General features: G+C 43.1%; 2 protein-coding genes and 1 long non-coding RNA gene across 7 annotated transcripts in view; 2 read left to right on the top strand and 1 right to left on the bottom strand.

The window, feature by feature from the left end:
* Positions 1-9,437: 9,437 nt before the first annotated feature.
* Positions 9,438-88,499, bottom strand: PARP6 (poly(ADP-ribose) polymerase family member 6). 4 transcript variants are annotated; one of them, XM_082257073.1, is made up of 23 exons: positions 88,380-88,499; positions 85,713-85,845; positions 65,576-65,653; positions 56,719-56,813; positions 55,627-55,687; positions 52,805-52,895; positions 52,345-52,411; positions 51,691-51,840; positions 48,463-48,640; positions 44,567-44,620; positions 44,274-44,369; positions 44,059-44,151; positions 43,839-43,964; positions 42,236-42,301; positions 41,831-41,898; positions 40,596-40,644; positions 38,338-38,447; positions 34,631-34,703; positions 31,741-31,810; positions 30,624-30,703; positions 26,215-26,278; positions 20,266-20,350; positions 9,438-9,917 (listed from the first exon to the last, which is right to left on the bottom strand). In XM_082257073.1, the coding sequence occupies exons 2-23, from the start codon at positions 85,713-85,715 to the stop codon at positions 9,815-9,817; spliced, it is 1,860 nt and encodes a 619-aa protein (XP_082113199.1). In that variant the 5' UTR covers positions 85,716-85,845; positions 88,380-88,499; the 3' UTR covers positions 9,438-9,814. The 4 variants fall into 4 exon arrangements, with proteins under 4 accessions (XP_082113199.1, XP_082113198.1, XP_082113197.1 ...); XM_082257072.1 differs by having other exon boundaries at positions 38,338-38,450; XM_082257071.1 differs by having other exon boundaries at positions 42,221-42,301.
* On the top strand, positions 84,414-84,897 carry LOC309553221. Its single transcript, XR_014225149.1, has 2 exons — positions 84,414-84,481; positions 84,666-84,897. It is a non-coding gene; the product is annotated as an uncharacterized lncRNA (long non-coding RNA).
* A 53,373-nt stretch (positions 88,500-141,872) lies between the features above and the next one.
* The window catches only part of PKM (pyruvate kinase M1/2), a 46,511-nt gene continuing 44,204 nt past the window's right edge, over positions 141,873-144,179 (top strand). For both annotated transcript variants that reach the window (XM_082253076.1, XM_082253078.1), the window contains exon 1: positions 141,873-142,025. The gene's annotated coding sequence lies outside the window, so the exon portion shown is untranslated. The remainder of the gene's footprint in view (positions 142,026-144,179) is intronic.

The raw sequence follows: 144,179 nt of genomic DNA on the forward strand, positions 1-144,179 counted from the left end.
GCCTCCGTTTTTGCACGGTCGCGTTCTTCTGCATATTTTGCAGACACAGTCTTCTCCTCACCAAGCATCTGATCAAACTTCTTTTTCACATCTTCAACACACTCTAATGAACCAACGCTTTCTTCCATGCATTTTTTCATATCCGCTATCTGAGCTTGCAATGTTGGGACTTGCTCTGATAGGTTTTTCTTTGCTTCCTCCTCCTCTTTTAATTGTTCCAGGAAGCCATTTTTCTCATCTTCCATTTGTTTGAGCTTTGTGCTAAAACTCAGCCTTTGACACCTCTCTTCCTGTAAGAGTTCCTGCGTGTCTTGCAGCTGCGATTCCAAGATAGAAAAATCTTCCGCAATTTCTCTAGATTTGCTGTCTGCTTGAGAAAGCTGATTTGTGACACTGTCCAACTCAACCTGCAATCGGTTTGCCTTCTCTGACAGCTTAGCACAAACTTGGTCACCTTCTGACACTTTGACTTGCGATTCCTGCAGCTGTGCCTCTACTTTTTTTCTCTTGTGTTCAGAATCTCCTTTTCCCTGCAGAAGAGCCTTCACCTCATTGGCTAGTTTCTGGGAATGAGACTGTAATTCTGCCACACAGGCTTCTTTCTCCTTTAACTGCTGCTGGAAACGTTGGGCTTCACCTTTCCAACTTTCACAGTCAGTACATAATTCATCTGCCACATTGCTCAAAGTGGTGAGCTCATACACAGTACTCAGTAATTTAGCCTCTCTTTCACTTTTCTCGTTGTCACTGAGAGACAATGTAGTTTTCAGAGCAACATTCTGTTCCTGCGCCCCCTGCAGGTCTATTTTTGTAGCTTCCAAACACTGAAGACTTTTTTCCAGCTGATTATGCAACTCCAACATTTCACACATACTTTGCTTCTGCAAAGTCTGAATTTCAATTTCCTTTTCCATGAGGATGGCATCTTTCTCCTTTATAGTGTCTTGACGTTTTTGCAACTCGACCAAAAAAAGAGCAGTGGTTTCTTCCCACTGTGACACATGAGACTTGAGTAGTTCATTCGTTTCCTGCAAGTTTCTATGCTCCATCTTAAGCAATTCCAAGGCTTGTTCCATTTCTTCCATTTTCTGTTGCAAGGCATCCAACTCAGCCCTGCACACATACTCGGTTTCCTCCAAACCGATGGCCTCCATTTGCTAATGGCGTCTCTGTTTCCAGCCTGTCATGCTCTCTGGGTGAGCCTGTTGTTGAGCTGCAAAGCTCCGCTGTTTCAGCATCTCCCCCATTTTGAGTTTACTTTTCATCTGAGCACACTGCGTCTCCATAGCAGTTTCATCAGTGTTGCTAGGGACAACAACCTTCCTCTTTAGTAGACTCTCTTTAGACATGGATGGGGCTCGTTCAGACAGTAACATCCCCTCCATCCATAGAATCCGGTCTCTCATTTCATCTATCTTTGCATTTTTCAGGCGTTTTGATCGCCCCAACTTCAATAACTCCACAAACAAATTTTTCACAGTCCAGCAAAAAAATTTTCAGACCACTGTCTCTTTAACACATGTAGTTTTTCTCTCGGTTGCAAGATCTCTTTTCCTGCGGACACAGTTTGTGCAGTCCCTTGCACCAGACACAGTTCATCAAATATTTTGAGACCGCTGTCTCTTTAAAACACGTTTTTTTCTCTTTCAGGATCTTCTCTCCTTCACACATAGATTGTGCAATCTCATGCACCAGACAAAGTTCATCAAACATATGCACTTCTGGTTAGTGTAGGACCCACTGACAATGGGGTACTTTGACGCAGTGGTGGGCTTGAGCACTATATGGCCATATGGTGGGACCAAATCCCCATTTTTATTGATGGATTGTCTTCAAATTTGGTAGTTTCTTTTGCATGTGTGCGCTATTCTTTTTTAATATACATGTCTCTTGGTTCATAGCTGCACCAGCTTTAGAAATACATGGGTATGCTCCCCCAAAAAAATTTTTTTGCTTGTTTATTATGTATTCAGTCTGACCAGACTACCGAGGTTGAGCAACCCCACCCCACCCCCCACACACACCTGTACTCTATCAGTGTCCACTATCAAGTAGATATAGGAGGAGTCCCCTGCAGTGCATTTGCACATCTTTCCCAGCAAGGAATATTATCTCCAAGGGTTAGAAAGGCTGGATTCATCTCTTTCTCATGGTTAGTGTAGGACCCACTGACAATGGGGTACTTTGACGCAGTGGTGGGCTTGAGCACTATATGGCCATATGGTGGGACCAAATCCCCATTTTTATTGATGGATTGTCTTCAAATTTGGTAGTTTCTTTTGCATGTGTGCGCTATTCTTTTTTAATATACATGTCTCTTGGTTCATAGCTGCACCAGCTTTAGAAATACATGGGTATGCTCCCCCAAATTTTTTGCTTGTTTAATATGCACTTCTTTGCAGGGATCTCTGCTTCTGCCCAATGCATACCTCCACCATATGTGAGGGATTAGCTCGGTGGCGGGCGTGGATGACCCCTTGGGGGGGGTTCGGTACACAGGGAGACAGCCGAGAAGTGGTTGCAAACAACACTTTGATTTATTCATGCAATTTACTTCACACAATTGCAAGCCTCAAAACAGCCAAAATAAAATAAAACAAAATAAATCCTTGCCACTGTGGGCGGCTACCTTCTCACACACTGGAACCTATCTAATGAAGTCTGTCCCCAACCTACTGTTGGGCAGACTTTGCTGGTCATACAGCAGACTCTCAATAGTCCATGTTTTATCTCTTCACACGGCACATGTTCATTTAAGCTGTCCCTTTGTTTTTCTCTTCACACTCTTCACATTGAACACAGTTCATTTGCTTGTCTCTCCACATAGCAAACAGTGCATTTATTTCTTTCCACATAGAAATAGTTTCTGTTCTCACCTTGAGAATTCTTCACTCCTAACAAAAAACATTTTTTATCACTCTTATTGCTATCACAAGAAATGTAAATTTCCCTTGAGATACCAATACAGCATGACAGGTCCTCTTCTCTCCTCTACCTTTAAAAGCAAAAGATCAAAAAAAAAAAAGTAAACTTTTGCCTTTAAAAAAATGGCATTGTTTACATGTGGTCGGACCCGGAACTGACTTCATGATGTTGCTTCTTTCCTCCTAGGGCAGTGATGGCGAACCTATGTGTTTTGGATCTATATTTCCCATGATGCTCAACTACACTGCAGAGTGCATGAGCATCATGGGAAACGAAGTTCCAAAACATCTGGGGTGTCAAGGTTCGTCATCAATGTCCTAGGCCATAGAGATGAGCGGAGGCCTCTTTCTTTCGCTCATCTCTGTACCCAGTCGCTGCCAGCACCGGATTGGTTCCCAGAGCTACTGATCGCCCAGGTTAGCCCAGGAACCACCGGAAGGGGGCAGAAGAGACCCTTCCTGCTGCTTCTAAAAGTGATCCAGCGGCAAATTCGCAGAAAGACTGGCGCTTGAGGGGAAAATAATACCGGGGTTATGATATCTAGCTGCAGCCATAATTCCGGTATTAAATGCCAAAGTAATTATGTATTTTCCCAGTTAGGCTGTCAGCAAAAAAGCTTTTCTCAATTTCTTCAAGCCAAGCATAAATGTGAATATTCCAGTAAGAATTGAGCGAAAAACATAAAAGTAAGATAAACACAGGGGATAACATTGTTGACCACATTCTGATCATGCTAGCTGCCTGGCTATTGTGCTGAAAGCTAAACTCAATCTTTCATGGCAATCAACCAATGGGAACCGGTCGGATGAACTTGTTTCACTGCAAAGTTGCTTTTAACCACTTAAGCCCCGGAAGATTTGGCTGCTCAAAGACCAGGCCCTATTTTGCGATTCCGCACTGCGTGAGTTTAACGGACAATTGCGCGGTCGTGCGACGCTGTACCCAAACAAATTTGATGTCCTTTTTTTTCCCCACAAACAGAGCTTTCTTTTGGTGGTATTTGATCATCTGTGCGATTTTTATTTTTTGCACTATAAACAAAAAAAGCGACAATTTTGAAAAAATAACAATATTTTTCAAATTTTTTTATATGAAATTCTCAAAAAAAAATGTAAAAATCTAATTTTTTTAACATTTTAGGCCAATTTGTTTTCTGCTACATATGTTTGGTAAAAAAAATTGCAATAAGCGTATTTTGATTGGTTTGCGCAAAAGTTATTGCGTTTACTAACTACGGGAAAGATGTATGTCATTTTTATTGTTTTTTTTTTTTTAGTAGTAATGGCGGCGATCTGCGATTTTTTTTTTTTTTTGTGACATTGCGGCGGACAAATCGGACCCCTGACTTACATTTTTGACACTTTTAGGCGTACAGGGACATTACTACAGTAATCAGTGCTATAAATATGCACTGTTACTGTCAAAATGACACTGGCAGGGAAGGGGTTAACTTTATTGGTGATCAAGGGGTTAAGTGTGTCCCTAGGAGCGTGATAATTGGGGGGGCGTAGCTTGTGATGTAATCACAGAGACATACGATCCTACATAGCAGGATCGTATAGTCTCTGCACTTACATCAGGGAGAATGACAGACGGCTGTGTTTACATCAGCTGTCTGCCTTTCTCCCTCTCCTACGGGAGATCGCGAGTGACCAGCGGACATCGGAGCCACTGGTCACTCGCGCGGGGATCTCGGTGAACGAGCGGGGGCGGGAGCGCTCCTCCAAGGGTGCACGCTCGCCCCCTACAGGCGGCTGAGCGAGCGACGTACCCCTACGTCACTTTGCCCAGCAGCGGCTGCCTGCCGCAGTATATCTGTGGTGGGCGGTCGTTATGTGGTTAAAGGTGTAAGCTCTAGGTTTGTCATTCACATCATTGATTCATACATAGGAGTGCAGGAGTTCTGATTTCACTGGGTGCTTGCCTGTTACATGGCAGGGACTCACTAAGTAGTAAAGCAAGGATAATAGTGACACTGCCAGAGAGAGTGCATACATACCTCCCAAGTTTATGAACTGGATCAATAGATGTGGGTTCAGGCCGAGCTGTCCAGAAAGATTCTAAGCATCACCTCAGAGCAGGAACCCCAGGGCACTCCGGGTCCCCCTGGATGGGCTCCAACTGCGCCTCTGAGTCGGGTCTGGCCAGCCGGGGAGCGCGCTACCCCCTGGACAGCCCAGAGCCAGTGCAAAGGGTTCAGGTGGTGAAGGATTCAAACAGGTTGGGGATCAGTCAAAGGGACGGTCAGGAGAACAGGATGTTAGTCCCCATCTCCAAGATCTTCCCGGGACTGGCCACCGAATACAGCTTGGCTCTTCGAGTGGGAGACGCCATCCTGTTCATCAATGGGACCGGCCTGCGGAACGCCACCCATGACCGGGCAGTGCAGGGTCTGAAGAAGGCGGGGAAGGAGGTGACCTTGAAAGGTGAGGACCCTAGGCACAGACCTTTCCTTCCAATACCTACCTACCTCCTTCACGCCCACACACACCCATCTACCTCCCTCTATCCCTCCAACCTACCTACCTACCTTACCTACTTATACCACCTACCTCCTTGTACCTCTCAACCTACCTATTTACCTCTACTCCCACCCCACCCCTCTCCCCCACCCACCTCTGTACCTCTACCAACCCTCCCCCACCACCTACCTACCTATTTCCCTCTACCACCTTCCTCCCCCCTCCTGACAGCCTCCCATTACCAGGTGGTGCAGATGCTGAAGGAGGTGACCCCTCCCTCAAACCATGACCCTACTGGAAGGGTTTCAGGGAGTGCTAAAAGTCCACGGGCAATTATTTGCCTTATCGCAGGCGCTGACAACCCACATTTTGCCACTGGTCTGCTCATTCACTGTTGGCACCAGCAATTCCTATTGCCCAATGCCCCAGACATGCAGTTCCGGGCGCGGGCAGCTGATTTAGTTTTATCATTAAAAAAAAAAACACTTTAGCCCTACTGTTTACCCACATACCAGCACCTCTGTGTATTCCCTGCCCTTTCCCCAGTAGATCTTATGCAGCTGTGCGGAAACGTTCTCCCACTCTCCCCTTTTCTTCGGCATTAGCCAATCCATGTGCATTGTGGTTTACCTCTCCTCCTGCTAGTCCCCACGCGCGGTCCTAGAAACAAGCAGGGAGTTGAGCAGCTCATACAGAAAACAAAGATTTGTTACCTAAAGAACTGGCTCCTAACTTGTTTAGCTGGCTCCTTAAATTCAAAGCAAATTGGTCAGGCCCTACTGTAAATGATGCAGACTATCACTGGCATTAGCAAAGTATTAGTCTCAATTTGTCACCCCTGTAACATAGTTTTAATACCACAGGTTACTTGTGACCATACCGCCACTTGTCTGGAAAGGGTTAAGTCTCCTTGCTCTCTCCAGCAACAGACTCGATGAACTACATTATCTTCAGGATACTCTCTAGCATCCCCTTTACTGACACCCGTCCACTGACTCTTCTAGCTGCAGGGATGGCCCCCCTCAGGATAGGCCCCTTGACACAGATCTGTACTCCAGTCAGCTCTACAGGACCTCCTGGTTCAGTTCCTCTCTAACTCTAAGGCCCTCAGGTCGACCACCTGAGGCCGCATGGCAACTTCTACAGAGGAGAAGGCAGCCGCCCCCTCCCTCTGGGACCCTGCTCTCCAGCTGAAAGACTCCGAGCACATGTGCCCTTGGCATTTATACAATATCCCAACATGCACCAAGGCACTTTCCTCTGCCAATCACCAGGGCTGTACTAAATGCCTGTGCACTCATTTGTCAGGTTGGACCAGTGTGAAACACTTCAGACAACCTGAGCTGCACCTGAGCACCATGAGCAGACCTCTCTAGCAGATCCTGCTCTCTGGTAGGCAGAGAACAATATAGATTTACCTGGCAATATTTCTGGTAAGCAGAAAAGATCCAAAAATATACTCTCTCTATAGCACCTACCAAGGAGGGTGCTACGTCCACAACCCCCCCCCCCCCCCTGCCAAACTAAGCCATGTCTTCACTGGCTCTGGGCATCTACCTAGGAGGGTGCTACACTAATATATTTCTAAAGCTTTTTCAGAGGTGGACGTCTGCCCAAATAATGGAGGACAACTTCAATATCTTATGTACATCTCTGGACCCTACCTCAAGCTTTTATATCATTTTTGTAAATGGACTGCTTATACTGCCATTACAAGAGACTTTCAGCAACTGACTGTAAAAAAGCAGACCTTCCCTCGTCCCCATTTTGTTTATTTTTTTTTTTTGTCCCTGCTTACTGGGTGGTGTCTGCACAGTTCAAATATTGACCCACCCAGCAGATCCAGAGTTATCCCACTGAGATCCTTCTGTCATCAGACATCGCTCGGTACCACGCATCCATGATGCTTGTGAAGTTATCGAAATGCCCACCTGCTTTTCCAGGTTCAGCCAGCAGGCCTTAAGATGATGGGCCACTAAGCCCACCCCCCTCCTCCTTTCTGAATAAAAGACTCGGATATGGGATGTGCATATCCCAGGAGGCACATCATTCGCCTAGCATGCAGGTAGGTTTATTTTATTGCAGAAGAGACATTGCAAGTCTCTTCAGCAATAAAGAAACTGACTGCTAACAGTTTTTCAATTTAAGATTTTAGTTCAGCTTTAACTGAACAATCTAAAGGTAGAAGCTGATTGGTTTCCATTCACAACTGCTCCAGTTTTGATACATTCCCAGGAATATCTAGCTTGCCTTATTAACAGATGAACAATAGTACTCAGAGCAGGAATTACACTTTCCTGCTCTTTTGGTCAACTACCCCCTCCTACTGCATACTACCATCCATGGCTCTGTGCATAGAATAACTGCTGGATGTGAGTGAATAGGGATCAGCACTGGTATTGGCACCCAGCAGCCTATATCAACTGGAGCACTCCAGAAAGCAGTTATTGAGTGTCCTTCAGCTTGTTTCTGATTACCTTTGACCTGACCTGATGATTTTGCCATTCTGTGTATGACCTGACTTGCCTCCCAACCTGCCTCTGGTCTTTTGCCTCCTCAACGTGACCTCAGACTGCATTCCTGACTCCGCTTACTGCCTTGCCCTTGTTTGCCTGGCTGCTGCTGACTTTGGCTTTTTTCCTTCACCTTGCTTTCTCTTCCTTATCTGATTCTGAGTCCATGTTGCTTGGCTGTTTCTGACCCCGGTTTATGGCCCTACTGGCTTCCTGTCCTGCCTCTGGACTTTTGCCTCTGCATCGTGACCTTGTGACTCTGCTTATTGCCTTCCCCTTGAACTAGCTTTCTGGCTCTTACTGACTTTGGCTTGTTTCATGGACTCTCTTTACTTCCTGATCTGGTACTGCGCTGCTTGGCTATTCTTGACCTCAGTTTGTGCTCCAACTCTGCCTCTGTCTACTGATCTGCTGACGGTCTAATCTAATTTCTGTAACCTGCTCTGGTACTTCAGTGTTCCTGTGATTGATTCTTTCCTTAGTGGTCCTCAGTCCTTTGCTCCACGCATCCCCCCCCTCCCCGGTTTCAAAAACGGGTGCACCTTCAAAAGAGGGCGTTGAAGTTAATACCAGTTTGAATCTAGACTCATGTAACATTTTTACATTTTCAAGATTTTATGTATTTGATAAGTGTTTCATGAATTATTATCTTATTGAGCAACAATAATACAGTATGTTATTTTAAGAATATACAGTACACATGGTGTTTTAACCTTGGATCACTGTTATATTAGGAATATACATGTGATATTGTAATCTTGGTTCTCTCTCCTCCTCTTGGGTACATTTAAAGTCCAGTTATATCTGACGGGTATTTTTATCATACTATTTACCAAAATAATGTGTATAATACCATCTGATGCTCTTTTTGGGCACAGCAGGGGGTCCGTGTGCCCGTTCACAGTTTCAGATACGAATCAGGTCCGAATTTTTCAGGCACCTGAAACAGAGCCAAAGACACACAGGACCCTTTTCTAATGCGGATGCGGCCACCCCGGAGCTGTGTGAACCGGCTCCATTTAGAGTGTGTCACACTTTCCTGTAATGCAAATTGGATGCGGTGAAACCCCATCCAATTTACATGTGTGAACCCAGCCAAAAGGTTTCTTTCTTAAATGCTAGTTTAAACTGTGGAAGGGTATAGCAAGCCCTATAATTATGTTTTGAAAGGTAGTGCCATTTCTGCCTTTGGGGCACAATAACTATTATGAGACCCAGAACGGCTTGATGAAAACAGATACATTGTTGAATTGCATAGGATAGCTGAACATCATAGTTGATCCTATACATCCCATTATGATCATCACATATCCATTACTGAAGTATTTAACCTGAAAGTGAAGCATGAGGGCATGTACCATGTAGCCAAAATTATCCGTATTCCACAAACACTGAAAGAAATACTAAAAAATTATGTTCTGTTCAACCAATAATGTGTGGCATGAAATTTCATTTATTTTGCCTGTATGATCCAGATGAAAAGTTTTCCTTCTCCATTTAACTGTCATAGGTCAAATAATAGAATCAACTCCAAGTAAAATTTTCATGTCTTTTTTTTTATTATTTTTTAACCTTTTTGATTTTCTTTTTGTTAAACAAAGAATTGTAAATGAGAAATGTTCAGAGTAGGGATAAAGCGAGGGAAGGGGATAGCACTGTCACAGGGCAGAGTCTGTATATTTCAGGTAATTGTTCCAGTTCATTGACATCTCCACAAAGAACAATATCTTACTGTATCCTGGAGAGCTTGATCAGTGCAAGACCCTTATCTCCACAACAAAGAGGGTCACAGAGGATGCCCAATCTCCTTCATGTGAAGCAAGAAAGAGACCAACATTTTGCCCCATGATCTTGGTCCAAGAGAGGACAGACTGTTCCCCTCTGTAGCAGCTATAATCCTGAGGTTAATATCCCTCATCCGCTGTACACCTGGGTTCCAATCACTCTCATGATCTCCTTTTGGATCTTGGGGTCCTGAGTGTTAATGTTGGCATCCCCCACCTGGCCATCTTCATACCTTTAATGAGAAAGACATTTTTTAGAACTGGAACAGTAACTTGAGTACAGCACAAATTGTAATCATATATTATACAGGACAGTTTGCACATTCAGGCAGACAGTGCAAGGGGCAATGGTAATATATAAATAAAACAAACCTGTAACAGCCAATCAGAATTCATCTTTTAAGCCATCTGACAACAGTAATCTGATAGCTGCCTGCTTGCTGTGGGATACGAATTTTGGAATTTCTAATGAGAAAAATTCTTAGATCAGAATATTAACTGCTAAACGCAAATGATGAGCAGTTAAACCCCCTGTTCCTATACCCATATTGACATCACATTTTTTAATTTAAAGGGAGAGTTCAAGAGTTGTACAATTGTGAGTCTTAGAAAACAGTTGTACATAGACTTTTAAAAGTCATAGCAGGCAGGTCTTTTCAAGAATCTTTATCTCAGCTGACAAAATGATTACTTTTAAAATCAAGAGCATGGTCAAATCCTTTCAGGTATTCTGTAAACAAAAATGCACATTTATGCATAATATACTATAGGACTAGTATTCCACAGCTTAATAACTGAACCTTATTTAGGCAGGCCACAGATGATACAATTCTCTTTCCTGCAACCATGGGTTAAATGTTACTTCTCAATGGAAACCTGATCCTAGGACAATGCACATTATTGCCTTGATAAAATTAACATCAGAAGTCCCATCACATTAGAGTCCCCCCCATCGCATCAGAGACCTTCCTATACATAAGCGTTCCCCTATGACAAAATTCTCCCATAAGAGAAAGAACCATAGGAAAGAGAATAGCATCACTCCGCCAGTTTATTAAAACCCATTAAAAACATAAACATATTGCACTCACAAAGTAATGTGCTTGTCTCACAACTCACATGAGTGTCACACGCGATGTCATGCCAGAAGTCTCCACCACTATGCTTTTCATTATCAGTCATGCATCTCCTGAGGATGTCTGTTTATGACAAAATGCGTAGATGTAGAGTCTTCCAGCACAACGTCACTTCCGTGATTTGGAGCGCACGCTGGCTCCAGATTGTGCCTGAGTAGCGGCGCTGCTTTACGAGCATTGCCACATTATCCTTCATGCTGGGCAAGCACATTCGTTTGTGAGTGCAATATTTTTTTATGTTTTTTAATGGGTTTTATTAAACTGGTTATGCTAAGATCTTTCCTATGATTCTTTCTCAATTATATGGGCCAGTGGACTGAGGATATCTGAACAAAGGTATAGTAGTTGGGAGATACCCTCTAATAAAGCTTATGCGACCCACCTCAGCATAAGCTTGGGGCATCAACATATGCAGATGAGTGCATACCCTGGTGGGGGAACAGAAGGTGGAGTGTGGTGGTGATTTATGGAACACGCAAGGCAATTTATTTGGAAAACCTAATTATAGGGACAGTCACTAGTTTATATTTATGTACAGAAGCACTTTGAAGATCTGGATGGACTTTTGTATATGCTTTTTTTTGTTTTATTTGCATCTTTTATGATGCACTTTATGATAGCACATGTATGTGATTGTGTGGTTTATGACTAGCTACTTTAATAATTTATGATTTACACTTGTTACAGTATTTGATAGTTATAGGATTAAGTGCAGCCTTTTTTTTTACTGATTTACTGTATGGTGTATACATACAGCTGCAAGAAAAAGTATGGGAACCCTTTGATATGATATGGATTTCTGCACAAATTGGTCATAAAATGTGATCTGATCATCATCCAAGTCACAACAATAGACAATCACAGTCTGCTTAAAATAATAACACACAAAGAATGAAATGTTGCCATGTTTTTATTGAACACACCATGTAAACATTCACAGTGCAGGTGGAAAAAGTAAGTGAACCCCTAGACTAATGACATCTCCAAGAGCTAATTGGAGTGAGATGTCAGCCAACTGGAGTCCAATCAATGAGATGAGATTGGAGGTGTTGCCCTGCCCTATAAAAAACACACACCAGTTCTGGGTTTGCTTTTCACAAGAAGCATTGCCTGATGTGAATGATGCCTCACACAAAAGAGCTCTCAGAAGACCTACGATTAAGAATTGTTGACTTGCATAAAGCTGGAAAGGGTTATAAAAGTATCTCCAAAAGCCTTGCTGTTCATCAGTCCACAGTAAGACAAATTGTCTATTAATGGAGAAAGTTCAGCACTGCTGCTACTCTCCCTAGGAGTGGCCGTCCTGTAAAGACTGCAAGAGCACAGCGCAGACTGCTCAATGAGGTGAAGAAGAATCCTAGAGTGTCAGCTAAAGACTCACAAAAGTCACTGGCAAATACTAACATCACTGTTAGTGAATCTACAATACGTAAAACACTAAACAAGAATGGATTTCATGGGAGGATACCACAGAGGAAGCCACTGCTGTCCAAACAAAACATTGCTGCACGTTTACAGTTTGCACAAGAGCATCTGTATGTTCCACAGCAGTACTGGCAAAATATTCTGTGGACAAATTAAAGCAAAGTTGAGTTGTTTGGAAGAAACACACAACACTATGTGTGGCGAAAAAGAGGCACAGCACACCAACATCAAAACCTCATCCCAACTGGGAAGTATGGTGGTGGGGGCATCATGGTTTGGGGCTGCTTTGCTGCATCAGGGCCTGGACGGATTGCTATCATCGAAGGAAAAATGAATTCCCAAGTTTATCAAGACATTTTGCAGGAGAACTTAAGGCCATCTGTCTACCAGCTGGAGCTCAACAGAAGATGGGTGTTGCAACAGGACAATGACCCAAAGCATAGAAGTAAATCAACAACAGAATGGCTTAAACAGAAGTATATACGCCTTCTGAAATGGCCCAGTCAGAGCCCTGACCTCAACCCGATTGAGATGCTGTGGCATGACCTCAAGAAAGCGATTCACACCAGACATCCCAAGAATATTGGTGAACTGAAACAGTTCTGTAAAGAGGAATGGTCAAGAATTACTCCTGACCGTTGTGCATGTCTGATCTTCAACTACAGGAAACATTTGGTTGAAATTATTGCTGCCAAAGGAGGTTCAACCAGTTAATAAACCCAAGGGTTCACATACCTTTTCCACCTGCACTGTGAATGTTTACATGGTGTGTTCAATAAAAACATGGCAACATTTCATTCTTTGTGTGTTCATTAGTTTAAGCAGACTGTGATTGTCTATTGTTGTGACTTAGATGATGATCAGATCACATTTTATGACCAATTTGTGCAGAAATCCATATCATTCCAAAGGGTTCACATACTTTTTCTTGCAGCTGTATATCTGTACTCTATTTAAGGGCAGCGGTGACCCACATAGCACATAATATACACTGTTTAAAAAAATTAAAGGAACACTTTTTAATCCGAGTATAGCTTTAAGTCAAGTAAGCTCCTGGGATATTGATCTGGTCAGTAAAGTAACAGATGGGGATTGTTAATCAGTTTCAGCAGCTTTGGTGTTAATGAAATTGACAACAGGTGCACTAGATGGGCAACAATGATACGACCTCTAAAACAGGAATGGTTTTACAGGTGGAGGTCACTGACATTTTTTTTTCACTACTAATCATTTCTGACTGATTTTCATTAGTTTTACATTTGGCTAGGGTCAGTGTCACTACTGATAGCATGAGGCAATACCTGGACCCTATGAAGGTTGCACAGGCAGTCTAACTCCTCCAGGATGGCACATCAATACATGCCATTGCCAGAAGGTTTGCTGTGTCTCCCAGCATAGTCTCAAGAGCATGGGGAAGATTCCAGGAGACAGGAAGTTATTCTAGGAGAGGTGGACAGGGCCATAGAAGGTCCCTTACCCATCAACAGGACCAATATCTGCTCCTTTGTACAAGGAGGAACAGGATGAGCACTGCCAGAGCCCTCCAAAATGACCTTCAGCAGACCACTAGTGTGAATGTCTCTGACCAATAATAAACAGACTTCATGAGGGTGGCTTGAGGGCCGATGTCCTCCAGTGGGACCTATGCTCACTGCCCGGCACTGTGGAGCTCGATTGGCATTTGCCATTGAACACCAGAATTGGCAGGTCTGCCACTGGCATCCTTTGATTTCCACAGATGAGAGCAGGTTCACCCTGAGCACATGTGACAGACGTGAAAGGGTCTGCTGCCTGTAACATCGTTTAGCATGACTGGTTTGTTGGTGGGTCAGTGATGGTCTGGGGAGGCAAATCCATGAAGGGACACCGAGACCTCTACAGGCTAGACAATGGCACATTGACAGCTATTAAGTATTGAGATTAAATCCTTGGACCCATTGTCAGACCCTACGCTGGTGCAATGGGTCCTGGGTTCCTCCTGGTGCACGGCAATGCCCAGCTTAATGTGGCTAGAGTATGCAGCCAATTCCTGGAGGATGAAGGAATTGATTCCACTGAATAGCCCGCACGCTCGCCTGACCTAAATCCAAAAGAACACCTCTGGGACATTCTGTTTCGGTCCATCAGACGCCGCTAGGTCGCACTTCAGTCTGTTCAGGAATTCAGTGATGCCCTGGTCCAGATCTGGGAGGAAATACCCCAGGACACCATCTGTAGTCCCATTAGGAGCATGCCCCAATGTTGTCAGGCATGCTTACAAGCACGTGGGGGCCATACAAATCATTGAGTACCATTTTGAGTTGATGCAATGAAATTTCAGCAAAATGGACTAGCCTTCTGCATCATTTTTTCACTTTGATTTTAGGGGTGTCTTTGAATTCAGCCCTTTTCTAGGTTGATAATTTTCATTTCCATCAAACAACGTGGCATCCTTTCATTTCTAACACATTTTTCAGTCCATATTAGTATAGATATCCAGCGTGATTTTTTTCCCCATTGAGATCTGATGTTTTCAAAGTGTTCCTTTAATTTTTTCGAGCAATGTATATACATATATATAATTTTTAAGCGTGAGTGTTTCCACGTACCTTTTCCACATCTTTTCATGTGCCACATACTCCACTTTCCGAAACCCCTAACAAGAGGAATCTCATAGAATCTCATCTCGTGATAGCGATTGACAAATAAATTGTATGCTATAGTTTCTGTTGTAAAGTGTTCTTCTCTGGCTCTCACCCTCAGGACCTATGTGGCTGTCAGAGCCCTTTCCACCACTCATCCTGTGGCCATTACCACCTGGGGTGTTCCAGCCGCTGTCTCTTTTACATACCATACAAAGCTGCTTCACAGCAATTTGCTGGTCTGTTTCAATGGGAAGCGTAACCTTGTCTTCTTCATTACATGCATGAGAGTTCCTCGCACACAAAAGTTAGTATAATATTTGTATACAGCTGCGGTTGCCTTGATGTTGAATCCTTAAATCTTACACATAACATGTTTTAGCCTAGATGACATGAGGAATGCCAACTTGCTTGAAAATCTGCTCACACGCACAGTGGCACTTTAGCTTCAAACAGTGGAGGGCAGGGGGAGAGGCAAGATTGGGTACACCCTGGACTGAAGTATTCTCATGGCTTTCTCACTCCAACTGATAGCATCTGCAGCCCTGTTGTATAAAATCGGGCAAAGAAGCCAAGCTTGATTGCTCATTATCCCAATGCCCTTGGAGGGGAGCAAAGAAATAATAATAGCATATTGCAGATGTTATTGTAGACATACTGCAGATGTTCGGTCCCCGCAGGTGTATTTGGTCCCCCCCATTCATGTGCCATTGCAAATAATAGAATAAATTACCTTGTTTTGCTTGTTTTATGAATGTTTGACATGTTTTATGTTTCATGAATACACAGAGTGCAGTATCTCCTGCTTCACCAGAAAAATATGTGACCTCTGGAAGGTTGTTAGCTTCCTTATACCGGTACACTGGTGTGGGATTGTTGACCTGGCCATGCTCTTCTCTAAGATGTCTCCTAAAACACAGTAATAAAACTACTCTCTCTTATCACAAAAAGACTCAATACTCAGGGGAAAAAGTCCCAAACTCTACATGAACTTCACAAAGAGAAAGCACAAAATGTTTTTTTTCTGCAGGAAAAAGTAACTAAATTCCTAGATTATCAAACTACAGATTCCTCACGTTGTCCACACCACCAACACAATATACAAAACTAAAGGGGTCACAGGACTTTATTCCAGCCCCCCTTCACTCAAACTGAACAACTGTAGACAGAGAAGGTTTTCATTTGTTTTTTAAAGGTACCAGAGGAGTAATTAATAAACTTCCCTAACTACAAATAGGTACCCTACCTTTTCCGAAAAACTGCATCAGTGTAAAACTGGGATGCTAATAGTAGGAGACCACTTCAACCCCCTCAACCCCTTACTGGACACCTCCACAGGGGCTTCCTCTATCCTCTACAGAGCGCTGTGTTAAATCAAGAAACAAATCTCTACACTTATGTTCCATGACACTTTCCCATGACACAGAAGCAAATGAAACCCAGTAAAAGCTTAAATCCTGATGAATTTCCTGTATGTTATTACAAAAGTCTAGAAATAACAATGAATCTCCATTTTGTTACAGACTGCAAGTCTCTCCCTGATCAACCCACCTCTCCCTGCCTACTAGAAGCAAACATTCCAAAGAAGTCCAAAGAAGAGAAGGACCCTACTCAAGTACCCAATTACAGGACCGTCTCACTTCTCAATGTAGATATATGTCAAGATTTTTAGTGATTTTATCGCTATATTCAATCCTTGGAGCAAGAGTGATATTGAAAAGTCACTGTCAGGACCCCGACTTTAACCGGGGACCTCCACTGTGGCTGGCAATGACTCTACTTACTGAGCCACCTGGAATACTGAACAGCTCCCTGAACAAATCCTTGAATGATCCTGCCATGAATCTTAATTGCCTTGAACCCTTTGCTCCTCCCATGAACTTTCTGATTTAAGCCATGTCTCTGCACTTCCTGGTTTCCAGAATATTGTGCCTTCACCAGCCAATATCTCGCTTGTCTCTCCTGCTACCGTCCGTATCTCCGCTACCATTTGTTATCGACATATAGCTTGTTCCTCGACTATGCTTCTGCTTAATCCCAACCTGCAACTGCTCGTTACCGACCTTTGGCCACTCCTAGACTATGCTTCTGCTTAATCCCAACCTGCAACTGCTCATTACCAACCTTTGGCTACACCTAGACTACGCTTCTGCTTGATCCCAAACTGCAAAATCTGCTACTGGACCCTGGCTTGCTCACATCCTGGTGGGGCGATCCTGAGGGCCGCAACCTGGTACTAACACGCAGCAAAATCCATCTCCACCATCAGGAGCACTGGTGAACACCGGTTAGTACTTAGATTCTGCACCTCAGGTGAGCCTGTGTCATCTGCCAGAGTGACCTGCCTGTGTTCCTATCCTGCTGGTTCCTGCGTAAGCTGCTATTGCTACTGGTCTTCGATCCTGACTCCAGACCGTGACAGTCACCTTTCTCAAACCTGTATGATCCAAAACGGGACTTGTCTGTGGTCCCCTCTATTTCCCTAAATATATATAATCACTTTGGAGTCATTCCTTAGGCATCTAAATACCAACCCCAACATTGAAAGACTTTACCATAGTCCAGGCAGAATATAATGTAAACTTGATGTTTTTATATTTTTTATGAATTCCCACATCACACAATCCAATCTAATTTTAGGTATTATTGGAAGAGCGCCACATTTTATTTAATTAAACACTTGACCTCTGGAAAATTTACACCCTTCATGACTAGGTAATTTTTTAATTTTGGCACTGCATTACTTTAACTGACAATTGCGCCGTCATGCAACCCTGTACGCAAATAAAATTGTCAATTTTTTCCTCAGAAACAGAGCTTTCTTTTGGTGGTATCTGATCACCACTGGGTTTTTTTTTTTTTTAAAAAGACAGAAAATGTTAAAACAATATATAAATTTTACTTTCTGCTATAAAATATATCCAATAAAAAAATGTAAAAAATAACATTTCTTCATAAATTTAGGCCAATATATATTCTGCTACATATTTTTGGTTAAAAAAATCCCAAAGGGCTTATATTGATTGGTTTACGCAAACTGTCAGGTGCTTTTACTAAGGGCTGTGCCGGTTTCTATTCCCTGCTTTGCATGGAAAGAAAACTGACACATACCCGCTCTGTATTGTTTACATTGACAGAGCTCTGTCCTGTCTTCCTCCTCGCCAATCAGTGAGTGCCAGCGTTTAATCATTGGCCAGCACCCGCTGATTGGCTTGTGCTGTGACTAATCACAGCACAGCCGTTGCGCACGCCCCCTATCCGTAAGTGATAGGTGATCTAGCCCAGGAGAGAGGCTCTGCTGTCGTACTCATACATGAGGTGGTCAGCAAGCGGTTAAAAAACAACTATACTAAATCTTTTGCACTTAACATAACCCTACCCCAAGATGTTGTGGCATTATGGCAACAAAATTTCCTGTTTGTGTGGTAATCTGGTGTGATTACCTACCTAGGTATGCAGCTCCCATATAATTTAATGTAATTACATCTTATTCCTTCAAGACATACATGTTCAAAAGACATGAGACAAAATATACTCCTTTTGGTTTGGAGGATCAACCATCCTAAAGATGAACCTTAGTAACCTTCATACTCTACATCTTTCAGATCATTCCGATACACCTTCCCAAAGTCTTTATCTGTTCGCTGCAAAGAATGTTCTATACATTCATCTGGAAGCATTCTACCGCTAGAGTAAACCTTGCCCACCTGACATTACCAAAACATGGAATTGGTCTTCTAGAGCCTCATGCAATTATTATTGGGAAAGTCAACTAGAGCATTCATTCTGCATTAAGAGTGGGTAGATCTGGAACAAACCAATATGAGTCGACACTTCCAATCCATGTTGTGGGTTCACCCCAAACAATCCCACTGGTCAACGCAAGACCACCTCATAGATTCTACTTTAAAATGCTTATTTGGCATCCTTAAGTCCCTTACTTTCTACAGGCCCTCTCACACCTATGTGCATGATCCCAGATTTTGAACTGGGCACATCTCCAAACTTCCTAAAGGCCTACTAGCCACACACACATTCTAGCATACCAATTCCTAAAGAATTCAATCTTCCATGACAGAGCTATCTTGATTGACGAAACACTTGCAGGCCAATTGGTCCAACTTTCAAATATGACATTTTCTTCACTGCCCCAAAGCTTGCCATGTGTTTGCAGGACCACTAATTCCTCTGGAATTTCAGATGACCCCCCAAAAAATACTTAGGCTTCATGCCCACTGCAGAGCTCCCTTAGCAGAAAACATGCTCATATAGAGCGTTTTGTACACATGTTTAAGTGCGTTTAGGAGTGTTTAGCATTTTTTCTGCCAGAAAGCTCCAATCAAGAATGCAAACCAGAAGGTTGTTTTTTTTCCTGCCTCTAAACGCTGAGCTAATGTGCATGGGCACATGGGATAATATTGAACTGCTTCTACAGGCAAGACACAAACCTCTTGTAGCAGCAGAGTTTTTTAAGCCAGTGTGCATGGACCCTTAATCTCCACCCTGTATTCTAACCTGTTTGCTGCACATAACCCCTTTCCCAAAACTGGACCAACCTATAGAGCAGTGATGGCCAACCTTGGCACCCCAGATGTTTTGGAACTACATTTCCCATGATTCTTAACTGCTCTGCAGAGTGCATGAGCATCATGGGAAATGTAGTTCTAAAACATCTGGGGTGCCAAGGTTCACCATCACTGCTATAGAGCATAGGAAAAAGGCCAGCTCCCATGCTGACAGAAGTGAATAAGGGTAACAACCTCACTATCCACAAAAAACTCTAAATGCCACCCAGGCTAATGGCTACAAGTTATGCTCTTGATGGTACAGAACCCATCCCTCTTTTTTTCACAGAATCCATCTGTTTTCTACCTTCACTTTCTGACTGAGGCTAGTGCTCTACCAAAGTAGAAGGCAGTTTGTTGCTGATATAGTGGTACTGCCCAAATCTCTTCCCCCAATGGAAGACTGTCCAAAGCATTATTTCAACAACCATAACCAGCAACAACCCAGACTTCCCAGCAGCACAATACTTTCTCAACTTGCTCCACCACGCCACTGCTCCGAAATCTCTGACCCTGCCTATGAATAATGTTGATAATTTGTATACTCTTGAGATGCCCCCTCTCTAATTATCCTGTTTACTGTTATCACTGAGAGTAAAAAATTTCACTTGTGATATGGCTAAAAAATGCAGGAAAGGCAACGTTGGAATCTGATTTAATAAAAAGTCTGTATAATTTCGTATGTAAGTTTCTAAAGGGGTGACACGTTGCAAAGAGATCTTTGTATTCTACCACATATACCATAGTCATCTAAAATACCAAAGTTCTAGCAAAGAACATGCATCACAAACATTAATATTTAGTATTGTACATGGCATAGATTTAGTTACTTACACAAAGAAAAAACGTGTGCAGACATGGTCAGACACAGGGCACACCCAAATATTCCCATGCTTCTGCAGATCCTTTGATGTTATTACTATGAAGAAGCATAATGATGTTATGATCAGGATAAATCAAGAAACTTTCAGTAACATCTGAAAGAATGTTTAACAAGACAGGCTGTAGTGAACATCAGAAAGGTAATTTAGACATGCGACATAGAGGCTTACATACAGACAATGAGAATACAAAGATGCAAGCCTTGCCAGAATCCCTTTAATAAAGAGGAAACAGACTTAAAATAGAGCGTATACAGGGATACCCCGCTTTAAGTACACTCACTTTAAGTACACTCGCGAGTAAGGACACAGCTTGTTCAGCTTGGCATGACACTACTCCCGGTTTTTAACATTGGCGTCTATAGGAAATCTTGGTCAGCTTGACATGGCACTGCTCCCAAACCATAAGTGACAGGGATACCAAACTTAGGGAGCACCGAGAGGGGACCCAGGACTACAACATATCATGTTTGTGGCTGGCCAGCTTGCCTAGGTAATCTACTATGTCATAGTCCTGGATCCCCTTAACATGCTCCCCAAGCTTGGTGTCCTTGTCAACATGGTTTGGGAGCAGTGCCATGTCAAGCTGACCAAGATTTCCTATGGAGCTAGTGTATTTACATGCATTGAGAAATGAAAAAAAGTATTGCTTCACTTTAAGTACATTTTCGTTTTACATACATGCTCTGGTCCCATTGTGTACTTAAAAGTGGGGTATGCCTGTATAGAATGTTCAATTACTGCACACTTTTATCATTGTATCACATCAAGTGTATCTATTTCAACATATAAAATCATATATACATTTCCATATTGTATTTCTGTTATTTGTAGCCTACGCCTATTATTCTGAATAATCTTAAAGTTTGAAAACGCATTTTTGGAACATCCCCACAAGTCAGTGACATATAGGGGTTTATTTACCAAAACTGGAGAGTGCAAAATCAGGCTCACTTCTGCTTAGAAACCAATCAGCTTCTAACCCCAGCTTGTTCAATTAAAGGGGGAACTCCACTTTTGTGGGGGGAAAAAATAGCAAATTAAGGAAAAACAATATAGCGTATACAATATCGACACAAATCATATTGCATTTAAATGTTATTAAAAATCACCTTTCCTTTTCAATTTGCAGCCACTGTAATTTCCTGAAAATGCAATGCAATATGGCTACCTGGAGCTGTTCTGTACACAAAATGTGTACTGACCACCCCCAGAAACATAATTTCCTGCTTGTGTGATTGGCTCACTGATTTTCTCAGAAGTCTACACTAAGATACAAATCAGATTTCATGCATCCCCTGCAACAAAAATGTCATTTTTGGTGACATACCCCCACTAGGAACACATCTAAAGGGATGCAGGCCCAGGAGATTTCCTCATTAGTGTCTTGTAGCTGCCACAGCTGATAGATAATTATACCACTCCCATTAGACCCACTCAGCACAGAGGCACAGAAGAGCACACAGGGATTTCTTCAGAATAACAAAAGGAAGGAATCTGCAACAAAGTTTGTTATAAACCTTGCAATGTACATACCCGTGTTTCCCCGAAAATAAGACCGGGTCTTATCTTAAGTTTGGCTACAGAAAACACACTAGGGCTTATTTTCAGGGGATGTCTTACTTTTTTTACGGTATGTAAAATGACGATCTTAAATTGATTGCAACCCTAAAATAAATAAATAAATATCCTGATCCCTTAAAGCATGATAGGCAGCACAGTGCTTGTGCTGTGTCATTTAGCCCTCCCTATGTTCTAAAAAAACTTGAATAAAACAATAAAATGTTCTCATCCCATGTCAGTTCAGGAGTCAGCATTATGACATTCTGTAATTCCAAAAATAAACCTTGAATAAAGTCATTGTAAAATTCATTGTAAAATTATGTGATCGAATATGTAAAAAGATTATGTAATGTGCAGTGTGTCTCCTTTTGTAACTTTATTGTGAAAAATACCTTATTTACAGCGCCGCTGGGCACTTATGTGACCCCCTGGCGCACTACTTTCCCTCTCCGAATACTGCAGAGGGAAGGGCTGAGATCCCCACTGATGTCAACCCTGCTCCAAGCACTGCAGAGGGAGGGACCACTGACAAAAGCCGGGGGGAGAGGAGAAGAACAAAAGGAGACACGCTGCTCATTTATATAATCTTTTTACAAAATTAATTATGTGTTTTTACAAGGATTTACTAGGGCTTATTTTCAGGGTAGGGCTTATATTGCAGCCATCCCTGAAAATCCCTCTAAGTCTTATATTTGGGATAGGGCTTATTTTCAGGGAAACAGGGTAGATCACCCAGAGGGGAATTTTTTTTCTCAACAAAAGTGGAGTTCTTTTTTAAGCTTTGGCAATAAAACCTGGAAACTGTTTGGTTTCTATGCAGAAATTAGCCTGATTTTGCACTCTCCAGCTTTAGTAAATAAACCTCATAGTCACTAAAGCCTCTGAATAGGCACTGTTGTGTCACACATTTCACAGAGCCTGCCTTATAAAATACAGAGGCAGAGGTGCCGAGAGAAGGAGGCGGAGTCAATACAGGAAGCAGGCAGCAAGGTACCATGGGAAGTAAGGTAAATGACAGATCGCCAAAGGCCCCATCATTCTAATAATATAGTCAAAATGTAAAAAATAAAAAAGATGGACTTTTGAGGAAACAACACAACAATATACATTTTATTGTTACAAAGACCATAAAATTACACTCTTAAAAACATGTTAATAGGTTGTGCATAACAAACCTCCCTTAACCTCCCTGGCGGTATGATTATGTCAGGAATTACATACCAAAAGCGGTACAATTGTTTTCATGGAAATTTGGCGTTATGTATTATAGGCCTACAATACTTAGTAATTACTGACTTAAACCTGACCAAAACAAGAGTCTAGTAGACATCCCAGATGTGATAAATTTGAAACACAAACGCGTGAATTATAATCGAATCAATAATATTATTTTATTATTTAATATATAATATATATAATAAAATTATATTATTGATTAGATTATAATTCATGCATTATATATTATATATAGATATATGTGTGTGTGTATATATATATATATATATATATACACACATATATACACATATATATATATATATATATACCGGTATATATATATATATACCGGTGTATATATATATATATATATATATGCATATATATATATAATATAAAATGTGTTTTGTGCAACGTTTTTTTTTTTTTTTTTAATTTCCCTCCCTAGTTCCGCTCCCATGCAGCATTGCTGTTGCAGGGAACGGAACTAGGAAGTGATCACACTGACGGAGGACGGAGGAGCGGCGGGACTCTCGGCTGGCAATCTCAGCAATGAGAGATCATCGCTGGATCGCCAGGACAAGGTAAGAGAACACCGCTGCGCTCTCTGCACATCCACCCCGAGCGTGACTCGGGGTTACTGATCCTGCAATGAAAAATCCACCCCGAGTCACGCTTGGGATTACCGCCTAGGTGGTTAAAGAGTCTCCCATAGAGTAAATGACACCAACCCATAATGACACATATGTATACAATTCCTAATTCAGAGTGATAGGTAGGTGTCCCCTGTGGGTAGGCCGTTGCTCAATTCCTCAACATGTTTCGCGGAATTAACCCACTTCTTCAGGAGGTGAGGGGGGGGGGGGGCAAGTAAAATAAATTATAGCACCAAACAAGAGAGGGCACAAAAGTTTGGTCAAAAGCCCCCTGGGGGCAGGTGTGGGCATAAACCAAGGCGGCAATAAACTACACTCATATACTGAATGGGCTCACAACAATAATGTTCCACATGTAAATAGAAAAAGGGAACCATATTATGTAAATATCACTAAGGATACCACAGCAAAAGGCTAGATATCAACATCACACTCCAGTCCGCCAAGAGCTAAAACGCGGCTGGTAGAGGCCAATACAATCATAAATCTTAACCAGCAACCAGTGCAGGGATACCAAAAGCCTCCCAACACCTGCATTTTCACAGGGCAAACTGCTATGCAAACTTTTTATAAATTCACATCCTACTGTGCCCTTTATTGGATTTTGAGTAAAACACTTTGATTGGTCTAGATCAGAGGTCTCCAAACCTTTTAGAATGAGGGCCATCATATATTATTTTACAGATATGCCAAAGCAAGTCACTTTTTCAGATAATCTATTCAAATGTAAATAAATTAATGAGTTTTACTTGGAATTTTTTTTTTACTCAGAATTTTATTATTTAGAAAAACTGAGAAATAATCTTCAGTCGCAACCAAAGCCCCTTACATCAGAGTCTTCATCAAAGTCCCCCTTACATCAGAGTTTCCTTTACATGACAGCCCGCATCGAGTCCTATTTTACATCAGAGGGCAGGTTAAAATCTTGCAGCGGGCCAAATTTGGCCCCAGTTTGGAGACCCCTAATCTAGATGGAAAATCCAATCATACAGTAGATAAGTAGGATAATAAGGTATATGGAACACAATGAATTAATTGACAATGCTGCAATTGAATATAAAATCGTTCCATGTATGGCCACTATTAGCAAGACCACCTGACTTTCTTTCCTGCTCACAACAGTCAGCAGGCAGGAACTGAGGCAAAGTCTGCAAATGGCTCAAAAAACAGAAAAAAAGATCTGACAGGTCTTCTAGTCTCCCCCTATTCAAAGTGTAAAGTAAGGGAAGGTTCTGTGTCCCAAAGGGGAGATTTTCCTTCACGTCCTGTCACATAGGCAAACAGGAAGTGAGAGGAAATCTTTCCATACTGGTGAAATCCTGGAATGTCACCAGAACTAGTGTCCCCATTGGAAGCGTTCCCCTCCATTACTATTCTGGTGTCATCCCAAAATTGTGATGTAACAGTAAACAGGATAAATAGAGAGGGCACAGACAGTTATAAAGACAGACAGGTGTTCTAATCCCTCTCTACTCTATCCAAAATTAGAAAAAAAAAGTTGTGTTTTTAATTACATCTTTTTTTTACAAATTATCTTTTGAAAAGGTGGTATCCAATACTTCCTTTAGATACATTGTAATAAAAAACATTTTATTTCTGTCTATGTTGTTGTTGGAGAGTTCCCCTGATTAAATGTCTGGTAAAACATCATCATTAGAGGAAGTGAGGAAAAGTCTCTATGATGGTGCTGTGGAAAGCAGTAAAAACCTGACAGAGGTTCTCTTCCCTACTCTATCCAAAACTAAGATGCAAAAGTTTTAGCTAGACATAATTTATGGTATGGAAAATCTTAAAGAGGTTGTAAACTTGTTTAAAATTTATTTTTTTTTTTTTTTTTAAAACCTGCAAGAGAAAGACATAATGAGCTAGTATGCATCGCATACTAGCTCATTATGAAATACTTACCTTAGAACGAGCCCCCGCCGTGCCGCTCTCTTACCTGTATGACGGGCGACATGACATGTCGCTCGTGTTCAGGGATCGCGGCATCCGGTCATCTGATTGGCCGGAGCCGCGGTGACGTCACTCCCGCGCACGCGCGCGGGAGCCGACGGTCACGGCACGGGGCTCTGAAGGAACGGCACGATCAGCCGTTCCTTTAGAGCGCATGCGCCAGTGACGTCACTGGCTGCATTAAAGGTAAATATCTCCTAAACGGTACATGTTTAGGAGATATTTACAGTACCTTTAGGTAAGCCTTATCATAGGCTTACCTATAGGTACAACTTCCTGAGGAGGGTTTACTTCCTCTTTAAGAAGAGTTGACTAGCTGCCCACGAGATACCTTGTGTCTTTTGAAGAATGGAGCCTGTTGGTGGCTTTAGGCAACTGCCACACCTTTCTCCAGACCTTTGCTTGCTTTCTATGCATCAACCACTATAGTAACACCGCTTTCAAACATTTTTCTTATTTCACTTATACACCTAATTTGAACCATAGGAAATCAATTAAATAGAGTCAGTTACCTTCACACAGTGCAATACAATTGAGATTCCGACTCTGCAAAAAACGGGACTGGAGACATCGAGTCTAATAGAGAGAGAAAGGTAGAATAACAAATGTCAGAAATGGCAAACATCATGGTAGGGGACTGCGAGAGTGCTATGGGCATACCAGCTTGCATGCCTGCTGTGCCAGGCTGACAACATAGGGGGTGATGTTTTTTTTTGTTTTTTTTACATCTATTGTTAAAAAGAGTTAAAAAAGAAACAAAAATTAAAGCAGAGCTCCACCCAAAAGGCGAAGTTCTGCTTTAAGCACTCCTCCCCCCCCCCCCCTATGCCACATTTGGCATGTCATTTTTTTTTTTTTTGTGGTCAGTGCCGCGCGGGTACCTAGTTTTCGCTCCCACTTCCATTTGGACCCCCTAGGCTAGGGGTATTAAATTAAAATTCATGGAGGTCCGACCAGTAAAATTTTCTACCACTAGAGGTCCAAACCAAATTTTTTTCAGCCCTCTCATCCTATAGGATAGGACAATCCTTTTATTCAGTGTCCTCAGTTCCCCCCACACATCAGAGTACCCCACTTCACAGTGTTCTTAGGCCTTGTACTCAACCCCCTCACATCACACACCCTCTTTATTCACACCAGTCCCCAACCCCCCTTTAAACCATCACTCCTGCCACACAGTATTGTCCTCTGCCCCTTCACATCTCTCCCACACATTACTGTGGGGTGGGCAATTTCACATATACCCTCCCCCCCACAGTCTGTGCCCCCTTCATACCACCCCCAACTCACCCCACCCCACAGTACCATCCTTTTCCCCTTCACATCACTTCCCCTTCACATCACCCCCCAGCAGAACTGTGCCCCCTTCACATCCCTCAACAACACTGCCCCTCTTTATATCCCCCCCCAGAGCACTGCCCCCCTCACATCATCACAACCCTCACCCCACACACACACAATATTATGCTCTGCCCTCCTCCACCTCAGCATTGTTCTCCTTTATATCACCCCCCCCCCACAGCACTGCTCCCTCCCTTTACATCACACTTCCCCCTCACAGCACTGCCCCTCTTCATGTTTTACTTTCCTCCCCCAGCACTGCCCTCCCTTTGCATCACCCCCCCCGGCACACTGCCCCTCTGCATCTCCCCCCCCCCCCAGTACTATCCCTTTTTACATCCCCCCCAGCACTGCCCCTCTTCACAATTTACCCCCTCCCACAGCACTGCCCCTTCACATCATTCCCCCCACACATAGCCAGAGTAGTGTTCTCTGCCCCCCCCCCTCTCCTATTTTAAAGCGAAGATTTCTGGACCAAGTGTGGGAGGCTTAGTACAGCACTGAATCGAGTGTGGGAGGAGGGGGAGGCAGAGCATTTATGGACTGAGTGTGGGAGCTGGAGCTGCCGGGGTTAACTTTTCGAGTTAACCAGCAGGTGATGGGCTGCAGAGCGGTCTTAGCTGCCAATCACCTGCCGATAAATATAAAAAGTTGACCCCGGCAGCTCCCGCTTCTGCACTCCGTTCAATGCTGTGTGTCCCACACTCGGTCCAGAAATGCTCTGCCTCCTGCTGTCCACTCTGTCTAAGATAGGAGAGTGAAGGGGGGGGGGGGCAGAGGATACTACTCTGGCTGTGTGTATAGGGGAAAGATGTGAGGTGGGGGTGGTGACGGAGACTGGCGGCTTCTAAGTGGCATGGTCCCGGGTCCACATGGATCAGCTGCTCGGTCTGCATCCGGACCGCGGTGGGATGTGTAGTTCTGCAACAGCTGCAGGGCCGTAGTTTGGGAATCCCTGACATAGACAATTAGGGCCCGTTCACACTGGGATCACACAGGAACACATACCGCATTGCTGTGTGATTCCGGCTTGTTCCTGTGCAGTGAGGTTTTGCAGCCCATTCATGGGAATGGGCTGTAAGTTACACCAGAATGTGGAAAAAGTAGTGCATACACTACTTTTAAAAACATGCTGCACCAAATTGCATGGTATTGTGGTACCATGCAGTGAGCTGCCGGCAAACGCACTGCATTTACGATCTGCATTTGTGGGGCTGTTAACATTATACTGTCATCTGCATGAACATTGCAAGGGAGGTGCATTCAAAGCATCTTTCCCACACTGTGTTCTGGTGTGAACCGGTGTGATACCATTTTTATTACAACTTACTTTATTTACTTTCATTACTAATACAAAATGCAGTTCTTCACCATTTTATCCTGACAAATATGAATATATAAATGTGCAAAAATGTAACACTTATCTTATTTTAAGCAGGACTAATGGTACAGTACGTAAAGGAGCAGATGGTAATAAATGTCTCTTGATGTACAGTGAATGGCTTTAGAAACATACCTGTAGTATTCTCACCCATGTATACCAAAACGAAGAAATAATCTACTTCCATACATACTACTATTATCTACCAATCAAATCATTTTATAAATATAAATTTACAGTTTTACACACATACTTATACAGCCATCCAGTCACTCGCTTTATTTACATTATCTACATTAATCTTCTAGATTGTAAGCTCTAAAGAGCAGGGCCCTCTGATTCCTCCTGTATTGAATTGTACTGTAACTGTATTGTCTTTCCCCACACTGTAAAGCGCTGCGCAAACTGTTGGCGCTATATAAATCCTGTATTATAATAATAATAATAATATAATAATAATTATAGCAATACAACTAAAAGCCACATTAACATCACGTTTAACGCATTTCTGAACTCGGATTTTCTTATGTTATATGCTGTGGCTGGGACACTGAGCATTATTTAAAAAGATTTTGTTATACTGATGACAAGAGTTTCTTGTGTTGTTTCGAACTGCCCATGATGACAAAGTCTGTCATTTTTGTGTTGCTTTTGCTGAATTAAGCCTTTTAAGTTAACTGAACTACCTCACAGCTGCCTGTTAACCCCTTGGATCCTGACAATTGGTGGAGAATGCAGACAGTTTGAGGGGCGCAGGCCAATCCTGTGTCCTGGGTTAAAGCTGCACCGGCTCTGAAGACTTTAGCTAAAGCAATAAAGGACCTGATTAAGCAAATAATATTGATTAATTTATTTGGCAATGTTTCAGAGGATTGCAACAAGGGAAGGTCTGTCTGTGAAAGACTGGATGGATGTGCTGGCTCCTTACCTGACTGCAGATCCCCAATAGGCATACTGTGATTTGGCCCCAGAGTCAGCATGTGACTATAAAACTCTGTGCAGACCAGTCAAGTTCCTCCACCCCAAACTTGCTCATCCATGTCTTTATGGATCTTGCTTTGTGCACTGGTTCAAATCATTTAGTGGAAGGGGGGTTATGGTATGGGGTTGTTTTTCAGGGGTTAGTACCAGTGAAGGGAACCTTTAAGGCATCAGCATACCAAGACATTTTGGACAATTTCATGCTCTCAAATTTGTGGGAACAGTTTGGGGATGGCCCCTTCCTGTTCAAGCATGAATGGTGCACAAAGCAAGGTCCAAAAAGACATGGATGGGTGAGTTTGGGGTGAAGGAACTTAACTGGCCTGCACAGAGTCTTGACCTCAACCCGATAGAACAACTTAAATGAATGGGATGAATTGGAGCAGAGACTGCAAGCCAGGCTTTCTCGCCCAACATCAGTGCCTGACCTCACAAAGGCGCTTCTGGAAGAATAGTCAAACATTCTCATAGACACACTCCTAAATCTTTTGGACAGCCTTCCCAGAAGAGTTGAAGCTGTTAAAGCTGCCAAATCAGTATTAAACCATACAGACTAAGAATGGTATGCCATTAACGATCATATGCGTGTAAAGGCAGGCATCCCAACACTTTTGGTAAAATCTTGGGTGGGAACACGTATAAGGACTGGTAAGCTACATAGTAAGTCAAGTTGAAAAAAGGGACAAAAAGTCCTCTAGTTCAACCAACCAATAAAAAAATAAACCAAACAAATAGAAATAAACCTCCATATACAGAATCCTATACTCACAGCTACAATACAATACATTTTTGTTCAAGAGTTTTGATAGATCTTTTTTTAACAAATATTTTATTTCAACATTTTTGTTCATTTCTTTTAAGGAATTAACAAACTTGGTTAACTAAACATTTATGTGAAAAAAACTGTAAATGTGGAATTATTGCGTTTCAAAGACAAAGCATTTTCTCACATGAAGTATCATATGTTATAACACTCTTGTTTCTAAGTGTACTGCATATGATACTCTTGAAAAGCACACAAAGTGGGTCACAGTCACAACAAAGAAAGAAACAAATAATAAAGTAATAATGTTTCAAAAACATTTTAAAAAAATGAGAACTTACAGTATTGCATGCGCTATTGTAAGTATACTAAAAAAAAAAAAAAAAGATGCAGAATAACTCTTATGATCTTAGTATTAAAATACACTACAAACATAGCTTCAGTTAAAATAATACCTGAGGAATGGTGTTCATCCTATTGTATCTCTGCACCAGCTCATCCTTGGATGGCATCCGATGTTGCCCCTTCCCCATACCTATTGGAATAAATAGGTAAAAAATACAAGGATAAATATTTGTATGGTCTGACATAGTAACAATTTCACAGAGTTTACATAGCTGATTTTATTAATAGTAAACCACATAAAAATGTACTTTGGGTATTTAGTAATTTAGTTATTGACTGTATTCAGTGGAGAAGCAGTCTAGTTTTTAGGTCTGCTCAGGTTTCCCTAAGCTTGGGGGCTGATTGCTCTTTTCTGCCTCTGGAAGAAGCTTCCATAGAGAGAGAAGAAGGGTCAGCCACTGAAGTTATGAATATTTATATGACCTCAACTAATCCCTGGGAGGAGAGTGGGTGCCCAGATGGTGGCTGAGGAGAAAATAAATGTTTGTCAGGCTTGTTTAGAAGTGTTCTTCTCTTGGGGCTGCTGCCTCTGGGAGGCAAGAAATATGTACTACTGAAAAAGTTGCTGTTGGGCCCCAGTATGTGCTTGGCTGGGAGCCCGAAAGAATTTACTAAATGATTTTTGCTAGAGGGTATTACCTGTGGAGACTGGTCTGGAAAAGGATCCTTTTCTCCCTCACAGCCTCCATGAGAGAGTGTCTCATGGGGGCTGTATGTCAGACAGCTGACATTGGACATTGTGAGTAGGACCTTGATCTAGAACTCCAGGTGTGCTTGGGCTTTGGGGAGTGAATGCTACATGGACTGGGACTTCTCTTACAGAGTCTCAGATCAGCTGGCTATTCCCCTCTGCCTCCAGCAAATGCTGCTGCTAAAGGATTTGTGCTTGAGAACCTGTCCTCCTGTACCTGTTCTGTATTTTGGAGAATCCAGTAGCCTCACCCTTCTCTCCTGTTTAAATCTGCAATAAAGCTACAAAAAGACATTCATAGACTGAGCCTGTGTTTGTCGGTGTTCTAAGAGCTGGTTATTGGGCCTGGCAGCCTCTGAACAGGTAAGGGAGACTTGGGTTATTTCCTGTGGCCCCTCTAGGGGGAGCACTACATACTCATTAGGTCAGGGAAAACCATATATTTTATATGGCTTGTTGGTACATCAAATACTTACCTGAGTATCCAAAAGAAATACTGGAGATGGGACTAAGGTAGATTCCTTTCCCATATGCGGCTCCATGCAACTATAGAGACAAATGATAACATAGTCAGAGGCTACAAAATAACATGCATGGTAGCACATTTACTTATTAATTGTGTTTAACCCCTTCCCACCTACATAACACAAATATGAGACTTCATGGAAGTGGGCTTTTTTCTGTGGGGCCGCATATTTGCATATCTTACATTGTGCACAGCGCACTCCCAGCACAGAGACGGGAGCCTCACTAAGAGCCCCGGGCCCCGTACTAACGATTGGGACCTGGATCTCCCGATTCCAGGTCACCTGATCGCTGTGGTACATTCTGATTTGCTACCACAGTGATCAGTCACTGTGAAGCCTGACCCTGTGTTTTTCTCTTTTTGTGAATGGAGAGGAAAGATACAATTATCTTTCATTTTCCTTGCCGAGAGAAAAAGAAGTGTTTGTAAAAAAAATAAATAATATTAAAAAGAAAGAAAAAATACCTAGATGAAGGTTTAAAATAGATCAGTGCAGGGTTAGTGTTTAGGTCAGGGTCAGGGTCAGGGTCAGTATATTTTGAGTAGGATTTTTTTTTAAATTAGCATCAGTGTCAGTTAATGTCAGAGTGTTTTAGATAGTAGAAAAGAAAATACAAAATTTGCACTATTGTTTCTGGGCTGTATTACGGGTATAAACAACAACGAACATACAGTGGGGATCTAAAGTTTGGGCACCCCAGGTAAAAATTTGTATTAATGTGCATAAAGAAGCCAAGGAAAGATGGAAAAATCTCCAAAAGGCATCAAATTACAGATTAGACATCCTTATAATATGTCAACAAAAGTTGACCTAGAAGATTCACCTTCCCGCATACCACTCGAGCGCAGGAGAGATATTGTTGAATTTATAGCATGCACTGCCATCTTTGCAAGGCTGAGACCTGCCAGTGTCATGGATTGTTCTCAATCATCGTCTGGGAAGACCAGGTGATGTCAATCTCAAAGGTTTTAAATGCCCAGACTCATCTGACCTTGCCCCAACAATCAGCACCATGGGATCTTCTAAGCAGTTGTCTAGAAAACTGAAACTGAAAATAGTTGACGCTCACAAAGCTGGAGAAGGCTATAAGAAGATAGCAAAGTGTTTTCAGATGTCAATATCCTCTGTTCAGAATGTAATTAAGAAATGGCAGTCATCAGGAACAGTGGAAGTTAAAGCAAGATCTGAAAGACCAAGAAAAATATCAGACAGAACAGCTCGCAGGATTGTGAGAAAAACAATTCAAAACCCACGTTTGACTGCACGATCCCTCCAGAAAGATCTGGCAGACACTGGAGTTGTGGTACACCATTCCACTATAAAGAGATACTTGTACAAATATGGTCTTCATGGAAGAGTCATCAGAAGAAAACCTCTTCTACGTCCTCACCATAGAAATCAGCGTTTGAACTTTGCAAATGAACATATAGACAAGCCTGATGCATTTTGGAAACAAGTTCTGTGGACCGATGAGGTTAAAACTTTTTGGCCGGAATGAGCAAAGATACGTTTGGAGAAGAAGGGGCATAGAATTTGATGAAAAGAACCTCTGTCCAACTGTTAAGCATGGGGGTGGATCAATCATGCTTTGGGGTTGTATTGCAGCCAGTGGCACAGGGAACATCTCATGAGTAGAAGGAAAAATGGATTCAATAAAATTTCAGCAAATTTTGGATGGTAACTTGATGCCATCTGTGAAAAAGCTGAAGTTAAAGAGAGGATGGCTTCTACAAATGGATAATGATCCTAAACACACCTCGAATCCACGGGGGATTACATCAAGAGATTACATCAAGAGGCGTAAACTGAAGGTTTTGCCATGGCCTTCACAATCTCCTGACCTCAACATAATTGAAAATCTATGGATAGACCTTAAAAGAGCAGTGCGTGACAGACAGCCCAGAAATCTCAAAGAACTGGAAGACTTTTGTAAGGAAGAATGGGCAAAGATACCTCAAACAAGTATTGAAAGACTCTTGGCTGGCTACAAAGAGCGTTTACAAGCTGTGATACTTGCCAAAGGGGGCAGTACAAGATATTTACTCTGCAGGGTGCCCAAACTTTTGCAGACACCATCTTTTTGTTTTCTGTTATTTTTCAAAGTTTAAATGATGGAAATAAAATCTAACTTTTGTTGACATATTATAAAAATGTCTAATATGTAATTTGATGCCTTTTGGAGATTTTTCCATCTTTCCTTGTGCTTCTTTATGCACATTAATACAAATTTTTACCTGGGGTGCCCAAACGTTTAATCCCCACTGTACACATATGTGGTATAGTTGCGATCGTCAGGAGCAGGAGAATATTTTTTGGGTTGATTTTTGGTGGAAGGCTATGAAAGTAACAGGAAATATACAGCAACATTTAAAAAAAAAATGTTTTTTTACTATTTTGAGCCAGCTCTCCTTTGATAATAATAGAAAAAATGGAGCTATCCATAACCATTAACTACCAATTTTTCCTGGAAAAGAAACAAGGTATATTCAACCTGGATGCACAAAGTAGTTGTGATTATATATAAGGTTATACTAACACATGTCAAATTTACAAAATTTTGCTTAGGCATTTAGATTTGTTTTAGCCTTAGGCGTGAAACGGTTTAATATAGTCTCCTTGTATAAACAGAAAAATACACCATTTGTTTTTAATCACTGGGATTAAAGAAAATCTCCGGACCCCATTCAGTATGTGATTTACAGTAAGTGATTTTAAAAAAGCTTAACTCATAGTTTCTGTGAGGCCTCCTGTCAACCCCAAAAAATTGAACCCTATTACGATTCCAGTGTGTTTATGCAGTAATGGCTCACATGAGAAATCCTACTTTAGGGAAACTTACCTGCAGTTTAGTGTAGGATGCATTTACTAGCCCATTCCTCAGAATAGAGTGCCAGTTCTCAATATGAGAGCCGCTGGTGGAAAAGATAGAGTTTCAGTTACCTTTTCAACACAATTAGTAACTTTAACTTAACATTTTCCATCTTTTTATGTTAGTTGCTGCCCCTTCCCCAATACACACACATACACACAGTACTGCATCAATATTGCTGTTCATTTTAGGGGGATACTAAAGAAAACCACTATACCATTAAAAATAAGAATGGAGAGTAAGTACATATTACCGTTTCTCCACAAATGTTCTCACATCCTGCATTAGGATCATTCCCATACTGCTCATCTGGAGTTAGATGACCATACATAATTGCTTTATCTTTTTAACATTTTAAGTGGGAAGTAGGGAAAGCAGTGTCTTTAAATTACATTCAAAAGTTGACAGAAAGTCATGTGTGTAAGAAAATATCCAATCCAATTTATTTGCAAACATGTTAATTGCACCTTGGGACCTTGCCTACACATCTGTGAAGTACAGCTTAAAGCGGAGTTCTGCGGAGTTCCACCCCCCCCCCCCCCTCCAAAAATTAAAAGTCAGCAGCTACGCATACTGTAGCTGCTGACTTTTAATATTAGGACACTTACCTGTCCTGGAGTCCAGCGATGTCGGCACCTCAGCTGATGTTTCGGCTTCACGGTCGGGTCCCTACTGCGCATGCGCAAAGCTCGCTGCACATTCCTATTGGCTCAGCGGTGGATAATGGAGGAGGGGGCCAAACATCTGAGGGACAGCGCCGTATCCCGGAAGTGGGGAAGGGTACCTGTCAAAAACAGTTACCCGTTCCCCCCTCCCCCCTGAAAGGTCCCAAATGTGGCAGGGGGGGAGGAAACAAATGAGTGGAAGTTCCCACACGTCCGGTGCAAATTTCCTCTCTGTTTTCACTGCGAATTTCCAAAGCAGCTGTTCAGCTGTGATTTAGATGCAGTTCAGATGAAAATTTTTTGGAGCCGGTGGCAACCGGCATTTTTAACTTAAGCTGGTTGTTAAGGAGCAGGCCGGCCGCTGCGTCCTTAACAGATGACTCATCAGCTGTCAACAGGGTTCCCCACTGATAGCTAAATGTTAAACAAACTATTGCCGGCAAAAAAAATTGTGAAAAAAAAACATCCTTTGGGATCTGGTATGAATTTCTAAGGGGAACCCTGGAAGGGAACGCCAGGAAAGGGGGGGGGGACAAGCGGGCACCACCCCAAAGCACCTTGTACTCATGGGAGAGAAGGGCCTCACCCCCACATCCTTGGCCGGTGGTTGTGGGGGTCTGTGGGTGGAGGCCTCCAGATCCAAGTCCCCCCATGTGAATGAGTATGGGGTACATTGTACCCCTACTCATTTACCAAAAAAGTGTAAAAAAGAAATAAGAACACAGAGACAGTTTTTCACAATTCCTTTATTAAAAAAAACAAAACAATGTCTCCCGGTGTTGATTTATCATCAATGACGATGCCCGCGGACCTAAGAAAAAAAAAGCTCTGCTCGTGCCGAAGGCTCCCGCCGTCTGCTTGCTCCGCCATCTGACAGTTCTTAAATAGCTAAGGGGTGGGGACCCGGCAACGTCACCTGGTGGCACTGCCCCCTTGTGAAGTCGCCGACCCACATGCCCCAGTCGATGATGTCACAAGAGGGCGGTGCCACCAAGTGACATCGCCGGGTGGCCCGCCCCTTAGCTATATAAAGTGGTTATAAAGGCACAAGGTTTTTTTACCTTCATGCATTCCATGCATGAAGGTGAAAAAAACTTCTGTGTGCAGCAGCCCCCCCATTACTTGCCTGAGCCCCCTCTCGATCCAGTGATGTCCATGAGAAACAAGCAAAAAATTTGGGGGAGCATACCCATGTATTCCTAAAGCTGGTGCAGCTATGAACCAAAAGACATGTATATTAAAAAAGAATAGCGCACATATGCAAAAGAAATTACCAAATTTGAAGACAATCCATAAATAAAAATGGGGATTTGGTCCCACCATATGGCCATATAGTGCTCAAGCCCACCACTACGTCAAAGTACCCCACTGATAATGGTGTACTTTGACGTAGTGGTGGGCTTGAGCACTATATGACCATATGGTGGGACCAAATCCCCATTTTTATTTATGGATTGTCTTCAAATTTGGTGATGTCCATGAGAGCCTTGCCTCTCCAGGGACTAGCACTCTTGATTGGCTTTTGGCAGCAGCGGGAGCCAGTGACCAGGGGACGGAGGGGTGGGGCCGAGCCGCGGCTCCCTGTGTCAATGGACAGTGGGGTCACCCAGTAGGAGGTAGGAGCCAGGAGCACCGGGTAGGGACCCGAGAAGAGGAGGACCTGGGCTGCTCTGTGCAAAACCACTGCACAGAGCAGGTAAGTATAACATGTTTGTCATTTTAAAAAAAACAAGGCTTTAATATCACTGTCACATTAGGCGGGAGTCTTCGGCGTGAGCCTTTTTTTCTTTTTTCAGGTTGGCGGTTTCAGGTTGGCGGTGGTGGCGGGTGTTGTGATTGATGATGGATCTACATCAGGGGACATTGTTTTGGTTTTTTTAAATAAAGGAGTTGTCAATAACTGTCTGTATTTCTATTTCTTTTTTACGCTTTTTTGGGGAATGAGTAGGGGTACAATGTACCCCTACTCATTCACATGGGGGGTGGGGATCTGGGGGCCCTCTATTTAAAGGGGGCTTCCAGATTCCAATAAGTCCCCTTTCTGAAGACCCCCCACAATCCCTGTCCAGGGTTGTGGGGAAGAAGCCTTTGTCCCCACCAACATGGGGACAAGGTGTTTTAGGGTAGGGGGGCAGCCCCCCGCCCCAAAACACCCTCCCATGTTCAGGGCATGTGCCCTGGCATGGTTCAGGAGGGGGAGGAGCTCGCTCACCCCCCCCTCTTTCCTGGCCTGCCAGGCTGCATGCTCGGATAAGGGTCTGGTATGTATGGATTTAGGGGGGGCACTGATTTTTTTTTTTTTTTGGGGATTGGGAGGGCCTAGGCTGGATTTTTTCAGATCAAATTTGTTTTCAAAACCGGTGACATGTGCGATTCAGATGCATTCACATAGAAGGTACTAGATGGAAATTTGCATCTGAACCGCACCGCACATGACCCTTTTTCAATTTGCAGCGAATTCGCGTTGCCACTGCACCGCATATATCTGAACCGGCTCCATAGAGAAGGCTGCCAGTTCACATGTCATGCCAATCGAATGTGGTTCAAAACACATCCAATTTTCATATATGTAAATGGAGCTTTAATGACAGCGGGCAGACCAATGCAAATAATGACATTGGCTCCCAGGCTAGTAAAGTACCCCTACGTCACCTTGCCTGGGAGGGGCTGACCGCTGCCGTATATAGTCGGGCGGCGGTCGGCAAGTGGTTAAAGCAACTTATGTTTAAGACTCATTGGAGTTCTTTTCCATAGTCATAAGCTGTTCTGTCACTCACTTTTTCTTTGCTAGCAACCTTTCTTTGTAATAATACAATTCATTGCACCCACTCTACTTTTCATACTTCAGTGGAGCTGTCATGTCTGGTATACACCAAATTTACTTGTGTTCTTCCTTCTCATCTCAGTTTGCTACACACACTCATAATCTCTTTGTGTGACATTAACCATTTCAGCCCCCATCCCCTTCCAACCCATTCATTCTTGCCCACCACATGCCCCAATTTCTCTCACTGAAAGGCGAATGTGCTTCCGTAGAGTTTCTTGGCAGTTCGGAATCGGGCCTCCTTGGCTGGGGGGCTACTGAGCAGCAAAAACTGATGAGAGGTGTGCATGAACTTCAGCTGCTATCACAGGATTAGGGCAGAGAGAATGGACATGAGGGAAAGAAGAGAAAATATACAGAGGTTAAAAGAGGGTGTTTGTAATAAATGTGAGTAAAGAAATAAGCAGAAAAAGAGCAACAAAAGCAAGAAAGAAAATCAAGATCATCCAATTACAAAACAAATGAAGAAAAAGATAAAAAGGTATGGTAGATACACGTGGGATAGGAAAACAAAGATAAAAACACATTGTAATTTTGCACATGGGAATGGTTTAAAGAAATCAAAAAAGAAGTGTAATAATTGATGAAAAATAAAACAAAATAGAGAAGGTAAAAAAAAGGAGAGCGAAAAGGAAGAGAGGAAAATCTATGCAGCATATTATGTAAAACACACTGCAAAATTTCATAAATAATGAGATGCTTTTATCATTTTCTTGCCTTAGTAGGAATTTTCGTTAAAAAAAAGGAGAAAGAGCAGCGCCTTCTGCATGTGGCAACTTGCAAGATAAAGAGGTTGAAAGCAGCGCCCTATGAGTGTAGCATGTAGGTATTTATTCCAAGAAACAGCAATTTGGAACCTTACAGGATAAAGGGGGTAAAAGCACTCATCATAAGTAGGCAATAGCCGCTGCAGCTGGCTGGTCTGATCGTGCTGGTATCCCACACTGGTGTGGAGCCTTCTGCGATGCTAGTGGCTTCCAGCACTTCCTGGATGATCCAAGAACCCAGGGGGAACGGAGATGGTGTTGGCAGAGGAAGCTGAGGCTGGTAGGCGTAGCTTGAGTTCAAGACATGGGTGCTCCTTCATCAATCTAAGGATTCCAGCCAGGAAGTGCTGGAAGCCACCAGCACCATCGAAGACTCCATACCAGTGCAGGATACCAGTGTGATCAGACCAGCCAGCGCAGCAGCGATCGCCTACTTATGATGAGCGCTTTTAACCTCTTTATCTTGTAAGGTTTCAATGTGTCGTTTCTTTGAATAAATACCTAAATGCTACACTCATAGGGCGCTGCTCTTTCTCCTTTGCTTTTGCCTACAGAGTATCTTCTAGCTCTCTAGAGCAAGCGGCCACTGATCCAAGCATTTTGTCACATTGGACTTATAAACTCTATCTGTTACTCCAGTAACATTGTGGACTATTTTACTCTCTATACTGCGCCAGATTACCTTTTTTCTTTTTCACAATTTTCGTTAAACATTTTACTGTAGACTTCACTTTATATACAGTATGCATATGTATAGTTTGGATGCCACAGTGCCTTGGCACTTACAATGCGAGGGTACTTTTTGGCAAGGAAACTATTTGTGTTGAGTTTTTATGTTCTCGTTCACATGGGTTTTCTCCTATGCTCCAAAGACAAGCTGATTAGACAAACTGGTTAATTGGCTCCTGTCTAAATTGGTTTTTGCATGTGTGTACAATACAGATATGTATTAAATTCTGCATGCCAGTCCCAAGCTGAGCAATTGGGGAGTGTTAAAGGAAGATTTGGCAACCTACCACCTAAGAAGAAAATCTATGGAAAAGGCCTTTGAAGTGTATCGGACATGGTGGCTAGGGCGCTGGCCCACAGAGTAGCCAAGAGTCAGATATGACTGAACAGACATATACACACATATAGTTCACTATAAAAAACATATATATATTAATATCTTCTTTCCAAATTTCATTTGTTGCTCTCCATAACTACACTCTTTTCCATTACCCAATATTGCAGCTTACAACTATGGCCTTTCATGTGTCCTCATTTTTCACATAAACCGTAGTGATCTTCTTTAAGCTCTGGAGACCTGGATTCTGATATATCTCAAGAAAATCAATAGAAGGACTAAGGTCTAAGCTGACTTAATCTTCTAAGCATCATCACGCATATTTAATTAAGCCAAATCTTTCGCCTTATTTTCTCTTAGATCTCTATTATATGGGAAGGATTGAAAATTTGCTCACTCTATGAATGCATCTACCTGTGTATATAGTTACCTTTTTACAGCTCCTATTGCCATTCTACCCTCTTGGCACAAAATGGAAGTTTAACTTTAAGAAGCTTGAGTTTAGAATGTACATACAACTTAATACCTACGTTATCTACTTTATATTTGAAATTTACTTGCAACATCTTGTATACTTTTTTGTTAAGCACAATTAATATGATGAAACACTCACCCTGCTTAGGGGCAACTTTACAATATGGGATCTGTTACTGGAAATGATCCTGCAGTAAGAAAGATACAAGTATGTGGCAATATAGGTAGATTATTTTATTCAAAGGTACTTGAATTTTACTGAACAGGTTTGTATGGTATGTGATGCTTATGCCAATGGTCAAAGCTCTCTGTCTCTCTACTTTTCTGTCTGTCTAATAATATGTATGTATGTACAGTATGTCCAATAGAATGCCTCCTTTTATTGAAATATGCCTCTAGCATTAGGATGACTGAATGTGTTATATGTAATAAAATATTTACAAAATAAATGTACTATAAGCAGCGTCGTCAACCGTCAGTATTTTTACTGGCAGCCAGTAATAAACTAGCACTTTTCTCCTGCCTGTAAATGCAAGTGACAGGAAAAGGTTGTCAGTTAAAAATATGGCTGTGACGCTTGGCTTGGAACTGCGCATGCGCAGTTCTGGTCTGGACCCAGCCGAGACCAACTGAATGCCTGCGACAATGTGTTTGGGCGGTGCCGGTGGGGGCAGGTCTGGCAGGGGTAGTCCCTAAGCGTGTGGTGTGATGTCATGATGCAAGGGAGCTGAGCTCGCTGGAGCCTCGTCTGCAGGACAGGAGCAAGGCAAGCCAGGAGTGAGACTGTCAGTGCTGTTTGGAGTGAAGGGACCACCTGGCATGGAGAGAGACTGTCACTGTGACTCAGGAGGGGACATGTCATGTCAGTGAGGTGTCATCATCATCTGTGCTGCTGTCAGTGTCACTGTGAGAGTCAATTTCATGCATGTGTGCCTGCCTATTCTAATTTCATGCCCTCCTGAGTCCTGTCCCTGAGCTACTTCATTTACTATAGCGAAAATAAAATAAGAAATATGTTTTTGCCTTAATAGCTACCTTAAATCACATTGCTAATTGCATATTGTAACTGTTTGTACCCTAAATACTGAAATTTGCACTTTCAACTGTAATTCTGTAACTTTTGGAAATGCCAGTAAAAACGTGGCTGTACCAGTAAATTTTTGGTGTCGTGTCAGTAAATTTAAATCTGGTAGGTTGACAACAATGATTAGAAGTGTGTGTGGTTTGGTGTGGTGTGTGTGCGTGTGTATGTATGTGTGTGTGTGTGTATATATATATATATATATATATATATTCTAAACTAGGTACATGCCATGAAAATCTTTTGTGATACAGTTTTAAATATTTGTAACAGAATATTCTTATAAGCAGTACCATTGCAATAAGGGGTGAGCCAGTGGGTCAAGGCGGTCCATTTGTTTTTTGATTTCCAAGTATGACCCCTAAAAAACAGTATATCAATATTAGCATGTTATTGCTTAAAGTAGAACTATAGACAAAACTTTTTTTTTTTCATTTTGGATAGAGCAAGGGAGGGTTATAACTCCTGCCAAGTTTTTTTTTTTTTCCACCATCTGTGTCCCCTTTTACTTTCATTGATAATGGTAAGCAGGGCAAATAGAGAGGGGGAATCTCGCTAACAGGGGGCAGGCACAGACAGCAGCAAAAACTAACAAGCATTCTAATCCCTCTCCACTCTATCCAAAACAAAAAAAATAGCTTAGCCTTTAGTTATACTTTAAGCCTTCAGACAGGCATACATACCACTCTTAAGTTTACCTGGGTCATCTCTCGGATGGACATGACACTGTCTAAGGCTTTTTGGAGACGTTCATAGTTCTTCTTCTGCAGTGGAAAAACATAAGAACAAGATAATTCAGTGTGTATCCTTTGTGTATATGTATATATATCACATTTTCCTTTATAACACAGCCTTAGTCCATCAGCACTGACAGCCACAAATTCAATCTGTATATTCATTTATTTGCAGTATACTGTATAAATATTTCTATGCAAACATTTTAGTTTTAAGTTTTTTAAATCTTTTTGTGCAAAATATATTAGTTTTATTCTACAGAAATCCCCCTGCACTTGGTGGCATTTTGTGACCATGTCACCATCAATTCAGCATGATTTTTGGAATCCAAAACCAATATATCTGCCTTTTTGGTAAACCCCATTTTGTCAAATGTTTAAAATGACATTTGGGGCAGGTAAAGTGTACCAAAGTTAGAGGACAAACTGATTACACTTTGCCTGCTTGGTATGGTAGGGTCACCTTACGTTTCAACTCTCAAGGGTATATCAAGATTCACTAGGTCAAACTCTATGACACGGGTAACTGTGGTTATTACTGTGCTGACATTTTGTGGCTTGTTTTAGCTACATGCCAAGTACCGTAGTACTGCTCAAGCACTTGCAGAGTGAAAGGTCAACATTTCTGAGCTCAGCTTTGGAAGTAAGCTTCTGTGACTGTGTGTTCCATGTGCTGAGTTTACATTTGAGGTCACTAAAGATAACATTTTACATTCACCTCCAAGAGGAACCTGTCTGTAAAATGCATCCAATCTTTTTACAAAATTTTCTTTAAAACATGATTAGCTTTATGTATCATTATCTTTTGCCATAAAATTGATTTATCTTTCCTATATATTGGCAAACTGTGCAGAATTACAGTGTAGAATTCATCCATTTTATCTCTAAATTTTGACAGCATTGATTATTTTAGTTTTAATTCTGATTGATGGCATGACTATGAGAACATTTTAGAGCCTAATTATAAAGAAGAAGTGATGCCATTGAAATGTAATATGTAGCATAAAGAAATTGTGAAAAATAACCAAAATTATTTGTGGATCATAGAATATATCAAGTTAGGCTGGCAAAAAGTTGGAAGAAAGCCTTTCCAAATTTGCACAATTTATCTAAGGATTATATTTTGCCATATTACCTTTGTTAATGATGAAATATATGAAAAAGTAGTGCTGAAACTGTGCCATGCAATATTACTAATAGGCAAAAATATCATAAGGGATATTTACTATATCTATGATATATACTGTGATATCTGATTCTAGTTTATCTATTATTATTCTAGTTTATCTATCTATTATATACTGTATATTTTTTATATTTACTAACAACACTTGCATAACCCGAGAAGAATAGTATTTTTCTCCATCAGCTACATGATACTTCTTGAAATGATTCCATTGTGCTGGAATAATGTCTTCTTGCAGATTTATTATTCAGTAGCAATTGATCCCTGGAAAGCCTGCAGTAGCCACTCACATACCTAATTTCTGGTATGCATACACATATTTCAATGCTATATATAAAGGTCAGCTGTAAGGGTCATAGTATGGTAAAACCTCTAGGTCACCTTAGGGTTAAAGGCCAGTGTTTTAGGGTCATTAGGGTCCACTACTGAAGGGTATGGCTCAAATATGATACTTTTCCGTGGTGACTCCAAGGCCGCTCGACACATGGCAACCAGCAGACCTACAACCTGCAAGTGAAACCAAAATCACTGTTTAGCATAGGGCTGTACAATGACCTGAACACATGCTTAGAGGAGGTGACAATTCAAGAAGGATTATTACCTCAGCTCCTGTAGCCACTTCTTCAGCAGCCCCAGACATCACTCCCAGAGTGTAAAACGAGAAAACACAAAGTTCTCTAGTACACACTGCTGGCTGCAGGAGACAAGATGTTTGTCATGGAGAGGAGAGTGAATAAAAAGATGCAGCAACCATTAACAATAACCAATGCTGAGATTACATTGCATAGTGTTACAGTAACATGGTCAAAGACCTACCTTGAGCATGGATGCATTCTGGAAGACATGCTGCTCATCACATACTACACAATACTCATTTAACGTGGGGAGGCGCTGTTCTGCATACTTCATTATCTAAACGTGAAAACAAAATAAAGAAATGCCATAATTATTAAATAAATAAAAATCAAAAAATTTTGAGTAGCAGAGGAAGAGTTGGCACGAATACACAAAAGGTTCTGAGAAAATAGAGGATTTTAAAAGTGCTGAGAAATATTATAACTGTTGGTAAATACAAGAAAGAGGGACTAAGAAACTCAGAGGTAACTCACCTGTACCAAAAAGCCATATTCTAAAGTAGGAACTGTCTTACAGTGTCCACTGACCTGCACAGAGAAAAAAATATGTACAGAATGTATGAATCTATGAATCTATGTATGATTGTACAAAGGACAGCAGTATAAAATAGGGATTGACTGATTATCGGCAAAGCCGATATATATATATATAGGGCTGATATGCACTTTTCCCGATATATCGGAATCGGCCCCGGAGGGTACCGATATTGCCGATATTTCGGGAAAGTGCTTGTACCGGAGTGATGCCTGCAGGTGGAGGTATCACCCGGTACCGGCGTCCATAGCCAACGGTCGCCTGTCTTGTAATGACAACCGATGCGGCTGAGAAGGCACTGGGCTGTCATTACAAGGAGCGGGAGGGGACGTCCCCCCCCTCCCACCGCCTTCTACGGTCCGTGCGGGTCTCCCGTCCCAACGAGAGACCCGGGCAACCAGCCTGCACGGCCACCAAAGACCCCACCCCATCAAAGCTGCATTTGGCTCTGATCGGGTCTCCATGCATAAGCCCGGAAGTGATGTCATGAGTGACATCACTTCCGGGTACTGTCTGGCGCCAGATTTAAAAAAATTAAAGCATTCAAAACAGCTACACTTGGCGTTTTGAATGCTTTTAAGTGCCGAGGAGGGGTTTGGGGTCTTTTAGACCCCCAGATCCTTCCACAAAAGTACCTGTCAAAAAAATAAAAAATATTTTTTTTTAAATGTACAAAAATATCATCCCATATCGGCCGATACCGATATGCATTGGCCAAAATATCGGTATCGGCAACGAAAAACCATATATCGGTCACTAGTATAAAACCGTAGGTGATAAATGAGGCATCCATTTAGAGCCTGAACTTGTACACACACAATAACTTCATAATGTGCTGGAAACTAGAGATAAAGATTATACCACTCTTTCTCAATCTTTTTACCCCAAATGCGCACTAGGATAAATTTAAATTCTCAAGAATATATTTCAGCTCATAGTATATTAGCAAGATCAGTAAGTTGTAGCTATATTGATAAATAAAAGAATAAAGAATGTTAAGTACCTAAGTATTTGGCACCCAAGGTATATCATGTTTACCATCCCTTGTTCTTGTTGCAGTAATAATCATAAAATGACCAGAAAAGAAATGCAGACAGACTCCATTACAATGGCGGTCATTGGAGGCCTATGTGATTGGTGTGAAATGAAGAATCCCCTTACATTGTGGTCAGCGGAAAAAGTATCCCCTGACTGGTGGTGAGTGGAGAAGTGACCCCTTGCATAATGGTCAGTGAAGTTGGGGCCTTATTTTAAATCAGAATTTTTGGCTATAAAATTACTAAAACCCCCCACAACAACACATATTTTCTGAATGCAGACACTGTAGAATAAAAAGTTGAAATGTTGTAGTTGCAATTTTTTATGTTGCACAATATTTGCTCAACCGTTTATTATATCTATATTTTTGCACACAAATATAATTTAATATAAATTTTTTGCACAAAATAAAACATGAGGTAGTATCGAGTAAAAAGAGGCCAAATATGGCAAGTTTCAAAGCTGTGTGAGCCCATGAAATGGTAAAAAAATGACAGTACCCAAAATAGTCAGTGCTTAACCACGACCTCCAGAAGATGTACTCCCCTTCATAATCAGGCCATTTTTTGGGATATGGCACTGCATCTTTTTAACTGATAATTGCGTGGTCGTGCCACGCCATACCCAAATAAAATGTATGTCCTTTTTTTCCACAAATAGAGCTTTATTTTGGTGGTATTTGATCACCTCTGCATTTTATATTTTTTGCGCTAAAAAAAAATAAAATAATTTTATTACTTTCTGCTATGAAACATATCCAATAAAAAAATGAAATCCAATTCTTCATAAATTTAGGGCAATATGTATTCTGCTACATATTTTTGGCAAAGAAATCCCAGCAAGCGTATATTGATTGGTTTGTGCAAAAGTTATAGCATCTACAAACTATGGGATATTTTTATTTATTTTAATTCTTTATTTTTTTACTAGTAATGGCAGCGCTCAGCGACTTATAGCGGGACTGTGATATTGCAGTGGACATTCGGACACTAATGACACTTTTTGGGGACCAATAACACTAATACAGTGATCAAAGCTAAAAAATATGCACTGTCACTGTACTAATGACACTGGCTGGGAAGGGGTTAACATCAGGGGCGATCGAAGGGTTAATTGTATGCCTAGCCAGTGCTTTACTACACTGTGGGAGGTGCTTTTACTAGGGGAAGATATGAAATGTATATCCTGCCTTGTAGGGACACAAATTTCATCTCTTCCCTGCTGTCAGAACGGTGATCTGCCTTGTTTACATAGGCAGACTGCTGCTCTGCCTCTCTGCTTGATGTCTGGTGGGTGCTGGTGGACATCGAGTCTGTGGTACCCAGTGCTTAGCTTACGACGTGTGTAACCACAGCGGGAGCAAGCCGCCGGTGGCGCACATACATGCCCCCTACCCCGAAGGGTCAGATCATGTATATATACCTGATTTGGCGCAGAGGTGCCACCCTACAGCAGTAAAACTGTTATAGGGTAGACCTTAAGGCTCAATTTACGCCTATGTAGTTTGCTTTTGAGCGTTTCTGCAGTGCTTTTTGCTGTGCTTTTTGCGTTTTTACCGCAATTTGAGTTTTGTGAGGGTTTTTTTTGGCAAATTTATTGTAGGCCAGATTAAAAAAATACATAATGCAAATAGTGGCAAAATCGCGGTAAAGACGCATTACATGCTTTTCTGCAGCTTCTCCTCTGATGTCTTTTAAAACAAAAATGCAAAAAAAGCAATTTTGAGTTTGAAAAAGCTCCTGACCCTTGATGTGAACGTGTTCCATACGAAACCATGTTAAAAAAATGTCCTGTGTTTCTGCAAAAACATGAAAAAATGCATTGGTGTGAATGCAGCCTAAGTGGTTAAAATGCCTTCACTGTTTATCAGTTTAGATGAAATCATAGATGAGAGCCTGAGAATTATTGTTAGAACATGTGTGGTGCAATTGGTCCTTACATACATGTGTGCGCTCTATTCAAACTTTTGCATCATTGGGTGCGCATAGAAAGACAGGAATGCCTAAAAATAAATATTTCATAGATTTTTTTTAAATATTATTATAGTTTTAACTTTTTTTTTTTTTTTACAGTTAACTTTATTGTTATCACAGCTAGCACACCGTGAGTACTGTAATGGTGACTGGGCGGCTATACAGCCACCTGGATTACTTTTACAGTTAACTTTATTGTTATCACAGCTAGCACACCATGAGTACTGTAATAGTGACAGGGCAGGCTATACAGCCACCTGAATTACTTTTACATTAAAGCAATGAGGCGGCTAACCAAACAGATACAAGCTCATAGCTGCTAACAAAGTTCAAATGGGCTTTAGTTTCTACAGCAAACTTATAGACATGCAGGGCGTATTTTGTATATAGAAGACCGGTGAAGAACTGGCCCAGGTGAAGGCGCTGGATCCTTGGGGAAAAAAAAAAAAAGTAATACATTGCAGCTTACAAATCCTTAAAGTAGTAGTAAACTGCAGTTGGTGAAAAAAAAAATCCCTGCAAGCAATGCAGAGCATTATATATTTTGCTAGTCTAAGCAAGGTAACAGACCTGTACTGAAAAAGGACTAAGGAAGCACAGTCACTATGCAGCAATACTAAGCAGCGATCATGGCCTGCATGTGTAATGAGCATGTATGGCTTTTTCCACATACACAGACAAGTTTTTAACACTTCAACAAGTTTGCATCCAGATTATATTTACATACATGTCTACAAAAACGAAAAATAATATAATGTTTTATCACGCTTCTTATTTTTTGTATTTCCTGTCTGCATGTAGATGGATGAAAAACTGTGCCTCACCTGTGTTGTGGTATGACTGCCATATAGCTCAGACTTCGGGTTTCTTAGAGTGCAGGACACTGATCTATTCATGAGACGGGGACCACGGAGGTCTGTTCCTGCAAGACCACTTCTGAGATCTGATCCTGTGAGGCTGCTCCGCACAGCAGAGTCCTGAACTCCAGGGAAACTGGGAGATCTGTAATACAATGAATCAGGGGTGATATCTACATTTATAAAATAAATCTTATATGATTACTGAACTGCCCAGAGCATCTTAAAACATCTGATATCTATAAAGTACCTACATGGATCCAGGGCCATCTTTAACGCAGGACAAAAGGGGCAACTGCCCTGGGCCCAGTTGTTGTTGTGGGGCCCAAAGCAGCTGCCCCTTGAGCCCCCACTGCCTGCAAATGGGTAATAGGTGGATTTTGAAGGGCCCAAGAAAATATTTGCCCAGGGTCTAATCAAAGTTAAAGATGGCCCTGCATGGATCACGTCTGTTGAGTTACATTCCTTAAAATGTATTGCTAGTCAAGTGTTGGATAGAGTAGGGAACAGTTTAAACCACTGTCAGGTTTTTATTGTTGTTTCTCTACCCATCTGAAAGATTTATCTTCACTATTTGTCCTGGTGACTGTGATTACTGGGTCTGAAAGCGATGATAGGTTCAACATTTGTCACCAAAACAACATAAGCTGACATCTTCTACTGTGGGCACGTATTCTAGGTACAACTGTTTAAAAGGATATTTCCCCTCACTTGGAGAAATTTTCTTTTGTGTCTCATTTTGGAACTCTTCCAAATGAGACACAAAGCTAAAATTATTTTTTATTTATTTTTTTTGTACAGTTCTCTACTTTAGTCAAATCTAGGGAAAAACATTTTGGATACACTTTAATGATAATACACTCATGTCCGGGATGTCCATCATGGAATTATTCTAAATCAACATTCTTGGTATTCTTGTCTTAAATCGTTATTCAGTTTTTGTAAGACATCCACAAATGGCAATTGAACTACAATGGCCCAGGAAAAAGTAATGATAGCCATCAGTGGCGTAGCGTGGGTTGTCAGCACCCGGGGCAAGGCAAGTAATTTGCGCCCCCTAACCCGCGGGATTTTAGCACTCGAGTCTCTTCCACTAGATTAGTTAAAGAAACCCTTACCCCCTAAGCACATGTATTGTTTGTTATGAAAATACTGATGTAGTTAAAGTAAAATGCATCTAAATACAAGTTTGAATGTCCATCGTGCCCCCTTTCAATGCAGAGAGTCCAGTGTGCCCACTTTCAATGCAGAGAGTCCAGTGTGCCCATATTCAATGCAGAATGACCAGCGTGCCCCTTTCCAATGCAGTGAGACCAGCGTGCCCCTTTCCAATGCAGTGAGACCAGCGTGCCCCCTTTCAATGCAGTGAGACCAGCGTGCCCTCTTTCATTGCAGTGAGACCAGCGTGCCCCCTTTCAATGCAGAATGACAGTGTGCCCCCTTTCAATGCAGAATGACCAGCGTGCCCCCATTCAATGCAGAGAGACCAGCGTGCCCCCATCAATGCAGAATGACCAGCGTGCCCCCTTTCAATGCAGAGAGACCAGCGTGCCCCCTTTCAATGCAGAGAGACCAGCGTGCCCCCTTTCAATGCAGCCTCTGGCTCTAATCAGGTGATGCAAAAAAAAAACCCAGTGAGCAGTGAGGAGATGCGGCGTAGGCGGAGCTTGGCTTGGAACGCCACCCCACCCTACACCAATGGACAGGTGAGGCACAGTCCAGCCCCGCCCCGACCCACCATTTTCAGCCATAGGGCGGCCGCGCTGGACATCTCCCAGCCTAAAGATGGAGGCAGCCGCAGACAGACAGAGTGACACTGCGGATGCGCCCCCCCAGATGTTGCGCCCGGTGCGGCCGGCCCCCCCATGCACCCCCCACGCTACGCCACTGATAGCCATTATGAAGCCTCTTTCACACAAGTGGTGAATGGCTTAGGCTGGAGTTCATTCAAATCACAAGTCCAGACACACATCTGCAATACATACTAAAAAATAAAGAATATGTTTTACCCCCTAACTCCCTGGTGCCCAACCTGCAGCCCTTTGGAATATAATGCGTGGCCCTCGAACCTCAGCAGCCTGTAGTTAGGTTGATTGGGCTAATAGCATTGATCTGTACTAGCCTCATGTAACATGTTCCCAGTTTCATATTGTCTCATTATCATCTGCAGCATATCGCCAGCCAAAAATGTAGCATGTTCACACTCTCTGACTCTCACTTCCTCTATTAGGTCTGCAGTTACTGACAGTCCTCTCAAGCATTACATATATTGAACATTATTTGCGCCCTTTGGTGATGTTAGGGGCCTCATTCAAGGTCCTCCTTAGCACATAAGTTGGCAACCACTGCCCTAATCACTTTGTAATTTTGTCCTGACACTGCTGGTATTTACACAGCTTGTCTAGGCAGCAAGCACAGGTTGGTAAAATGACTTGCCGTTAAAAAATACCATTTAGACACCTCTTCATCTTCAGCCTGTAAATGGACAATTAAGTAGCAAACTAATAGGATCATTTCTCATACCTCTCTCCTTCTATCAGTAGGTTCTTTAAAGTAGGCCTTCACCCAATAAAGTTGCATTTGGTGCTTCCTCCTTACCTTTTTCACAACTATTTTTTGTGTGTGTGTCAACAGCACTTCTCTATTTCTTGCCTATTTCTTGCCTATGCAAGAATGATGTTATACTACCCAGGCATTAATGGCATATGTGGGCCGTTAGATTTTGCGTGTGTGTAGATGTGCCACATGACTTTGGGACCGGTCTGAGAATTGTGGCACATCTGCACACCCACTTAGGGGGAGGGGGGTTTTTTAGTTTATGCATGAAGATAATGCAGGTATGAGGCCCTGGATCTTAGAAGGGTCTGTACATATGCAGGAAACCTCCTGTGCATTGCACATGTGCTGCAGGTCCTTGCTGGGTCCCAAAGAAACACATGTATTCAGATGAGCCTAGCTGTTTTACAGAACTGCCCTTCCCTCAGTCTGAGTTGTAATTTGAAAAGAGGTAATATCTCAAGATTCACTTGCTTACAATAGTTACATTTTAAACACATTTAATAATTACTAATGAATACAGACCAGAACAAATTGTATTCTGGAGTACACTTTTAAATTCAAGGGGTAGAAACTGAGAGACAGCAATGGCTAAGAAAATGTGTGAAAAAAGACATGAACAACTCTGAAGATGCTCACTTAGGGACTGGAGAGAAGATGCTCAACCCAGCTCGAAACCTTTTAATACTACCACTGACTCTAAGCCAACGTAGCCTTCTCTCCTGCTGTGAGCGTAAGACCTCATTACTGAGATACCGCCACTGGTGAGACGAGAAGAGGGATAAGATCCTGAGGAAACAGAAAAAGGATAGAGAAGAAAATAAAGAAGAGGGAGGAGGACAGAGAGTGTACTGTTAGAAAAATAAAAGGACAGTGTAATTATGTTATCCAGGACTAAAAAGAACATGTCGACTCAGTAAAGGTTGGATCAAGTTAAAAGAAAAGTTCCAAAAATGATTAAAGAAAAGGCACCAAGATAGGTAAAAGCTGTAGAAGTGGTTAGTTTTGAAAATGGAAAAATCACAGCATGCAGCAACAGAAAAGAAAATAGAAAATGGACAAAATATATAACATGGGAGGAAATTATCATGATTTGTATATAGTACATTATCATTATATTGTATTAATATTGTAACCATTCAAAGCCCTAAATATACATTCTAGGAAAGGCTGAAAATAACCGCCACCATTTGCCTCCAGCATTTAAACATGCAGTCCAACATCAAAAAACTAAAAATCAATTCTGATTTCATCTATATGGAATCTCCTATAAATATTCTTCATCTAACTTACTTCTTTAGCTGTATTCCCAGTCCAAAGTCCTCTCTGTTTGACGGCTGAAAAACATCAATGGTAGGCTCTACAACAAAAGAGAATGCAATATATTGAGCATTTGAATATTATCTTTATTTAGGCCAATTGACTTATTCCAGCAGTCATGACACCAATCAACAAACATGTTTTCACCATTACAAAATACATATTTGAACATCCTGGTTACATTGTCTTCTCTGCATTTATATACTTAGGTCCATGTAGAGAAGGCAAAAATTATCTCATGCAAGGGTACTAAACAATACATGTTATATGCTTTCTTGGTTCATTATTTTATATAAAGCTGTATGTTTTAAGTTTAAATGGTATACATGCTGTATGCTGTATGTTAATATTTTCTAACACTGTAATAAAATGTAGAGATAGAGCAAAAGAAATGATAAAATGTAGAGATCAGTGTGTGACAGACAGCACTCACCAGGACCATCCAGATACTGGGAAAGTGAAAAACGCAAGCGAAGGACTATAGGCTCTGTGCGAATTACTTTCCACGCAGTGGCTACCTCTTCCTACAGGCAAGGGAAAATAAAGCAATGTAATAAGAAGTAAAGAAAAATAAGTAACTATATAGTTAGTAATCAGAAAAAAGAATTAACAGATTCTATTATACACATACAGTAATTCATATAAAATGTAATATAAAGGTTTCCACGTGTGTGCATCTTTCCCATAAGCCCTGTACACAAGGGCCGAATATGGGACATTCGGCCCCTGTGCACAATAGCTGGTCCAACAGAAGCCGGCGAAGGTCTGGCTTCTGTCGAAAGAGGCATGACCAAAAAAGGTCTGCCAATCGGCATCAGATCAGCGCTCTCAACCTATAGGCATATACTTATGGCTGGTTAGCTCCCATTATTAGATCTATCTCTTTATTCCCTTGAAACATAATCCCGTTTCAGGGCTTTTTAATAAAAAAAGAATACCCTGGTCTTTGTTGTTTAATTGATTAGATTAGGTCCTTATTCAAAGTACAAATGCATAAACATGAAGCCTAAAGTACATAAAAAAAACATGTGACAACTGAAACATATTTTCTCTTGGAAAAAAGGAACTTAAGGCAAATATTTAAAACTATTGGTTCAGTAATTTATTCAGATGAAAAATGCCTGAATTGTTTTGTCACACTTCTGGCTGTGCATTGTAGCAGAATAAGAACAACAAGAGTGGCTGGACAGAATTACAAATACATTGTTGCATAAAAAAGTGTCACAGTGGGGAAGCACTGGTTAACACTTCTGCTTTGCAGTACTAAGATCATTGATCTGAATCCCAACCACAACACTACCTGTATGGCATTTGCATGTTTTCCATGTGCTTGTGTGGGTTTCCTCCAGGTACTCCAATTTCCACCCACATTCAAAAGACATACTAATTGGTTAACTTGCTCCACCTGTTTACCATGGCCGTAGTATATACGTTGTATCTATGCATGTGAGTTAGGGACCTTAGACTGTCATATATAAATACAAGTAATAAATAATTAAATATGTGAAGGGTAACTCCACTTTCGTTGGGAAAAAAAATCAGCAAATAAAGAAAAAATAAAATAGCGTATACAAATGCGACACGAATCATATTGTAATTGAATGGTATTAAAAAATTACCTCTCCTTTTAATCTGCAGCTGTTGTAATTTTCTGAAAATGCATTGCAAAATGGCTACCTGGAGCTGTTCTGTACACAGAATGTGTACTGACTACCCCCCAGAAACATAATTTCCTGCTTGTGTGATTGGCTCACCAATTTTCCCAGAAGTCTGCCTAAGATAAAAGTCAGATTTCTGGAATCCCCTGCAACAAAAATGTCATGTTTGTTGAGATACTCCCAATAGGAACACCTCTAAAGGGATGCAGACCCAGCAGCTTTCCTCATTAGAGGCCTGTAGCTGCCACAGCTGGCACAAATCCCTATATGTGCACAGAGGCACAAATAGGGATTTCTTCAGAATAACAACAGGTAGACATCTGCCTCAAAATGTGTTAAAATCCTTGCAATGTACATAGATCACCCAGAGGGGAATATTATTTTTCTCAACAATAGTGGAGTTACGCTTTAATGTATCAATGTTGGTAAAACCAAAAATGTACATCTCTAAATTGGTCAAACGTCCCATATGTCAATGAATAAATAAATGAATACAAAAAATGTAAATGTAAAGATTGTTTATATTTTTAAGAGGCAACTCCATTCAAGATCAATATTCTAGATATAGGTGGAACCCGGTGGGCAATGGGACCCTTTCCATAATTGCCACAGTAGGTGTGTTAACTCTGGCACAGAAGAACAGGGATCTTACTACCAGTCCCCAAAAAAGGTGGTTTTACACTGCAGCATCAGCAATTACAAATGAAGATATAACTAGTAAGATAATATATACAGTATCTCACAAAAGTGTGTACACCCCTCACATTTTTGTAAATATTTTATTATATCTTTTCATGTGACAACACTGAAGAAATTACACTTTGCTACAAAATAAAGTAGTGAGTGTACAGCTTGTGTAACAGTGTAAATGTGCTGTCCCCTCAACATAAAACATGACTTTTAATGGCATCCCAGTCTTAGTCCCTAGGGTTCAATATTGAGTTGGCCCACCCTTTGCAGCTATAACAGCTACAAATTTTATGGGAAGGCTGTCCACAAGGTTTAGGAGTGTGTGAGTTCATGCCCCCAACTTTGTGGGAACAGTTTGGGGATGGCCCCTTCCTGTTCTAAAATGACTGTGCACCAGTGCACAAAGCAAGGTCCATAAAGACATGGATGAGCGAGTTTGGGGTGGAAGAACTTGACTGGCCTGAGTCCTATCCTCATCCCGATAGAACACCTTTGGGATGAATTAGAGCGGAGACTGCGAGCCAGGCTTTCTCTTCGAACATCAGTGCCTGACCTCACAAATGCGCTTCTGGAAGAATAGTCAAACATTCCCCTAAACACAACCAAACCTTGAGGACAGCCTTTCCAGAAGAGTTGAAGCTGTTCTAGCTGCAAAGGTTGGGCCAACTCAATATTGAACCCTATGGACTACGGACTACGGCCATTAAAGTAAATTTGCATGTAAAGGCAGGTGTCCCAATACTTTTGACAATACGGTGTGTGTGTGTGTGTGTATGTGTGTGTGCGTGTGTGTGTGTGTGTGTGTGTGTGTGCCTGCGTGTGTGTGTGTAGCGGGGAGCAATGCAGTGCAACTTGAAAACAGCAAGAGAAAGAAAAGGAGCAGAGAAATAAAGGAAGAAAGTCTTACATCCAGGAAACTAATGTTAATGTGCAGGTCGATGTCAGCATCATCAATGGTCCCATACTCCCTAGAGAAGGATAAGTAATGAGAGGTAAAAAAAAAGCATAAAGTCCAGGAAAGCTTTTAATTTGCAGAATTCAGTAATATGACATCAAAAGTGCTTATAAAAACAGCACTTATATTGTGCAAACTATTTATTTTTTTTTTATTCATAGCCCATAATGTACTTCTACATCTACAGTGTTATCACATTTACATGAAGAAACCTAACCTTAAAGAACTTTCTACATTTTGGCTGGAGTAGAGCACACTTTTAATCATGTTTGGATCTTTCTTTCTGTCCAAGGCCGTTGCTGAAATTCTTCCCCTTAGTATAATTCTTCCCCTTAGCCATAACACACAGTACCCAAATGGGTAATAAGCCATGTCCCAATTTGTCCAAAAGTAACAAAATAAGTTTAGTGAAATGCCTCCTTAAAGCCTTGCTTAAACAGAAAGTGGACACATCTCTAAAGAGAGGGCACATTGCACAGCCTTCCAATTGGGAAGTGCACTCGCTCCTACAATGCTGAGGGTGAGCACCCAGTAACTGTCGTGTCCTGGAAATAAGCTAGGACATAGGAATGTAAACATTGACAATATTTTACCCAGTCACAAACATAAGGTAAAAACACGCACCTCAGGTCAAATATGTAGCTATCTCTCATCGGTTACTCGAATCACCGAACCTGGGATCGGGGAGTCCTGGATGAGACCCCTCAGGCTGACATGTTTCGAAGGACTGGCCTACTTCTTCAGAGCCTAAGGCCTCTGGGCTCTGAAGAAGAAAGCCTAGCTGATGCATTTCGAAGGACTGGCTTTTTTCTATGTTTTAAACTTCTGGGGCCCCTTGTCTGCATGGGCCAGTGTATGTATAATGTGAACTTTAAATCCAACTAGGAGCTGTGTGTATTTTCTATGGACCAACATGTATCAATTCTACTTTTTAATGTAACAGAAGATAATCACATATTTAATGAGCAGAGGTAAAGTACAAAGCATTATACATTTGATAAATGGATAGCAGCAGTGAAAAAGAAAGGTGCCAGATTTACATACCTTACAGATACCGCATTTTCACCATATATCTCCTTAACAGCTTCAATGTCTGCATCTAGCTGAGGGTGTCTGTACAGGTCAGCACAGCACGTGCCCTACGGTTTAAGAAGAATCTCGTCAGATTTCATAAAAAGTATAGTACAACAAAAGATTTATTTAAAGGAGAACAGAGATCAAAATAAAAGGTAATTATGGGGATGGTCAGAAGTGAGCAATGTGACAATATTTCATGTTTTTGCGGTACCCAGTTCTCATTATTACAGGACCCTGAAGGCAAGCTATGGTAAAGTGCTTTAAGGAGGCTGATTTTAGCCAGAATTATACCCATTTCCTTTTCCCTCTACTCTTATAATTCCCTTCAAGCAAGCCTTTTAGTCCATGAAAAAGTAGCAAAGTGACGCTTACTGCCAAAGAAGAAATCTTCAGATGCCAATGCTTGAGATATTCTGCAGAGATTCCAGGAACCCCGGCAGACCAAGTCCCTCTATAACAGGCATCACTTAATGGCGGACTGCGGTCTGGACCCGGACCGAATGACAGTCCTATCCAGACCGCAACTCCGTCACCCAGCAGCCTGGGACTTCTCTCCCGGCTAATAACCTCCTTACCCTGCTGCTGCTAGCAAGAAGAAGGCATGGCATGCCCAGACAGAGGGATGCAAGAAAAAGGGGGCGGGGCTGTGAAGGAGACTGGTATACAGGCGGGGCGGAGTATTGTTAAGGGGGCTGGCAAATTATGTAATGAAAAACGGGTATTTAGTTCACATATATTGCAATACATGTTTAATCTGACCAACTGCATCAAAGTAATTGCTTTTCTGGCTAGGCCTACACTGCCTTGCCACTGCAAATGCTATGGTGGACACCATGCCAACATGGGGCATAAAGACCCAAGGTAGGGGAGAGGGACTAGTTTCACTGACCTGCGTTACAACAGAGAAAAGATATACTTGTGCTCAAATCCCAATAGCTTGTACATGTACAGTGCCTTGCAAAAGTATTCGGCACCCTTGAACTTTGAGATCTTTTGCCACATTTCAGGCTTCAAACATAAAGATATAAAACTGTAATTTTTTGTGAAGAATCAACAACAAGTGGGACACAATCATGAAGTGGAACGAAATTTATTGGATATTTCAAACTTTTTTAACAAATAAAAAACTGAAAAAGTGGGCGTGCAAAATTATTCAGCCCCCTTAAGTTAATACTTTGTAGTGCCACCTTTTGCTGCGATTACAGCTGTAAGTCGCTTGGGGTATGTCTCTATCAGTTTTGCACATCGAGAGACTGACATTTTTGCCCATTCCTCCTTGAAAAACAGCTCGAGCTCAGTGAGGTTGGATGGAGAGTGTTTGTGAACAGCAGTTTTCAGTTCTTTCCACAGATTCTCGATTGGATTCAGGTCTGGACTTTGACTTGGCCATTCTAACACCTGGATATGTTTATTTGTGAACCATTCCATTGTAGATTTTGCTTTATGTTTTGGATCATTGTCTTGTTGGAAGACAAATCACCGTCCCAGTCTCAGGTCTTTTGCAGACTCCATCAGGTTTTCTTCCAGAATGGTCCTGTATTTTGCTCCATCCATCTTCCCATCAATTTTAACCATCTTCCCTGTCCCTGCTGAAGAAAAGCAGGCCCAAACCATGATGCTGCCACCACCATGTGTGACAGTGAGGATGGTGTGTTCAGGGTGATGAGCTGTGTTGCTTTTACGGCAAACATGTTTTGCATTGTTGCCAAAAAGTTCGATTTTGGTTTCATCTGACCAGAGCACCTTCTTCCACATGTTTGGTGTGTCTGCAAGGTGGCTTGTGGCAAACTTTAAACAACACTTTTTATGGATATCTTTAAGAAATGGCTTTCTTCTTGCCACTCTTCCATAAAGGCCAGATTTGTGCAGTATACGACTGATTGTTGTCCTATGGGCAGAGTCTCCCACCTCAGCTGTAGATCTCTGCAATTCATCCAGAATGATCATGGGCCTATTGGCTGAATCTCTGATCAGTCTTCTCCTTGTATGAGCTGAAAGTTAAGAAGGACGGCCAGGTCTTCGTAGATTTGCAGTGGTCTGATACTCCTTCCATTTCAATATTATCGCTTGCACAGTGCTCTTTGGGATGTTTAAAGCTTGGGAAATCTTTTTGTATCCAAATCCGGCTTTAAACTTCTCCACAACAGTATCTCGGACCTGCCTGGTGTGTTCCTGGTTCTTCATGATGCTCTCTGCGCTTTAAACGTATCTCTGAGACTATCACAGTGCAGGTGCATTTATACGGTCGCAAAGTTCAAGGGGGCCGAATACTTTCGCAAGGCACTGTATTTACCTAGAAGGTGCTAAAGGGATGTGATCACATATTAACACTACACATTCTGGATGAACTCTCTGCACACTGCTACATCCTTTCCAGCAAAGTATGCAATGAAAAACAGGGATATTTAGTTCTCTGTTGTAAAGCAGGTCAGTGACCAGATCTGAACCTAATCGCTCTCACCCACCTTGGATCTTTATGCCCCATGTTGGCAGGGTGTCCACCGAAGCATTTGCAGTGGCAAGGCAGTGTAGGACTGTCCAGAAGAGGGATTAATTTGATGCAGTTGGTCAGCTTAAACATGTATTGCAATACATGTGAACTAAATATCCCTGTTTTTCATTGCATAGTTTGCTGGAAAGGATGTAGCAGTGTGCAGAGAGTCCATCCAGAATATGTAGTGTTAATATGTGGTCACATCCTTTTAGCACCTGATAGTTTAAATACATGTACAAGCTATTGGGATTTGAGCACAGGTATATCTTTTCTCTGTAAAGGCCAGGGGACTGGGGTGCAAGGAATAGGGGAGCTGTAAAGAGGGCCTGGGATGCAAGGAAAGGGGGGCTGTGAAGGGGACTAGGATGCAAAAAGGGGGGGGGGGCTATGAAGGGGACTGGGGTACAAGAAAGGGGGGAATATGATGGAAGCTGAGGGCTATTATGTGAAGGGAACTGGGATGTATAGGGGGGGGGGGGATGTGAAGGGTAGACAAAGGACATTGATGTGAGGGGAACTGTGATGTGAGGTGGGGGCTGAAGACACTGATGTATTGGGGGAGGTCTGTGATGTAAGGAGGGGGGCTGTGATGTGAAGGGGGACTGAGGACACTAAAGTAAAAGAGACACTGCGACTTAAAGGGGGGCTGTATTGTAAAGGGTGGGGGGGCTGTGATCTAAATGTGGGACTTTGATGCAAAGGAGCCATGATGTAAAGGGGGACTGTATTGTAAAGGGGGTGCTGTAATGTATAGGGGGGCTGTGATGTAAAAAGGACACTGCAATGTAAAGTGGGGGCTATATTCTAAAGAAGAGGCTGTATTGTATAGGGGGTGCCGTAATCTAAAGGGGGTCTGAATTGTAAAGGGAGTGCTTTGACGTAAAGGGGGCTGTTTTGTAAAAGGGAGTGCTTTAATCTAAAGGGGGCTGTATTGTAAAGGGGACTGCTGTGATGTAAAAGGGGGCTGCATTGTAAAGGGTATTGCTGTGATGTAAAAGGGGGCTGCATTGTAAAGGGTATTGCTGTGATGTAAAGGGGGTCTGTATTGTAAAGGGGAGTGCTGTGATGTAAAGAGGTTGCTGCATTGAAAAGGGGGAACTGTAAAGTAAAGTGGGCCTGTAATGTGAAGGGGGTGATGTAATGTAAAAGGGGGCTGTATTGTAGAGGGAGAAGAAGGGCACTATGATCTAAAGAGGGGGTTTCTGCAATGTAAAATGGTGGCACTGTGGTGTAAAGGGGAGACTGTGATGTGAAAAGGGCTGAGATATAAAGGGAAGGGGGGACTGCAATATAAAAGGGAAACTGCAATGTATGTGTGGGGAGGGGCTGTGATATGAAAGATCTGGGTCATAGCACAAATATTAGACTCGGATCCCTGCTGGAAAAATTTTTTACTGACCGAGCCCCTGTGAATTTTATATCCATACCCAGGCTCTATAGTATATAAAACAACCAGCTTTCCTTGTGGATGGCTTTGCCGTGCCCCCTGCCAATTCTTGCACTAGGAAGCAAGTGAAACCAATATCAAACTGTTATTGCTATCCTGAAAATAGTGCCAAAGTGTTTAAGCTAGAATTCCCACATACTTTACCTTAAAGTGATACTAAACAATATCCTTATTGTCCAAAAATAATCCATACACAACCCATGATACATATTCGACCAGTATTTAGAGGGGAACGTGTAACATGTTCCAGCAGCTGCAGCCTCCACAGCCCCAAACCCCCGTGACAGCGAGCGGGGCATCTTGTCCCCATACCCACTGTCACTATTTGAAAATTATGCAGTTGTGCAGGGCTCCAATCACACAACTGCTTCATTCATTCACAGTTTCCAGTGAATACATGGACTACAACTACAGTCAGCCATAGCGGCTGATGGCTTGTAGTTCTGAACAGACTGTGAGGTTGCTAATGAGCGGCCTCATACTCCATCCATAAGCCCTACAGCTTGTAAACAACCCATGTGCAGGTACAGGCTGAAAGCTGCAAGGCTTGTCTGCAAGAGTCTGGCATTGCACCCTTGATCCACTGATCAGAGGTGCAATGCTTTCCAGGCTCCTTAGGGAAAAAATACTAAATGTAATTTTTTTTCCCTGCAGAAATATGTGCATTTATTATTTTTTCCCAAAAGGTGAACTTATTCTTTAATGGTCCTGTAATCTATTTTTCATGAAATTGTTTCTGTGTTTTTCTGCCTCGTTGTAATGTCCTCTGTGATCTCCCAAACCTCTCCCCTCACTTTCGTTTGTTTGGAACAATCAGTGCACATTAGTTGTGGTCAAGTATGTTGCGCTGGGCACATTACACATCTCATAGCCCATAGTCCTTAGTCCATCTCAATAGCAAGCAAGAGAGGATGGCTAAGTTCCAACACACAGTGGGACCATTGAGAATGAACATAGACACGTCCTAACAGGAAGATGAATCACAGCAGCAAAAAAGGAGTTCAGTGATTTGGAGGAGTCTGACAGCAATAGAAAGTAATTTTTTGAGTTAAATGATCAAACATGGGTTCACATTACAGGGACTTACCTCCCTTTGAATCTCTTTGTACTGGGCTTTCAGAGTATTCTCATACTTTCTCCAAAATGTATGGTATATTGCTATCCCATGCATTTCCTAATCATTCATATTATACCAGAGATTGAGAGAGGGAATTGGGCCATAGGATCACCACAATAGATTGGAAGAAGTCTAACTTTTAAGAGAAGAACTATAAAAAACTAACCAGGAGGTATAGATGTCCTGTGAGGCTCCATAAAAAAGTGCTGGTGCTGCGGGGGGGGGGGGGGGGGGATATAGGCACAATGACAATACCCATGACGACGTAGAGCGAAACGCGTCAACGTAATTTCCGGTGCAGCATCTTCTGACGTCAGCTTCCGGTTCACTTCCTGGTTTGCCGTGGAAGGCACGCGGCCGCGGCGTTCCCGGAACCTTATGTGACACTTTTTCTGCTTATACTTTTACCCATTTTGTGAGTATATTTCCTTTATTACGCCAATAAAATTATCAAAACGGGCTTCACTATTCTGGGATCTTAATTGTTTTTGGAGCAATTCAGGGCCATTAAAGTGAAAGGAATACCATCCAGTCTATATTACACCAAAAGAAGATTTGGCATGTCATAAAGTTCATCTAGCCAGGAATACAGATTGAACGATCCCTTATAATACAAGCGATTTTGACCCCTAACAAGGGTCTACCCTTTCTGTTGAGTGGGGTTCTTGAAGGGGTTCAAGGCACCTGGCACGAGTGATCATCCTAAGCACTTTAATATCTGCACTGAAGCACCTTTATGTTATATATTTTTTTTAATTTTTTGGTCACATATTGCACCTCTGTGCACAAGAAATTGTAACTTTTATTGGAGTTAATTGGACATTTATTAATTAATAGCATATTTTATTCATATTTATGGTCAATTTTGCACTTTATACACTGGATATTTGCACATATTTGATGAACATTACTGTATATTTGGTTATTGAAGATATTAACTATTAGTATTTTTTGCATATTTTTGCATATTTTTGCTGTGCCCCCTTGTTTCATTAATCTTGCCGAGTTTTTACTTTGTGAACAGCAGCTGCAATCATCCGTCTATCTATTTGTAATTTTATTTTATATAATTTTCACTTATTTATCACTATATTACTATACTTAATTAGTGTGGGTTTAAATTCACTGATCAAATAACATGGGATCATGGTGTCCCAGATTATGGGCTTTCTAAATGTAACTTTGCAAAATATTTAATAAAATATAATATATAAAAGAAACATTTTTTTGAGTTAGGAATATTTACATTTTTTTTTCTTTTAAACCAGAGTTTGGAGTCACTTTCATCTATACATAAACTCAAGACAGATTTTAACAGGACTCCCCACATGTTGGGTGGAAGTTGGGGGTTTGCTTCCTCGAGCATCTCTCTCTGTGTATTAGAAATCATAGTCCCGTCTGTTTTGAATCTGATTATTGACTGTAAGAGCATTTTTAGTAGTGACAGAGTGATACATCAGGTATTCGAGGTTCTATTTATCAATAATATTACCTAAGATTTATACAATTTTCACTCAAGACACACACTTTTGGAAACGAATTGTGTTAAAAATGCATGTTTTAAAAGGTGAAAGTTAAACGATTCTTGGGTGAAACTGGAGATAAATAGACCTATATGTGAGGTACAGCAAATAAATATATTTATTTTTTCTGGCTATTGGAAAAAATTGCACCTGAATTGCATCACATGGGTGTTCACACCCATGCTATGTGATTCTGGAAGTCACACTGCATTTTATCATCTGTTTCGGGGTGTTGTTAGGATAACATTGACATCCGCAGAAGATCGCATGGATGCCGTGCGATTGCTTAGTGTGCGGTGCGAAGAAACACAGAAATTCTTGTGTTTTTCTCGCATCGCATTACTCTGAACCAAGACTGAAAACAAAAAGATTGAACTGTAAATGGAAAAAAGTTTTTTGCAACAGGTATCTGCTAAAACATAATAACATAACCTAGCTAAGGGCTCTTTCACGCTGGCAGCTCTAACATTGCAGCTGGACAGAGCTGTGCACATGCTGCGGTATTGATGCTTTGCTTCACAACCTCAGCAGTTTTAACTGCCTGTAAAACTTGCCTACAGAGATCAATGAAACATTTGGCTTGCAGTTGTGAAGCAGTCAAGCAATTTTAATTTGCCATTCCATAATTTAAATAAAAAAGTAAAAAAAAAAACAATTTCCAGAAGGTAGCGGTAATGCCTCTAAAACACCTGCCAGCCATCTACCGCCCTCTAAAAAGCAATCCCCTGCAGATCCCTTTTTAGTGGGCGGTAAGCATGTTTAACGAAGCGGCTGATGTGTAGTTTGGCAGCAATCATTGCTCTGTACCACACATAGGCGTGCGCACAGGGTGTGCCAGGTGTGCCAGGGCACACCCTAATAACCCTGTGTGGCCCAGATTCACCCTGTTTGAACCCATGATATTTTAGTAAAGCCCCCTAACGGCTCCTACAATATTTATAAAAAATACTAAAAATAATAAAATTGTAAAACATAATAAAAAATAAAAACTACTGACACAATCCACTGCCCTCGCACCACTCTCTGCCCTACTGACAGCGTCCACTGCTCTACTGACACCATCAGTATATATACACATGTATGTGTTTGAGCTTTGAGGTGCACACCCTATTTTTTAAACAAACTTTATTGAAATGTCACACAGACATTTTAAAAAGCTCAATTCGCTGCAGCATGGTGCCTCACGCTGAAAATGCGCTGAAAAATGAAGTTACTCTTTTTCAGCTCACTGTGCCCACACGCCCCTGCAACACATTGGTGTGAATCTGGCACATAGAAGAGAAGGCATTTTGCCTTGCCATGTGTTTGTACTGCCGCATATGGTGTGGATGGAGCCTAAAAGAAATTTTGGATGCAGAAGTGTAGATACAGAAAAAAATGGTGATTTTTACCTGAAATGCAATTTCATGCAGTAAAATGAACGCATTTTACTGAAAGAAAATAAATAATTGAGAATGTTCCTTAAAAAGCAGATAGTGTACCAATGTAAAAAACTGAATGGTTGACCTACCAACCTCAGCGCAAAAGGCGCAATGTGCATCAATGATGCTTAACATGCTCCAAGCCCAAGAGCCGAATCAGCCAGCTGTTAGGGGGGGGGGGGGCTGAATCTAATCTTTATAAAAAAAAACTGTGTAAATATATACAAAACAAATACTAAAAATTAAAAAATGATCATTTAAAAAAAAAAAAATATATGAATCTCACTAATTATCAAGGTTTCAACAAACATGTTGGATGATCTGGATGACATTTGTTTACTGAAAGTAAATGGGTGCAATCCAATTTAAAAATATTAACAATCACAGATTTGTGAAATTGTCACCATTGTGATTATTTTTGCACATGCAAACCCAGCTTTATATTACCTTAAGGTGACAATAAATCTTATTCAAGGATGTATTCTTTAGGCCTCGTTCACACAGGCATGTTTAAGTATAAATCCGTGTGAGGGCCGTGGCTTGTTCATCCAAACATGTGCAGGCAGTCCTATTCATGTCAATGGGTATGCAATGGCTGCACACACAGCAGCCACAGCTGCACAATCCAGAAAACGTTTCATGGCAAACCTTGTCTTCCAGTTGTATGTTTTTTATTTTGGCCCTGTATATGAGCTGCACAGCAGTGCATTGATTTCTGCCTTGGGCCTCCACAATAATATGAAGCTTGATGTGATGAAAGTGGCCAGCATATAGCTGTTTGCAATGTTAATATGGCAACAGTATGTTATCAAAAAATGATACCTGCACTCCATATAGGAACTCCCCACATTCGTTTTCCCCATCAGAGTCTTCCTCTGCCCAGTTGTGTCCCTTGATGTCCTAGAAGACACATACAATTAGTAGTGAACACAAATTATAGTATTCTTCTAATTAAACTTTGTGCTGTACTTTGAATTTTTTAAATCACATTTTACACACAGTAAACATTACATGGACTAACCAGTCATAGAATAGTTTTCATTACTTAAAGGGTAACTCCACTTTTGTTGAGAAAAAAACATTTTTAGACCCCTTTCACACACGCGGATCGTTCAGATCCGCCTGTCAGTTTTTCAGGCGGATCTGAACGGATGCCTCATGTATCTCTATGGGGCAGCGGATGTCAGCAGAGACATGTCCGATGACATCCCATGCGATCCTGTCCATCAAATCCGGACGGATGGAAACCCTATTTTCCATCCATCTGGCGGATCAGATCGGATGAGAACGGACAGACGGTCCGTTCTCATCCGATTTCCCCCATAGAGGACAGCGGGGATCTGACACCTCCGTCTCCGCACACAGAGCGGAGACGGAGCTGTCATCTGCCTGCTCAGCGGGGATCGGCGGATCGATCCCCCACTGAGCAAAAAACGGAACGTACAGGTGTGAAAGGGGCATTAATGTGATCAATGTACATTGCAAGGATTTTAATGAACTTTGTTGCAGATTCCTACCTTTTTGTTATTCTGAAGAAATAGCTGTTTGTCTTTGTCCAAAGTGTAAAAAGTGAATGTGAATGACTTTATAATTATCAATCAGCTGCTGCACTTGCAGGTTTCTAATAAGGAAAGTTGTAGGGTCTGCATCCATTTAAATGTGTAAATGCATGGTAGGATTTTAAATACCCCTCCAGTGAACACAAAATACATAAATATTCTAAAAAAATATACAAAAGCTTTATTTCATCCAATAAAATGTCTAGAAACACACATATACAAACATTTTCTATTTAACTCAGGGATGAGACTCTCCACTGGCACATAATCTAGTAGTCACCTTCCCTACTCACACCCCACTTCCTGTCACATCCCTTTAACTGGGATCTCCCTTTGTTAACCAAAAATGTCATTTTGTTGCACAGGATGTCTAACATCTGACTTGTATCTTAATGTAGACTTCTGGGAAAATCAGTGAGCCATCATACAAGCAGGAAATTACATATCTGGGGGGGGGGGGGTTCTGTATACCATCTGTGTACAGAACGCCTCCAGGTTGCCAAACTGCATTACATTTTACAGAAAATAATAGCGCTGCAGATTGAAAATGATTAATTATTTCCTATTTTTTTCCCTGTGAAAGTAGAGTTATCCTTTAAAAAACAGTAATCTACTGTAAATGATTTGAGGCTGGTTATCTCGTTATTAAATAAGCCTGCTATGCATGTGATAACTATGTTCTACATTCCAGTACAGAAAGAATCAGCTCTCTTCCTCATGAGCCATGATCTTCACAAGGTTTCTGTAAATTGTACAATTCCCCATGAAATTCTTCTATTAGAAACTATTGATTTAGAATTCTAGGGCTGCAGAAAGCTGTCTGCTTTAAGTTCACAGGTACAATTTATCCATTTCAATACCGGGCACTTTCACCCGCTTTTCATTTTTCAGAGCTGTCACATTTTGAACGACAATTACACGGTCATACAACACTATACCCAAACTACATTTTTTTAATTTTGTTCACACAACTAGACCTATCTTTTGGTGGTATGTAATCACCAAAGGGTTTTCTATTTTTTGCTAAGTAAATAGAAAAAGAGCGAAAATAAAAAAAAAAAAAAAAAAAAATTTTCTTTGTTTCTGTTATAAAATTTTGCAAATAAATAATTGTCCTTCATATATTTTGGGTAACATGTATTCTGCTACATTTCTTTTGTTAAAATAACTCAAATTAGTGTATATTATTTAGTCTGTAGGAAAGTTAAACTGTCCACAAACTATGGAATATATCTGAAAATTGATCAATTCTGATGTACTGACGCCCTCTCATTTCTTGAGTGACAGTATGAAAAAAAAAAATTATTTGTTTTCAATTTTATTTTTAATATATATATATATATATATATATATATATATATATATATTTTAACCATAGTAACATAGTACTACTCTGGGAAAGTGATCAGTATTTTTTTTTTACACATTATGTTTGCTTATAGCAATACATTTAATTTCTATAAGTAAGCATTTTTCTGAATGAAATTGATTCAATTAGTTTGGCAGATCAATCAGATGGGCTGTGATTGGCCCAGTCAGTACCAGGTGATCGCTGTGACCAATCACAGCTAGCAACACAATTGTACACAATAGATGGCTTGAAAGGAAGCCATCCATTGTTTACAACTCTAATGTGACCTTCTGTGATTGGTTACAGCGGTCACATGATACCGGCAGCGGGCCAATACAGTGATCAGTCATCGGCTGTGTCCAGTGGACACAGCCTGTGACAGATCGTGCCACAGCGTGGCTTGGAGGACGTCATATGTTGTCCACCCAGATCAATGAGAGTCCTGCCCAGCCATCATTTTGCTAAAGGCTGGGCGGGAAGTGGTAAATTGTGGGATAAAAGAGTTAACACCCAGTGTTGGGGTAGTTACTCAAAAAATATAACTAGTTACTAGTTACTTCTGTAAATTGTAATGAGATTACTTTACTAGTTACTGCATTTGAAAAGTAACTTCACTACTTATTACTTTACTTTCCTCTTTCTTAATTGACTGTGTAGAAGAAGATACATGACACTCTTTCTGCATAGAGTTTATTGTATAAACATAGGCTTTGGGAAACATGAGAACAAAACCTGAAAAAACAGAATAAAACATAAAGTGCAACAAAAAGTCATAAACTTCATCCCTCTCTATTCTTCGAAATAACGATTGTATCGCACGGCTTGGGTAACGCAGGAAAGCGCGTTCCTATAGCCTAGTAAAGTAGTGTAGTTACTTCTTATAGCCTAGTAAAGTAGTGTAGTTACCAATATTAGTATTGTAACTAGTTACTTTACTTAGTTACCAAAAAAAGTAATTTAGTTACTGTAATCAGTTACTTTGTAACTAGTTACCCCCAACACTGTTAACACCCATGTAACTTTTTGCCTGCTATCTGAGGCTCCACTAGTGAGATGTCTTGTCTCTTCCTGTCATGCTAGAACATTTTACCAGACTCGAAGTGTGGGGAATTCTCCAATAGTGATGAGCTTGGATTTGGGGCTGGGTTTGGTCCAAACACAAATTCATCCAAACACAGAAGTTAGCTGTCATTGCTGGCTCATATTAGGTCGCTGATGTCATGAGCATCCCCTCTGCTTTGTATATGTGTAGCTGCCTGCACCCCTCATTGGACCAATATTGACACCTCTAACTTCTGGATTGAGACTGGGCTCAAGGTAATCCTTATTCTCCAACAGCAACAATGACAGAAATAAAAATCCTTTTTCTTCTTTGAAGAATATTGCACACAACACACAAATAGAGTTCAACACCTCTTTTAACCCTTTGGAAAGTACTTTTTTAGTGTCGCACAATCCATGCTTCTGCCTATCTTCTCTCGGTGAGAATAATTTCCTTATCTGCCTAAGGACTCTTGGAATACTTACATCATACATCCCAGGAAACTTCAAGGCAATCTAGAACACACTGTGCATGTGCTGCAGTTCATCAACAGAGTGGTGATTGCAAGAACCTGGAGGAGACCGCCAGCTCCCAATGACATAAGCAAAGAAGATGGCGGTGTAGGACCTGGCGTGTGGCAGTGAGCAGCAGATTAGAACAGAACAATGCTTGATTCTCTGGACCAGGGCCGGCCTTAGGTGATCAGGCGCCCTGTGCGAGCTAATCCCGTGGCGCCCCCCCCCCCCCCCCCCCCGCGCAAATTTTCTTGCACCTTTTTTGCACTTTATTTGACTTTTCTTTTTTATGATCACTAATAACATAGCCCCCCTTACATAAGAGCCCCCCTTACATCAGAGACCCCCCACACAAAGCCCCCCTTAAATCAGAGACCCCCGACACAGAGCCCCCTTACATCAGAGACCCCACACACAGAGCCCCCCTCACATCAGAGACCTCCCACACAGAGCCCCCCTTACATCAGAGACCCCCCACACAGAGCCCCCCTCACATCAGAGACCCCCCACACAGAGCCCCCCTCACATCAGAGACCCCCGACACAAAGCCCCCCTTACATCAGAGACCCCCCACACAGAGCCCCCCTCACATCAGAGACCCCCCACACAGAGCCCCCCTTACATCAGAGACCCCCGACCCAAAGCCCCCCTTACATCAGTGACCCCCCCACACAGAGCCCCCCTCACATCAGAGACCCCCCACACAGAGCCCCCCTCACATCAGAGACCCCCGACACAAAGCCCCCCTCACATCAGAGACCCCCGACACAAAGCCCCCCTCACATCAGAGACCCCCCACACAGAGCCCCCCTCACATCAGAGACCCCCGACACAAAGCCCCCCTAACATCAGAGACCCCCTACACACACACACACAAAGCCCCCCTCACATCCTCACATCAGAGACCCCCCCACAAAAAGCCCCCCCTACATCAGACCCCCCCTCCCCACGGAGCCCCCCACATCAGAGAGCCCCCCCTTACATCACAGACCCCCCACAAAAAGCCCCCCCCACACAGAGCCCCCCCCACACATAGCCCCCCACATCAGAGAGCCCTACCTTACATCACAGACCCCCACACATAGCCCCCCCCACACATAGAGCCCCCCCTTACATTACAGACCCCCCCCTTACATTTTTTGAAGGAGAGAGATGTCACTTACTTTACGTTGTCTGCAGCTTTTTTTTTTTCTTTAAACTTCCCGCCCACACATCCCCGGGAGTGTGGGCGGGCGGGAGGAGGAGAAGGGGCGGGGCGAGGAGGAGCTGACGATCTCTCCTCCCTCCCTGAACTGACGCCAGAGGAGAGATCGTCAGCTCCTCCTCGCCCCGCCCCTTCTCCTCCTCCCGCCCGCCCACACTCCCGGGGATGTGTGGGATGTGTGGGCACTGGGCAGGAAGTCAGCGTGGATTCCGTGGAAGGATCGGAGGCTGAGCTGTGTGAGAGATACACAGCTCGCCTCACTGCAGCAATAGGTGATCGAGGCACGGCTGCACAGCGGGAGGTAAGCGGCGGCCGCGGCCTGTGTTAACCCTGTCCAGGCCGCAGTCGCCGCTCACCTCCCGCTGTGCAGCCGTACCTCGATCACCTATTGTTGCAGTGAGGCGAGCTGTGTATCTCTCACACAGCTCAGCCTGATCCTCTGCGAGCTGTGATGGCCGCACGGCGCCCTTGTTGCCCATGGCGCCCTGTGCGGCCGCACAGCTCGCACACCCCAAAGGCCGGCCCTGCTCTGGACATGTGAGTATGTGTTTTGAGCATAACCCAGGAAACCAGGTAGAAGAGGAAATTAAAAACCAACACATAAAGCTCCTATTTTAGTGGAGTAGGAGAAATCAAGAAACCCTAACAGGTTTCTATTCCTGTATGTGTCCCTGTTCAAGATTTTCTCTTACTTCCTGTTTGGTAGAACTGCTATCCACAGGACAGGAAGTGATAACAGAGTAAGCCCAATAGAGGTTTTTTATAGCTATTTTTTTTACCTCAGCCTTTACAGTATCTACAGCTTTTTGTTTTTTTGTTTTTTTTCTTCTGTTTATATTGTTTCCCTTGCCTTCTCACACTTTTTTTTTTCTTCTTACTAAGTCTCCATTTACATATTTGGATTTATTCTTCCCTTTTCCACATTTTCATTTATCCCTTTTCAATTGTTTACAGTATATGTTTTGGCTCTTACCCTTTTCTGATCCTCCACTAAGCTTCATACTCTAATTCCATAAATTTATAGACATCCTTGGTTATTTCCACTCAGTTGGGTTGGATATATACAGACTATGACCACTTTAGTCATACCCACTTAGTTTTTATACCAATTTTATCATCCTTTTTATTATTCTTTTTCCATTCAGCTTTGCCTTTTAATGCATTGTACTACCACCTTTATTTACGAAGGATCAATAGTACCACATAATGGTAATACATTTGGACATATTATACATCTATACAGCCTAGGTTTTATCTTAGTGCCGGGTCACACTTGTGCGATGCGGGAAGGCTGCGAATTTGCAGCCTGTTCCCGCATCGCATCCGCACAAAAGGCAGTTCACACTGCCATATGCGATACGCAGGGGGTGTCAATGAAATGTTAACTACACCCCCAGTTTGATTGCATATCGCAGTGCGATCTGACAGATCCTGATGCGGCTGAAAAAATGCCTCATGTGCAACTTTTGTGTGGGTGCAGTGCGAATTTAGCCATACAAAGTGTATGGCTGAATTCGCACTGCACATCCGATCGCATGTAATGAAGGAGCAGTGCGCTCCGATATTACATGCGATCGCCGCACACGCGGAAGTGTGAACCGGCACTTAGGTGTGTTCTTTTTATGAACAAATGTGATGCACCAGTGATGATCTGTTTGGTGCACAAACCTAGCTTTTATGCTATACTCTTCAATAGATCCGGGTCTAGTCTCATTTTGGAAAAACACTTTCCTTATCTGAGAAATATAATTTCTTCTGTGGAATTTAGATGTTTGCAATGTTTTTAGATGCCTGTGGAAAATGTATGTATTTGAAAAATGTATTTCAATAAAAACAATTTGATGAATAACGTTTTGTTAAATAACATACATGATTATAACTTTACCTTCCTATATTTGTTTGGCACAACAAATAGGAGATACTTAAGATGTCTCTTGAGTCATTTTTGTAAGTTTCTTGAACTTAGGCAGGCCATTCATTTTTTTTTTTTTTTCGTTTTTTTGAGGCTAAACTAAAAAAATGATTGAATTCATCCATCCACACAAATGAGGTGAATGGAGGAATTCCCCCACTGGTAAGTGATATTCTGACAGCAGGACTCTCTACTGTCAGAATACACAGATCAGTGGCTGCAGCAAATTAGTTGCAGACGCTGAACCAGAAAAGTTTTCCATTATTCCCACTCGACAGAATTCAAACAGGGAAGGCCACGCATGGAACAAAATTAATTTGGCCCCTGATGAACCGGTCGAATTGAATCTATCGATGGTCAGCTTCAGACACAAATATCTATAAAGATTCAGATGAAGGACACACAAGAAGAAACTATGTATGGGCAGTCTGATAATTTGTACCCAAGTTGATCCATTGATTGACTTGGGTACAACCAGCATGTCCCATTTTTAGAATGCGACTATTGCCAGTGGCTACAGTCACTAGCAATAATCACTGTGTTCGCTCCCAGCAGGGACAGCTCCCTGTGCCCCCTGCCAGGAGAACACAATACCTCGGCAGGACTGTGTTGATAGGGGAATCAAGCAATTTTCTTTCCTGCAACCATAAAAATCATATCATCTATGGTCTGCCTTACTCTTTTGCTCTGCTGTCCTATCTTCTAAATACAACCCTGATTGTAGGTACAAAAAAAAACAACACTACAGAGTTTATTGTTGTATACCGTAGGAAAGATTAGGAAGTAGTATTCAACACCACTTTGTATCTTTTTCCTGCTTGAGGAGGCTGGTTGTGCAGCACCAGTAAATTTAGTTGTTGGGTTTATATAAAGAAGTATGCACCCCTATGGTAATTACAAGCTCAAATGAATTCAACAAAGTGTTCCATGTCCTTATAAAAGCAGTTGACCACAGGTTGAGCATTATTATACAGTTCAGACAATGCTACATTGAGCTCCATAGGTGTGCGCAGCCTATTGCATTAGGGTGTGCACCCCAAAGTTTAAATACACATGCATGTGTTTGCCTACATGTACATGGCCCCGATACATTACTCTCCCTGCTGGCAAAGTGAAATAGAAGTGTGTGGCACTTCTCTTATGGCAGAGCAGGTCCGAGGGAGATCTTTCCCATCTCCTCACTGGCAAACAGAGTGATAATGCTAATGTGCCCTAGGTGATTAGGGTGTGCCCAGGCACACCCGGCACACCCTGTGTGCACGCCTATGTTGAGCTCCTTTTCCTGTCAAAAATCCATCTAAAATCCAAGTCACAATGCATCCAAAGCATGCCACACTATAACACAAAATTACAGTTACTGCATATAGACACTGTTTCATTTGCAATTGGATTTGTAGTTTTGTGCAGGTGCTTTTGTCAGTCAAGCTAGATTAACTTGAGGATTTGCAGATAGCACAGTTTCCACTGCAGCAGCCATATAGCTAAGTAAAGAAAGTCAGCCTTCTAATTTTCTATTGACGGTCTTCCTTCCAGGTGCATGGGTGTCATGGCCGTTGCACAGCTCTCTCAGTGGACAGCATGCGGCTTCAGACCTAAGGCCCCATTCACACCTGAGCAGAACGACTTTCAAGCGTTTTTATTTGAGAGTTTTGCAAGCGTATTCCAAGCATTTTAGAAACGTTTTACAAGCAATGTACATTGTGTATTCAAGCTTCTGGTGTTTCTATTTTAGCGAATAGAGATCACTAGGGGGGAGAAGATTAGAGGTGGAGAGCTGCTGTTTTGCCAGAAAACATACTAAAAAAGGGGCCAATCTGCCTAAAATAAGCTCATGTACTTTTGTGAGCGACAAACGTTTTGTTACAGGCGGCAAAACGCTCAGATGTGAACAAGGGCCATTGAAATGAATGAGAATATGTTTGTTGAGCGAAGAGCTGCAAGCTTTAACAGAAAATCACTCAGGTGTAAACAGGGCCTGATATTGACAGGACTCATTCCTATAGAGTGACCTGCTAAGTCTTTTATAACTGCTAAAGACCTAGATAATGTGCTTGCTAAGTTGTAACATCCATCCACTATGTAATTTTTATTGTAAGATCAATATATTTTCTACACTACTAGATGAAGTAGGGAATGGGTAAAACCCCTATTTTTCTTTTTTTTAACAACCAAACTGTTCCTTTATTGAATCATACAAAACAAGGTATACAGAAGTGAATGGTGAGTGTACAGCGGTATACAGAGGGTGTCAACTTATAGCCACAACATGAAAATCATATCACAGTGGATACATCTCCTCTCAGGAAATAGCAAAAACCAATCAGTCCGGGAGCACAATTGTACCCTGAGAAAGGGTCACCACATCAGCACAACTGCGTGAATTAAGCCGTCCATGGCAGCCAAACCCTTTCAAATATTTTAGGACAATTCCTGTTAATATATGTCAGTTTGTAGAGAGGGAGAGCTGTGTTTATAGCCTTTTCCCAAGCCCCTATCGAGGGGGGGATCGTCTATTCCAGTGCAGAATAACTTCCCTTTTGGCATAGTAAAAGAGATAACTCAACAGAAGTTTAGTGCATCTAGGCCTCTGGTCATCATCTTAAATGCACAACAGTGAAAAGTCAGAAGACTGTGGGAGAGAAAGCTGGAGGCGGTAGTTAATAATTTCAACCACTGCCGCCCAGTACTAAGCGCTCCTGGGGCAGCTCCAGAACATATGTAGGTACGTACCCACACCCATCTCACCCCGGGGACAACTCTGAGACCTTTGGGGGTATATTCTGCAAAGCCTCTGGGGGGTGTAATATACCCTATGCAGAAACTTCACCTGAATTAGTTTGTCTCTGGAGGAAATCAACAACCGGATGCTCCCGTCAAGGCAGTCTTCACAGTCTTCCCTAGTTCAGGAAGGTCTGCCTTCCATGAGTCCCACAGCCTGTCCAGTTTAGGATATTCTATCCGCAGCAGATCCAAATAAAGTGCGGAGAGAGGCTTAGGGAGTGTCTCCTGAGCCTACAGCTCTTCTATAGGGTCCATGCCCAGGGTCAGCGGAGTCAGGAACTGAGCACGGAAGGCGTGCCACAACTGCAGATAACGGAAATACATCCAGCCTGGTAATCTATGCTTACTCCTAAGCTCCTGGAAGGACAGCAACCCAGCGGGGGAGAAAATATCTTTCAAAATCTTCACACCTGGGGGTCCAGTACCGTGCGCAAATGACCAAGGCAGGGATTGCCCACAACGGGCAGTAGGGGGATCTAACAGAGGGCTTCCGGAGCCTTCGCCCGGCCCTATCCCAAACCCGAAGTGTGGTCCTAGTGGGAAATGGAAGGCTGAGGCATGACCAAGGACCCCTGTATACCAAATTGGCCAGCTCCTGGAGAGAACCCAGGATAGCCGCCAGGAAGTGGCACAACAGGAAGACCAAGTCGCCTGACAAGTCGCCCCAGTGTGAACCGGCTCTTAACCATTAGCTGCAGCAAAATTAATGAAAAAAAAACAAGCAGATGAGATGGTATATGGTCCCAGTTTAAATCGCTTCTCATGTCTCAGAGGCCTCCCTGCTCTGTTTTCAGGGGCTGTGGGCAGAAAAGGATGGCGTTTTATATATTGCCTGAAGGTGAAACATTTTTGAATACACATTTATAAATTTATCAACTCCCTTATCTTGGTAAACCTGAAAAAATCCCCACAACATTCAAAGCTTAACAGCCCAGTGGAGGAGGCCCAGAAACATCTGAGACAAATAATTGCCTTCATTTTTGTGGCAGCTAAAATCTCCAGAGCTAGATCTTGGAGGATACCCATGGCACAATTTGATCTTGTCAAACCAAATTATCCTGTACCATGGTCAGTGAATGTCTTTCTGCAATCTTGAATGATAAAGTCAAACTTTTTGAAAAGGCCTGAATGGAATGAAATACTTGACAGGACACTTCTGTGAATTTCTTCTGTCGTGCAGTATTCCTGGATCGGCTGGTCAGTCTATATGTGTTCCTTTTTATGTTTCCAATTCTTTATATGCTCTATTCTAGTGCTGTGGGATGGCCCCCATGGCATAAGAGAAGGGCGGTTGCCCCCCCACACTCGAGCCATGAGGCCTGGATTTAAACATATGCTGGTGGTGGGGATCTTCCAGATACAGGGAGAGCACTTCTGATCAAGCACTTACTCCCCTGTGTGAAACACATCAACATTTCTGTGTGACTGTGCTGTTTATTTTGTCAGTCTGGCAATAAAGTTGTCATCAGTATCCCATTACGGAGTGCTACCGCTTTTTTCTTTTTTCTGGACTGTTGTAGTGGCGAGTTGGGCCGGTGCCTGTCAAGGGTGATCATTGTTGAAATTGGCTTTCTGGCTTCACCTGGAGTGGTGTTCCTTTCTACGTTGTATCCAGAGCACTTGCTGTGCTTGGCGGTCTTCCCTGTCACTGGGCATGGATGTACTGATTTTTAATAGTCAGGATAACGATAATTGAGCCTGTGTTATCTTCTACTCTCCACTGGTTGTGTTTCCACGGTTAACTGGATGGTCAAGTTGATTTCTCTTTAGCTGTTTCTTATGTTTACACTTCTTATTTTTATATGTATTACTGGCCATGTACCCGAGAACATTGAATGTGAATGCATACTGTTCCCTTTTTTCTTGTATGTACAGTATCTATTGATTGTGGTGAACCACCACCTTGTTTCTACCATGTTGTATTTTGTATACCTGTACACCTTTCTAAAATGTAACAAAAACCATTGGAAAAAAAAAAACATTGTATTATTTTATGTACAGCCTAACTGCATTGCATTGTAAATACAGAAGCTTTAATTGGGTTTTTAGTTACACAGTTTGTTATGCTTAAAGTGGTTGGTTTAACTTATTGCATTCCCCAGAGGAGCAGGATTGGGGCTGCAGTGTGCAAAACCAAGGTACAAAGCATAACCATTGTACAAAGCAGGTAAGTATGAAGTGCTTGTTATTTAAAACAATTTTTACAATTACTTGTCTGACTGCCTATCACATATGTGCAGCAGCAAGGCACCACTTTCGTGTGCTGAGAGTGTGCTCCTGCGCCCTTCCAGAACACAGACCAAGCTGTCATGGAAGAAATGCAAAAAGGTGCGCTAGGCCAAAATTAAATAAAAGAGCTCAACAGTTACTGATGGATTGAAGAATACAGTGATTTCACAGAAACATATTGGAACCAGTACTAAACTCTTCTCATGGAGCAGCCTTTCTCAACCAGTGTGCCGCAGCACACTGATGTGTCGCCAGAGGTTCTCAGGTGTGCCACGGGATCATGGGAGAGAAGGGCTGTCAGATGAACCCGATCTCCCAATCCCCTGCCGAACTGTACATCGGCACTGATAGAGAGCTCGGTCGAGTGTGTGTGTGTGTGTGTGTATATATGCATGTGTATATGCGTGTGTGTGTGTGTACACCCCTAAGTGAAAATGTCCAAATTGGGCCCAATTAGCCATTTTCCCTCCCCATTGTCATGTATCTTGTTACTGTTACTCAGGTGTCTCAGGTGTGAATGGGGAACAAGTGTGTTAAATTTGGTGTTATCGCTCTTACTCTCTCATACTGGTCATTGGAAGTTCAACATGGCACTTCATGGCAAAGAACTCTATAAGGATCTAAAAAAAAAAAAATTGTTGCTCTACATGAAGATGGCCCAGGCTATAAGAAGATTGCCAGGACCCTGAAACTGAGCTGCCGCATGGTGGCCAAGACCATACAGTGGTTTAACAGGACAGGTTCCACTCAGAACAGGCCTCGCCATGGTCGACCAAAGTAGTTGAGTGCACGTACTCAGCGTCATATCCAGAGGTTGTCTTTGGGAAAAAGACATATAAGTGCTGCCAGCATTGCTGCAGAGGTTGAAGGGGTGGGGGGTCAGCCTGTCAGTGCTCAAACCATGCGCCGCACACTGCATCAAATTGGTCTGCATGGCTGTCATCCCAGAAGGAAGCCTCTTCTAAAGATGATGCACAAGAAAGCAAGAAAAACTGTTTGCTGAAGACAAGCAGACTAAGGACATGGATTACTGGAACCATGTCCTGTGGTCTGATGAGACCAAGATAAACTTATTTGGTTCAAATGGTGTCAAGCGTGTGTGGCGGCAACCAGATGAGGAGTACAAAGACGAGTGTGTCTTGCCTACAGTCAAGCATGGTGGTGGGAGTGTCATGGTCTGGGGCTGCATGAGTGCTGCCGGCACTGGGAAGCTACAGTTCATTGAGGGAACCATGAATGCCAACATGTACTGTAACATACCTAGGCAGAGCATGATCCCCTCGCTTCAGAGACTGGGCCGCAGGGCAGTATTCCAACATAACAACCTCAAACACACCTCCAAGACAACCACTGACTTGCTAAAGAACATGAGGGTAAAGGTGATGTACTGGCAAAGCATGTCTCCAGACCCAAACCCTATTGAGAATCTTTGGGGCATCCTCAAACGTAAGGCGGAGGAGCGCAAGGTCTCTAACATCCTCCAGCTCCGTGATGTCGTCATGGAGGAGCGAAAGAGGACTCCAGTGGCAACCTGTGAAGCCCTGGTGAACTCCATGTCCAAGAGGGTTAAGGCAGTGCTGGAAAATAATGGTGGCCACACAAAATATTGACACTTTGGGCCCCATTTGGACATTTTTACATAGGGGTGTACTCACTTTTGTTGCCAGCAGTTTAGACATTAATGGCTGTGTGTTGAGTAACTGAGCTGACATCAAATTTACACTGTTATACAAGCTGTACACCCACTACTTTACATTGTAGCGAAGTGTCATTATTTCAGTGTTGTCACATAAAAAGATATAATTAAAATATTTACAAAAATGAGAGGGGTGTACTCACTTTTGTGAGATACTGTATGTATATATATATATATATATATATATATATATATATATATATATATATATCAGTGTGTGTGTGTGTGTGTGTGTTTATATGCTTGTTTGTGTGTGTATATATGCGTGTGTGTGTATATATATATGTGTGTGTATATGTGTATGTGTACATGTGTGTCTGTATATGCATGTACCTGTGTCTGTATGTGTGTGTGTGTGTTTGTACATGTGTTTGTGTATGTGTGTGTGTGTGTCTGTATATGTGTATGTGTATGTATGTATGTTTTAATCCTGACCCCCCTATTCCTGTACCATCAGAACTGCTTTTGTAGGGCTTGTTTGTGATAGCAGCAAGGACTGCTGCTACTCTGAAAAGATTTCTCAGATTTCTTTTCATAAGCATTTAACATGTGGTAAAGAGGCAATATGTTGCCTCCTCACCACCTTTTTTAAGCCCGTAAATGCAGCATTACCACACCGCAACCATGCAATGCACACAGTTGCTTGGTGGTTGCAGTGCAGCCCCATTCACCCTGGGTACACCTCCAGCAGCTGCCTTAGCAGCTAAAGGGGGAGAAGTTGGGGGTGGTAAAAATAGCTCAATCATGTGGTTTTACCGCCCCTCCAAGTTGACATGTGTACAAGCCCTTGGTTCACATCTGTGTGGCTGCTTGCTACGTGTAGGGCAACCCATTTATTTTAATGGGCTTCCCTACTCGCAGAAATGGAGGTAAAAAAGTCCCTGACCCTTTTTTTTTTTTTAAATTGGGCCACACTAAAAGCACCCCATGTTTTTCAATGTGTGGGGTACCAATAATAATTATTGGCACCCCTAAAGAGCAGAGCATTTGTCTGTGTGTCAGGAACGAGCGCAATTTTGCGTGTGTTCGGCAACACACAGTAAGGTGAACCAAGCCTTGGAAAAGGGTGCCTCAAGACTGAAAATACTTTTCAAGGGCACCCTGACTGAAAAAAGGTTGAGAAACACTGTCATGGAGAAACAACTTGACAGCATTGCTGTTCAGTAACTACTGTCAAGTTGTTCCTTCATGAGAATGAGTCTAATACTGGTTGAAAGGTGTGTGCAGCCTATTGCATTAGGGTGTATACCCCAAAGCTCAAACACACACGTGTGTGTTTGTGTGTGTGTATACACACACACACTCTTATAAGTAAATGTAAGCAAACATTTTAAAATGTATTAAAACAGCTTTCAATAAACACGTATTGTGCATGCACAGTTAACAGAGTTTTTTGCTGCTGGGGGCGGCGGTGAGAAAAAAAAAATCGTGAGCGCAGCGGTGCCAGCGGGGAAGGGGGATAAACAGCCCACAGCGCAGCCGCCTCTCCTCCGGTTCCCCCACTGCCAGGCACACCCTGTGTGCACGCCTATGACTGGTTACAATATAGATTTGTGACATCACTGCTTTCTCTGAGTCCAGCCAAGTTTTTTCCTGCATTGAGCAGTGATGAAAGGGGAGTGGTTTTGACCCCAAAACGCGTTGGCTGTTTTTTACATTTTAAAATCAAAATTAACATTATTTTGGACTCTTATCTGATTTTGGTCTGACGCTTCTTTCTGTATTTCTTTGATCTGGTGGATGCCCATCGAGGGAAGCTTTGCTGTGCGGGAGCTGGCTTGCCAGAGCTATTGAGCTTGTTTGAAGTTTTCCTTCATTGTCTAAAAGTTCCCACTGTCTCTTTCAGTATGTTGTTCTAACGTACAGCTCCAGTCACTGTTAACGAACAGGAACCAGTGAAAATGGCTCCTGATCATGTGAGCTTTGACAGCCAACCACAGGGGACTAATGATTATTTAGAACCCCTAAAGGGCAGGAGGGTGTCAGTATGCAGGTAAACTGTAAAGCAACAATTGTATATACAACAATTTGTTTTTAAAGGTACAAGCTCCAGGTCTGTTATCCTTATCCTTTGTGTTAATGCTCACTGACCTGATCTGATTTGCAATTAATATGCAGCTCAAGTGTCCTAACATGTCACTGGATGCTTGTGTGTTCTGTATCAATGACTAACTAAGCTGTTATAAAGGAGTATGCCAACAGGTAGGGAGGTTGGCAGAACAACTCACAGGTTCACTGTTAATCTGACCCTCATTGAAGCCAATGGGAATCTTTAAAATTAATTCTGGAAGTTTTAAGACTAATAGGCAAGGGGTTTTCAAACAAGTACCATGGGAGACCATTTAAACTACCTGTATATGGCATTGCCCTGACTGGATGGAGAGCCCCCAAACTAAAGGGTGTGTTATGTATTTTGAGGGAAATTGGTCCCTATGATGTTAAAAAAAAAGAACTGGCAGGAAAATGCAATTAACATTCCTTTTAGTCCATCTGTTCCCTGAACAGGCAAAGTTCAGACCGAATCCTACTTTGGTCCAATCAAGAACAAAACCACAACCTTATCCCTACCAACAGGTTCCTTTTAAGGTACTGTTGGGATTGCAGTGAGGAGTTACAAAAATCTGACCACAGCAAATTCAGCGTTCCACTTTAAATAATATAGATATTACGGGAAACGCTATCTAAACCCTTGTCAGCGATATATGCTACTTTAATGAGGGTGGATTCTCAGAGGATAGCTAGGCTATGGCAACAGTGGCTGACTGACATACCCAACTTGGACAAAGAGGCCTGGAAGGACTGCTTACATAGAGTGTATTATACTCCCCAGAGACTGCACAGAATTTACCCCCGAAGGTCCCCTAATTGTACTAGATGTCTCACGTTGGAGAGTACATATTTTCATATGTTCTGGACATGCCCACGGGGGGGCCCAGTTCTGGAGGGAGGTGTTTGACATCATCAACACCCGCTTACAACTCTCGGTCCCCTGCACTCCGGAATTGGCTCTCCTGAACATACCGGGCGATGTCCAGAGGCCTAGATGCACTAGGCAACTGATCTCCTTTTTGCTATACTATGTGAAGAAAGAAATTATACTTAAGTGGGCTACCCCCCCCCCCCCCCCCCACAATGACATCGTGGGAGGCCATCGTCAATGGGGCCTTGCCAATGTATAAATTGACTTATATTAATAGGAATTGCCCTGTGAAGTATGAAAAAATCTAGCAACCATAGCTAGACTGCTGTTGTTCTGTGGCGTAATTCTGACTCTCGTGTACAGCATATGTTAAATGGTCCGATATATTTGTATAATGCCTGAGTATCTCCTGTTTCAATGATATGTAAATCTGTAACACCTTTGTTTTATCTGTACCATTCTTTTTTTCACAATGAAGAGCAACCCTGTTTTGTTAAAAAAAAGAATATAGATATTTGTGTGTAGTGGTCGCCATTTGATTATTTGTACTTCAGGTAACACCAACAATTATTCTTCCTCTGAAAAACAATAATCTGTTCACCAAAAACTTCACACTCACTGACATTTGTTCCCCCTAAGTCAGGTCTGTTAAGAACTGCAGTACCCAAAGACAAACCAACTTCTGGCCAATCCTGGCAATTTTAGGGATCAGATAACAATCACCTTTTTTTTTTAAAGCGGACTTCCACCCAAAAGTGGAACTTACGCTGATATGCTCCCCCCCATCTGTTGGCACATTTGGCACGTTTCAGGGGAGACAGGTACCTGTTTTTGACAGGTACCCTACCCCACTTCTGGGAGACAGCGCAGCGGCACCTTTCCTCAGAAGTTCAGCCGCCCTCCTCCTTCCTCCACCACTGGGCCAATTAGAAAGCATAGAGATCTTCGCGCATGCGCAGTAGGGAACCGGCCGTGAAGCCGAAAGGCTTCACTGCCAGTTTCCCTTACAACAAATTGTGGCAGCGGCACCCGGCAGCTGATCCGAAAATCGGATGGCGTGCCGACATAGGGGGCTCCCTGGACAGGTAAGTGTCTATATATTAAAAGTAAGCAGCTACTGTATTTATAGGTGCTGATTTTTGATTTTTTTTTCCCCCAGCTGGAACACCGCTTTAACTGCAAAGACTCAAAACGCAAATTTACAAACATTACGTGACGGTGTTCACCATCACTAGGAGTGAGGGACAGATACTTGGGGGACGCTGAGAGAATGGCTTGGATGGCTTCAGATGGGATAGTAATATTTGCCAGCAATATCTCTCAGGAGATGTATGAAGATGAATTTTTTGGGAAAAAAAAGAAGATGAATGGTTTGACTTTTCGGATTGCTAGAATATTGCAGGAGTGTCTTATAGACCCTTGCTAGATAGTGAGATGGGGTGGGATTTGTTATTGGTAAGTGCCTGTATTCCATTGTTCTCTTGTTTCTGTCTGCCTTAAGATAAAATTATTATGGGATGTATATGTGTATGTGGATTGGCTGCTAAGGGGGAGGGGGGATTGTCCCACAGTGTATATCTCTTTGTGCATGTGTTTGAATAAACAGTTTGAGTTCTACTTTACCCTCAATCTAGAGTCCTGTTTCTTATTAGGGGAATCTGCTACAAGGGATTGTTAGGCTCTTCATACTCCCTTGAATAATCACTAAGTTCTTGTAAGAGCTTGTTCCTGCTTCACTCTCTGGGGAAAGAGAGGTTCACCCACTGGAACCTGGAGCCTTGTCATTGGCACAGGGTGGGTAGGAGACGGCAAGACCCCAACCAAGCTGCGGTGGTTCGTGGGGTCTGCGGTGGTTATGGTGTCTGGTGGAGTGCGTGGAGCCCTTGGGAAGCACTAGGAGCATCCGTCAACGGAGGTACCCAGTCAGGGTGCCAGTTGATCCATTACACATTAAAAACTACAAACTGACATTACTACCCTCTGATTACCCAACCACCATGCCTACTAAATGCTGCTTATAGAATATGAATGTGCGCTTTCAATTAATGTCACCTCAAGCAGCTTTTGCCTCTTTTAATATCTCCTCCATTTCATCAAGTTTACACAAAAGGTCATTTCAACCTCTTTCTAAACTAACAAACCATAAAATATCATAACATACATACAGGGGTAAAACAAGCCTAAAGTATATCTTAATCTAAAACCAGAAAATGTAATATATTTATGCTCACTAGCCCTTAGATGTGGCAGCTGCCTTTGTTTTGTTTTTTTCAGGCTAAGTACATTTGTTACAAGTACACAAAAATACTTTCTGATCCTAATAGAAATCCAGTGTCTGAAATCTCAAACAATTTTATCAGCTTTCCCAGTTAAACTACAGAACCACTCCCCTCTATGTAATAGATAATAGGTATAAAGGGACAGGGAGGTGTTTGTCCCTGATTGGATGAAGTGACTGCCCTGTCTATTCACTTCATTTAATCAGAGAACGCTTTGCATTTACTGAGAGAATGCACAGTGTTCCCTGAAGGGCGCCCATCTTAAGAAAGTGACCTCCTTTGTTGACAATGCATGAAGGCAGTTGCTCAGCACAGGACCTGAAAGCTAGTGGAGATCACTGGAGTAGCGGTGCCTTCTAAAGTGATTTCCAGCCTTCATGGGGATCCCACAGGTATGGCACATACATACTTACATTGGTCCAAGCATGTGAAAATAGGCATACCTAAACTTCATCTTTAAACACTAAAGTAACTACTATATAGTATGAACATTAATAAATGGTTACAACCATGCCTGAAGAAAATAAAAATATATTCAGTTAGCCAGTGAAAGGTATCCCATACATTTTTACTTTCCTACTGCTATCTATGACCCCTTTCACACGGGCAGTCCACCTGCCCGTTTTTGATACATGAGTACATGGATCAAAATGGACGACACAATATCTCTACAGGTGGGTTGTATGTAAGCAGACTTGTATATGTCTTTATCCACCCATCTCTTGGTCTGTTCAGGTCCATTGTGCTAAATGGAAAAGGTTTTTTTTCGAGTCTGCTTTTACTGACCAGACTGGAGGTGGGCAAACATAAGTGGACACAAGTCCATGAACATTGGTTCACCTAGAGAAATTATGTGGGCTTGTTTTTTCCATGGAAGAAAATTTACATTGTAAAATGTACACAAAAGTCACAAATGTGAAACCTACTGTACACTGTACTAGTCTGACTCAGCAGGGGAACAATCTAGGATACCCTGCCGAGGCTGAATGGACACCGTGTAAACAGGGTCCATGGCTAACGTGGTGAAAAATAACTTTACTGCTAGTGTATATTTGTAAAAGTGAAGTTTACAGGCATATAAACATGGTTCATTTTGACTGGACACATGTCCATAGGCTGGCTATACATGTTCAATTTTCTTGTACAATTTTCTGTTAGATTTACCAAAAACCATATAATATGAGGTCAAAACTAAGCAACACTTTTCATTGTATCCAATTAGGCAGGCCTTTGTACTACATAGTTGAAGGTAAATCTAAAGAAAATTGTACAGAAAATTGTAAGAAAATTGTATAATGTATGGCCAGCCATAGTACTGGAAATGCGATTACATCATTATATGTACATACAAAAGCATAGCTGGGCACACAAACTGGCTTCCAGAAACAATACAGCAGCAGGCAGTAATAAGAAAAGTGAAGAACTCTTATGAAATTAAATTCTCATTGTTCCTAAAATTTTGGACTCTCACCATTTGTGCTGAAGTGGAGAATCACCTTGTCGCTGTTTCAGGGCTGGAGGGCCAATGCCCCATGTACCAGCAGGCCTATCATTATCAAATATACCGGCATACTGGTATACCAAATTGAGGGGATCACTGCCCCCTGTAAAAAGAGAGCAAATAGGTTACAAAGAAGAACTATGCACAGTAGTAATAAAGCAAAAGATAATTGCGTGTTGGAGGTGAATACAAGGAAAAAAAGACCCAATAGTTGCCAGCATGGCACAGAGGGGAGGAAAAGCACTGGGGATCAAACAGGTATGCAGCTAAAGTGGAACTAAACCCATCAATGTATCTGTTTCCCAAAATGATTACATTACAGTTATGCCGTGAATGATAACTGTCACAAATGTTTGTGCTCTCAAACCCAACTGTCGAGCCATCAAATGGACGGTGTCATAAGTGATCACATGTGCAGCACCATGGCAACTGCAGATTAAACAGAGTTTAAGATAGCCTGTAATGGAATTGGGGGGGTCCACTTTAATATATTGCATATTATACTATACAAAAAACATCTTCCTAATTTTGTCTTATTTAAATAGGGTATTCAAAAATGTTATTTAAATGGCTTCAAACATGCTTGGGACAAACAAATCTATACTCAGATAAAAAAAGTTAACAGAAAAAAAAATACAAAACATGTATTAAAATATAACAAGATAAATCTAACAAATCAAAGTTATCACAGGAGTGAGCGAAGGTGGAACGAGAGAAATTGTCAGAAGACAACGTCAATGGCTTTACTGTAAGAATACTCTATATAGGATATAGAAGAACTAATGCTGGCCACACACGTATAGATTTTCGTTTTAAGAACATTTGTTTGATTTTCTTATCTCTAGTGGGGTCAAATCGCCGATAATTTCTACCACAGTGATGGGAAAATTCAAAGGTGAAAAATAGAAAACTTTTCTCGATCTAATGAATTTTCAGACAATGTATGGGGTTTTCGTTCAGAAATTAAATTCATTTTAAAATCAAATGTTAAAACAAGTGAAATTTTTTCGAATGACATTTGTCCATTCATGGAATGTACAAAGAATTTTTGTATGAATATTCTCATCCGAAAATCTATACAGTATGGATATGGCCAGTATAACTTACTTCAAAGCAAGAATGAACAATTCATGAAAATGTGGTTTTATTGGCAGAAATTCACCTTAACCACTTTGGTTAGGATTTGGCTGCTAAAAGACCAGGGTTTTTTTTTTGCAATTTTTTACTGCGTGACTTTAACGGACAATTGCGCGGTCGTGTGACGTTGTACCTAAACGAATTTGACGTCCTTTTTTTCCCACAAACAGAGCTTTCTTTTGGTGGTATTTGATCACCTGTGCGATTTTTTGATCATGCGCTATAAACAAAAAAAGAGCGTCAATTTTGCAAAAATAACAATATTTTTCACATTTTTTTATATGAAATTCCCCCCAAAAAAATTTAAAAATCAAAATTTTTTAACATTTTCGGCCAATTTGTTTTATGCTACATATGTTTGGTAAAAAAAATCGCAAAAAGCGTATTTTGATTGGTTTGCGCAAAAGTTATCGCGTTTACTAACAAAGGGAAAGATTTTTGTCATTTTTGGTGGGTTTTTTTAACGCGTAATGGCGGCGATCTGCGATTTTTTTTTCGGTACTGCGACATTGCGGCGGACAGATCGGACCCTTGACTGACATTTTTTACACTTTTGGGGTTACCAGTGACATTACTGCAGTAATCAGTGCTATACATATGCACTGTTACTGCAAAAATGACACTGGCAGGGACCCCCCCCCCACTTTAGACAGCTCATCGGAACAGATTTGAGGCTGTCAATTAGCTGGAGCTCCCTCCCTGTCACCATTTTTCTCTTGGTGTCAGGAAAACTCCTCAGAAGTAATTCATGCAGATGGCAGAGGAACAAGGCAGCAGACAGCCATGACACTTTGTGCTCTTAATTGAGACAAGTACACACTATAGAGTGCTTTGTACATATTTCATGTCTGAGGTTTACATCCACTTTAACTTTAGGTACCACTGATTTTCGTCCAATGTAGGTCCCTCGGCCTACTCTCAGTCCGCAAACATATTTTATTGCAGTCCTCCTATCTGGGTGGTGTAATGCACCCTCCTCCTTTTTTTTTCATTTATTCTTACATCTACCTCTATCGGTATTCTTTTTCTCTTTCTCTATGATCACATAATGTGACACTGAATCATATTTTCAATTCCAGTTAAAGTAAGAGGCACGTCATGGTATGTGTAATTCACCCCTTTCTTTTTTTTTCTGTACCCCTTATTTCAACTTCTTAAAAAAAAAGCCAAATAAGGTATTTACAAAAGAAAAAAAGAATACTATATAGAGGATGTTACCAACCATACTATTACAGTAAAAGCATTAGAAAACAGGTGAATATCCCTGGCTTTTCCACTGTTTTACTGTTGTGATCAAGGCCTTCCAGCCAGGGAGGAGTGCTCATTACCATACTATAGACACCATCTCTCCTTTTTTCCTTGCTGCCTCTGTACATCCTAAAAACCATCAACCCTGAACAGAATCACAACAGAAACAACAGAAACAAACACACAGTACAATATAAAGCAGGCTTATAGATTACATGCAAACAAAAACATCAGCTTGGTTTGCATACTCACATCTTCTGGTGTGTTCAGTGTAAGCTTCAGTATATATCTATGATGCTGTATTGCAAATAAATATTTCTCTTTGGGAGTTTGTTTTCTATATATCGATGATGATTTTTATAGCGATTCTTATATAAGTTTTTTTTTTTTATGTAGTGATGATCGACAGATATAGATAGATAGATAGATAGATAGATAGATAGATAGATAGATAGATAGATAGATAGATAGATAGATAGATAGATAGATAGATAGATAAATAGATAGATAGATAGATAGATAGATAGATAGATAGATAGATAGATAGATAGATAGATAGATAGATAGATAGATAGATAGATAGATAGATAGATAGATAGATAGATAGATAGATAGATAGATAGATAGATATAGATATGTAGCTGTGGTGACTGGGTAAAGACAAATACAGAATAGACTGTCAGACAAAAGGAGCAGGACCAATCACAAACAAATGATGGGAGGAGGATGACAGAGAGTGAGCAGAAATGAAAGGGGAACAGAAGGAATGAGGGTGGGGGAATGACTGAGGGACCTCGGATGCTGCTGTCACTGTGTGTAGGAGAGAGGGACAGATCTTGGGAAGGGCAGGCAGGTGCTGTAGAACAGCAGACGATCGTCTTAGCGAAAGGACGTTTCTCAAACAGCGGATAGATTTGGAGGTCTCAGGCTGTCGCTGATGACCGTCTTTTAGGATTTCTGTCTCAGGTGACAGCTGTCAAGGAATTTCCTGAATATCTCTCAGCTGATGGATGTCTCTTCTGGATCAGCTGTAATCTGCCATCTCCTTTAAGTGAAGACTGTCTCTAAACAGGGCCACTCATCCTTCACAGATATATCTCCAGATGAGTCTCTCAAAAGATGGTTATCTCTGGCTGTCACGGGCACAGCTGCTCCAGCCTTTGTTATTCCTGTTCTGATGGCAGCTGAGAGCTCAGTACGCATGTGCAGATTATCCTCTGCAAGTCACATGACTCTTCTTCTACAGCAGGGAATAATGGTACCCAATACACACACACACACATATATATATATATATATATATATATATATATACACATTTAAAGCATCATCTTCATGTTTCTTTGTAATATACTGTAGGTGACATATCATTTGTCATGTTAATCAGAGGAAATGTGTAAATAATATACTATGTTATTAATATCGTATAAAACCTTTAGCCAGTAAGCTTGCAAGTACAGATTATGCAAATAGCAACATATACAGGTACAAATGAGCATGAACAAAATATACATAGAAAACAAAAAAAGATATATTATATCTAGTAACCATCCTTATACTCCCTATTAGAGCAATACGTGCCCAAGATCCCTAAACACACTAGGAAAAAAAAATAAATAAAAAAAATAAATGTAATAATTGCAATAGCAACAAACACACACTGGCATAGATGATAACCATAATGTAATTACACCGATCAGCCATAATATTATGACCATTGACGGGTAAAGTAAATAACATTGATTATCTCGTTACAATGGCATCTGAAAGTGGGTGGGATATATCAGGCAGCATGTGAACATGTTCCTGAAGCTGATGTGTTGCAGAAAAAAATGGGCAGACATATAGATTTAAGTGACATTAACAAGAGCCATACTTTATTGGCTAGATGACTGGATCAGAGAAACTCCAAAACAGCTACTCTTTAGGGATGTTCTCAGTCTGCAGTGATCAGGACCTACCAAAAGTGGACCAATGAAGGAAAACAGGTGAACTGGCAATAGGGTCATGGGCGGCCAAGGCTCATTGATGAATGTGGGGAGCGAAGGCTGGCCAATGTAGTCCAATTGAATAGGAACCTGATTCGCGAAACACGTCTGCTGTTTGAGGCATCTGTTCAAAGTGCTGTCATGTTTTTGGAGAAATAAAGACTTTTTATCCGCTGACACTGGAGTGCTGTCAAGCATTTACTATACAATTGCTACTTCCATGGTCCACGGACTAGACGTGCACCCAGCACAGACTGGATACTTATCTCTCACCTGGAGCGGCATCAAACTCTTTGTGACAATGTAGTCCAATCCAATAGAAGAGCTACTGTAGCTCAAATTGCTGAAAAAGTTCATGCTAATACTAGTTTTGATATAAAGGTATCAGAATGTACAGTGCATCGCAGTTTGTTGCATATGGGGCTGTGTAGCTGCACACCAGTCAGAGTTCCCATGTTGACCCATGTCTACAGCTAAAAGCATCTACAATGATCATATGAACATCGCAATTGGACCATGGAGAAATGGAAGAAGGTGATCTGGTCTGATGAATCATGTTTTCTTTTACTTCATGTGGATGGCCAGGTGTATGTGTATACTTGGGGAAGAGGTGGCTCCAGGACAGTGGGGGCTGGTGCTCAAAATTTTTGGGGGGGCGCAAAAAGAAGAATTTGCGCCAAAAAAATTGCGTGACTTTGAGGTTAAGTGTTAAAGGGGCCTTCAGTAATCAAGGAACAGTGCCTAGAAAAAGTATTCATAGTTACCCCTTGAAATAATCCACATTTTGTCATGTTATTTACCACCAAAAACGTAAATGTATTTCATGTGATAGACCGGCACAAAATCTTATATTGTGTACACTGCTAAGCAGGCTGCGTGCCTGGCTGGCACTATATATTTATTAATAGTAAATGGCACACAGCGGCCTGGTATAAGATGGTTCCCAACTTGGGAACCATCTTATACCAGGCCGCTGTGTGCCATTTACTATTAATAAATATATAGTGCCAGGCCAGCAGCCTGCTTAGCAGTGAGTGTACACAATATAAGACAGTGCAGGCCAGGCCAATTACATTGTACACTGGTAAAGTGCTATGCTAACTTAGCATAGCACTTTACCTGATGTACAATGCACTATATATTTATTAATCGTAAATGGCACACAGCGCCCTGGTATAAGATGGTATAAAACTCAGTAAAATTATTAAAACAGAAAGTTAATATTCTGAAGAGGAGTAATTGTCCTATGAAAAGCAATGCCATTTAAAAAGTAAAATAATTTAGAGCCTGCACACTGAATTCTCATAAATTAGTAAAGGTCTGCACATGAAGTAACTCCAACACTGATATATATACTGTACACAGGCTGGTAATATTTATAGGCCACAGATACCCTGTGTATGTAGGCTTTAGACATGACCAGCTTGCCGTGCCCCCCCCATCATCAATGAAGTGACCAGCTTGCCTTGCCGTGCCCCCATCATCAATGTGAATGCAGTGACCAGCTTGCCGTGCCCCCAGGGCCATCATCAATGCAGTGCCTGTGACCAGCTTGTCGTGCCCCCAGGGCCATCATCAATGCAGTGCCAGTGACCAGCTTGTCGTGCCCCCAGGGCCATAATCAATGCAGTGCCAGTGACCAGCTTGCCGTGCCCCCAGGGCCATCATCAATGCAGTGCCAGTGACCAGCTTACCGTGCCCCCATGATCATCAATGCAGTGACCACCAGCTAGCCGTGCCCCCAGGGCCATCATCAATGGCAATGCAGTGACCAGTGACCACCAGCTTGCCGTGCCCCCAGGGCCATCATCAATGCAGTGCCAGTGACCAGCTTGCCGTGCCTCCAGGGCCATAATCAATGCAGTGCCAGTGACCAGCTTGCCGTGCCCCCAGGGCCACCATCAATGCAGTGCCAGTGACCAGCTTGCCGTGCCCCCATGATCATCAATGCAGTGAGTGACCACCAGCTTGCCGTGCCCCCATCATCAATATGGCAATTATGGTAATGCAGTGACCAGTGACCACCAGCTTGTCTGCCGTGGCGGTCAGTGAGGGACAGTGTGTGGTGTGGGCTGGGCCCCCCCTGAGGCATCAGTCACTTGAACTTACCGGTGACCTGCGTGCTGCTGCCTGCTGCAGTGCTGAGTCGGCCCGGGGCGGCGGGACTGTACTGTCTGCGGAGTGCGGACTCTGTGAAGAAGTGGAGACCACTCACTGGAGACGAACTCACTCTTTTTCATTTCTTCTGACTTCCGAAGTTCCGAATCCTCAGGCGCGGCGGCGGCTCTCCTCTCTGCTCTCTGACAGCGCCGCGTGCGGGAAGGTGATCACGTGACGCTGGGACGCGTCACGTCACCAGGTCCCGGGATGTCCTCCTGTGTGATTGGTCCAGGCTGAAGTCTGGACCAATCACAGCCAGGAGATCACTAAAGTGGGGAGTGTCGGGGGGCATTGCTCTGCGCCCGATGACCCCCAGAAGGCCTTCAATTGGCGCCTCTGCCTGCCGCACGTGGGGTGAAAAACCCCACCCCCCCCCATACCCACCACTAGGTCCGGCGCCCCTAGTGGGCTGAAAAATTAAAAACATTTTTTAATCTTTTTTTTCTCTGGCCACAGATTGGGGGGGGGGGGGGGGCGGCGTCCCCTATAGACAGGCCGCCACTGCTCCAGGATGCACTATGGGAAGAAGGCATTGTGCTATGTTTTCTAGTGGAATTTATGCCTCGATGGGTCAGGGACATTTTGGTGGCAAAAAGGGAACCTCAATATTAGGTTAGTGGTCATATTAGTTTAGTGGGACAGTAAAAAAAAGGGGGGAGTGGATCAGAGAAGATAGAATCGAACAGCCTTTTTATACAATACAGAGGATTAACCCCATAGGTTCCAAAGTGAGTATAACAAGCATGCTTTACTGCAGACTTTACTGTTGTGTGTTTAGTAACACTTTAAAGCGGTTCCTATGGCAGAAGGTTTTTTTTTTTTTAATCTTAATGCATTTGATGCATTAAGATAAAAAACCTTCCGTGTGCAGTAGCCCACCCATACTGACCTGAGCCCCATCTTGATCCAGCAATGTTGCACAGGAGCCTGAGCTGTCTGGGACTCTCCCTCCTGATTGGCTGAGACACAACAGTGGGCAGCATTGGCTACAGCTGCTGTCATTTAAAGTCAGTGAGCCAATGAGGACAGAGATGGGATGGTGCCGAGCCATGGCTCTGTGTCTCTGTGGCTCGGGTACCCCTATAGAAAGCTGCTTGCTGTGGGGGCAGGAGGAAGGGGCCAGGAGAAGAGGAGGATCTTGGCTGCTCTGTGCAAAACCACCAAACCACCAAAAAAAAAAAAAGAGAAAACAAGACTTTAATATGGATAAGGCTGGATAAAATTAACACAAATAAATCACCAGGCCCATATGGCTTACATCCAAGGGTACTCAAAAAACTTAGTAAAACTATATCTAGACCACTGTTCCTGATCTTTGCTGACAGTATTATGTTCCCCACAAGCGCTTAATTTATAAAATAAGGTCTGCAGGCATCAACCACAAGGTGTGCTCTTGCATACGGAACTGGTTAAAAGGGCGTGTCCAAAGGGTGGTAATATATAATGCATACTCAGACTGGTCTGGGGTGGTAAGTGGGGTTCCCCAAGGCTCAGTCCTGGGACCAACCTTGTTCAATTTATTCATAAATAGCATTGAGGGCAGGATCACTAGCTCGATTTCAGTTTTTGCAGATGACATAAAATTGGGCAGGGCAATAACTTCACAACATGAGGCTGATATCTTACAGAATGACCAGAACAAAATAATAGAGTGGGCAACTACATGGCAAATGAGGTTTAATATGGAGAAGTGTAAGGTTTTGCACTTGGGGACTAAAACATAAAAGCACAATACACTTTAGGGGGGGAACCTTTGGGGGAATAAAAATGGAGAAAGATCTAGGAGTCTTGTTAGAGAATAGACTTGGCAATAGTATGCAATGTCAAGCTGCAGCTGCCAAGGCAGGATATTGGCATGCATAAGGAAGGGGATGTATTCCAGAGATAAAACTATAATCCTACCCCTTTATAAAACTCTGGTCCGACCGCATCTGGAGTATTCTGTCCAGTTCTGGTCGCCAGTCCTCAGAAGGGATGTGTTGGAGCTGGAGAAAGTCCAGAGAAGGGCAACTAAACTAATTAGGGGATTGGAGGACCTTAATTATGAAGAGCGTTTACAAGCGCTTGATTTATTCTCCCTGTAGAAGAGACGACTGAAAGGGGACAGTCACATGATAGCAATTTACAAATACCTCAATGGTGATCTCAGCATAGAAAAAAAAGCTATTCAGTCTCAAGGATTGCATGAGAACACGAGACCATACAATGCGATTAGAGGAGAAGTGTTTTAACCTCAGGCTACGCAGGGGGTTCTTTACTGTTAGGGCTACAAGATTGTGGAATTCTCTACCACAAAAGGTAGTTACTGCAAGAAGTATGGCTACTTTCAAAAGACTCTAGGACGTACAGCTTAAGGATCAGAACATTAAGAGGTATGAGAGATGATTACGGCCACACACACCTAAACAGGTTGAACTGGATGGACTATTGTCTTTATTCAACCTCAACTACTATGTAACACAGGATGACCAAGAAAATGATGGACAACTACTTATTGGACACTGAGAATATGGCTTGGATTACTTCAAATGGGATAGTAATATTTATCAACAATATACCTCAAGAAATATATGAAGATTTAATCCTACTATACACTGTGAGACCTATAGCTCGTTGCCGAGAGGTCTGATCTGGAGTGAGATCCTGATTAATCAAAGATGTGGATTCCCATTCATTCATATTGTTTCTGTCTGGTGGCTAATTTGATTAACTCTATGATGGGATTAGCCTTGTGTCAGCTGTACCTCGGTAACTAACCATTCTATGATGTTTTGGGTAAATATTTCGATGGTCACTGACATACTTCTCAAGTGCATAAAAAGCCTGTATTCTTGATCAATAAAATGTTCCAGATCTTGAAACAGCTATTTTTGGCTAGTTTTGTATGGGGGCGGCTAGAATATCTGATATCTATGTTCAAAACTGAAGGAAGCAGTATTCTGATTGAAGCCCACAAACACAGTGTAGGTCGCGTTTCCATTACAAAAGTTATAAGAAAGAAATAATAAATCAACACGGAGACTCATTTCCATGTCATTCAAATGGGTGGCCAGAGAAGGGGCTAGACTCTCTCAAATTCACCAAAACATCTCTACTCAAGTAAATAACTAACTAACACAGATGAATTCATGGAAATCTTAGTTTGATAAACTTTTATTCGAATGGTCATATGATTGGAAATATGTTTTTGATGGAAAATATATATATATTTTTTAAATTAATTGAAAAATGCAAATAAAACACAGCTGAATCACTCATATGCAGACTCATAACGCTTTGATACTAAGCAATATTGCTTCATACATGGGGAAAAGTAAGCCAATAGTTTGCCTTACAAGTTACACTGTACATCTATATCAGGATGACATTTTAAATGAAACCTCTCACATCTATTGTAATTGACAAGTGTCTTCAGGGAAATGTCAGAATATTAAAACAATATCCAGATGTAGCCAGTTCTTGGTTAACAAGCATTCGTGTCTGTGTACTGAACAGTTTTAAAAACCAACTCCAGGAAAATTCAGAAGGCAACCCTTGCATTGGGGCCCCCTGCATTACGAGGGTTAAATGCTCATTTAGTCTCATGGCTGAAGATTAAAGTGGTTGTAAAGTCAGAAGGCTTTTTATCCTAATACATTCTATGCAATAAGATAAAAAAAACTTTCTGTGTGCAGCAGCCCCCCTCAGCCCTCCTAATACTTACCTGAGCCCATCCAGCGATGTTGCACGAGAGACTCGGCTATCCGGGACTTTCCCTCCTCATTGGCTGAGACACACAGCGGGCACCATTGGCTCCACTGCTGTCAAGTCGGTGAGCCAATGAGGAGAGGGAGGGGGGCAGGGCCGAAAATACGGCTCCGTGTCTAAATGGACACACAGAGCTGCGGCTCAGCTCAGGTGCCCCCATAGCAAGCTGCTTGCTGTGGGGGCACTCGACAGGAGGGAATGGCCAAGAGCGCTGGCAAGGTACCCGAGAAGAGGAGAATCTGGGCTGCTCTGTAAAGAGCAGGTAAGTATAACATGTTTGTTATTTTTAAATTTAAAAAACTAGACTTCAGTTTTACTTTAAGGTGTAAATACCTACCTTACTTCTCGCTCCAGAAGGGTAACTCCAGCATTGTGACCATTCCCCTGCAGCCTGCTCTGTGTGCTGCAACTTTTTCCAGTCGCATGAGTCACATTGACTCCTTACCATACAATACAGGGTTAAAGTGGTCCTAAGGTCTGAAGGTTTTTTACCCTAATACATTCTCTGCATTGAGGTAAGAAACCTTCAGTGTGCAGCTCCCCCCCCCCTTATATTTACCTGAACCCAATCTCAATCCAGATACAGCAGTGGGAGCCATTGTCAGTCACCGCTAGTGAGGGGGGAGCAGGTAAGTATAACATGTTTGTTATTAAGAAAAATAAAAGTTAAGCTTTTACAATCACTTTAATGTCCCTGTATTATAATCGATGATGCCAAGACTCTGCTCACAGACCAGTGCTTCCGGCAGAGGAGGCAAGCATGGGGTGGGATTTAAGATAGGTGAAAGAGCATCTCACCTCTCCCCTAGACATAAAGAACATTTAAAGTGGCATTAAACCAATTTTGCCACTTAACAGTCCTTCAAAGTGAGGGTTGGACTAGTTTTTTTTTTCCCTTTATTTTCACCCGGTGATCTGACCAGTAACATGCTTCATGTCCATTGACATCCGTTACTCCATAGAGGGCAATGGATAGTCCTATCGGGTCCGCCTAAAAAACTGACAGGCGGATCTGATCGCTCCACCCTTGCAGAGGGGCCTTACTGTCAATTTTGCAGGACAGCTTGGTTTGTTTAGGGAAGTTAAAAAAGGACTTACTGGCCAGATCACCAGGTAAAAGCAAAGGAAAAACCTAAAAAAATAAATAAACTGATGCAGCCACCACATTTTACAATTGGTAAGCTGCAATATACTGTATACAGCAAACTTTTTATTCTTAAATTTAAGCCCTTGTAGGGCAGGGTAGCACACAGGTGGATTTTTTTTTCTGACATTATTACTATAATACAGGATTTATATAGCGCCAACAGTTTATGCGGCGCTTTACAATAAAAAAGGGGGACAGCACAATTTACAATACAGTTAAACACAAAAGGAATATGAGGGCCCTGCTCATGGAGCTTACAATCTATAGGGAGGGGGAGGTGGTACAAAAAATAGTGGCTGCAGGGGATGATCTGATGGAGGGTACTCAAGTCAAGATCTTAGGTGTGGAGGTGGAATAGGTTTCCCTGAATATGTGTGTTTTCAAGGATCACCTAAAGGCAGACAGGGTAGGAGCTGACCGGACATACTGGGGCAGGGAGTTCCAGAGGATGGGAGAGGCCTTGGAGAAGTCCTGGAGGCGAACGTGGAAGGAGGTAACAAGAGAGCAGGAGGTCCTGGGATGAACGGGTAGGACGATTTGGGAGATATATGCAGATAAGGTTGGTGATGTAGCTGGGGGTAATGTTGTGTATGGCCTTGTATATTGTGGTTAGTATTTTGAATTTTATACAATGGGGTAGGAGAAGCCAGTGAAGAGATTGGCAGAGAGGGGAAGCAGTCACAGATCGGTTAGTAAGGTGGTTTAATCTGGCAGCAGCATTCATGATAGACTGAAGGGGGGATAGCCTGTGTAAAGGTAGGCCAGTGAGGAGGAAATGCAGTAGTCAAGGTGGGAAATAACCAAAGAGTAAATAAGTTGTTTTGCAGTGTCCATTGTTAGGAAGGGGTGAATTCTGTAGATGTTACCGTGGTTAAGGCGGCAAGATTTAGCCAGTGATTGGATGTGGGGGCTGAAGGAGAGATCAGAGTCGAGGATTACACCCAGCGCCCTGGCATGTGTGGAAGGACCAATGGTTGTGCCATTGATCTCAATAGTAAAGTCATGTGGAGGGAATCGGGGAGGAGGAAATATTACAAGCTCAGTCTTAGGTTGAGTTTGAGGAAGTGGTGTGACATCCATACTGATTTGTCACTCGGCAAGTTTGTGATGCAAGAGGAGATTGAGGAGGTGAGTTGCGGAGTCGAGAGATAGATCTGGGTGTTGACAGCATAAAGGTGGTAACGGAAGCCATGGAAGGTTATCAACTGGCCCAGGTTGGGCTTTAAATATTAGCTTTAAATATTAGCATTGTGGAACAACATAACTAATAAATAACATTTGCAATGTTCCTTTGCTAGCCTATGCTGTGATATTAAACAGAGCTAGACAATTAGCTAGAGCTGCCTTTAAAACATAATGCCAAGAATAACCATACAATGTATCCAAGGTAGCTAGTCACACATTCATTCAACTCTGCTAACAGGTATGTTTATGTTGGTGGTGATTTATGGCACAGCATACAGAGACATTCTAATCTTACACCATGTAAAAGGAAATCTAACATTCGTCCGGGATTTTATGTCAGTAAATAGTGTATTGGGCATGGTTGATGTCTAAACAGTTACCAGGAAACCCTGCAGAAAGTGAATTTCTGTAGTAAACTGGTAAAAAAATAATTTATTCCAGAGAACTATAAACTTGAGGTATGTAATTTGGGGTTTTGGCTTTCTGTTACAGCTCACATATGTCACTGGAAAATGTGTTACCAGGTCTGGTAGTTAAATATCAAAGTGAGCTTTTCAGAAATGCTGGAGCTGGATGAATACACAATTACAACTCTATTAGACTCAAATTTGTATACTTTGTTAACGTCTTAAATCCCAGAGCATTTTCTCCCCAAATCCCCTTGATACCCAGAGAGATTTTTTCACATACTTTTTATCATTTGAAGCTCACACTATTGTATTACACATCATTTTTCTAAGACAGATAGAGCTTTAACCCCTTCACGTCTAAGGGTAAACAAATGCCTAAGCACAATTTTGCAATTTTGACATGTGTAAGCAGGGCTGTAGATAAGGAGGTACCACCAGTCCTCCTGTACAGGGCCCATGCCAGCAGGGGGGCCAAGGCAGCAGAGTAAATCAGATATGGGCAGGTAGGGTGAGATGGCCAATTACTGGAACCGATCCCCTGTATGGCTCTCTCTGCAGCAGCTGTAAGCTGCCATCTTCTCCTCTCCCTCCTGTTGGCTTTCAGTTGCTGCAAAGAGAGCCATACAAAAGGATTGGTTCTAGTATTTGCCCCCACCCCATCAATCACCCTACCTGTGCACCATGCATTTCCCCCTGCTGCCCAGGCCCCCCTGTGTGCCCCACCTGCCCCCGCAGCGCTGCTGGCTTCCCTGCTCTTCTTCCCGCTGGCAGGTGCAAGCACACAATAGAATCCTTCAAGACTGAGAGTGGGGGAGGGGCTAGGTAAATATTTGCCAGCCCCTACCCTTCCTGATTGAACACAATGAGTGATCAGTACCAATCACTCACTGTGTTCATTCATAACTGAAGCAGTGGCTGTATGGGGCCTCATTTCAGGTTGCCTGTATGGGGCCCTGAGGTTTCTAACAGCAGCCCTGTGTGTAAGTAAAACTGTACATATCATCACAACTACTTTGTGCATCCAGGTGAATTATACCTTGTTTTAAGGATAAAATGGGCTTTCATTTAGTTGTAAATGGGTATGGATATCTCTTAATGTTGTTTTATTAACAAAGAAAAACTGGCCCAAAATAGTAAAAAAAATTCAGCTTTATATTTCTTGTTACTACCATACCCTACAACCATAACAACCCAAAATTCTCCTGCTCCGGACAATTGCAGAGATACCACATATGTGTATGTTAGTTGTTGTATGTACTGTATCTGTAGTACAACCCAAAAACAATAGTGCGCATTGACACTGACACTGACTGACACTGATACTAATTTATAAAATGCTTTTATAAGAAAAAAATCCTGCCCAAAATATAAACATGACATTTTTGTGAAAATGGGCATCAAACGCATAAACAGGAAATATTCCTAACAATGGGCATTACACGCATTAACATGAAATATTCCTGACAAATTGTTAGGAATATTTCATGTTTATGCGTTTAATGCCCATTGTCAAGAGTATTTCATGTTTATGCGTTTGATGTGCATTTTCAGGAATATTTCATGTTTATGCGTTTGATGCCCATTGTTTATTGACAATGGGCATTAAACGCATAAACATGAAGTATACCTGGCAGTGGGCATCAAACGCATAAACATGAAATATTCCTGAAAATGCACATCATACGCATAAACATGAAATATTCCTGACAATGAGCATCAAACGCATAAACATGAAATATTCCTAACAATGGGTATCAAACGCATAAACATGACATTTTCCTGAAAATGGGCATCAAACGCATAACCATGAAATATTCCTAACAATGGACATCAAACGCATAAACATGAAATATTCCTGAAAATGCACATCAAAAGCATAAACATGAAATTTTCCTGACAATGGGCATCAAACGCGTAAACATGACATTTTCCTGAAAATGGCCATCACACGCATAAGCATGAAATATTCCTAACAGTGGGCATCAAATGCATAAACATGAAATGTTCCTGACTGATGCCCATTGTCACAAATATTTCATGTTTATGCTTTTGATGCCCATTGCATCAAATGCATAAACATGAAATATTCCTGACATTGGGCATCAAATGCATAAACATGAAATATTCCTGACAATGGGAATCAAACGCATAAACATGAAATATTCCTGACAATGTGCATAAAACGCATAAACTTGAAATGTTCCTGACAATGGGCATCAAACGCATAAACATGAAATATTCCTGACATTGGGCATTAAACGCATAGACATGAAATATTCCTAACAATGGGCATCAAACGCATAGACATGAAATATTCCTAACAATGGGCATCAAATGCATAAACATGAAATATTTGTGACAGTGGGCATTAAACGCATACACATGAAATATTTCTGAAAATTGGCATCAAACACATAAACATGAAATATTCGTGACAGTGGGCATCTAACAAATAAACATTAAATATCCCTGACAAATTGTTAGAAATATTTCATGTTTATGCATTTGATGCCAATTTTCAGGAATATTTCATGTTTATGCATTTGATGCACATTGTCAGGAATATTTTTTGTTTATGCATTTGATGCCCATTTTTAGGAATATTTTTAAAACACAGGTCACTGCACTATGGGTGAGCAGGGTCTTAGGTAGAAATGAACCTGCATTTGTGGTGTCACTGGAAAAAAGAATGTCCCTGCATCCTTGGTGTCACTAAAAGAAAAAAGTCCCTGCATTGCTGGTTTTACTGAAAAGACAAATGTCCTTGTGTTCTCACTGGAAGAAAAAAATTGTCCCTGCGTCCATCATATGTGACGTGCACCAGTAAATTTAAAGGGGGTGGTGTAGTAGGAAGCTGGCAGTGGGGTACAGAGGGGATGAAGAAGACAGGGGATGGGGTGGTAGGAAGCTGGCAGTGGGGTACAGGGGGGATGAAGATGACAGGGGATGGGGTGGTAGTAAGCTGGCAGTGGGGTACGGGGGGGTGAAGATGGCAGGGGGTGGGGTGGTAGGAAGCTGGCAGTGGGGTACGGGGGGGATGAAGATGACAGGGGTTGGGGTGGGGTGGTACGAAACTGGCAGTGGGATACTGGGGGGATGAAGGTGACAGGGGGTAGGGTGGTAGGAAGCTGACAGTGGAGTACAGGGGGGATGAAGATGATAGGGGGTGGGATGGTAGGAAGCTGACAGTGGGGTACAGGGGGGATGATGATGACAGGGGGATGGTAGGAAGCTGGGGAAGTGGGGTACAGAGGGGATGAAGATGACAGATGTTGGGGTGGTAGGAAGCTGACAGCGGGGTACAGAGGGATGAAGATGACAACGGGTGGGATGGTAGGAAGCTGACAGTGGGATATAGGGGGGTGAAGATTACAGGGGGTGGGATGGTAGGAAGCTGACAGTGGGGTATAGGGGGATGAAGATGACAAGGGGTGGAATGGTAGGAAGCTGACAGTGGGTTACAGGAGGGATGAAGATGACAGGGTGTGGGGTGGTAAGAAGCTGAAAGTGGGTACAGGGGGGGATGAAGATGAAAAGTATGATGACAGGAGGTAGGGTGGTGGGATGCCAAGAACAGAGGGATGATGAGGAGGATAATGATGATGACAGGGGGACAGTAGGTGGAATCATATGCCAGATGGCATACATATCATCAGGGCTGTGTGCGTGTTAAGTCACTGGCGGCTGGTAGTGGTTGCAGTGATTTTCGGGGCGCCCTCGGTCAGGAAGTGACATTGCGGGATGCTGTCAGTATCGGGCAGAAGGACCGTCATGCACAGTACATTGAGACTCCGGCAGACTGTCTCCCCGATGATCTCTACTCCTACTCCTGTTCTGGCAGGTCCTCCACTACGGCTGTACTACATTATGGCCGTCCATTCTGGAGAGAAGATCAGGAAGCTGCTCAGGTGCGGCAGCCATTATCTGGGCTCTGCACATGGCAAGAGATCCGCAGAGCATGGGAGAAAGGGAGGACCTGGGGGAGGGGAGCACATGGAACCACCCACTGATCCAACAGCTGTTGGATCGAGGTTCTGACAAGCTTCCAGCGCCCCTCCTCCTCCTCCACAGGACAGCCCATGCACCTTGCGCCCTGAAAGGACTAACACTGTCACATGGCAAGAACCAGTGGCTGTGGCTGCGCCCCAGGCGGCAGTGCGCCCTAGGCGGCTGCCTAGTTCATCTAGTGGGAGCGTTGGCCCTGTGGACAATGCTATGCTGGAGCCTCTGTAATGAGTGGACAGCTTAATGGTGTGCAAGCATGCATTAAAAAGGAGGTGCCTTGTGCACTTTACATTCATTGCATGAGTCACTGCCTCAACCTGGTCATCGTGGACACAGTGAAGAATGTACAGGCAGCAAAATCATTTTTTGTGAAACTCGAAAAGATGTATGTGTTTTGCAGTACTTCTGTCGATCACTCAGTGTTTGCTAATGTGCAACAAGAAATGTCAAGCATATCCAGCGTACACATTTAAGTGACACAAGGTGGACATGCTAACATGCAGCCTGCAATGCTGTTCTTAACCACTTAAGCCCCGGAAGATTTTACCCCCTTCCTGACCAGGGGGTTTTTTGCGATTTTTTACTGCGTGACTTTAATGGACAATTGCGCGGTCGTGCGACGCTGTACCTAAATGAATTTCGCGTCCTTTTTTTCCCACAAACAGAGCTTTCTTTTGGTGGTATTTGATCACCTGTGCGATTTTTTGATCATGCGCTATAAACAAAAAAAAGCGTAAATTTTGCAAAAATAACAATATTTTTCACTTTTTTTATATGAAATTCCCCCCCAAAAAAATGTAAAAATCAAAATTTTTTAACATTTTCGGCCAATTTGTCTTATGCTACATATGTTTGGTAAAAAAAAATCGCAAAAAGCGTATTTTGATTGGTTTGCGCAAAAGTTATCGCGTTTACTAACAAAGGGAAAGATTTTTGTCATTTTTGTTTTTTTTTTAACGAGTAATGGCGGCGATCTGCGATTTTTTGTGCGGTACTGCGACATTGCGGCGGACAGATCGGACCCTTGACTGACATTTTTTACACTTTTGGGGGTACCAGTGACATTACTGCAGCGCTATACACAGTGGCGGCCCGTGCATAGGGGGCGCCAGGGCGCCGCCCCCCTACCCCTAAAAAAAAACGAAAAAAAAAAAACAAAACAAAAAAAAAACAAAACGAACAAATAAAGTTGTACAAAAAAAAATTGGGTTCGCCGGCCTCGCCTGAAGGAACTGGTGGCTAGGGGGGGGGGGGGGTTACGTCCCAGAAGAGGCGCCGATTGGCTGCCTTCTGGGGGGTAGGGGGGTATCCTGGGCGCAAGTCTTTGCGATTGGACACCCCCACTTTCTGATATCCTGGCTGTGAATGGTCCAGTCTACAGCCTAGACCAATCATCATCCAGGATATCGCTGACGTCGCAATGGGGGCGGTGCCGGTGCGTGCGTCAGTCACTCACCGTCACCGCCGCTCAGAGAAAAGGAGAGGCCGCCCGCCGGTTCCCGCCGCCGAGACGAGGGAGAAGGACCCGCTGCAGAAGAGGAGGAAGAAGCTGAGCCGCGCCGCCGCCAGGTAAGTTTGAAGGGAGCAGGCCGCCCGCCGATTCCCGCCGCCGAGACGAGGGAGAAGGACCCGCCGCAGAAGAGGAAGAAGCTGAGCCGCCCCGCCGCCAGGTAAGTTTGAAGGGAGCACGCACGCTGGTCTCTGCATCGATTGGGGTACAATGCTGGCACTCTGCAATCATTGGGGGACAATGCTGGCACTCTGCAATCATTGGGGGACAATGCTGGCACTGTACAATCATTGGGGGACAATGCTGGCGCTCTGCAATCATTGGGGGACAATGCTGGCACTCTGCAAACATTGGGGGACAATGCTGGCGCTCTGCAATCATTGGGGGACAAAGCTGGCGCTCTGCAATCATTGGGGGACAATGCTGGCACTCTGCAATCATTGGGGGACAATGCTGGCACTCTGCAATCATTGGGGGACAAAGCTGTGGCGCTCTGCAATCATTGGGGGGCAATGCTGGCACTCTGCAATAATTGGGGGACAAAGCTGTGGCGCTCTGCAATCATTGGGGGACAATGCTGGCACTCTGCAATCATTGGGGGACAATGCTGTGGCGCTCTGCAATCATTGGGGGACAATGCTGTGGCACTCTGCAATCATTGGGGGACAATGCTGTGGCGCTCTGCAATCATTGGGGGACAATGCTGGCACTCTGCAATCATTGGGGGACAATGCTGGCACTCTGCAATCATTGGGGGACAATGCTGTGGCGCTCTGCAATCATTGGGGGACAATGCTGTGGCGCTCTGCAACCATTGGGGTACAATGCTGTGGGCACTCTGCAATCATTGGGGGACAATGCTGTGGCGCTCTGCAATCATTGGGGGACAATGCTGTGGCGCTCTGCAATCATTGGGGGACAATGCTGTGGCGCTCTGCAATCATTGGGGGACAATGCTGTGGCGCTCTGCAATCATTGGGGACAATGCTGTGGCGCTCTGCAGTGATTGGGGACAATGCTGTGGCGCTCTGCAGTGATTGGGGACAATGCTGTGGCGCTCTGCATTGAAAGGGGCTCGCACGCTGAACTCTGCATTGATGGGGGCACGGAACAGTTGCATTGAAGGGGGCACGCACGCTGAACTCTGCACAGTGTTTATTGCATTGAAGGGGGCACAGAACAGTTGCATTGAAGGGGGCATGCACGCTGAACTCTGCATTGTGGGGGCACAGCACAGTGTTCATTGCATTGAAGGGGGCACAGCACAGTTGCATTGAAGGGGGCATGCACGCTGAACTCTGCATTGTTGGGGCACAGCACAGAGTTCATTATATTGAAGGGGGCACAGTGTTTATTGCATTGAAGGGGGCACAGCACAGTGTTTATTGCATTGAAGGGGGCACAGCACAGTGTTCATTGCATTGTGGGGGCACAGCACAGTGTTCATTGCATTGAAGGGGGCACAGCACAGTGTTTATTGCATTGAAGGGGGCACAGCACAGTGTTTATTGCACTGAAGGGGGCATAGCACAGTGTTCATTGCATTGAAGGGGGCACAGCACAGTGTTTATTGCATTGAAGGGGGCACAGCACAGTGTTTATTGCATTGAAGGGGGCATGCACGCTGAACTCTGCATTGTTGGGGCACAGCACAGTGTTCATTGCATTGAAGGGGGCACAGCACATTGTTCATTGCATTGAAGGGGGCACAGCACAATGTTCATTGCATTGAAGGGGGCACGCACGCTGAACTCTGCATTGAAGGGGGCATGTACACTGGTCTCTGCATTGAAAGGGGGCATGTACGCTGGTCACTGCATTGAAAGGGGGCATATACCATCTCCTGTACCATGACCTGTGACATGCCTATACCATATCTGTGCCATGCCTATACCATCACCTGTGCCATGCCTGTACCATCACCTATGCCATGCCTATACCATCACCTGTGCCATGCCTGTACCATGACTTCAAAGTCACGCAATTTTTTACTGCGTTTTTTGACGCGAAGCAATACCTATAACATTTTTCTTTTTGCACCCCCCCCAAAAATTTTGAGCACCAGCCGCCACTGGCTATACATATGCACTGTTACTGTAAAAATGACACTGGCAGGGAAGGGGTTAACTGTATTGGACAGGGAGGGGTTAAGTGTGTCCTAGGGGCGTGCTTCTAACTATAGTGGGACATGGCTACTAGTGTAAAAACAGAGATCAACGGTTCTACATAGTAGAACCGTCTGATCTCCATTTTTACACAGGGGAGAATGACAGGCGGCTTGTTTACATAAGCCGCTCCGCCTTTCTCCCGCTGTACCGATGATCGTAGTCATCGGGTCTGCCGGTCACACGCCCGCACTCCTCCGTGAACGAGCCGAGGCGGGCGCGCACCCGCTATTGGCGCAAAACCCAGTGACAGGCGAGTGACATAGATCTACGTCACTCTGCCTGGCCGGGCTGACTGCCGCAGTAAATATACTGTGCGCAGTCGGCAACCGGTTAAAACACTTGACTCTCTGTTGGAAGCCCCTTAATATTTTGGCAGGAGGGAACCATACTGAGAGAACAGTTTAGGCAAAATCTATTCGCCAGTTCATTGATTTTGGCTTCATTCTGGCACTTGTGTTTTTTTAAAACACACTAAAAAGGACTCAAACGCTCTCTAACATGTTACAAGTCAAAGATCTTGACTTGGCATTGGCTGTCCTCCTTGTGCGAACAATTATACAAGAGCTTGAAGAAGTGCACAATCCAGAAAGAAGACCTGAAGCTTCTGCTAATTCTGGAACAATAGAAAGTGTCTGGGCAGAAGCAGTCCAACTGAGCATCAAGTGTGGAATACCAGCATCAAATGATGATTCTTCCGAACCGCCTTCCAAGAAGCGAGATCACCAGCCTCCTCTCTACTTAAGAAATAGCACCATTTTGGAAAATGTAAGACATCAACAGCAACTTCTTAAAAAAGATGATTTCATTAAAATGTTCATGTATGTTGTTCTTGACAGAAAAAATTCAGAGCTAAAATCCTCACTTTTCAAAAGATTCTCTGAAAATCATGGAAGGTGTACAGTCTCTGAATCCTCTATCTGATTAATTTCTTAATTTTGAGAAATTGCTACCAATGCCAAATTCTACTCCTGCAACATAGAAAACTTGGAGATTGGGCTGAAGCAGGCAATGCTAACCCTACACAGAAAAAAATCATCAGATGCCATTAAGCTGGAAGCAACTCTTGAGTTCACTAACTTTCTGGAGCCTTATGCCCCATACACACGTGCAGATTATCTGCAGACTTTTGTCTGCAGACTTACCAAAACCATATAATATGAGGTCAAACCTAAACACTTTCAATTTGTATGCAATCCGGCAGGCCCTTGCACTACATAGAAAAGGTAAGTCTGCAGACAAAAGTCTGCAGATAATCTGCACGTGTGTATGGGGCATTAGTCTCCATTCACACTAGTACGACTTGTCAGGCGACTTGGTCAGCCTGACAAGTCACGCACCGTCGCGGTCCATTGACTGCTACAGGAACCGTTCTAATAGGAGCAACACAAGTCGCTCCGACTTAGAAAAAGGGTCCTGTAATACTTCGGGGTGACCTGAAGCGACTTGCATAGACATTCATTTTATGAAGTCCGTGCAAGTTGTGCTGAAGTCGCAGTGCACGCGACTTCACAGGTCGCCCCCGAAGTCGTGCCGCTTCAGTGTGAACCGGCACTAACTCTATTTCATTCCTTGAGCTTTACCGGCTATGTAAAAACTTGTGTTTTGCCAGTCAGTAGTGTCTCATCTGAAAGAAGCTTTTCTGCACTAATTTTAATAAAACTATAGCCACGCACAGCAATGACTGAGAAAAGGCTTTCAGGTCTTGCCACATTGGCAATTGAGCCCAGACTTGCATCCCAAATAAATATGGATCTTGTAGTTAGCAGGTTTGCAGCAATCGATAAATATTCATGCGTAAGCCTATATTTATGTGAATTACTAAATTTAAGTACATTTTTTTTTTTTTTTTGTGGTTCACTGTAAAAGTATTATACTGCATATTTGTTGTGACATTGTACTTTATTTTATGTGTACTTGTTTCCTTATTTAATATCAGCTTTATACTATAATGTCTGTTTATCTGGTAATATTTGAAAGTTAGATATGTATAGTTAAAGGGACACTATTCCTGACCCTTTACTGCTGGAATGCCCCCCCCCCCCCATGCCAGCCCCCCTCTTCCGGTTGGTTAAAGGGTTAATCTTACCTTTTAATCCCCTGGCAAATTTGATGATTTCAGCCGATCCAATGCATTCCCACTGAAAAGCATTGGGGAGCTAATGCGCATGTTCGGCACAACGCCACTCTGCGCCAATTAGCATCTCCTCAAAGTAGGGGGGCCAACTAAAAAATGCAATTTTATATATATATATATATATATATATATATATATATATATATGCATTTTATAGTATGCCCCCCTATTTTTGTCCCTGTCCCCCCATGTGCCCCCCCTAAATATGAAAGCTGGAGATGCCACTGGTCACTGTGACTTGCAGAGCTCTTGCTGTAGACTCACCACTGCAACTTTGCTCTTGCTAGAGACTTGCCATGCAAATGGAATAGTGTCAACTAGAACTTGTGCTTTAGGTGCTCTGCAAGTGTACAACTTGCCAGTGAAAATGTGCAGCAAGTTAACAAGACTTACAATTCAACGCTGCCACAAATTTGTGGCAAGTTATCCTTGCTATCTGGGATTCAGCCGACCCAATACCGGTTTGAATCTTGGCCAGTTCCTGCTGAACCTGCTGAGATTCGAACTGTGTATGGCTGGCCTAATGTGAGTGTTTGACACTTGCACAGTAAACACAAATGTCATCCAGATTATTTGACATCATTGTTGTGACTTGAGAATTATTCGGTGGGGAAAAAGGGATATTTTAATTCAGTCCATACATTCTCACGCACTGTTTTTTTTTACCTTTTTTATTACATTTTTTCTTCTTTATGGGGGATTTTTATGGGAACTGCTCTAACCCACCCCCCATGCAGCAGCAGAACACTTCTTGTAGTAATCTATTCCTGGCTGCAATCAGCCAACAATAGATCACTATACCAGTCATCTACTACTGCAAGGACAGCAGTCATGTGATCTCTCAGTTCTCAGGTTTATAGCCAAAGTGGGACAGTTGCAGCATGAAGGCGAGTATGTGTGTTTGTTCTTTTGGTAACTCCAAACTTCTTTTTTTTTTTTTAAATCAGAGAAAAAAAAGTTTATTAAGAAACAATAAACAGTACAAAAACAGTTAACATTCCGGAGAGGATTGTCACTGAGCTCATTGAAAGAAATTGTAATACAGTGGTACTCTTACATGTCACTTAAACCATTATAGATGTCAACCCAAGCAGAGTACGCCATCATCTGTCGTAACTCCCTATAAATGTACACTCTTATATGAAAGGCAATAATACCCCTATACCACCCCTTCCTTGATGGTTGTGTTCTAAAGAGTATAAACATATCATCCTCAAAGCAAGATTTTATCCAAGACTAAGTCCAATGGGGCCAGACCTGGAGTAGCTAGCCAACATCCCCAAATCTTATTAAACTAGTCGGGCTGCCCCAATGCTGATAGATAAGGTGATCATACATTAATGTTACTCCCACATTAGTTAACCACATTTCTGGTTTTGGGGGGGGGGGGGGAACTGTGAGGTCCAATGTTGTAATATCAGCTTGCGAGCTTGGAATAAGGCCATGGATACTGCTTTCCTGACATTTACATCTGATATGACATCCTCCAGAATACCCAGCAGACATGGCTTAGGGCAAGGGATATGTCTAATTGAAAGGTACTGTTAATGGTGCGCACTAAACTAGTCCAGTACCCTTTGCAATTTTGGGCATCTCCACAAAAGGTATGTGAGATCCCCATTATCTCTGCTGCACCTTGCGCACAAGGGATCGGGACGAAGCCCTATATAAACCAGTTCTGGACCGGAAGGATTTACCCCCTTAATGACCAGGCTATTTTTGCGATATGGCACTGCGTTACTTTAACTGACAATTGCACGGTTGTGAGACGCTGTACTCTAATAAAATTGACGTCCTTTTTTTCCTCACAAATAGAGCTTTCTTTTGGTGGTATTTAATCACCTGTACGATTTTTATTTTTTGTGCTTTAAACAAAAAAAAGAGCGACAAAAAACAATATTTTATACTTTCCCAATTCCCAATAAAAAAAAAAATTTAAAAATCTAATTTTTTCATCATTTTAAGCCAATTTGTATTCTGCTACATATTTGTGGTAAAAAAAAATCCCCATAAGTGTACATTGATTGGTTTGCGCAAAAGTTATCGCGTCTACAAACTAAGGGAAAGATTTATGTCATTTTTCATTTTTTTTCTTTCTTTTTTTTACTAGTAATGGCGGCGTTCAGCGATCTTTAACGGGACTGCAACATTGTGGCGGACAGATCGGACACCTGACATTTCTGACACTTTTGGGGGGACCAGTGACATTACTATAGTAATCAGTGCTAAAAATATACACTGTTACAGTACTAATGACACTGGCAGGGAAGGGGTTAACACCAGGGGCGATCAAAGGGTTAAATGCGTCCCTAGAGGGTGCTTTCTAACTGTGGGGGGGATGGGCTTGCTGCATGAACACAGAGATCTGTGTTCGTAAATAAGAGGAACACAGGATGCCTGTGTTCATAACTGACAGAACAGCGGTCTGCCGTGTTTACAACAACAGACTGCCGTTCTGTCTCCACAGGGAGCGATCGCGGGTGCCCAGCGGCAATCGCGGCTGCCAGACCTGCTGATCAGCTTCCCCTGTGCGAATAGGCATGCGCGCGTGCCCCCGCTAGTGGTCCTGTGAAACGACGTACAGGTAAAAGAGCCGACCTGCCGCCGTAAAACTATGATGGCTGGTCAGCAAGTACAAAAAGGGAAAAACAAAAAGGGAAAATGGTCTGGTTCCCACCAAAGCACTCCTCCATCCTAAAATTCATATAAAAACGAGAGAGATTGGCCCGCGGGACTTTGTATGAGGTACGTGCTTAGTGGCTGGAGAGCAATGAAATAAACAATCGATGAATAAAGCAATATTTGATTTTATTGCATAATAATACACAGGTTGTAAAAGTAAAAATAGTAACATGTGCTCAATGGCACATGATGTAGATCAATAGCTAAAATGTGGATAATGTACAACATGAGCAATATTACATCACATATTGGCAGACATCTTGGTGTAACCACTCGGTTTCAAGCATAGCATAAATAATATACTGGGATGACATAACAGTAGAATATATAACATCGTGTTCTGACGCGTTTCGGGAGAAACATCTCCCTTCTTCAGAGATCAGTGTATTCAAGGTATATCTATAAAGGGACAATATGTTGAAGTATGCAGTAAGAATAAGATTTTAAATAAAAAAGGTTCAGTCAAATAATGAGAACTCAAGGGAGTACTAGATACTCACAAATCAATGAAACTCAAATGGAAAGATTGGACTCCTGTGTGACAGCGGCGTGTCATGTCTGACCCGGGAGCTGAAGGGTCCCAATATAATAGCAACCAGAGAGGGGGGTCCATGGTAGGTAGGTGATGAATGTGCAATAGGGAAATGTACCTTCCAAACCTCATATATATAAGTAAATTAGTAGTAAGAAAGTAGCATAATGCTGCCAATTGTAATGGACATACATCAATGTATATCAGGTAGGAAGGGCTGGTGTGATGGAAATAGGGATCCCGAATGAGTAGAGAGAGAGTGAGCTGGAGAGGAGGAAAAAGGAAAGGAGGGGAAAAAAGCAAAAACCGTAAGGTGATTAAGGAAAAATGGGTGACAGTGTGTCATGGCAAAGGTCCAAGATTGGGAAAGGTGGGTGAAGTGAGATCGTGAATGAAAGAGTAGGGGTGCTGGCCCAAGGAAAGTGAGTGTGAGGAGACGGTAAACCAGGAAGAAAATAGTGGGGAAGTGTCCCAGTGACTAACCTACCAAGTTGATCCGAAGCTGGCAGCAAAACTGGGACCCTAGCGTCATGTAACGGGTGAGAGCAGATCAACCAGAGCCGAGGCATCTGTGATCTCGTGGAGGAGAGGAACGCTGGTCAGCAAGTGGTTAAACAGTTTGAGGGGGGTTCAGCAAACTCGTAATATAATATATAGCTGGGACAACCCTTGAGTGACATTCAACGAGCTCCTGCGTACAGACTCCAGGGCCTTAGACCAATGATCCTCATCTTTAACACCTACAACTTTCTACCATTTTTCCCTTGCAGTGTTAGGGAATCTATCCAGATTTTCCCCCTACAGCATCATATAACCTCTAGAAATGAACCCTTTGGTGAAAGTGGATTGCCATATCATGTTAAAAAGAGGGGTTGGAGATAAGGTAGGTGTCTCCAGGGAGGGTTGCGCCCTAATGGCATGTTGTAGTTGCAGATAGGGGAAATGCATAGTATGCAAAAGCCTATAACATGATTGTAGCTGAGTTAAAGGTTTACTAAAAATGTGACGAAGATGAATGATACCATATACTCACCACCTGCCTGTGGCCTGCAACTTTACCAATTCTGGATATGTATGGTTACTCCAAAGTGGGCTATAAGTGGTAAATCCTGACACCTGCTGTAGTTGTTTGGCCTTAGACCAGATCTTATGTATTAACCTATACGTGGGGTATGCTGAGCCTCCAAGGCCTCTGGGAGAGTCTAAGCCCCCACAAAATGTAATGCCACTGCTAAAGTAGAATCAAGCTGCACAACCTCCTCACTGTTTGTGTCACTCATACCACCTATCAATTGTTGCAACTGAGCGCCATGTAATACAGCCAGGGATTTGGTACAGCTAAACCTCCATTATCCTTGGATCTCTGTAATTGTTCCAGTCTGAGGCTGGCAGGCCCTGATTTCCAAAGTAGTGCACAAAATATGGAATTAACAAATCTAAATATCTTGAGGGGGATAAGCACTGCTGTGTTATGACAAAAATAGAGTAGCTGGGGCATCAGAATAATTTTTATCAGGTTGGCTCTACCTACAACTGATAACCATCATTTGGACAACAGCTTAACCTTGTCTCTACACCAGGACAGTAGTGGAAATTTATTTAAGTGGCAGTAGCTTGTTATCTCCGCAGAGTTAGTGAGCCCCAGATATCTAAACTGCGTTATTGGGCAATAGACGTTTTTCGATATCATCTGTTTTGTCGCTCGTGGCGTTTGCTGTGCGGGCAACTGTGCAGATTTTGGCAAACAGTGGGGGTAACTTGTCCTCCAAATCACTGATTCGACCTTCAGCTGCAGTTGTTCAATCTCTAATCTTCTGGAGGTCTTGACCCTGCAGCAACACTTCCTCTGTAAGCCCCCCTAACCGTTCTCTGACTGAGTTGACTGAGGCAGTACATTGATATATAGCTTGCAGAATTTGGCTAAGTGTAGGTTGGGTTTCTCCCTCTATCTGGTTCTCTTCATCTGCTCGCTAATCACAATCTGGAAGAGATATGGTGGCAGGCTCAGGTCCTTGTGCATGATCCACAGCTTGCTGTGGGTCAGATTCCTCCTCCATGTCTATGGAAGGGCCCTGCTCCTGTGCCTCTGAGAGCTTTTTGGGCATAGTACAGTATGTCCCAGGGGGCATCCTTGCAGTTGGACTTACCCCCTCTGCAGCCTGAGTCCTTTTGCTTGTCCTTGTCTGTGCCTCATGGTTGTTTATGCTGTTAGAATACTGGTGAAGGGACGCACTGCACACCTTTGCTGTCATTGTGCTATATGCTGGGTGTCCAGTGCACTCCCGTGCCTTTAGGGAAGGGTGGGTTCCCTCCAGGCTCACCTGCCCTCTGCCTATCCATTATAATGCATGTGCTTCCACTGTGGAGGCTTACGCATGTATTTGCAAATGTGTGCAAACTAAACCCCTGTTTTTTAAAGCGGTTGTATCCCGCTTTTTGACACTTTTACCTACAGGTAAGCCTATAATAAGGCTTACCTGTAGGTACAAATAATATCTCCTAAACCGGCACGGTTTAGGAGATATTTACAGTGCATGCAGCCGCTCGCGCGAGCGGCGCATGCGCTCTGAAGGTCCGGGGGGACCTTCAATTAAGTTGCCGGGAGCTTGCCGGAAAAATCACTCCCGCGCGCATGCGCGGGAGTGACGTCATCGCGGCTCCGGCCAATCAGCGCGCTGGAGCCGTCTCTTCCGGCCAATCAGCGCGCCAGAGCCGCCGAACCCGGAAGAGACGACGAGGGATCATGGCAGCGCCCGCATCGATGTCCGGGGGTCCGTGTCGGGGCTTCGTTTTAAGGTAAGTTAAACATAATGGGCTAGTATGCGATGCATACTAGCTCATTATGCCTTTGTCTTGCATGTTTTTTTTTTTTATTTTTTTTTTATAGGGTTTACAACCGCTTTAAGGCATACTGTTAGACAGGACAATTCGGTTGGTTAGCAGGATAGTCGGTAAGTTTAGCTGGAAATTTCTTTGGTTTTGTTTTGAAATCATTTTTTAAAGCATCCCAGAGATCCCAGAGAATACAATGATGGGTGTTGCATATTTTTATGGTACTCAATATTTGTGCAGCAGGTTTTTTAACACAATTTTTTGGGGAAAAAGTACACTTTAATGAATTTTATTGCACAAATATAATACCCAATTGTTTGGTAAAAAATAAGAGATGATGTTACACCAAGTAAATAGATACCAACGTGAAATGTTATAAAATTGGGTACGCCTGCTAAACGGTGCCAAATTACGGTACTTAAAAAAATCCAAAGGCAATGTTGTAAAATCCTTTACAGGTTACCAGTTTAGAGTTACACGGAAGGTCTGGTGCTAGAATTATTGTTTTAGCCTTGACATTCGTGGCGACGCTTCATGTGTGGAACGATTGCCATTTACATATGCGTGCGGAGCCTACACGCACGTTTAGCTTTGCATGGGGGGGGGGATGGGGGCATTTAAAAATTTTTTTTTATTTCATTATCTATTTAATTTAACATTTTCTTTTAACACTATACTTTTTTTTATCAACTTTATTGATATTAGAAGGGATGAATAACATCACTTGTGATAGCATGGGCCATGACAGGTCCTGGTCAACCCCCCCCCCCCTTTTTCTGGCCCCCCAAAGCATCAGGTCAAACCGGAATCAGTTTGATCTGATGCTTTCACAAGCCGAAAACGGCTTGTTTACAGGAGACTGAAACCCGAAAGTGTCAAAATCCTCATCTCTTCCAGTTTTTGATGTCTCACAGTGTGAGGAACATCATCAGTTCCTCTTGCTGTGTGCCAAGAACCAGATGTCGCTGGTCACATCCTTGCTGGGCTCCTCGGACGGGAAAGCCCTGTAAATCAGCGATGGGAGAGGGGGGAACCCCTTCCGCTGCCTTTAAAAGTAATCCAGTAGCTGTAGTCAGCACTCTGATTACTTTTACTAGAAAGAGGGTCGCTGGCTGGCATTTGAGACTTGCAATGGGGTGTCATTAACTATGCATTGACCCCCGCAGCAGATCGCAAAGGCAGTGTGATTAGAATGCAGTGTGGGAAGCCCCATGGGAAAGCAGCTTTCCAGCACTGCATTCTAGTGTGAACGGGCCCCTAAAGAAGTACTAAGCTCTCAGAATTTTTTTAGTTAAACACATTGAGCAAAATAAAATTAACATTTTATAGTAAACTTTTTGTTAAGATTCTTATCTCAGTCCTTGCAGTTTACAACTTTCAATGCTGCTGACTCCTGTTCTATCAATGCTGCTTCCCAGAACTTCCAGTCTTCACAGGACAGCATTCTCCAGTCAGTCTGTTAGCTTAAAGAAGAGAGGGGAGGAGAGAGGAGTGCTTTGTCATCCTAAGCTATGGGGCTGTGTATTACTATTGCTGCACACAGTGAAGGGAGATGCGACTGTAAGCTCTGCATTAAGGCGGCTCCATAGGATGCTGCAAAAGATAGGAGCCACCCTGAAACAGGAAACCTGGCACAGCAGTCATGGCTTCAGCTTAAACTGAAACATATGCAAGGGTAAAAAGATGAAGTAGCTGCATACTCAGTAAGTGATTAAATCAGTTTCTGAAAGTGCTTAAAAACTGAGGATTTCATATCACCTTAGGGCTATTTCATAGTAAAATGTCTGATTACACTTGGGATCTCATTATGTATGGATCTCAAAATGTAATGGAACTAATATGAGCCTAAACATATTAGGATATTTAAACAACTGTAACTAATGTTGATAAATTGTACAATCGGGTTGTAACACAAGGTTTGGGCTACCCAAACATGATACAATCAGATTGTCCAGAGCAGATATTCTGGACCCAAAACTATAAGCTCCGGAATATTAATTTCTTTTGTAGCCAGTAGTGCAGTTAAAGTAATTGTAAAGTCTTGTTTAAGAAAAAAACAAAAAAAAAAAAAACAAACAAACATGTTATACTTACCTCTGTGCAGTTGGTTTTGCACAGAGGGGCCTGGCTCCTTCTCTTCTCGGTTCCCTCATTGCTGCTCCCGGCCCCTCCCTCCTATCCGGTGCCCCCACAGTAAGCTGCTTGCTATGGGGGCTCCGGAGCCGAGCTGCAGCTCCGTGTATCCATTCAGGCACGGAGCTGCTGTTTGGCCCCACCTCTTCTCTCTCCTGTTCGGCCCTGTTGGCGCTGTGGCTGTATCTCAGCCAATCAGGAGGGAGAGTCTCAGGACGGCCAAGGGACTCGTGGACATCGCTGGACAGAGAGGGAGCACAGATAAGTATTAGGGGGTGCTGGGGGGGGCTCCTACACAGAGAAAGCTTTTTATCTTAATGCATAAAGTGCATTAAGATAAAAAACCTTCTGACTTTACAACTCCTAATATGCTTATAAGCACTGTTAATTGCTGACTTTGCAGATTTATGTGCTAATTCATAGCTGAGTTAAAGGTATCTTTACTCTTGTTCTTATAAGTGCTTGCTGTATGTCAGGTCACCTGTGGCCAGGTGACAATTGCACCCTGTTGGAGGCAGGGATGCAGCGCAAGGTAGTGAACCCGATAGCAGACTGCTGCGGATGGACCGGAACGTGAACCCAAGATTCCCCAGGGCATGGATTCTAAGACCCAGCAGGTGTTCACCAGAGCCTCTAGTGGTGAGGATGGACTTGGCTGCAGCTGGGCCCAGGTCACGGCCCCTGGGGTCCCCCCGGGTCACGCTCCGTAGGGAGAGAAGGGAAGCAGCCACTCAGGACACACGGAATGGTGATGGGTAAGCCGAGGTCGGGGTAACAGGCAGTCGAGGGTAACCAAGGGACAGGCCAAAGGTCAGGGTAACAGGCAAACAGGAATAGTCAGAGACAAGCCAAAGTCGGTACACAGAAAGGTAGATGAAGCAAACGGCAGACAGGAAACAAGAAACAAACACTGCTGAACAGCAAAGCAGACCTGCAGTGCACTGGTTAATATATGAAACAAACAAAGATAAAATTCCCAGTTCAATTTGCCAACCAGTCTGCTTACCAACCAAATTGGCCTGTCTAACAGTTTGCGTCAATACAGGGGTTTAGTTAGCACACATTTGCAAACGCATGTGAAAGCTGCAGGGCCACGTCAAGGCTCCCTGTTACCTGCAGTCCTAACTCTAATGAATTTTAAAGAGTCTCCACAGTGGGGGCTAATGGATAGATAGGGGGCAGGTGAGCCTGGAGGTGGCCCATCCCTCCTGAAAGGTAATTGGGGGCATAATGGAAGCCCAGCTGATAGTATTACAGCAAAGGCACCCAGTATGTCCACTCACCAGTACACATATACAACAAAGAAAATGGCCTCTGCCCCCACCTATAACTGGCCTTCGTAGCAAAGAACACATGGAAGGGCAACGCACATGAAACAAACAAAGATAAAATTCCCAGTTCAATTTGCCAACCAGTCTGCTTACCAACCAAATTGGCCTGTCTAACAGTTTGCGTCAATACAGGGGTTTAGTTAGCACACATTTGCAAACTGGTTAATATAGACTTCCTGTGATGACCTGGGGTGGGGCAGGAACAGGAAGGAGAGATGATTAAAGGGAACCAGAAGTGAAGTCTGCCCTCTAATACAGACATGAAGGAACAGGTAAGCTGCCAAACACTATTGCAATTCCATGACACTGTAATGTTCATTCAACCAGGTGTGTCAGAGGGGTTAAGGGTGTTTTTGGAGTCGAGACGCAGAACAGAGAACCCAAATTACCAAGCAGCACCTTCTGGGGTAGAGCTACACAATCATTCTCAGAAATTCCAATGTTCTTTTAGGGGTCTGAAACAAAAAAAATAATTGTAGCTCCGGTGGACAAAGTGATATACCAAGGACCATTCTTATTATTCTGAGCTGTCCTAGGCAGAGCTTGTGAGTATGTAGGACATTGCTTTTAAACCTTTCTTAGCTGTCATAGTGATCTCAAGTTCTTGGAATAGGAATAAGCAAGACCTGACTTATCTTGCCCAAATTCTGCTGCCCTATCACTTTTTGTATTGGACAGCATAATGTTGTGTGCTGTATTTTTGCAAAATTAATTCAATATTTGTTTTTAAAGGGCAGATATAACGAAATTGTCTCCGGACTTAAACCTCCTGTAGTTTAAGTTTTTTCAGAAGTCCCATCTGAGATTTAAAACCAATGGGTCCAATTAATATGGACACGGTCAAGTGGATCCACCTGCTCAGCGGGGGATTCTCTCTGCTGATCCCTGTGCTGATCTGCTATGCAGAGCAGACACAGACACAGCCTGCTGTTTTCTATGGGGCGGTTGGATGAAAATGGACTGCTTGTCTGTTTCCAGTCAACTGTCATCCGATCCGATCAACCGGATGGATGGAGAACAGATCCGCATCTGTCTGTTAACGGACAGGTTTGGATCAGATGCTGGTAGGTGTCAGAGGACACACATCCTCTGACATCAGCCGCTCCATAGAGAGCTATTGATGGTCTGATTGGATCGGCCTGATCAGTCCATCAGTGTGAAAGGGGCCTATAACAACCAGTCAGCTTATGTCTTTTAGCAATGACCCCTAGAGGGCTGCTGAGAATTGCACTTTTTGTATTCTCCTGAGTTACCCGTAGCAACAGTCTGTAGAAACTTATCACTTTAGACACTTGGCTCAGACAATAAACAGTCCAGGGGATTTGGTTTTTGTGTTTTATTTTAGAATTGGGATGAGAGAAGGGATGAGTAAGATACTGCAACTATGAACTATGCATAAGGCTTGAGGACAACTGACTGTAGAGTATGCGGCAAGGCCGCTGCTATACCTTGCCAATGAAGTGAAGATAATTAATATGATCCTGAATTAGTTCCTCTTCAGGGTCCTAACTTGGCACCCCTTTCTCACTTTCTGTGTGTGCTAGCTCCTGTCCATTGACTCTCCGCTGGAGTGGTCCCCTTCCTGGGCAGACCCCTGGCAAGCTTCCCGGTACTCACGGACACTGTTTTTCCCAGGGTTGCTCTGCCTTCAGCTCCACTTATCAGTATCCACTGAACCTCTGGACTCAGCACCACACTTCTGGCTCACCAGGCCAACCGCCTGTGACCACCTTTCATACAGACAGGATGAGAGACAGCCATCACCCTCCTCCTGGGATCTGGCTTCCCGCCCAAAGACACCCTGTCACATGTGCCCATGGCTATTATAACATATCCCAGGATGCATCATTGTTGTGTCAACCCACTGGGATAGTCATAAAGCCTGGTTGTCACTGGCTGGGTTTACTCCACTGTCCAACAGGCTCCCCTATTGGATACAGTGGGGACACTCCCTCAGACCAGATGAATCACACATGGACACATGCAACAGGCCTAACTACTAATCAGGCTCCCCTGATAAGCAGATGGAGCAGACTATGGTTTACCTGCTGCTCCCCTAATAAGCAGGCAGAGCAAACTATTTACACTAACTAGCACCTATCTAAGAGGGTGCTAGATATGATTGAAAAAAAAAACACATTGAATAATATTTTAGTCTTTTTTCACATTAGCGGTACTGCTTGCTCCCCTCAGAAAAGCAATCCACAGCGATAGCAGCTGTCTTTTTTACATTGCAGGACTGTGCTGCAATTGCGAGCCAAGCATTAGGCTTGCAGTTGTGGTGCGACCCCCTTGAACTGTTTTGTTTAACCTTGACCAGTATTAGTACACCCCTAGAGGCCAAAAACTAGTCACAGAGCACAAGATAAATGCAAACAATGTAAGTGATCTGAGCTTTATATCACGATTATATAATGTGTGGGAAGTGACATAACTGGCTTCGAGTGCGGTTAGTCATATAGATTATCCAAGCAGATGTAAAAGACACAAATTAACCATTTTGCATCTGGGAAAATGTTTTCATTTTTCTCACACGTGTTAAAAGTTGCAATTTGGCTTGAAAATCATTTAGAACCATTATACAGGTTCTGAAAGCAGTGGCCCTCTAAAATAAAATAATAACAGTTGCAATTTTTTTATGTCGCACGATATTTGCGCAGCTGTTTTTTTTAGGAAAAAATATCATATATTTTTGGTCAAATGTAAAAGATGGGTTGCATTGAGTAAATAAACAGTAAGCACGTGCAGACTCAAAATTGTGTGCACCCAAAAAATGGCAAAAAATTACAGTACCCATAATTTTTATTCAGTGACACTTTATCCACTTCCCAACCGCACTATAGCCAAAAGACAGCTACAGCGTGGTCGTCCAGTTGATCACAGGTCACGATAAAGGTCCAATCACAGCGGCCCTTTACCATGTGATTAGCTGTGTCCAATCATGTAAACAAACTTGCCGGTTATCGGCATTCTTTTCCTTTTTCACATTTTTCCAATCATCAGTGTCCTGATTATCATTGCCTCAACTGTGCCAATCAGTTCCCATCAGTGCAGCATATCAGTTCCTGTTAGTGCTGCCTATCAGTGCAGCCTATCAGTGCCACCTATCACTGCCTCCTCATCAGTGCCACCCTTCAGTGCCGCCTCATTAGTGTGGCCCCTTTAATGCCACCTCATCAGTGAAGGAGAAAAATTGCTTATTTGAGTTTCATATGGGCACAGGACCACGCAATTGTCATTCAAAGTGTGACAGCACTGAAAGCTGAAAATTGGACTTGGCAGGAAGTGCCCAGTATTGAAATGGTTAAAAGACTTTACAAGTAATGAGTTTAGAATGAACCATGAATTATGATCCTAGAATTATTGCTCTCATTCAAGCGTTGTTTGCAATACCTTACATGTGTGGGGCAGTGGCTGTTTACATACATGTGTAGGACCTACGTGCATATTTGCATTCGCGTGTTAATGCGGGGGTGCTTTTACATTTACTCCTGTTAATGTGATCACCTTCTTAACAGCCAACCACTGGCTGAAATAAATGACACCAATCTCATGGCTGCAGCTGCAGCTGCTGAGTATAAATGAGGTGTGGATGTAATAGGATCTGCTCAAAACATCTCAGGTTATGAAACGAATACTTGCTTACATTCTAAAAGGCGTTACTAAAGTCATCCAACAATACATGACATGGTACTCCTACCAGTGGGAGCGCCTAGAGCAGTTGAATAGAAAAATTTACCACTTCAGATTCCTCAGATGTCTGCAGGAAGATATACCATCCCTGCTGTCTGGATTGACCAAGTGCTAGGCAGGGAGTGTTGTTTTGGCTCTCTCTGCTCACCAGAAGAGCAGCAGGCAAAATCTTCATGCACTCTGCTTATCAGGGAGCAGGATTTGTAGGTCTACTCAGTGTGCCCAGTGTGTGATTCATCTGGTCTCAGGGAGTGTCCCCAGCTGATCCAATGGGGAGGCATGTTGGATGCTGGAGGAAACCTGACCAATGACACACAGGCTTTTGGTACTGTCCCAGGGGTTGGCACAGACAGTGGTGCATTATGGGACAGGGTATAAAAAGCAATGAGCACATGAGGTAGAGGTCTTTGGGTGGGAAGCCAGGTGCCAGAAGGAGGGTGGCGGCTGCCTCCTCTTCTGCAGTAGTTGGTGGTGGTCACAGGCAGTTAGCCTAGTGTATTGGTGGTGTGAGGCTGAACCCAGAGGTCCAAGAGAGCTGACTACAGGAGTTGGGGCATTGGAGAATCTGGAAAAACAGAGTTGTGAGTACAGAGGAACTTGCCCAGGGGTATGCCCAGGAAGGGGGCCCCTCCGGAGTGTAGAGTCAGTGGACGGGTGTCAGCTAGCCCAGAGAGAAAGGGGGTACTAAGGGAGTACCCTGAAGAGAAATACAATAGGAACACTTACCTCATCTTCATTCCAGTGGCAGGATGAAGTAGCGGCCTTGCCGCATTCTCAAGTTAGAAGTCCTCAGCATTGTGAAAAGTTAACAGTTGGAGAATCCCACTCATCTCTTCTCCCATCCCAATTTAAATAAAACAACAAAAACAACAACCGCTGGACTGATCTTTGACTGAGCCAAGAACTTAAAGTGTTACGTTTCTGCAAACAGTTGCTATGGGTAACCCAGGGGAATCCCTAAAGTGTAATATCCAGCAGTCCTCTAGGGGGCAATGCTACATACAATATGCATATGACCAGAAGTATCCATGTATCTAAGTGTCTGTCTTAAGAGCCGAAACTAGCTTCACCATGATCACAAAACATTGTTACGAAGTGAGTCAAGTTGAAAAAGACACAAGTCCATCTAGCTCAACCAAATATAGATAATTGCAGACTTATTCCTTGCATACCTTATTTTTTCCTTTCAATTCTTCTCACGTGGCAATTTTTACTAAGGGCAGATGAATCCATTTCCCTTCACTTCCTGGAACTCTGCCTAAAACTCTGAGACAGCCATCACCATTGCTCCAAGGAAGCGGGAAAACAGTAACTGTAAGTAAAATAAAAAAAAGGTTTGACAAATGTAGGATAATTTCATATCAGCATGCATGGTCCAAACTGGACCGATGTAATTACTGTATGTAAAAAGTGCCATGCCTAAACTTCAACCTTGAGCGTTAGGCCCCATTCACACCTGGGCGTTTTGGGATTGCGGCAGAATTGCTGTGATTTTGCCCACAATCTCAAAATGCACTACAATTGTAAAACGTAGATGCAGGTGCCATTGTTTCAATGGCCCCTAAATCGCATCACGTGAAGCTTGTTGCCCAAAAAGGAGTAGGAGCTTCTTTTGGGGGACAAGCTTCACATGATGAGTTTTGCTGTGATCGGCCTGCGATAAGTCATGCGGCAATCGCGGTAAGACCGTACTGCGTTTTCAATGTCATTGAAAATAATAGCACCTGAACATGCATTTTGCGATTGTAGTGCATTTTGAGATTGCAGACAGAATTGCAACGATTCTGCCGCAATCCCTAAAAACCTAGGTGTGAACGGGGCCTTTTGCGTATGTGAACCCAAGGAATTGTATAGTTTTGGTTCCAGGTTAAACAAGTTTGAGCACCAATCAGAGGCGTAACTAGAACCTTCAGGGCCCCGATGCAAGAAATCATGAAGGGCCCCCCAGACCCCTGGCCGGGGCCCTTCCCTTCAAGCCCGGGGCTCTTCCCACTAATCCTGGGGCTCTTTACTCTCGTTGCATGGCCTTTTATTATGGTCCCGCAGCAGGATCCTTTCACAAGTTCTGCAGTGGGCCCCCTTCCTGCAATCTTGGGGCCTCCCCACAGTGGTGCAATGCCAGGGCCCGGTCGCAAGTGTGACCTTTGAGATCCTGGAAGTTCACCCACTGGTTTGCTACCGGGCCCCCTGGAGCATGGGGCCCGGTAGCAATTGCAACCCCTGCAACCCCTGTAGTTACGCCCCTGGCACCAATGGAATAGAACAAAAGGCAGCACTCTGAGCATAATGCAGATTGAAGCAGTAGTAAACTGCATAACATTTTTTTTTTTTTTCTTAAAACAGGCACTGGGCAGTTTAAAGGATAAGTTCACTTTTTAAAAAAAATAAATAAATGCACATTTTTTTGCAGGTAAAAAAAAAAGCAGCACTAGAAACATGTTACATGTTCCACCCTAAAATTGGGTGGAGCATGTAACATGTTCACAAAGGTGACTTTATAATTTAAGTCATAATGTGCTAGTATGCACGTGCATCACATACTAGCACGTTATGAAAGACTTAGCTGAAAATGAATCCCTCCTGCGGCACACTATCACCGCTGAAGGCGCTTCCATCTTTATCCAGTCTTCCCTCTGGGTTTGGGGGCTCCGGCAATATAAATGGCTGATGACGTCACTCATGCGCGTGCGCGCAGGAAGCACTGTTTACGGCATGGCTCTGAAAGAACAGCACGGGTATGCTGTTCCTCCAGAGTGCATGCGCTGGTGACATCACTGGCTGCATCTAAAGTAAATATTTCCTAAATGGTGCACGTTTAGGAGATATTTACTGTACCTATATGTATAGGTATATGTATAGGAAAAAATCATACAAGGGAGTTTACTCCCACCTTAAATACTTATCTATATACAGTATATGTAACTAAAAAATGTATTTATCTATAGGCAAAATAAAAACATTGTTATGTGATTTGTAAGGGTAATTTAATGTTCATTTTTTAGTTGAACGAAAGTGCTATTTTTTGGTGCTGCTTTTACACTGTCTGCACAGATTTCTATTTCTATCAGTCAATAGGCTTACCTCTGGTTATCCTTATAGACTGGTTATCCGTATAGACTATAATAAATTGTTTCAGAATAGAGAAAAGGATTTTACGGTAAGACAAAAATCAAATTTTCTCTTTCGTTCATTGTTATGGACACAGCTCCAGAATTTTCTTGACCATTGAAACGTCTCATAGTAGTGTCAAACATGAGGAGTGGGGAAAAAAAAATAGAAAAAATTCCCAAAAGGCTAAACCTAGTCAACCAGGTAAGATGGAGCTCAACCAGGAAAAACTGGAGCTCACCTGAAAAAAACATACACTCTCAAAAAGGACTAAAGCCCCGTACACACGCACCGATTGTCGGCCGAACGATCAACCGTCTTTTGTCCAGTGCTGTTGTGTTGGTTGAAATGTGCTCTAGACTGCACGTGATTTTTTTCGGCCAACAAAAATCTACTTCAGAAGTGATGTCACGTGATGGTTTACTTTCCGTGTGTTTTTTCTTCTCTGAGCATGCTCAGTCTTGCTCATCTGATTTTTGTCGGCTGAAATCTGTACTGACTGACGAACAATCGGCCGTTCTGTTGACGGCCAACAAAAATTTTATAGCATGCACACCAGATTTTGTTCGGCCGAAAAGTCCCAGTCGGTTGTCGGAAGCATCATACTAACAAGCCGACAATCGGCCGATCGGACGTTGGCCGAAAATTTACGGCCAACAATCGGTGCATGTGTATGGGGCTTTATCCTCTCAAACAGCAGCCTGCAAAACGTTACAGCCAAAAGCAGCATCCGCAGATGCCAGCACATCTATAGTATAAAAATTTGTGAAAATGTGCACAGATGACCAAGTGGCCGCCTTGCCAACCTGTACCACTGAGGCCTGATGGCGGAAGGCCCAGGAGGCATTAAGCGCCCATGTAGAATGTGCCTTAACAGGGAACGGAGGAATCTGACCCTTGATGAAATAGGCCTGCACCACCGCCTGTCTTGTCCATCTGGAAATGGTCACGACAGACACGACCAATCCTTTGCAAGGTCCATCCCTAAGGACAAATAGAAAGGCTGATTTCCTAAACGAAATACACCCTGATCCCCTGGCCCACATCCAGAGAGTGCAAGGCAATCTCCTTAGGATGTTCAGGCTTAGGACACAGGGAAGGCAACACAATGTCTTCATTCAGATGGAAACCAGAAACAACCTTAGGAAGGAAAGACTGACAAGGGTGAAGCACCTCTGTGAACCACCAGGTAAGGTGAACAACAAGACAACGCCGCCAGCTCCGACACTAGAAGTAATAGCTACTAAGAAAGCCACTTTCTGGGACAACGCAAGCAGAGGAAGCTCTCAAATATTTTCGAAAGGTGGGTACTGGAGAACCGACAGTACCAAATTGAGATCCCACAGAGGCAACAGAGACCGTACTGGGGGAGCCAAGTGGCGAACCCCCTGAATAAAGGTGCGAACCAAAGAATGCCGAAAACCTGGCCCTTGACGGTACCCAAAGCCAGGCGCTGCTCAACACCTCGTTGGAGCATCACCAAAATTAGAGCCACCGAAATGGAACGGGATGAACCCCAAGAGACTCACACCACGCAATGTACGCCTTCCAAGCGCAATGGTAAAATCTTCCTAGAGGTAGATTCTTCTAGCCTTTTACAATGTGGGAATCACAGATTCAGACAACCCCCTATCCTTCAACACCTGACTTTCACCAGCCAAGCTGTTAAAGCCAGTGACTGTAAAGCAGGATGGAAGATTGGCTCTTGGGCCAATAAATCTTCTCTTAAAGGAAATCTTCAAAGGGCATCGGCGACGAGCCATAACAGATTGGCGAACCAAGACCGGTGAGGCCAGTCTGGAGCCACTCGGATGACCGGATCCCTTCTGCCTCGATCCTTCGCAGGAGACTCGGCAGAAGTGTTTGAATAATTTTTGGAAAATAAGGATATTGTCTAGCACCACTTTAAATTTCTGTGTTCCACTGGGGAGATTTCCCATTACTTTCTAACCTAGGCACACAACAGGAAATGAGAGGAAATTGCTTCATACTGAGAAATATTCTCCTCTTTAAGGGCTCATTCCCATGTGCTTTGCTCTCTGAAAAGCGATCTGCAATGAGATTGCTCTTCAGACAGCATTTGACAGGCGGTGAGGAGACATTGTATTGTGGTTGCAGAGTGCTTGCAAAGCGGCTCCATTCACTTGAAGCATAGCGCCCACTGAAAGCAGCAGGAAGTATAATTCCTGCCATGGCTGCGAAGCAAAGCATTGAGGCATGTGTACACCCCGGCTGCTGCCTCTGCAGCTAAAGGAGGTAGCAGTTGGGGGGCAGTAAAGAGACGGCTCAACTCTGGGGTATTACTGCTCCCTAACCTTACATATGATCGAGCCCTTAGACAGCTGCTAGTGGAACTGGTGTCCATATTGGAAGATTTCCCCTCTTTTATTCTGGTGATAACTTGTTGGATCTCTCATCAATTTTTGTCTTGGTGACAACAATCATCTCAACAAATAGAGAGAGTGAATTTACCCAACAGAACTTGACAGGGGCTGAAACCCTTCCCTAATTTATCTAAAACTGAAGAAAAGCACATTTTGACTATACATAAAGAGGTATTAAACCCAAAACCAACAATGTATTATATTGCAGCTTACAAATCATTAGTTGTGGTGACTGCATTCGTTTTTTTATCTTCGGCTTCTTTCTCTCTGTTTTTACTTGGTGATATGCCCAGTACCAAACCTCCTGTATTAGCCCCCGTCCACACTGGGGTGACCTGTCAGGCGACCTGGTTGCCTGACAGGTCGCCGTAGGTCGCCTGCCATAGAGAAGCTGTGGACCCGTTCTAATAGGAGCGACGACTTAGAAAAAGGGTCCGGAGCTTCTTTGGGGCGACCTGGAGCGACCTGCATTGACTTCAATGTTATGAAGTCCGTGCCGGCAGCTCCGAGGTCGCGGTGCGAGCAGCACGCCGCGACCTGTGAGGTGGCCCCGGGAAGTCGGATCGCCCCAGTGTGAACGGGGCCTCAGTGAGACACAACTCTGGATGAATAAGAATAGGAGGCACAGCAGACAACAGCATTGTCAGTCGGGGTGGGGGGGGGGGTGTTAGATGTATTAGCAGATTAAGATACACTAACAAATGGAAGCCGAACACCAGCTCACACTTTATGAGCAGTTACAGCAAACAGTTTTTTGTTTCCTTTTGGGATAAAGGTTTTGTGTGAATAAATTAAACCTGATCATTTTAATTACCCCTTCCCCTCCATTAAATTATTTGTCTCATCCATGTAAATTGATACATTCTGCTGTGAAAAACAAAAGACTTGCTGGCTGGATTACCAGAAGAAAATAGAAGAAAGAAAGCCTAAAAAGGAAACAAATGCAGCCATCACATCTGAGGATTGGTAAACTGAATTATGTTTGATTATGGGTTAATATCGCTTTAAGGATATAAATCTTTGCATAATACATGCAGCTGACTATTTCACAAAGTGGTTTTATGTTGCAATCATGTAATGCATAACTTTCAGTAACGACACTGCCTCCAGATAATATTTTCAGAAGTTCCTGTTGCACGCGCTTACACTTCTACAGATTTGGCACTGTGGTGCATGCTGAGACTTGTAGTTCTACTGTATATACACCAGTACAGTGACATAAAGAATTATTTCTATTAATCACAAGGCTGGTGAGCTCAGTCACAAAAGCAGAAAATGGATCTTCCTGGATTTTTTATTTATAAATTGGTCATTTGCTGCAACAATTGAGCGCTAAAAATATTGGGAATCATAAATCGAATAATCTGATGTTTGTGTATCCGCGTTTAGGTGAGAAGAGTACCTGTGAAATGTTAAGTGCTAAAAAAACTAGTATATGGGCTGCTGCTGGGGAAAAAAAGGTGTGTGATCCCTTTAAAAGAAATATATGCAGATCTCCAGTGCTGTCCTTCTAAATTATACAATTCATAGATGAACACTATAAATCATAAAATGAATAAATAATAATTTATAAAGTTCAATCGTGCAAAATGTCATCAAAGTCCTCCCAGCAAAGTGCCATAGCGTTTTCTTCAAAGTGCAAACAGTCCTCCAAATCTTATGTGCAGTAAGGTGTTGTGCTTCTCTTTTGTGCCCTCACCCACCAGATTATAAAAATGCCTATCATAGATGAAAGCTCAGATATCTCTCCAGCTCCTCCACTTATCTCAATAGGGTGGCAGGTTAATAATCACTTATAGAGGGTAGAAGAATCTCCATAGTGTATTTTCCTTTTTTTTTTTTAATAAAATTTTTTAAAAACATACAAATTTTCCACTTACAAATTCTCTGTGCAAACAAGCATGTAATGCCAGTTCGGAACCAGCAGTGCAGCGTGTGTTGTAAAAGCCGGACATGACATCACTGGAATCGCATCACACACTAAGGACAGCAGGGACCGTATCCACAGGAGGTTTAAAATCTTGTCAGTTTATTTGAATTTTTAAAATTATTTTCAGATTTCATCACTTCCTGTAAGTGAAAGAAGTGAATGCTGAGAGACGATCTACAGAAGTGAATGCTGAGAGACGATCTACAGAAGTGAATGCTGAGAGACGATCTACAGAAGTGAATGCTGAGAGACGATCTACATAAGTGAATGCTAAGAGATGATCTACAGAAGTGAATGCTAAGAGGTGATCTACAGAAGTGAATGCTAAGAGGCGATCTACAGAAGTGAATGCTAAGAGATGATCTACAGAAGTGAATGCTAAGAGGTGATCTACAGAAGTGAATGCTAAGAGGCGATCTACAGAAGTGAATGCTAAGAGGCAAACTACAGAAGTGAATGCTAAGAGGTGATCTACAGAAGTGAATGCTAAGAGATGATCTACAGAAGTGAATGCTGAGAGACGATCTACAAAAGTGAATGCTGAGAGACGATCTACAGAAGTGAATGCTGAGAGACGATCTACAGAAGTGAATGCTGAGAGAGGATCTACAGAAGTGAATGCTAAGAGATGATCTACAGAAGTGAATGCTAAGAGGCGATCTACAGAAGTGAATGCTAAGAGGCGATCTACAGAAGTGAATGCTGAGAGAGGATCTACAGAAGTGAATGCTAAGAGGCGATCTACAGAAGTGAATGCTAAGAGGCGATCTACAGAAGTGAATGCTAAGAGGCGATCTACAGAAGTGAATGCTGAGAGAGGATCTACAGAAGTGAATGCTAAGAGGCGATCTACAGAAGTGAATGCTGAGAGAGGATCTACAGAAGTGAATGCTGAGAGAGGATCTACAGAAGTGAATGCTAGGAGACGATCTATAGGAGTGAATGCTAAGAGGCGATTTACAGAAGTTAATGCTAAGAGGCGATCTACAGAAGTGAATGCTGAGAGACGATCTACAGAAGTGAATGCTAAGAGGCGATCTGCAGAAGTGAATGCTGAGAGACGATCTACAGAAGTGAATGCTAAGAGGCGATCTACAGATGTGAATGCTGAGAGACGATCTACAGAAGTGAATGCTGAGAGACGATCTACAGGAAGTGAATGCTGTGAGACGATCTACAGAAGTGAATGCTGAGAGACGATCTACAGAAGTGAATGCTGAGAGACGATCTACAGAAGTGAATGCTAAGAGGCGATCTACAGAAGTGAATGCTGAGAGACGATCTACAGAAGTAAATGCTGAGAGACGATCTACAGAAGTGAATGCTGAGAGAGGATCTACAGAAGTGAATGCTAAGAGGCGATCTACAGAAGTGAATGCTAAGAGGCGATCTACAGAAGTGAATGCTGAGAGACGATCCACAGAAGTGAATGCTAAGAGGCGATCTGCAGAAGTGAATGCTGAGAGACGATCTACAGAAGTGAATGCTGAGTGTCAGAGAACTGCCAACATTGTGGCCAATCAGCGGAATCGCGCGTTGGCGCGAATGCGCATGCGCGCTTAATTCCGGGCTAACACAGTTGGGAAAATGCAGGCCCCAGTGCACACGCGCGCACGCAACAGCGTGCGTCATGCGTATTGGCTCTTGGCGCCAAACAGCCTATTTAAAGCCAGCAGCTACAGTCACTAGCTGCTGGATGATCATCAGCCTCCTGTGTTCCCTGTGCCATTGTTTTGCTTGCTAATCTTGACTTCCTGTTGCCGACCCGGATTGCCTTGACATTGATTCTCTTGAACCCCTGGCTATTGACCCCATGGCTTGTTCCCGGACTTCCTTCTGCCTTCTCCAGTGTATGACCCAGCTTGGCTCCCAACTTCGCTTTACCAGTCTTCCAGTGCATGACCTGGCTTGTTCCTGTTCCCGCTTTGTGTCTGCCCAGCTTGCCAAGTGTTCCAGATCTGCCTTGGACCGCACACCCAGCTTGTTCCTGTTACCATCTGGTCATCCCAGCCGGCAACCCATGCTACTTCGGGCACAGCACTCCCTGTCCCACTTCCAGGGGTGCTCTGCACCTAGCCGCAAGGGGAGCCCTCTCTACACTCTGGCTTCGGATCAGGTACTTGACACTGAGAGACGATCTACAGAAGTGAATGCTGAGAGACGATCTACAGAAGTGAATACTGAGAGACGATCTATAGAAGTGAATGCTGAGAGACGATCTACAGAAGTGAATGCTGAAAAATGATCTACAGAAGTGAATGCTAAGAGACGATCTACAGAAGTGAATGCTGAGAGACGATCTACAGAAGTAAATGCTGAGAGACAATCTACAGAAGTGAATGCTGAGAGACGATTTACAGAAGTGAATGCGGAGAGACGATCTACAGAAGTGAATGCTGAGAGATGATCTACAGAAGTGAATGCTGAGTGATGATCTAGAGAAGTGAATGCTAAGAAGCGATCTACAGAAGTAAATGCTAAGAGGCGATCTACAGAAGTGAATGCTAAGAGATGATCTACAGAAGTGAATGCTGAGAGACGATCTACAGAAGTGAATGCTGAGAGACGATCTACAGAAGTGAATGCTGAGAGATCATCTACAGAAGTAAATGCTAAGAGACTATCTACAGAAGTGAATGCTGAGACGATCTACAGAAGTGAATGCTGAGAGATGATCTACAGAAGTGAATGCTGAGAGACGATCTACAGAAGTGAATGCTAAGAGGCGATCTACAGAAGTGAATGCTGAGAGACGATCTACAGAAGTGAATGCTAAGAGACGATCTACAGAAGTGAATGCTAAGAGACGATCTACAGAAGTGAATGCTGAGAGACGATCTACAGAAGTGAATGCTGAGAGACGATCTACAGAAGTGAATGCTGAGAGACGATCTACAGAAGTGAATGCTGAGAGATGATCTACAGAAGTAAATGCTGAGACGATCTACAGAAGTGAATGCTGAGAGACGATCTACAGAAGTGAATGCTGAGAGACGATCTACAGAAGTGAATGCTGAGTGATGATCTAGAGAAGTGAATGCTAAGAAGTGATCTACAGAAGTAAATGCTAAGAGGCGATCTACAGAAGTGAATGCTAAGAGATGATCTACAGAAGTGAATGCTGAGAGACGATCTACAGAAGTGAATGCTGAGAGACGATCTACAGAAGTGAATGCTGAGAGATCATCTACAGAAGTAAATGCTAAGAGACTATCTACAGAAGTGAATGCTGAGACGATCTACAGAAGTGAATGCTGAGAGACGATCTACAGAAGTGAATGCTGAGAGACGATCTACAGAAGTGAATGCTGAGAGACGATCTACAGAAGTGAATGCTGAGAGACGATCTTCAGAAGTGAATGCTGAGAGACGATCTACAGAAGTGAATGCTAAGAGACGATCTACAGAAGTGAATGCTGAGAGACTATCTATAGAAGTGAATGCTAAGAGACGATCTACAGAAGTGAATGCTGAGAGACGATCTACAGAAGTTAATGCTGAGAGACGATCTACAGAAGTGAATGCTGAGAGACGATCTACAGAAGTGAATGCTGAGAGATGATCTACAGAAGTGAATGCTGAGAGACGATCTACAGAAGTGAATGCTGAGAGACGATCTACAGAAGTGAATGCTGAGTGAATCTACAGAAGTGAATGCTGAGAGACGATCTACAGAAGTAAATGTTAAGAGGTGATCTACAGAAGTGAATGCTAAGAGATGATCTACAGAAGTGAATGCTGAGAGACGATCTACAGAAGTGAATGCTAAGAGGCGATCTACAGAAGTGAATGCTAAGAGGCGATCTACAGAAGTGAATGCTGAGAGACGATCTACAGAAGTGAATGCTAAGAGACGATCTACAGAAGTGAATGCTGAGAGACGATCTACAGAAGTGAATGCTGAGAGACGATCTACAGAAGTGAATGCTGAGAGACGATCTACAGAAGTGAATGCTGAGAGACGATCTACAGAAGTGAATGCTGAGAGACGATCTACAGAAGTGAATGCTGAGAAACGATCTACAGAAGTGAATGCTAAGAGACGATCTACAGAAGTGAATGCTGAGAGACGATCTACAGAAGTGAATGCTGAGAGATCATCTACAGAAGTAAATGCTAAGAGACTATCTACAGAAGTGAATGCTGAGACGATCTACAGAAGTGAATGCTGAGAGATGATCTACAGAAGTGAATGCTGAGAGACGATCTACAGAAGTGAATGCTGAGAGACGATCTACAGAAGTGAATGCTGAGAGACGATCTACAGAAGTGAATGCTGAGAGACGATCTACAGAAGTGAATGCTGAGAGACGATCTACAGAAGTGAATGCTGAGAGATGATCTACAGAAGTAAATGCTGAGAGACGATCTACAGAAGTGAATGCTGAGAGACGATCTACAGAAGTGAATGCTGAGAGACGATCTACAGAAGTGAATGCTGAGTGATGATCTAGAGAAGTGAATGCTAAGAAGTGATCTACAGAAGTAAATGCTAAGAGGCGATCTACAGAAGTGAATGCTAAGAGATGATCTACAGAAGTGAATGCTGAGAGACGATCTACAGAAGTGAATGCTGAGAGACGATCTACAGAAGTGAATGCTGAGAGATCATCTACAGAAGTAAATGCTAAGAGACTATCTACAGAAGTGAATGCTGAGACGATCTACAGAAGTGAATGCTGAGAGATGATCTACAGAAGTGAATGCTGAGAGACGATCTACAGAAGTGAATGCTGAGAGACGATCTACAGAAGTGAATGCTGAGAGAGACGATCTACAGAATTGAATGCTGAGAGACGATCTTCAGAAGTGAATGCTGAGAGACGATCTACAGAAGTGAATGCTGAGAGATGATCTACAGAAGTGAATGCTAAGAGACGATCTACAGAAGTGAATGCTGAGAGACGATCTACAGAAGTGAATGCTAAGAGACGATCTACAGAAGTGAATGCTGAGAGACGATCTACAGAAGTGAATGCTGAGAGACGATCTACAGAAGTGAATGCTGAGAGATGATCTACAGAAGTGAATGCTGAGAGACGATCTACAGAAGTGAATGCTGAGAGACGATCTACAGAAGTGAATGCTGAGTGATGATCTAGAGAAGTTAATGCTAAGAAGTGATCTACAGAAGTAAATGCTAAGAGGCGATCTACAGAAGTGAATGCTAAGAGATGATCTACAGAAGTGAATGCTGAGAGACGATCTACAGAAGTGAATGCTGAGAGACGATCTACAGAAGTGAATGCTGAGAGATCATCTACAGAAGTAAATGCTAAGAGACTATCTACAGAAGTGAATGCTGAGACGATCTACAGAAGTGAATGCTGAAAGATGATCTACAGAAGTGAATGCTGAGAGACGATCTACAGAAGTGAATGCTGAGAGACGATCTACAGAAGTGAATGCTGAGAGACAATCTTCAGAAGTGAATGCTAAGAGACGATCTACAGAAGTGAATGCTGAGAGACGATCTACAGAAGTGAATGCTAAGAGACTATCTACAGAAGGGAATGCTGAGAGAGGATCTACAGAAGTGAATGCTAAAATATGATCTACAGAAGTGAATGCTAAGAGATGATCTACAGAAGTGAATGCTGAGAGACGATATACAGAAGTTAATGCTGAGAGACGATCTACAGAAGTGAATGCTGAGAGATGATCTACAGAAGTGAATGCTGAGAGATGATCTACAGAAGTGAATGCTAAGAGAGGATCTACAGAAGTGAATGCTAAAATATGATCTACAGAAGTGAATGCTAAGAGACGATCTACAGAAGTGAATGCTGAGAGACGATATACAGGAAGTGATGGAATCTGAAAATTATTTTAACTACTTGCTGCCTGCCTGCCGAAGATATACTGCGGCAGGCTTGCTCGGCTGCGCCCGCCCCAATTAGGCAGTGGGGAAGCCGGTCCACGGGGCCGGTGGCCGCGCTCCCCATGGAGAGTGAACGACGGTCTGCTGTTGTAAACACTGCAGACAGTTGTTCTCTCTGGAATGAACACAGAGTGGCTACGTTCCTCCTATTTAGGATCACAGGTCTCTGTGTTGATTCCACAAGTCCATTCCCCTCACAGTTAGAAAGCACCCCATAGGCACACACTTAAGGCTTTGATCGCCCCTGAGTTAACCCCTTCTCTGCCATTGTCATTAGTGCAGTAACAGTGCATATCTTTAGCACTGATTACTGTAGTAATGTCACTGATCCCCCCAAAAGTGTCAAAAATGTCACTTATTGGTCCGATCTGTCCGCCACAATGTCACAGATCACCGCCATTACTAGTAAAAAAATTAATAAAAATTACATATATCATTGCCCTAGTTTGTATATGTGATAACTTTTGCGCAAACCAATCAATATACTCTTATTGGGATTTTTTTTACCAAAAATATGTAGCAAAATACAAATTGGCCTAAAAGCATAAACAATTTTGATTTTTAAATTCTTTTTTTTGGGAAAGTTATATAGCAGAATATGAAAAAAATGTTTTTTTTAAAATTGTCGTTCTTTTTTTTTTTGTTTAAAGAGCAATAAATAAAAATCGCACAGGTGATCAATTATCATCAAAAGAAAGCTCTATATGTGTGAAAAAAAAGGACATCAATTTTATTTGGGTACAACGTCGCACGACCGCGCAATTGTCAGTTAAAGTATTGTAGTGCCAAATCGCAAAAAATGGCCTGGTCATTAAGTGGGCAAAACTTTCCTGAGCTGTAGTGGTTAAAAAATCAAATAATCTGGTGAGCGAGGGCAAAAAAGGGGAGCATAACATAAAAAGATTTGGAGGACTGTTTGCACTTTGAAGAACACTATTGCACTTTGTTGGGAGGACTTTGATGATATTTTGCACTTATTAACTTTATGAATTATTATTTATTCAATTTATTATTTATAGTGTACATGTATGAATTGTATAATTTAAGGGGACAGCGCTGGGGATCTGTACATATTTCATAAATCGAATAAACTGATGTAAACATTCTTTTATTATGGAGGACTCAGGAGCAGTGGCATAGCTGGAGTGATCTGTTGAAGTGAGCCCTGTGCAGTGGATACCCTCCCTTTTTAACCACTTGCCTACTGTGCACTTAAACACCCTTCCCATCCAGGCCAATTTTCAGCTTTTAGCGCTGTCACACTTTGACTGACAATTGCGCGGTCATGCTACACTGTACCCATATGAAATTTTTATCATTTTTTTCACACAAATAGAGCTTTCTTTTGGTGGCATTTAATCATCTCTGGGTTTTTTATTTTTTACAAAAAAAAAGAATAAAGACAGAAAATTTTGAAAAAAAAAAAAGTTTTTCTTATTTTCTGCGAGTAAATTTTGAAAATAAAATTTTCTCCTTCACTGATGTGTGCTGATGAGGCGGCACTGATGGGCACTGATAGGCTGCACTGATGGGCACTGATGAGGTGGCACTTATGGGCACTGATGAGGTGGCACTTATGGGCAGTGATGAGGAGGTACTAATATGCCGCACTGATGAGCACTGATAGGCGGCACTGATAGGCGGCACTGATGAGCACTGATAGGCGGCACTGCTGGGCACTGAGAGGTGGCACTGCTGGGCACTGAGAGGCGGCACTGATGGGCGGCACTGATGGGCACTGAAAGGCGGCACTGATGGGCACTGGCGGATGGCACTGATGGACACTGACGGGTGGCACTGATGAGCACTGATGGGCGGCACTGATTAGCACTGATGGACAGCCCTATCAGTGCCCACACTCAGTGCCCATAGTGCTGCCAGTCAGTGCTCATCAGTGCCTAGATGAGCAGGCACTGATGGGCACTGACTGGCAGCACTATGGGCACTGATTGTGGGCATTGATGGGGGACACTGATGGCGGGCACTGTGGGCACTGTTGGGGGCAATTTGTGTATGTTTTTTTACCTTTTAGTAATCAGGGCACTGGTGATCAGTGCCCTGATTACATTGCTGTGTGTCCCCGGCGGCTGACGGCTCCCCCTCCTTCCTCACACTGCAGGCTCCGTGTGAGGAAGGAGCGCCGGTGTTCTAAAATTTTATCGGACCCATGAAAATTCCGGACCTCGTCACTTCCGGGTGGTGCGAGCCCCAGTGCGCATGCGCACAAGGTCCGAGGAAATTCTAAGACTTAGAGAACAGCTGATTGAGAGGAGGAGGGGCTGAGGTGGGACGCACACACCGCCGCGGGAAAATTGCTGTCACGGGCGAACCATATGTGCTAGAGACCCCAAAATTGTATCGCAGGTAGCCAAGACGCTCCCCTACAGCTGTTAAAAATTGGGGGTCTCGGGGATGAAAGGGTGCGGAGCAGTGGTCCCCGGTTCTCGGGGTCACTGCTCCGCGCCCTTTCATCCCGAGACCCACGGGGTCACTGCTCCGCGCCCTTTCATCCCCGAGACCCCAAATTTCTATCAGCTATAGGGGAGCGTCTTGGCTACCTGCGATAGAATTTAGGGGTCTCTAGCAGCTTTGGTTCGCCCGTGACAGCAAGTTTCCCGCGGCGGTGTGTGCGTCCCACCTCAGCCCCTCCTCCTCTCAATCAGCTGTTCGCCAAGTCTTAGAATTTCCTCGGACCATGTGCGCATGCGCACCAGGGCTCGCACCAGCCGGAAGTGACGAGGTCCGATTTTTTCACGGGTCCGACAAAATTTTACAACACCGGAGATGAGAGATGATCTCATATGTTTACATATGAGATCATCTGTCATTGGATGGTCCGATCACGTGGTGAATGGCCGCTGTGATTGGCCATTCACCACGATCTGTGATCGGCTGTGTCCAAGGGACACAGCCGACAGGGATTCTCCCCGATGTGCGCTCGCGGGAGCGTGCGGGGAGCCTGCTTCTGGGAGGCCATTTAAAAACGGCCTCCCGAAAATTCGAGTCCGCGCTGCAGCCGTATATAGGCTGTAGCGCGGATGCGAGGTAGTTAATACGGCAATAGACAGTTTGAATCTCGGCTGGTTCAGCAGGGACTGGTTGGGATTCGAACCATGTATGGGCAGACTGATTGTACTTAAAGCAGAGTTCCACCCAAAAGTCAAACTTCCGCTTTAAGTGCTCCTGACCCCTGACATGCCACATTTGGCATGTCATTTTTTTGGGGGGTGCGAGTACCTGGATATGACAGGTACCCGCTCCCACTTCCGCTCAGGCGGCTCGAGCAGGAGTTCTCCTCTCCCCTCCCTCCCTGCAATCTTCTGGGGAAGGTCACAGGTCCCAGAAGATTGCCCGGCCAATCACGACGCACAGCGCAACTCGCTCATGTGCAGTGTGCACCTGGCTGTGAGGCCACAGGCTGTCACAGCCGGGTGCTCACACTAATGATGCCAGTGCCATGGGGAGAGCCGAGGGAGAGAAGTGAGGCTTCGGGCAAGCTGCATTGCTGGATCATGGGACAGGTGAAAGTGTATTTATTAAATGTCAGCAGCTCCACTTTTTGTAACTGCTGAATTTTAATAAACACAAAAACGGGTGAAACTCCGCTTTGAATCGATCCATCAATCAAATTGGGTCCAATCAGCATGTCCAATGTTTATGCAATTATTGCCAGCGGCTATAGCCACTAGCAATACACACTGTGTTCTCCCGGCAGACAGTACAGGAGTTTTTTTTTTATAAAAAACAATGTCCCCCAATGAAGATCCTTTGTCAATCACGATGCCCGCCACACCCAAAAAAATAATAAAAAAGCTCCACTCGCGACAAATGCTCCCGTTGTCTGCCTGCTCTGCCGTGTTTCTTAAATAGCTAAGGGGCGGGCCACTCGGTGATGTCACCTGGTGGCACCACCCCCCCTGTGATGTTGGCAGCCCAGAATACACTGGTCGTTGACGTCACAGGGGGGCAGTGCCACCAGGTGACATTGCCAGGTGGCCCTGCCCCTTAGCTATTTAAGGGCCTGGTATGAATTTGGGGGGACCCCATGCAGTTTTGTTTTCCTTCAAATGTTTGTTTTTACATTGCCCTGTCCTAGGTGGGAACATGCTGAATACATGAGTGTATCAGAACTGTAGGTGTGACCCAAGCCGTAGGTTAAAGGGGGTGGTGAAACTGCTGCTTTTCTTCTCAGACCAGTGTAAATAAGGCCTATTGGACATGGTGTGAAAGAGGACTATTCTACATGGTGTGAAGGGGCCCTATCGGACATGAGGTGAAGGGGCCCTATTGGACATGGTGTGAAAGAGGCCTATTGGACACGGTGTGAAAGAGGCTATTGGACACGGTGGGAAGAGCCCCTGTTGGACACGATGTGAAGAAGGTCTATTGGACATGGTGTGAACGAAGCCTGTTGGGCACAGTGTGAAGGGGTCCTATTGAACATGGTGTGAAGGGACCCTTTTGGACATGGTGTGAAGGGACCCTATTGGACATGGTGTGAAAGAGGCCTATTGGGCATGGTGTGAAGAAGGTGTATTGGACACGATGGGAAGGGCCCCTGTTGGACACGATTTGAAGGAGGTCTATTGGACATGGTGTGAAGGAAGCCTGTTGGACACAGTGCGAAGGGGCCCTATTATACATGGTGTGAAGGGGTCCTATTGAACATGGTGTGAAGGTTTCCTATTGAACATGGTGTGAAGGGATCCTATTGGACATGGTGTAAAGGAGGCCTACTGGACCTAGTGTGAAGGAGGCCTTCGGGACACGGTGTGAAGGGGCCCTATTGGGCATGGTGTGAATGAGCTGTATTGGACACGGTGGGAAGGGGCCCTGTTGGACACGATGTGAAGGAGGTCTTTTTGACAAATTGTGAAGGGGCCCTATTTAACATGGTGTGAAGGAGGCCTATTGGACACGGTGTGAAGGGGCCCTATTGAATAATGATGTGAAGGGGTCCTATTGGACATGGTGTGAAGGGGTCCTATTGGACATGGTGTGAAGGGGCCCTATTGGACATGGTGTGAAAGAGGTGTATTGGACACGGTGGGAAGGGGCCCTGTTGGACACAGTGTGAAGGAGGTCTATTGGACTCGTTGTGAAGGGGCCCTATTGGACATGGTGTGAAGGTTGCCTGTTGGACACGGTGTGAAGGAGGTCTATTGGACACGTTGTGAAGGGGTCCTATTGGATATGGTGTGAAGGGGCCCTATTGGGCATGGTGTGAAAGAGGTTTAAATTGGACACGGTGGGAAGGGGCCCTGTTGGACATGAGGTGAAGGGGCCCTAATGAACATGAGGTGAAGGAGCCCTATTGGGCATGGTGTGAAAGAGGTTTAAATTGGACACGGTGGGAAGGGGCCCTGTTGGACATGAAGTGAAGGGGCCCTAATGAACATGAGGTGAAGGGGCCCTATTGGACATGGTGTGAAAGGGCCCTATAGGGCATGGTGTGAAAGAGGTTTATTGGACACGGTGGAAAGGGGCCCTGTTGGACATGAGGTGAAGGTGGTCTATTGGACCAGTTGTGAAGGGGCCCTATTGGACATGGTGTAAAGAAAACCTATTAGACACGGTCTGAAGGGGCCCTAGCTGCCATGACTGACTAGGGCTTGCCGCTGTTCTAAAATTTCATCGGACCCGTGAAAATTCCGGACCCTCGTCACTTCCGGTGACGCTACGTCACCAGCTGGTGCGAGCCCCGGTGCGCATGCGCACAAGACATTTTCCAGGTCCGATGGAATTTTAAGACTTAGCGAACAGCTGACTGAGAGGAGGCGGGGCTGAGGCACCGGGTATGTGCGGTCCACCAACTCCACTTCCGGGTCTATGCGTTTTCAGACATAGATCTTTTTTTTTTTGTTGTTTTCTTTTCTATCATCCCACACATTGAGAGAAATAATAAAATGTTTAATATTCATCGTATTATTCACTTGCGCGTTAGAGGTCTAATTGTCTCCCTCAATGTGTCCCCACAAGACCGTTCTATCCTGCGTTTTCCTGTCAGCTCTGGTCTCCAGAAGTGTCCGCCGCCGTTTACTTCAATGGAACGGAAAGGTGGACACTCTATTTTTTTTGTCAGCTGTTCGCTAAGTCTTAGAATATCATCGGACCTTGAAAATGCCTAGTGCACATGTGCACCGGGGCTCGCACCAGCTGGGTTATGACGTAGCGTCACCGGAAGTGACGAGGTCCGGAATTTTCATGGGTCCGACTAAATTTTAGAACACCGCCTCATCCCTTTAAACCAGGACACATTAATTACACAGGTTCTGTGACTGATTAAGGTGGTAATTAAACTCACTTGGTGCCTTCTGTGCATAATATCAGCCTCAGCACCTGTGCAATTAATGTGTATCCTGATTTAAAGGGATGAGGTGGTAACCCTATGACTGACACCTCTGAGGTAATGTTCTAAAATGCTTTTACTGTACACAGACATAAGCCTCGCCAAGCGGCCAACTCCGCCATGTCACCGCACTCTGCCCCTTTCTCTATGACAGGACCGTGATGATGCGGATGACTCATTCAGCCATGCGCGCCTCAGCACATCTTCCACGCACCGGGCATGTGTTCCTCTCCCGCCTCCTGATTGGCCAGGAAAGAAAATGCGTCAGCCAATGCCATTGCCAACATAATCCCTCCGCAAAATAGTTCTTCTCTATCACCTTCTTTCTGGCTCGTTATTATCCCCTCGTTGTGCCATATTTAGTAAGAGAACACAAGCAGTGACAGTGAGAGCCGTAGTGCGGGGCTGTGTTCTGTGATAGGCGGCGGGGTAGCGGTGTGGAGAAGGGGTGGCGGAGGGATCTGTGCGGCAGGTGTGGGAGGGTGAAGAGGCTCTGCAGGGATCACCTTGGTGCTGGGTAGCTGCCGGCTTCTGTCATACGAGCGACTGAGAGTGAAAGGAGCGAGGTGTGAGGACACTCCCAGATCAGGTAATCAGTAACCCGAGCCGCTATTCTCTATAGGAGCCTGTATAATGGATGGGATGGGGGAGGCACACACTAATTGTAAATGGGATCTCTCCTCTCTATTCATTTATGGGATGAGAGATATTCAGCTGGGCTTTCTATGGAGGTGTCATGCTTAGTGCAGGGATTGTACTGATCTGTAGGGACAGGTTGGCTCTGTCACCTCCCTATACCATAGTGTGACATGATGGGATTCCTCACAGCAGAACATGGCTTCCCTTCTATAAAGTGCTGCATCACAAGTTACCAGGGAGACCAGGAGGGGGCGTGTCCTGCCTGACAGATGGGACCCTTCACTGTCCTCTAATGGAGGCCATACACGCCATGATCAGAAAGTACAATCCACATGAAATTACAGCAATCAAATTGGCATAATTTTCCTTCTGATCTATAGGGCTGATTCAGAAAAAAAGGGCATTTGGACTCGTGTTTTCTGCATAAATGAGGTTTTTGCTGGCAGAGCACACATACATGCATAAAATACCCGCATACATGCATGAAATACCCACATACATGCATAAAATACCCACATGCATGCATAAAATACCCACATGCATGCATAAAATACCCGCATACATGCATAAAATACACACATGCGTGCCTAAAATCTGCAGATCCACATATGTAAAATCTGCAGCTTAATTGTGCCCAGCTAAACGCAGTGTACGCTTTCATACATAGGCGTGGCTGTGTGTTTGGGCTTGTTGATTACTATAGTGCGGTATTTAGATGTGTCTGAAACTATCTTCTGTAACCATCTAAACACAGTGGGGGTTTTCTTTCTACCGGTGTAAATGAGCTCTTATACTTGATTAGATCAGATACAATAAAACTGGGTTAGTCGCCCAAGGTGGAAAATTTATCGGTCATGTTTGCATCGATCGGCAGCTCTGAGATGCTTTGGTCCTAATTGGAATGCATTTCATTTGATCAGAGGTTGCATGGGGAAAACAGAAATGCAATCCTATCTTCCAACTAGCAATCAAAAGCTGCATTCCTATGGGTGGCATATTTGTTTAATGGGCTGTATGCTATAGATCAGGCATGTCCAACCTGCGGCCCGGGGGCCACATGTGGCCCAGAACCTCAGGCAATGCGGCCCACTGCCACCTGACAATTTTTTATTTATTTTTTGCTGGGGAGGAAGGAAGTCGGGTCGGGAGCACGGTCACAGTAGCTTCCAACTAACAGTAGGCAGAGGCTGCCTGGGGGGGCATGTGCAGTGTTTCTGACTCCTACCCCCATGACCACTTCAAATCACTAAAGTAGTCATGGTGGTTAGAGTGTTCCTTTATTATCTCTCAGAAGTAATCCTCTGTATACTGATTCAATTTCATTTGATCATACTCTAGTTGTGTTAAATTAGTGCGTAGGGCGCGGCGGCATTTTATTACTTGTATACCTTAACTATAGTATATATTTTATATGCGGCCCGAGAATTTCTCTACACTCAATGTGGCCCAGAGAAGCCAAAAGGTTGGACACCCATGCTATAGATCAATTATTTCTATGAAGAGACCTCAATCTTTTATTGAACCATGTATGGCCATCAATATGGTGGCCAGTGTTCAGAACAAATTTCTATACAGATTTAGGGCCTGTGAATTCTGTGGTGTTTTTTTTTTTTTTTTTTTTCCAGATGAACAGGATGGGAAAACACTGGAACACAGAAAAAGTAGTGCATGGCACTGTGGGACCATGACATTTGGTGCCTCACATGCACTGTTTGCGTGATGCATTAATTCAAAGGCACCTGCGTGCTCTGCAAGGGCAGTGTGTGTGCTTGTGGTGTGGGAAATGTGTATGGAACGACGTGCCTTTCCTACACTGTATTTTCATGTAAGCGGAATTAAACCCATCAATTTAACAGTTTCCCAAAACAATTACATTCATGGCATGAATGAGAACTGTCAGATTTGCGTATACTCTCAAACTGTCCAATCATCAAATGGCAGGCATCATATCTGATCACATGTGCAGCACCATGGTAATTGCAGATCAGAGGCTCAGATGGCAGCTTCCTTGGCTGAAAATTAGGAGGGTTTAGTTCTGCTTGAATGTCATAAGGTTTACTGCCTGATCAGAAAATCACTCCATACATTCACAATCATACCAAAT

This window comes from Pelophylax lessonae (assembly GCF_965119305.1).
Source record: "Pelophylax lessonae genome assembly, chromosome: 4".
NCBI lineage: Eukaryota > Metazoa > Chordata > Amphibia > Anura > Ranidae > Pelophylax > Pelophylax lessonae.

Bases quoted from the DNA above. Each gene is read 5' to 3' on its own strand.
- PARP6 (XM_082257070.1), bottom strand. The intron at 55,688-56,718 runs GTATGTAAATCT...ATCCTTCTCTAG, and splicing joins GAAAATGCGGTATCTGTAAG to GGAGTATGGGACCATTGATG. The intron at 51,841-52,344 runs GTAAGTTAGATG...CTGTTTCCTCAG, and splicing joins CTGGGAATACAGCTAAAGAA to GATCTTATCCCTCTTCTCGT.